This window comes from Lissotriton vulgaris, chromosome 1_1 (assembly GCF_964263255.1).
Source record: "Lissotriton vulgaris chromosome 1_1, aLisVul1.2, whole genome shotgun sequence".
In the NCBI taxonomy this organism is placed as follows: Eukaryota; Metazoa; Chordata; class Amphibia; order Caudata; family Salamandridae; genus Lissotriton; species Lissotriton vulgaris.
Genome location: NC_141685.1, coordinates 536235855 through 536380033, shown reverse-complemented (window position 1 = coordinate 536380033; position 144179 = coordinate 536235855).

The window sequence follows — 144179 nt, the reverse complement described above, 5'->3', positions numbered from 1 at the left end:
GGTTTATCCAGCTGCTTCTCCCAGGGCTCAAACTGTCACGGGCATTAGGCGTGCGCTTCCGTACCCAACACAGCAACAGAGTCTAAAACAATAGTGTGATTAGGTCCTATTAGGCCTTTCTCGGCAGGGTGAAGTGAAAGGAGAACGACGATTTGCCCAAATTTATTTCTAAGTCTAATTAATGGTAGGTCGATCAGGCGCCGATGTCCAAGGTCTTTTCCTGTGGTAAGCATGTATTTCAAAAACAAAAGTGAATACCATAGGGCCGCAAACTTTGTAAATACATGTTCAGTGAACCGCTTTCGCACTCTTAGTAAAAAATACAGTTGCCATGAGGTGAACCGCCGCCGTAGAAAGCGCGCCCGGAACGCATCGTGCATGTACCAACCTATCCGAGCTGTGTTTTGTGTCAGGCGCCTTGTGATACCCGCCCCCAGACATGTGCTCGCGCTTGTAGAGACTGGCGCGTCTAGCGCGTAAACATGGCGGCGGCGATGCCAATGCTAATTAATACAACTGCCAGCCTTTGAACGTAATAGTCTATTAATTGTTTCGCCAAATTCCTGAGGAAAAAGGTTTGCGTTCATCTTAGAGAAGCATTCTTTCGTTTACACCGGAATATATCATAATAGATACCATACCCTCTATCAAATGGCTACAGTATTTTACCAAGTCCGACCCTAGGCACAAGGGCGGACTGGGACAAAAAATAGGCACAGGCACAAAAATAAAAGAAGCCCCATTAAAGTAGACAGTTGAAAAAATAATGCTAAAGTCAGGGAAATCAACTGTAAAAGAGGCCAACCTATAAGCCAGTATGTTCCTCCCTAGGCCTTAAGCTGCACTGGCACACACCAAGGCCTACTGTATCATGACAAACAGGCAGTAGTGTTCAGGGCCGGACTGGCCATAGCGGGCACCGGGCAATACCCCGGTGCGCCGCATGGATGGGGGCTGGTTTTGGACCCCTGGGTGCCATTTTTGTTACAGGGCCGTTTTTGCAGCATAGCTACAAAATCGGCCCTGTAACAAAATCGGCCGAAAACCGGCCCTGGCAAAAAGCTTGCGGCACCTCCAACCTGGCCGAACACTTTGCCAGGGCCGGTTGTGGTTCCCAGTCCGGCCCTGGTAGTGTTGCCTCTCTCATGCAAGCCTGAAAACAGAGAGGAGTACTTTCAGCAGGCAGCGCTTTGCCAGGCTAAGATTACAACTACCTCCTATTTTATTATAGAAATTTGTGGCCTCTTGAAAAAGAAGAAAAGGCCCTTGCTAGCTGTTCTGATATTAACAATGCATTGACTCCACAGTACCTCAACATCACAAGCTGATTGTTGAGGTTTAACCAGGAAACTGGAAAGAGGCCGAGCAAGGCACTGACTGGAGATTATATGGCACTATATTGCAGTCTAAAAATCAACCTATAAAAACATTGCAAAAATATTGCAACCACTAGATTGCCTACCATTGCATCGTCAAAATAAATATATATTAACTATTCTTAATTCCACATCCACTTACCTAGATGTACCTTGCGATGTAGTGGTAAGGGCGATATAGAGGATGTATTTTTTGTAGGTCTATATTTTTTACCACGATATTGTGATAGAATGCCTCGCCTGGGCTTCTGAAGACAAACTACGCCCTGAACCAGTCATTATCAACAACCAGGTAGGAGTTCCTCTCTCAGAAAACCGAAGTGGCCAGATGTATAGGAGCTATGAACAGACTAACACTGCCCTATTTCTACGTTGGATCTCTATTTACAAGCGCATCTTACAAAGTCCTTTTTTCCTCTAACAGGCATCAAGACAGCGATAATTGCACCTAGATTTTTCTTTCATGGTCTTCTTCCGTTTGCAAATACTATCTCCATTTGTTGCTAAGGAGTGGAAGATGGAAACGTCCAGTGAGTTCCATGTCCAAATCAACATTTTCTGAGATTGCCGCGTTTTCTCTGTAAGGTCTCCCCTTAATTGTTGATAAACGTCAGGCATGAATGATCGACAATCTGGCTGTGTTTTATAAGCCCTCAATTTTTAGATAACTTTGAACGTAGGTGGTTTTTGCAGTTGGCACCGCAAAATTGCCTACCGTGCTTCTGCCTGGACTCTGTGCTTTTAATGTGATTTGGAGGTCTTTCAAATTGGCTAATATGATTATATTTCAAGTAAATTTTTTACACTGGTGCTTATTTCTCTTTTGATTGAATGTTCTTGCTGTCATTACATGCGGTCAGATGATTTCAATGGGGCAAGTGTCAGTACTTACAGCCCTCTCAGAATTGTATGTTGCGAAGGAATATTGAATCTCCGTGGTATTTCAGACAACATTTTCACCTGCTGCAAACAGGTGAAGTCTCTGGATGAAATACATGCAGGAAGCGACATGCAAAACACACAGGACTTAGCATAGTAAATCTAAAGCTTCTATGCTATTCCCAAAAATACCAGAATTTATTTCATTAATCCCCCTCACCCTAGAATTACCAGGAGTCTCAGTAATGGTAATTTCTGTGGGAGGCGGGAGTAATGTCTGACAAACAGGACCTCTGATAAGAAAGGCCCCTATCTTCAGGCTGGAAGTGCCTGAAGCAGAATTAAAACTCTTTTGACTTCATAACTATTTGTCTCCGTCACAGACATATAGGGCAATTTATCAGATGGGCGTGATACAGAGGGTCCTTTCTGGTACCTACCATTTTTTCTAATCTCATCAACATTAGGAACCACTGTGGATCATTGATGTTCTACTGAGTGTTAAGTGCTCCTAGTGTGCCTGTATGCCACTGTCTTCCATCACCCCTAGTCCACACCTCCTGCAATCACCTCAAATCTACTCCCAATACATCCTGCGCATGACACACCACTTTGTTGTCTGGAATTCCTCCAAATCAAGCAACAACACCATTTCTTCACAGACTTCCTTGTGGACACATTCAGACAAGACCCGAATAGCCACAACAAATCTACATCCAATGGGATTACATTTTTAATGATTACTAGGACACAATATTCATGTTAGAAGATATTTATGTATACAATATTCTGACAAACCACCAACACCAAAAGATCCTTCTACAAGCAAGGCAAATAATGGTACAAACCCCAATATCTTAATGATATAAAATACACCTGAAAACTCTGTAAAGAAAACACAGAAATCTAGTTAGTTCAATCAGCCCAGTCTACTCCAAGTCAACAATTACTGCAGGCTCGACCAGAAGCAGATCCCTCTTCAAAGCCCTGTGTCATTCATCGGTACTCAACTCAAACTACAACTGGAATGAAACAATTCACCAAGTGATTGACCAAGCAATCTACAACAGTTCCTTCCAGTCAAAATGTCCAAGTGGTTCACATGTGGAGGACTGACCTTCCTTTCTAGAGTAGCTTGTCTGTCACCATTTTTGGAGGAGTTACCTCCATGAAACACCACCATGGACAGAGTGGTAGACTTTCAGTAAAATATATGCATAGTGTCCTAATATGCAGGGAAATACCCGTAGCATGTTAGGGAGACCACAAAGTGGGCGACATTGTAGATTTACTTTAGGGGTACGTTTCCATTCCCCACATTTGGTGATAGAAATTCCACGTTCTGACAAGTGCAATGGCAGAAACTTTGCCAAGATTTTTCTTCAATGGAAGCTCATCTCTTGACAGGGGCAGCCCCGTGATGGAGAACCCATTGCATCATAGTTGTGAACTCTAAATGCAGCAAATATATTTCTGCCAGTGTGGGTAATACTTGTATCTGCTACAGTGGCAGAAGGAACCTCATTCAGGCATCCTCTAAATCAGGCCCTGTGTTCATTGTGACATGGAATAGAAGTTTACAAAGCTTTTGACAGTTTTGTATATTCCTTCTCCTGTGCCTAATTTGGGCCGGTTGTTGCTGGGGGGGGGGGGGGGGGAGGTGCCACTAGCATTCATTTTTGAGGACCAGCACCTATTTTTCCTCATCATGCTTAGACACAGAGCAAGAGAGAGGAAAACCACAGAAAGAGGAAGAGAAAGATGGAAAAACTGTGGCAAAGGGAGAACGCAGGAGAGAAAAAGAACCTGCAAGAGTGGAAAAACATGGAATGGACTGTCTGGTGGTGAATTAAATAGGTACCTGCGGGAATGAAGACTAGACAACGCTGCTATTCAGCAGCTCTGACATTCTGTAGACCCAGCTGTGGGCTTCTGAGCAAAATGTTTAGCGTTGCACTGAAGTAAGCAAAAAAATGATGTGCGGGTTGCTTGAATTGATCTCAGCCTCTGGTAATTACCGAGGGGCATGACGTTCGAGTAATTTCCAGTGGCTGAGATTAATTCAAGCATTCTGCCTATCACTTTTTATACTTCAGTGCAATGCCCTTAGTGCAACAGGTATGCCCAGGTTTGAGTCCCATGCTCACTCTGTCACTAAAACCAAGCCACACCTGACTGATGAGCCCCAATCACAGCAAAACTCATACTGATGATTGTGTTCCTGTTCAGGGAGGATTTGGCGGCCTTGCAATTTTGAGCTGGTCTGTTCCTCCTATTGGAGCAGGGTCAAGACTGATTTGCATATGCCTAGGTCCAAACATTGGTGCCATGGTGTGCAAAATAACTATGGACTGGGATGCGGCCCGAGCAATTACCAGCGGCTGAGATCAATTCAAGGATTCGTCCATCACTTTTCATATCAATTTTCAGCCTGGCACTTAATCTTTTAGAAATTAAGCACTATCCTGCACACTGACCCCACATCTCATCATTGTCGTGGACAAAGGAAATCTTGTGTTTGTGTGCTAGGGAGGTATTTTCACCATATTTAGCTCACCAAATGACTAATAATATAAATGGCATAAACTAAATTTAGAAATACAAAGAACATGTGGTGGAAAGTCATGCAGTGTCTCCTTCATGCTTACAAGCATCTGCAAAGTCACCCAATTTCTACGTTTGCTTAGTGTATTTAAAGCCTGTTTTTATATTTTCTAATCGACTCTTTGTTTCAAATAAATGATGCAATATTACAGACCTGTTTCAAAATCCAACTACATGGAGCCGCCTCTTTCACAGATAATACACGTTTACTTGTACCAGTCTTTAGTTTGCCAGAGGCAGCTGTTTTCAGACTAATTTAGATGGTAGGGAAATTATAGGTTGGGTGTGAGGCTTACTTGCTGATCAGTCAAAAATATTTTTCCAGGTGTACAGGTATTCTTTCAACCTTTTAAAAAAAACAAATAAACACAGTTCTAGAGGTTTAATGGGTTGCCCTTGAAAAAACACAAGTCAAACAAAGGCGTGTGCCTCTGTTCTGCCATAATAGCAGATCTAAAATAACTATCAGGCGTGGACTGTAACAAATGAGCACACACAGTTTTATTCTCTGTGCGTGTCACGTTTCTCACCAGGGAATGTGTAGTTCAGAGCACATATTACTGGAGTAACAGGACTCCAAATGACGCCACACAGCGCCGGACTGCGAACCCAAAGTAGCCCTTGCAATTTTCTTGGACCAGACCCTGGGGAAGCACTGCTGGCCCTGAGAGACTGGAAATGCCTGCTTGCTGCTTTTGTTAAGTGTGGCAGGGTATGCTCAGACGTGAGTCCCTTGCTCACTTTGCCACTGGATTCAAGCAAGCCGGGGTGAAGATGGCTGGAATGCCAGAAACCGGTCCTCGGAAGCTTGTTTCCGGTCCAGGGAAGACATGGCTTGGCAGTTCGGGCTGGACTGTTCCCATGAGGCACAGGGTTAGACTGATTTGCATATAGCCATGTCTGAACTGGGGTGACAGAGTGGGCTAAAGAACGGTGATGGATTAAACCCAGATCTTTTGACTGGGTGTGAGTGTTTGATTGATTCAGATGCTCTGTCCATCACCACCCCCTTTTGTACCGCTTTTGTTACTGGGGCCGATATTGCAGCACAACTGCAAAACCGCCCCCCACCCACAACCCCCCCTCACCGGATTGGTCATATTTCTGCTGCTTATTGCTGTATTTGGGTGTCAGACTGGTACTAATGAGGTGAAACCTTTGCCCAGTTAATGTTAACATGTAAAAATGTCAAAATAACGAGGTAATACTATGACAAAATGGGCCCCATTATGCGGCATAATATGCCTCTTCCTGCTACAAAATTGATTAAATCCTGTCACATAATTTTATCCTTCATTACCATATAATTCCAGTGGCCCTTACAATATAAAAAAGGTAAGGTTATTGGTTCGGAAGTTATCAATTAAGTCTATATTTCCCATACTTCCTTTAGTATGCATAATTCAACAATATACTAGTAGTGGTTATTTTGGTGTCGCTAAATGTGCAGATTGACATTTCTGTCGCTGATAAGTAGGCATACAGCTGTATATATTCAACACGTAATGGATCTACTGGTTCTCGATACAGTCAGGAGGCTGCTTTTTTACGTACCCTGAGAGCCATAGTCAGAGGACACTTTTGCCTCTGCTCTTCTGCTATGCATACTTTGACTGAAGTTGTGAAGATGAAGAAGCCTCTATGGAAGATGGCTGAACAGCAGGCAAGGAAACAGAACAGCAAGAAGTGTTTGTTCAGTTCTTCAGGAAGTTCCCACATAATGGCGGACCCAGACCCAGAACCATACCCACGTTCATGTGTCTGATCAGCCATGACTCTCCCACTGTAGTGTAACTTAACTCAATGGTTTAACCACACGGATGATGATTTTGTCCTATGATGCAGATCATATCTGCACATAACCTGGCAGGAGCTCTACACAGAACACTGCATGTAGCTTCAACACCCCCCCCCCCCTCCAAATGTCCTGTGACACCCACAGCCTCTCTGGCTATCATGCACCATCCTGGAAGCTCCGGATTATGAGATTATGGAACAGAGACAGTCACAGAAACACAGTCCTCATTCCTCCTGCTCCTCTACAGAGGGTGGGGGGTAGGGGGTGGGGGGCTAGGCATGTTTTTCATCATACCCTTGAGCAGTGAGCCCAACAGTGACTAATATGAAGGTATGGTGACCCACAAGGCTGCAACTTTATTAAATGCTTGCAGCAAGTCAACAAGTTCATTTCAAACAATATATATTAAGTTGTGGGTGTTGCATACATTTTAAATTTAAGTTATAACTATAGCTTTAGAATATCTAATGTTTTTTGTAGTTTAAGTTGATATGTATTGTAAGAATAAATAATGTTTTCCTAACTATAACTTTATTTTTTTATTGAATTTCAATGGCTTTTATTTTTTAATTGAAAAAGTGGTTCAAATCATAGAGTAGAATGTTGTTGAGTATGTGGTGTTAAATGGAGTGTCAGACTACAGGGAAGTGGTATGGAGTGAAATACCGTAGAATGGAGTGGCATAGAGTAGAGTAGACCTGGGTGGCTTAAAGCGGAAAAGCATAGAGTGGAGTGTCCTAGAGTAGAGTGGAGTGGTGTAAAGTGGAATAGCGTAGAGTTGTCTGGCATAGAGTGGAGTGGAGTGAAGTAGAGAGAGTGATGTAGAGTGGAAAGCATAGAGTGGAGTAGTGTAGAATTAGTGCCATAAAGTGGAGTGGCGTAGAGTGACGAAGAGTGGAGTGACATACAGTGGAGTAGCGTAGAGTGGTATAAAGTTGAGTGGCTTAGAGTAGAGTGGAATAGAATGGAGTGGCATAGAGTGGAGTGGCATAGAGTGGAGTGGCATGGAATGGAGCAGCATGGAGTGGAGAGGAGTGGTATGTTCTATCTTTGAGTGTAGTTTAAACAAACCTAGCAAGAAAATGGCTGAACAGATGAAGATGAAATGTTGTAGGAATATAGATCAATGTATGGATAGGGGCCTACTTGGTAGTAGATCTGAATTGGTTCAGTAGGGTTAAATTAGTTAGGCACAAAAACCTAGTGATATATTGTGCCACAGTATACCGGGATAATTTCACTGTATACCGCAGTACATACCAATGACAAAGCAGTATATCATTGGCTAATGACTGCCTTTACAAAAAGTAAAAGTCAGCCATGTTGTATTAACCACACTTAGGGGCCTATTAGGATGGCGGACGGACCTGCGTCCGTCCGCCACCCCAGAGGAGGAGGGACCGTCCGCAGGGGCTGCGGCGGTCCCTCCGTGGCGGTCACATCCTGTATTTTTAACATTGCGGCGGGTGCTGCTTGAAGCAGCACACACCGCAATGTTAAAAAAATGCATGTTTACCTTTGCATGCACAAAGCTGCAGGCACTGCGTGGTGCCTGCCGCTTCGTGCACGCACAGGTAGGGGGGTACCCCTCATGTGCACCCCACACCCCCCCCCCCCCCCCCCCCTTCACCCCTGGGGGCACGCAACGGGACCCCAAAAACAACACTGTATGCCTTTCCACGGCGGAAATGCCGCTGTGAAAGGCATATGACCGCAGCTTTCCTAAAATGGCTGGCGGTGTCTGATAGACACCGCCAGCCATGTTAGAGCTTTTCCGCCGGGCTCGGAAGGCGACCGCGGTGGAAAAGCGGCGGACGGAAAATAGATCCCCCAGCCATCCTAATCTGGTGGGGGGTCTTTTTCCAGTCCGCAGCGGATAATCCGCATCTTCCGTGCCGGCGGTGGCACGCGAGAAGAGAAGAGAACAAGGAGTTAGAGAAGAAGGTGGGAGGAAGAGAGGAGCAGATCAGCACAGCAGAAGAGAACAGATAGTTAAAGAAGGAGATGGGGTGGAAGAGAGCAGCAGATTAGCAGACGAGAACATGGAGTTAAACAAGGAGGCGGGTGGAAGAGAGCAGCAGATCAGCAGAGGGAATAAAGAAGAGAACAGGGAGTAAGAGAAGGAGGTGGATGGAAGAGAGCAGCAGATCAGCACAGCAGAAGAGAACAGGGAGCTACAGAAGGAGGTGGGTGGAAGAGAGCAGCAGAACAACGCAGAAGTAGAGAACAGGGAGTTAGAGAAGGAAGTGGGGTGGAAGAGAACAGCAGATCAGCACGAGAGAAGAGAACAAGGAGTTTAAGAAGGAGGCAGTGGAAATGAACAGCAGATCAGTACAGGAGAAGAGAACAGGGAGTTAAAGAAGGAGGTGGGGTGGAAGAGAGCAGCAGATCAGCACAGGAGAAGAGAACAGGGAGTTAAAGAAGGAGGCGGGTGGAAGAGAACAGCAGATCAACATAGAAGAAAAGAACAGAGTTAAAGAAGGAGGCGGGGTGGAAGAGAGCAGCAGTTCAGCACAGGTGAAGAGAACATGGAGTTAAAGAAGGAGGTGGGGTGGAAGAGAGCAGCAGATCAGCGCAGGAGAAGAGAACAGGGAGTTAAAGAAGGAAGCAGGTGGAAGAGAACAGCATATTAGCAAGGAGAAGAGAACAGGGAGTTAGAGAAGGAGGTGGGGTGAAAGAGAACAGCAGATCAGCACAGGAGAAGAGAAAAAGGAGTTAGAGAAGGAGGCGGGTGAAAGAGAACAGCAGATCAGCACAGGAGAAGAAAACAGGGAGTTCGAGAATAAGGCCGGAGGAAGAGAACAGCAGATCAGCATGTGAGAAGAGAACAGGGAGTTAGAGATGGAGGGGGTGGAAGGGAACAGCAGATCAGCAGAGGAGAAAAAAACAGAGTTAAAGAAGGAGGCGGGAACATTAAACGAGCTATCACTCGTCTACGCAACTCTGTAGGGTTCTGGACGGAGCTACCTTTATCAGTTATGGGTAGGATTGCGCTTTTTACAAAATGGTAATGCTGCCTCGTATATTGTACTATTTTGTTAACCTCCCTGTAATACTGCCGCAGTCTATCTTTGATACACTCAATACACTCTTAATTATCTTAATATGGGGGGTAGGGAGGCGACGGATAGGACTTCGGAAGCTGAAGCTAGGGACAAGGGCAGGGAGCCCCAGACTTTAAAGGATATTATTATGCCAGTTAGCTCCAATGGCTCTTCTACTGGACGGCAGGACGGAACCTTTACGAAGTAGACTACTTGCCAGAGAGACTGAGCCGGGGAGAATTGCACGCCTTGTTGCTCCCGCGGGGCCGAATTCCCACGGATTGCCACACGCTCCTCCGTACGGCGCTGGTATGCTGGCGGAAAGCCCTAACATATACGTCCGGGACAGTAGCGTACGTGGCAAATATCCCTCTGTTGGGACTTCCAACACCACAAGGTAGGCTTACCGCTAGAGTGTTGCGCCCCTGGCAGGAGGCCGGCGTGGCGACATTGGGCGCCTTTTCGGAGATGACAACGTACTTGATCATGACGTCTTCTTGCAAGCCACTGGCACCCCCCCTCCCCCATTGTACTTACTGCACGCCACAATTACACATTATATACAACACAGATGGGCACCGCAACAACTCCAACCCCCTCAACACGAGTTGGTCCACTTATTGTTCTACATGGGGAAGGGAGGACACCTAGTATGTTGGCTATATACGGGCATCAGGGCACACGCTGCAATGCCGACCATGGCCCTTATGCACACTTGGGTTCAAGACACGGCCAGAGTACTGACAGAGGAGTGGGTCACAGTCCTGGAACACCCCAGATGGGTATCACGAAACATAAAATTCCGGTTCATACAAGTGATGGTTCTGCACAGAGCATACCTGACCCCCAAACGATTACATAAAATGTTTCCGGACTCCCCCCACAAATGTCCGCGTTGCGGAGAAGACGAGGCTGGGTTCCTCCACATGATCTGGTCTTGTATGCTACTTCAAGAGTACTGGTCGGAGGTGTGCCGGACACTATGGTCGGTCACGAGCCTGCCGGTACCGGAATAAGCAATGCCCTGCCTCCTGGGGCTGCGTAGACGACCTAAGCCACTGAAAGCCCAACTGAAATTACTGGACCTAGCGCTCCTACCGGCAATTAGGGCTATCACGATGAAGTGGAAATCCTTCAGGTCACCGGGAACACATATATGGCAGGCAGAGGTGCTGAAGTGGGGGCGGGCGGAGGGAGCAGCGCTAAGGAGGGAAGAAGCACGGGGCCACCGGAAATACCCCATCTCCCAAGAATGGGAAGTTATGCTACTAGCGTTGGAAGACATAGACCCAACCCAGGCACCAGCACCGAGTCATGAGTCGCAGGGCTGAGATGGAGAGGACAGAGGTGGCTTTCTGGGGATCCGAAAATTCACGGATGCCGGTACACCACACCAAGCCACAGTACACACTAGAGTACACAAGAACCAGAGTAGACCGAGCTTAGAAGTAAAAGATACCTAGGCCACCAGGAGACGTAAGGGAGGGATTGACATTCTTATTATTGGACATTTATAAAGCGCCTGGTTACGCCACCGGCGTGTCCCCGCGCTATGATAAGTGGAGAAGCCGCCCCTCCCGCCCTAAAAGAAATCTACCTACTATATAAGTGGGTTTTGAGTTTTTTTCTAAACAAGGTCTCAGACGGTTCCAGGCGCAATTCTAAAGGCAGAGCATTCCAACACCTGGGAGCGAGGTATCTGAAGTATCTCCCTCCCATGCGAGCCTTCCTTACTCTCGGAACCTTTAGCAACCCAGTTCGGGAGGAGCGAAGATTGCGCGTGGGCTCATACCAGGTCACCAGACTCTGAAGCGGAGCAGGAGCTTTGCCGCTCAAAATACGATGACATGTGGAAAGAGCTTTAAACTCCACCCTTTTCCCCACAGGGAGCCAGTGCAGTGCCTGAAGCGCAGCTTTAGAGGGAGATCTCTTAGGGAGCCTTAGAACTAAACGCGCCGCGGCGTTTTGCAGCACTTGGAGGCGGCCCACGACCTTGCCCGTGGCCCCCAGATACAACAGATTCCCATAATCTAATCGCGATGTGGCCAGGGCGTGCACCGACGTCCTGCGAGCCACGATAGGGAGGAGATCTAATACCTTCCTTAAGGTTCTCAGAACGCCGAAGCACACCCCTGCCACCCGGCCAATCTGGGGGCCAAAGGCCAGATCCGCATCCAACCACACTCCAAGGTTCCTTGCCTCCTGACATGGGACTGGGACATTTCCCAGGCAGGGGGGCCACCATGCCGACGACCAAGCAGACGGCCCTCCCCCCACCACGAGCACCTCGGTCTTGCTACCGTTCAGCTTCAAACAGTTTGCGGACATCCAGGTTGCCAGATCTTGCATGCAATCCCTGAAGATGTCCGCTGCAAGACCGGGTGTACGCGAAAGGGAGATGACCAGCTGCGTGTCGTCGGCATAGGACACCAGGCGCAGACCGTATCTTCCTACAATTGTTGCTAAAGGTGAGACATAGAGATTGAATAGGGTCGGGCTCAGGGATGAGCCCTGAGGCACGCCCTGGCCCAGCCCAATTTCCTTCGAATAACAGTCACCCAAGCGAACCTGAAAACACCTGTCTGACAGGAAGGATCGAATCCAGCCAAGCGCTTCTCCTGATACCCCTCCTTCATTCAGACACTGTAGCAAGGTGGAATGTGCCACAGTGTCGAATGCCGCGCTTAGATCTATTAGAATCAAGGCCATAATTTGGCGAGGGGTGGAGGGAGGGAAGGGGGAGAACAAGATAGTTTAATTTTATTCTTTGGTTAATCCTGCAAGCGGGTGACGGTAAACATAGGCATGTAATTGCGTTACAATATTGAATGTACAGTGATATTGAAACTCCACTGGATGCATGTCAAGGTATAAGCCTGCAGAGATGGGAAGTTATGTATTGGGGAGAAAACAAAAACAACGGCTGTTGTACTGTAAGTTTTAAATGCAATGCCATATCTAATGTCATACAGCTGTGAATAAAGTTTAAAAAAAAAAAGAAGGAGGCGTGGTGGAAGAGAGCAGCAGATCAGCACAGGTGAAGAGAACATGGAGTTAAAGGAGGAGGTGGGTGGAAGAGAGCAGCAGATCAGCACATGAGAAGAGAACAGGGAGTTAAGGAAGGAAGCGGGTGGAAGAGAACAACATATTAGCACATGAGAAGGTAACAGGGAGTTAAAGAAGGAGGCGGGTGAAAGAGAACAACTGTTCAGCACAGGAGAAGAGAAGAGACCAGGGAGTTAAAGAAGGAGGTGGGGTGGATGAGAGCAGCAGATTAGCACAGGAGAAGAGAACATGGAGTTAAAGAAGGAGGCAGTGTGGAAGAGAGCAGCAGATCAGCACAGCAAAAGAGAACAGGGAGTTAAAGAAGGAGGCGGGTAGAAGAGAGCAGCAGATCAGCACAGGAAAAGAGAAGAGAACAGGGAGCTAGAGAAGAAGGCGGGTGGAAGAGGGCAGCAGATCAGCTCTGGCGAAAAGAAGAGAACAGGGAGTTGGAGAAGGAGGTGGGTGGAAGAGAGCAGCATATCAGCACAGCAGAAGAGAACATGGAGTTAAAGAAGGAGGCGGGTGGAAGAGAGCAGCAGATCAGCACCGGAGAAGAGAATAGGGAGTTTAAGAAGGAGGTGAGGTGGAAGAGAACAGCAGATCAGCACAGGTGAAGAGAACATGGAGTTAAAGGAGGAGGTGGGTGGAAGAGAGCAGCAGATCAGTACATGAGAAGAGAACAGGGAGTTAAGGAAGGAAGCGGGTGGAAGAGAACAACATATTAGCACATGAGAAGATAACAGGGAGTTAAAGAAGGAGGCGGTGAAAGAGAACAACTGTTCAGCACAGGAGAAGAAAAGAGACCAGGGAGTTAAAGAAGGAGGTGGGGTGGATGAGAGCAGCAGATCAGCACAAGAGAAGAGACCAGGGAGCTAAAGAAGGAGGCGGGTGGAAGAGAGCAGCAGATTAGCACAGGATAAGAGAACATGGAGTTAAAGAAGGAGGCAGTGTGGAAGAGAGCAGCAGATCAGCACAGCAAAAGAGAACAGGGAGTTAAAGAAGGAGGCGGGTAGACGAGAGCAGCAGATCAGCACAGGAAAAGAGAAGAGAACAGGGAGCTAGAGAAGAAGGCGGGTGGAAGAGGGCAGCAGATCAGCTCTGGCGAAAAGAAGAGAACAGGGAGTTGGAGAAGGAGGTGGGTGGAAGAGAGCAGCATATCAGCACAGCAGAAGAGAACATGGAGTTAAAGAAGGAGGCGGGTGGAAGAGAGCAGCAGATCAGCACCGGAGAAGAGAATAGGGAGTTAAAGAAGGAGGTGGGGTGGAAGAGAACAGCAGATCGGAACAGGAAAAGAGAACAGGGAGTTAGAGAAAGAGGCGGGTGGAAGAGAATAGCAGATTAATACAGGAGAAGAAAACAGGGAGTTAAAGAAGGAGGCGGGTGGAAGAGAGCAACAGATCAGCACAGGAAAAGAGAACAGGAAGTTAGAGAAGGAGGCAGAGTCGAAGAGAGCACCAGATCAGAATGCGAGAAGAGAAGAGAACAGGGAGTTAGAGAAGGAGGTGGGTGGAAGAGAGGAGCAGATCAGCACAGCAGAAGAGAACAGGGAGTTAAAGAAGGAGGTGGGTGGAAGAGAGCAGCAGATTAGCACAGGAGAAGAGAACAGGAAGTTAGAGAAGAAGGTGGTGGAAGGGAACAGCAGATCAGCATGGGAGAAAAAAACAGAGTTAAAGAAGGAGACGGGTGGAAGAGAGCAGCAGATCAGCACATGAGAAGAGAACAGGGAGTTAGAGAAGGAGGCGGGTGGAAGAGAACAACATATTAGCATAGGAGAAGAGAACAGGGAGTTAGAGAAGGAGGCGGGGTGGAAGAGAGCAACAGATCAGCACAGGAAAAGAGAACAGGAAGTTAGAGAAGGAGGCAGAGTCGAAGAGAGCACCAGATCAGAATGCGAGAAGAGAAGAGAACAGGGAGTTAGAGAAGGAGGTGGGTGGAAGAGAGGAGCAGATCAGCACAGCAGAAGAGAACAGGGAGTTAAAGAAGGAGGTGGGTGGAAGAGAGCAGCAGATTAGCACAGGAGAAGAGAACAGGAAGTTAGAGAAGGAGGTGGTGGAAGGGAACAGCAGATCAGCATGGGAGAAAAAAACAGAGTTAAAGAAGGAGACGGGGTGGAAGAGAGCAGCAGATCAGCACATGAGAAGAGAACAGGGAGTTAGAGAAGGAGGCGGGTGGAAGAGAACAACATATTAGCATAGGAGAAGAGAACAGGGAGTTAGAGAAGGAGGCGGGGTGAAAGAGAACAGCAGATCATCACAGGAGTAGAGAAGCGAACAGGGAGTTAAAGAAAGATTTGGGGTGGACGAGATCAGCAGATCAGCACAGGAGAAGATAACAGGGAGTTAGAGAAGGAGGTTAAGTGGAAGAGAGCAGCTGATTACCACAGCGGAAGAGAACAGGGATTTAAAGAAGGAGGTGGGGTGGAAGAGAGCAGTAGAACAGCAGAGGAGAAGAGAAGAGAACAGGAAGTAGGAGAAGGAGGCAGAGTGGAAGAGAGCAGCAGATCAGCATGGGAGAAGAGAACAGGGAGTTAAAAAAGGTGGCAGGGTGGAAGAGAGCAACCGATCAGCACAGGAGAAGAGAACAGGAAGTTAGAGAAGGAGGTGGCTGGAAGAGAGGAGCAGGTCAGCACAGCAGAAGAGAACAAGGAGTTAAAGAAGGTGGCAGGGTGGAAGAGAGCACCGATCAGCACAGGAGAAGAGAACAGGAAGTTAGAGAAGGAGGTGAGGTGGAAGAGAACTGCTGATTAGCACAGCAGAAGAGGACAGGGATTTAAAGAAAGAGGCGGGGTGGAAGAGAGCAGCAGACAGCACAACAGAAGAGAACAGGGAGTTAAAGAAGGAGGTGGGTGGAAGAGAACAGCAGATCGGCACAGGAGAAGAGAACCGGGAGTTACAGAAGGAGACAGTGAAAAAGAACAGCAGATCAGTACAGGAGAAGAGAGCAGGGAGTTAGAGAAGGGAGGTGGGGTGAAAGAGAACAGCAGATCGGCACAGGAGAAGAGAAAAGGGAGTTACAGAAGGAGGCAGTGAAAAAGAACAGCAGATCAGTACAGGAGAAGAGAACAGGGAGTTAGAGAAGGAGGTGGGGTGAAAGAGAACAGCAAATGGGCACAGGAGAAGAGAATCGGGAGTTACAAAAGGAGACATTGAAAAAGAACAGCAGATTAGTACAGGAGAAGAGAACAGGGAGTTAGAAAAGAAGGTGGGGTGAAAGAGAACAGCAGATCAGCACAGGAGAAGAGAAAAGGGAGTTAGAGAAGGAGGCGGATGGAAGAGAGCAAAAAGATCATCACAGGAGAAGGCAACAAGGAGTTAGAGAATGAGGCGAGGTGGAAGAGAAGAGCAGATCAGCACAGGAGAAGAGAAGAGAACATGGAGTTAAAGATGGAGGTGGGGTGGAAGAGAGCAGTAGATCAGCACAGGAGAAGAGAACAGGGAGTTAAAGAAGGAGGCGGGTGGAAGAGAACAGCAGATCAGCACAGGAGAAAAGAACAGAGTTAAAGAAGGAGGCGGGTGGAAGAGAGCAGCAGATCAGCACAGGTGAAGAGAACATGGGGTCAAAGAAGGAGGTGGGGTGGAAGAGAGCAACAGATCAGTACAGGAGAAGAGAACAGGGAGTTAAGGAAGGAAGCGAATGTAAGAGAACAGCAGATCAGCACAGGAGAAGGGAAAAGGGAGTTAGAGAAGGAGGCGGGTGAAAGAGAACAGCAGATCAGCACAGGAGAAGAGAAAAGGGAGTTAGAGAAGGAGGGGGGGTGAAAGAGAACAGCAGATCATCACAGGAGTAGAGAAGCGAACAGGGAGTTAAAGAAGGAGTTGGGGTGAACGAGAGCATCAGATCAGAACAGGAGAAGATAACAGGGAGTTAAAGAAGGAGGTGGGTGTAGAGAACAGCAGTTCAGCGCAGGAGAAGAGAAGAGACCAGGGAGGTAAAGAAGGCGGTGGGGTGGATGAGAGCAGCAGATCAGCACAGGAGAAGAGACCAGGGAGTTAAAGAAGGAGGCGAGTGGAAGAGAGCAGCAGAGTAGCACAGGAGAAGAGAACAAGGAGTTAGAGAAGGAAGTGGGGTGGAAGAGAGCAGCAGATCAGCACATCAGAAGAGAAGAGAACAGGGAGTTAGAGAAGGAGGTAGGGTGGAAGAGAGCAGCAGATCAGCACGAGAGAAGAGAAGAGAAGAGAAGAGGGAGTTAGAGAAGGAGGTGGGTGGAAGAGAGTAGCAGATCAGCCCAGCAGAAGAGAACAGGGAGTTAAAGAAGGAGGTGAGGTGGAAGAGAACAGCAGATTAGCACAGCAGAAGAGAAGAGAACAGGGAGTAGGAGAAGGAGGCAGAGTGGAAGAGAACAGCAGATCAGTACGGGAGAAGAGAACAGGGAGTTAGAGAAGGAGGTGGGTGGAAGAGAGGAGCAGATCAGCACAGGAGAAGAGAACAAGGAGTTAAAGAAGAGGAGGCGGGGTGGAAGAGAGCAACAGATCAGCACAGGAGAAGAGAAGAGAACAGGGAGTTAGAGAGGGAGGTGAGGTGGACGAGAGCAGCTGATTACCACAGTGGAAGAGAACAGGGATTTAAAGAAGGAGGTGAGGTGGAAGAGAACTGCAGATCAGCACAGGAGAAGAGAAGAGAACAGGGAGTTAGAGAGGGAGGTGGGTGGAAGAGAGGAGCAGATCAGCACAGCAGAAGAGAACAGGGAGTTAAAGAAGGAGGTGAGGTGAAAGAGAACAGCAGAGTAGCACAGAAGAAGAGAAGAGAACAGGGAGTAGGAGAAGGAGGCAGAGTGGAAGAGAGCAGCAGATCAGTACGGGAGAAGAGAACAGGGAGTTAGAGAAGGAGGTGGGTGGAAGAGAGGAGTAGATCAGCACAGCAGAAGAGAACAAGGAGTTAAAGAAGAGGAGGCGGGGTGGAAGAGAGCAACAGATCAGCACAGGAGAAGAGAAGAGAACAGGGAGTTAGAGAGGGAGGTGGGTGGAAGAGAGGAGCAGATCAGCACAGCAGAAGAGAACAGGGAGTTAAAGAAGGAGGTGAGGTGAAAGAGAACAGCAGAGTAGCACAGAAGAAGAGAAGAGAACAGGGAGTAGGAGAAGGAGGCAGAGTGGAAGAGAGCAGCAGATCAGTACGGGAGAAGAGTACAGGGAGTTAGAGAAGGATGCGGGTGGAAGAAAGGAGTAGATCAGCACAGGAGAAGAGAAGAGAACAGGGAGTTAGAGAGGGAGGTGAGGTGGAAGAGAGCTGCTGATTAGCACAGCAGAAGAGAACGGGGATTTAACACTTTCAATGCCACAGTATTTCCCCCTCCTGTGCTGATGATCTAGAAATCCCATTGTTCATGACGAGCTCAGCTCGTCATGAGCACACAAGCAGTGTACTGCATGACGAGCTGAGCTCGTCATGAGCATCGAAGGGGTTAAAGAAGGAGGTGGGGTGGAAGAGAGCAGCAGAACAGCAGAGGAGGAGAGAACAGGGAAGTAGAGAAGGAGGTGGGGTGGAAGAGAACAGCAGATCAGCACAAGAGAAGAGAACAGGGAGTTAAAGAAGGAGGCGGGTTGAAGAGATCAGCAGATCGGCACAGGAGAAGAGAACCGGGAGTTACAGAAGGACACAATGGAAAAGAACAGCAGAACAGTACAGGAGAAGAGAACAGGGAGTTAGAGAAGGAGGTGGGGTGAAAGAGAACAGCAGATCAGCACCTGAGAAAAGAAAAGGGAGTTAGAGATGGAGGCGGATAGAAGAGAGCAAAAAGATCATCACAGGAGAAGGCAACAAGGAGTTACAGAATGAGGCGGGTGGAAGAGAAGAGCAGATCAGCACAGGAGAAGAGAACAGGGAGTTAGAGAAGGGGGCGGGTGAAAGAGAGCAGCAGATCAGCACAGGAGAAAAAAACAGAGTTAAAGAAGGAGGCGGGTGGAAGAGAGTAGCAGATCAGCACAGGAGAAGAGAACAGGGAGTAAATTAAGGAGGCGGGTGGAAGAGAACAGCAGATCAGCACAGGAGAAAAGAACAGAGTTAAAGAAGGAGGCGGGGTGGAAGAGAGCAGCAGATAAGAACAGGTGAAGAGAACATGGAGTTAAAGAAGGAGGTGGGGTGGAAGAGAGCAGCAGATCAGCACAGGAGAAGAGAACAGGAAGTTAAGGAAGGAAGCGGGTGTAAGAGAACAGCATATTAGCACAGGAGAAGAGAACAGGGAATTAGAGAAGGAGGTGGGGGGAAAGAGAACAGCAGATCAGCACAGGAGAAGAGAAAAGGGAGTTAGAGAAGGAGACGGGTGAAAGAGAACAGCAGATCAGCACAGGAGAAGAGAACAGGGAGTTAGAGAAGGAGGTGGATGGAAGATAGCAGCAGATCAGCACAGGAGAAGAGAAGAGAAGAGGGAGCTAGAGAAGAAGGCGGGTGAAAGAGAGCAGCAGATCAGCTCGGGAGAAGAGAAGAGAACAAGGAGTTAGAGAAGGAGGTGGGTGAAAGAGAGCAGCATAACAGCACAGCAGAAGAGAACAGGGAGTTAAAGAAGGAGGTGAGTTGGAAGAGAACAGCAGATAAGCACAGGAAAAGAGAACAGCGAGTTAGAGAAGGAGGCGAGGTGGAAGAGAGCAGCAGAACAGCAGAAGAGAACAGGGAGTTAAAGAAGGAGGCGGGGTGGAAGAGAGCAGCAGATCAGCAGAGGGAGTAATGAAGAGAAAAGGGAGGTAGAGAAGGAAGTGGGGTGGAAGAGAGCAGCATAACAGCACAGCAGAAGAGAACATGGAGTTAAAGAAGGAGGCGGGTGGAAGAGAGCAGCAGATCAGCACAGGAGAAGAGAACAGGGAGTTAGAGAAAGAGGCAAGTGGAAGAGAACAGCAGATTAGTGCAGGAGAAGAAAATAGGGAGTTAAAGAAGGAGGCGGTTGGAAAAGAGCTTCAGATCAGCACAGGAGAAGAGAACAGGGAGTTAGAGAAGGAGGGCGATAGAGTGAGGGCGATAGATAGAGGGAGGGCGATAGATAGAGTGAGGGAGGACGATAGATAGAGGGAGGGCGATAGATAGATAGAGGGAGGGTGATAGATAGAGTGAGGGAGGGCGATAGATAGATAGATAGAGTGAGGGAGGGAGGGAGGGCGATAGATAGATAGAGTGAGGGAGGAAGATAGATAGATAGAGTGAGGGAGAACGATAGATAGATAGAGTGAGTGAGGGCCATAGAGTGAGTGAGGGCCATAGAGTGAGTGAGGGCGGTAGAGTGAGTGAGGGCGGTAGAGTGTGTGAGGGCGGTAGAGTGAGTGAGGGCGGTAGAGTGAGTGAGGGCGGTAGTTTGGCAGAGTGAGGGTGGTAGAGTGGTAGAGTGAGGACGGTAGAGTGAGTGCAGTAGAGTGATAGAGTGAGGGTGGTAGAGTGAGGGCAGTAGAGTGGTAGAGTGAGGGCGGTAGAGTGAGGGCAGTAGAGTGAGGGCGGTAGAGTGAGGGTGGTATAGTGAGAGTGGTAGAGTGGTAGAGTGAGGGCGGTAGAGTGGTAGAGTGAGGGCCGTAGAGTGGCAGAGTGAGGGCGGTAGAGTGAGGGTGGTAGAGTGAGGGCCGTAGAGTGGTAGAGTGACGGCGGTAGAGTGAGGGCGGTAGAGTGGTAGAGTGAGGGCGGGAGAGTGAGGGCGGTAGAGTGGTAGATTGAGGGCGGTAGAGTGAGGGCGGTAGAGTGGTAGAGTGAGGGCGGTAGAGTGAGGGCAGTAGAGTGATAGAGTGAGGGCGGTTGAGTGGTAGAGTGAGGGTGGTTGAGTGGTAGAGTGAGGGCGGCAGAGTGGTAGAGTGAGGGCGGTAGTGTGAGGGCGGTAGAGTGAGGGCGGTAGAGTGGTAGAGAGAGGGCAGTATAGTGGCAGAGTGAGGGCGGTAGAGTGAGGGCAGTATAGTGGTAGAGTGAGAGCAGTAGAGTGAGGGCGGTATAGTGGTAGAGTGAGGGCGGTAGAGTGAGGGCGGTAGAGTGGTAGAGTGAGGGAGGTAGAGTGAGGGCGGTAGAGTGGTAGAGGGGTGAGGGTGAGGGTGTGTGAGAGGGTGATGGTGTGTGAGAGGATGAGGGTGTGTGAGGGTGAGGGTGTGTGAGGGTGAGGGTGTGTGAGGGTGAGGGGGTGTAAGGGTGAGGGGGTGTAAGGGTGAGGGTGAGGGTGAGGGTGAGAGGGTGAGGGTGTGAGGGTTGAGTGATGGTGAGTGAGGGTGGATGAGGGTGTGAGGGCGAGTGAGGGTGTGTGAGGGTGTGTGAGAGTGAGAGGGTGTGAGGGTGGATGAGGGGGTGCGAGGGTGAGGGTGTGTGGGGGTGTGAGGGTGAGTGAGGGTGAGAGGGTTGTGAGGGTGAGGAGGTGAGGGTGAGTGAGGGTGAGAGGGGTGAGGGTGTGAGGGTGGGTGAGGGTGAGTGAGGGTGTGTGAGGGGGAGAGGGTGTGAGGGTGAGGGGGTGCGAGGGTGAGTGTGTGAGGGTGTGAGGGTGAGGGTGTGTGAGGGTGAGGGGTGTGAGGGTGAGAGGGTTGTGAGGGTGAGGTTTACAAATACGGGGCTTAAGTAGAGGGAGGTGGCACCCGCAGGGTGCAATTGCTGCATGGTGAGGCGAAGGGGGCTGCGGTTTGCTTTAGGGGCTTGTTAGGGGTAGTAAGCACTATGCATGCATTCCGTACAACCATGAGGGAAGTGGGTAGAAGGTGACGGTGAGAAAAAGATTGAAGTGGGGGTTAGAAAGTTGTGCAATTGGCGAGCTGACTGTGGCGGACTGGTGGGGTGGGAGAGAGACGATCAGAAGTGAAAAGTGAGGTGTCGAACTAGCAGCGTGATTAGAAAGAAGGGGGGACGAACGGAGATGATGAGACCAAATGGGACTTGGATTCGAAGATTGTGATTCTGTACAGATGGAAATAGGGTGAGGGGCAAGAGAATAGGACATGCACAGACGCGCTGATGTTGTGGGTGACACATAAGACCTAGAGCTACAAAGTGATGTGGTGTATTGAACGTGCATAGCAGGCAAATGGGAGGACGGAGGCGTGAGACGAAGGGGAGGCGAGAAGGGGGTGGGGCAGCAGGCGGCGAGGCGGGTACAGGTAGAGAGTCAATCGGGGAGAAGGCGATTTAAGAGGATGGAACAATGGGGGCAGAGAGCCAGGGAGAGGGCGGAGAAGGAGAAAAAGAGAAAATTCTTGCTTGGATATCAGTTAAAAGGAGAGGAATGAGTGGGAGAGAGTGAGCTAAGGGGGCGGAAAAAACATCTGCAGGGGAACAGAGACAGAGGAGAGATGCACAAAGACAAAGGGGATGAGAGGAAAGGGCGAACTGGGGAGGCAGAATCGGACATGGGAAGAGAAGCAACAGAGAGCGGGGGACATGGGTGGGACATTCAAGAGAGAAAGGTGAGACTAAAAGCAAAAGGCAGAGAAGTAGCAAAGGAGAGAAACCGAGGGAGTGACAGGAGAGAGCTGGTGTGTGGGATGGACAGAAGAAGGCATAAAAATGGGTAGAACATGAGAGCGAAAGCAGCAAAGAAGGTGGGTATCAGGCACATGGTGGTGCGCGAGGTACACGTGGGGGGCGGGGGAGCGGCAGCCTTTGAAGTCTGATGCAAGGCATAGACAAATGGTGGTGTGCGATTTGCACGTGGGGGCGGGGCGGGGGAGCGGTAGCCTTTGAAGTCTGATGCGAGGCACAGACGAATGGTGATGTAACGTGGCTGGCGATGGCGTGCACGCAATACTCACATTAACTGTACGGGATCCTGCACGTTTGGTAGAGTTTTTGAACTGCCTACTATACTCTCGCCTATCTATCTCTGCGGGATAGAATAGTCGAGACCTAATAATGGAAGTAGGGACTTAAAATTAAAACCCATCGCAAATAATAAAATTGATTACATTATTTAAAATAATAATAATAATAATCCACATTTGTAAAGTGCGAACAATTACCTGTAAGGGTCTCCAGGCGCTGGGGGCAGTCTGGAAGATTAAGCAATCTATTGCCCAAAGTTACATGATGCTGGGCTAATCTGCTGCGGCCGGCACCGGGGATCAAACCGTGATCCCCAGATTCCAGCGTCAGACGCCCTGGCCGCGGCGCCACACCTCTCCCTCCGCGGCGCCACACCTCTCTCTAATTAAAAATATAAATTAATTCACTTTAATGTAAACATATAAAAAATAAAACATACTTATTATTAGTCAGGATAACGGTGGTGGAGTTCTCCGTATAGTAAAGCATGAAGAACAGTAAAAAAAAGTTTATTAAACTTGGGGGGAAAAACTGTAAAAAATAGTTTTATGTTAAATATTATTGTCACTTTTAGGTATTTATTTTAAATGTAGCACAAAATAAAAGAATGCCACAGCACTATAAATGTATTTTTTATTACAAATTAAAATAATTGAAATATAATAAATTAATTCAAATTATTTTTATGAAGTTTAAATTAAAAATAAACTCCCACTTTAAGTAAAGCAAATATTTTGACTATGCATCAATAATTATTAAAAGTATTGTATAGAATTACTTAAAATAAAATGTTATATTTTATAAAAATGTAATTTTTAATTTTAAATTAAAAAAGGTTAAGGGTGTGAGGGTGGGTGAGGGTGTGTGAAGGGGAGAGGGTGTGAGGTTGCGGGGGTGCGAGGGTGAGGGTGTGAGGGTGTGAGGGTGAGGGGGTGTGAGGGTGAGGGGATGTGAGGGTGAGAGGGTTGTGAGGGTGAGGTTTACAAATACCGGGCTTATGTAGAGGGAGGTGGCACCCGCAGGGTGGGATTTCTGCATGGTGAGGCGAAGGGGGCTGCGGTTCGCTTTAGGGGCTTATTAGGGGTAGTAAGCACTATGCATGCATTCCGTACAACCATGAGGGAAGTGGGTAGAAGGAGACGGTGAGAAAAAGATTGAAGTGGGGGTTAGAAAGTTGTGCAATTGGCGAGCGGACTGTGGCGGACTGGTGGGGTGGGAGAGAGACGATCAGAAGTGAAAAGTGAGGGGTCGAACTCGCAGAGTGATTAGAAAGAAGGGGGGACGGACAGAGATGATGAGACCAAATGGGACTTGGAATCGAAGATTGTGATTCTCTACAGATGGAAATAGGGTGAGGGGCAAGAGAATAGGTCATGCACAGACGTGCTGATGGTGTGGGTGACAGATAAGACCTAGAGCTACAAAGTGATGTGGTGTATTGAACTTGCATAGCAGGCAAATGGGAGAACGGAGGCGTGAGACGGAGGGGAGGCGAGAAAGGGGTGGGGCAGCAGGCGGCGAGGCGGAGACAGGTAGAGAGTCAATCGGGGAGAAGGCGATTTAAGAGGATGGAACAATGGGGGCAGAGAGCCAGGGAGAGGGCGGAGAAAGAGAAAAAGAGAAAACTCTTGCTTGGATATCAGTTAAAAGGAGAGGAATGAGCGGGAGAGAGTGAGCTAAGGGGGCGGAAGAAACGTCTGCAGGGGAACAGAGACAGAAGAGAGATGCACAGAGACAAAGGGGATGAGAGGAAAGAGTGAACGGGGGAGGCAGAATCGGACATGGGAAGAGAAGCAACAGAGAGCGGGGGACATGGGTGGGACATTCAAGAGAGAAAGGTGAGACTAAATGCAAAAGGCAGAGAAGTAGCGAAGTAGAGAAACCGAGGGAGTGACAGGAGAGAGCTGGTGTGTGGGATGGACAGAAGAAGGCAGAAAAATGGGTAGAACATGAGAGCGAAAGCAGCAAAGAAGGTGGGTATCAGGCAAATGGTGGTGCGCGAGGTACACGTGGGGGCGGGGGAGCGGCAGCCTTTGAAGTCTGATGCGAGGCACAGACAAATGGTGGTGCGCAATTTGCACGCGGGGCGGGCGGGGGAGCGGTAGCCTTTGAAGTCTGATGCGAGGCACAGACAAATGGTGATGTAACGTGGCTGGTGATGGCGTGCACGCCATATTCACATTAACTGTACGGGATCCTGCAAGTTTCGTAGAGTTTTTGAACCGCCTACTATACTCTCACCTATCTATCTCTGCGGGATAGAATAGTCGAGACCTAATAATGAAGGTAGGGACTTGAAATGAAAGCCCATCGCAAATAATAAAATTGATTACATTATTTAAAATAATAATAATAATAATCCACACCACCATATGTCCCTTCACGAGCCCTCAGATCCTTGGGTCAAAATCTGGCTGTGGTTCCGCGTTTCAGACTAAGTAGAGCTGGTGGCCGCTCCTTTCAAGTTTTAGCGGCAAATTGGTGGAATTCTCTCCCTCTGCATATCCGAGCTATTGACAATCTTCTTCAGTTCAGACGGGCCGTCAAGACTATTTTATTTGTTTAGCCTCCTTGCTCCGTCCTATGGTCCCCTTGATACTCTGTGGTGTTGTGTTGTGTTGACCTTATCAAAGCGCCAGTACGCCCCTTTGCTGGGGCAGCTGTACGCGGTACAAATAAAAATAACATAACATAACACAACATAACATAACATTTGTAAAGTGCAAACAATTACCTGTAAGGGTCTCCAGGCGCTGGGGGCCGTCGAGAAGATTAAGCAATCTATTGCCCAGAGTTACATGGTGCTGGGCTAATCTGCTCCAGCCGGCACCAGGGATCAAACCGTGATCCCCAGATTCCAGTGTCAGTCGCCCTGGCCGTGGCGCCACACCTCTCTCTAGTTAAAAATATAAATTAATTCACTTTAATGTAAACATATAAAAAATAAAACATACTTATTATTAGTCAGGATAACGGTGGTGGAGTTCTCCGTATAGTAAAGCATGAAGAACAGTAAAAAAAGTTTATTAAACTTGGGGGAAAAAACAGTAAAAAATTGTTTTATGTTAAATATTATTGTCACTTTTAGGTATTTATTTTAAATGTAGCACAAAATAAAAGAATGCCACAGCACTATAAATGTATTTTTATGAACTTTAAATTAAAAATAAACTCCCACTTTAAGTAAAGCAAATATTTTGACTATGCATCAATAATTATTAAAAGTATTGTATAGAATTACTTAAAATAAAATGTTATATTTTATAAAAATGTAATCTTTAATTTTAAATTAAAAAAGGTTAGGATATTTTGTAATTAAATAAACAGGTTTTATTTTTATAATTTTTACATTTATATTTATTTATATTTTTAAATAATTTAATCTATTATAACATTATTTCCGGTGGAGTTTTTTTTAGGCCCCTTTCTTCATTAATTTCTATGAGATGGAGTGATAGACTGATGAAAAACACTCCCAAAGAAACTGCTTTTATTGTTGTCAAAGTGATTAACAGAGAGATTACCTTACTGGAAATCTTGTGTAATAACTGAGAATGATGGACAGTGTTAAAAGAAATTGTCTTTGTGATTAAAATTCCAAAGGTTACCATCCATAACACTGCACTACTAGTAAATTTACCAGTGAGGTGAGTCTACTAGTAATTTCACCATTGAGGTAACGCATAGGAAAGTGATGACACTTCTGGAAAAAAAAACATTACATATTGTCAAAGTATATTTATAATCTGCCAAAGCATGGGCTCTGGCCATGCCGACCTACGAGTGTGTTTTGTGTGTTTCTTGTGTGTGTTTTGTGTGTGTTTTTTCATCCATTGTCCACAAATACGAAAAATGGTGCAAAGTGATTTGTTGCCAAGTTAAACTCTAGGTGTACAAAAGGGGGTGGTGATGGACTGAGCATCTGAATCAAGCTGCAGTGGCCTCCTGACGACAGCCCTGGTACTTATGTTTTTTTTTATAAATTAAGCACTGATTAGATGGGATATTGTACAACCCCACCCTCGTACATTTCAAAGACAGGCCAGCTCACCTTGTACTTGACAGAATGGCTTCAGCTCCCTGGGGTGACTGAATATGAATGTATTTTCTTGACTCTGTTGAAATTGCTGCATCACTGATTTTGGAGTAGCTTAGTCACTGCAATCAGTGTGGGTCCCTTGAGTGGCTATCTGATTATGCCACTACTGCTCAGGGCAAAAGGACAAACTTGGCCAAGATATATATAGACGTGGAAGGCAAATGAAGCTTTAACAAAAGGTTTGCTGGGTTGTGTTCCTTTTCATGTTTCTGCACTAAGTGAAAACAATTATCCTCGAGCCTCAGTCTAACCTTTAGGTGTGAGACAGGCTAAGACCCTCTGGGTGGGCAGAAATGTTGAAAAGGGCCTAAGGATCAATTACTGCAATAGAAACTTTGCCATTGAGGATGAAGATCAAGTGGAAGCGCCCATACAACAGCCAAGCTCTCCTTCTCATCCTGAGAGTATGTCTACTTGTGCTTGAGCAGAATTCTGCAAAGTCGAATGGTGAGTCAGGGCCAGATTCTTGTTATCCGTTCTAGCATCAATAATGACTTTAAAGTCCTGTACAGAGTCAAAATAAGACATGATGTTTGCTTCCGCAATCCGCACTCTAATACAATCGTGGCACTCCGGGGACAACACCAACAATTCACCTTTGTTTTTAAAACCGTTTTTTATTTTTGGAGTATTTGGACAAGAAACAGGGTCCAATAGGCCTATGTACTACAAAGAAACAATAAGAAAAAAAGGTGAAAAGAAAAACATACCTGTGCATTCACACCCACCCCCACCCAAATCCATAAAAAACACTGAATAAACCCAAATAATAAATCGCTCATTCCACATCCACCCAACCTACCCTCAGCCCAAGAATGTCTGTCCTTCATCATGAACCAATTGATACATGGAATGAACAGGTTCCAACTCATTGTCCTGATAGTACGCCCATCCCTGACATATCTTGGAGTGTTTTTGTGGCCAGCCTCTCCCTCTATAAACTGTTACTTCCAAGCCCGTGCAGTGGTCCACTTTCTTCTTCCATGCAGCCAGGGACGAGGGGGGCATGGCCTGCCACTCCTGTGCTGTTGGCCGTTTTGCTCGAGTCAGACCCAAAAATAAGAGTGACAGTTTATACATATTACCACCTAGATGGTCAGTGACATGGAGAAGAGTGAGCTTCGGGTCCATCGGAACCGGCCACGACAGCTCCCTGCCCAGGCAAGTTGTCTCCCGCTCCAGAATTGACTCAACTCAGAACAATACAAATCACCTTTGTGATATCTGTAAAATGAGGACTGGTTGAGACAAAGTCCTGGATGGCACAATAAATGTCAATTCCCGGGAATTAGTGGAGATGTTTGTGGAACATGTTCTGACATGAACTCCTCCTCTTTCTTCAAGCGCTATAATCTCAAAGAAGGAAATGCGTCCATAAATACAAACAAGGGGGTCGAAAATAAAAAAAATTCTCGTTAAGTGTGAAGTTGCTATTTGCTAGTGCACAACTCGCTTTCACAAGAGTGTCATCATGTGTATGTGTGCTCTTATTAAATAATAAAATGGCGTCGCCGTCGACGAGCGAATTTGAGATGCCCTGAATTACTTTCTGTAATAGCTTCCTGAAAATGTCAGTAGATGAGGATAAACCCTTGGAGCGGGCCCCTGCCACTGGCTCATTATCTCCTGTAGCAGTAGGCTTCTGCTGAATGTTGAAGAGAAATATGCCACAGAAAATGACGAGCGGCAGGTATCACAGAGATATCAAAGTGCAGTTCAATCTGCCCTGTAGCATGCATTCAACAAGCGTTGGAGTTATTTTCACATCACCAGTCGGAGGATACCGCAACCTTCACTGTGAAACAGCTGAACTAATAGGCCCATCGGAAGATCGCTAAGTAAATGTAAATGTAAATGTCCCCTGCCTCAGCACTCACTTCCATGACCTAGGTATAGAATTTCCCACAATGCCTTTCGGGTGAGAGCGTGTTGAAAGTGCCCCTTGCGGGAAAGGGGTATGCCCTTCCCATAGCGTTCCACATGTACAAACTATTGCTGCCTGCAGCTTGTTTAGTTGTGCGTCAGTTTAGAGACATTGGTAATGGTCCAAGTATTGATCAGGGAAGTGATTTTCTCGCCCTCTAATTACATGAATCACCATCACCAATTCTGCCATGTCATAACGAGCTTGTACTAAGAAAACTAATACAGGCCTTTTTAGTGACTTTCCCCTTATTGTAACCCCTTAAAGGAGTTGGATGCCTTGCAGGCTAAAACCCAGGTAGAGGCACTAGCCACTAGGACAACGTTGATTAGTGTGGGCATCCCTCACGAGGCAGGAGACACACTTCATCCACCTTCACGTACGGCCGGCCCGTTCGTAATTAACACTGCACGTTGAGTAGCTTCCTCTCCTCACAAAGAGGCTGGAATCCGCCCTCTGGCCTTCAGTCGGTGTAGGGAAGCGGGAATTAAGGGGCTGCATGCAATTTTCCAACACTGAAATAAGAGGCGGTAGAATTATTCATTTACAGCAGCTGGCATGAAATTGGCCACAGCCCACCCTCGCTGAGACAGCGGTCTGAAATCACAAGTCTCAACCCCTTGGTCTACCAATTGGCCTCTTCCAGAGGATTCTCGGTTGCTCATCGTTCGCAGCTGGAACTAAGCGAGAAAGCGCCCAAAATGCAAAGAATGGTGTTTAGCATATCTGTGCTATCTCCACACTCCCACCCCTTCCGCGGAATGACAATGCTCAGCTGTTTAGGACACAGCAGATCTTTGGATTGGACCATTAATACACAGTGGGGGTCCGGCACCTTCCCAGATAAGCTTTCAGATAAGGGCCGTCCCTTGAGCCAGTCACAGCCATTGTGATATTAATGCAACATGTGTGTGTCTCTCCACACACCAGCCAGTGGATTTGTCTTGTTACGATGGTCGGACTGGTCTAAGGCAATCAGGCAGTGCCCGACGGGCTAGTCTCACAAATAATTTTGAGGGTCGTTTATTTTAGCAGTTGGCGTGTTTTATGGCCAGGTGGGCCGTTTTTTTCCCTGTTGATTTTAATGATATTGTAATTGTTGTCACACGCATTGACTGAAGGAAACACAAACGCATGCAGCCCCCCATACCCTGCAAAATACCCCTACAGTATGTCTTTACAAGTTCAAACCTTCCCTGATTTGCAAATGTGGGCCACGTTTTTATCTCACTTGCTCGCTGATGAGGGCCACTTTTATTTTGGTTTTCGGGTCACATTTTTGTCCCAGTTCGACCGGCGTGTTACTATTTACCAATCACGTATTCTCAATATTCATACACATGAATATATATATTTGGATAATTGTATTTTTCCCCTCCTGTTGATTTATATTTTTTTGATAGAACGGTTGTTTGTGTATATACTTTTGAGTTTTTTTTATGGTTTAATGTTCACCATATCAAACGAACATATGTATACTTAGCTGACGCAAGGCCCTTCGCAGTTGACTTGATTGATGGCATGTATTAATGAAGTGAGTTACCGGGAAGATGACTCACAGATGATGACCTCTTCGGCTACCTTTTGGTCATCTTATCAAATCTTAGAAAAACCATCTCACCTTTGAATGTAGCCTGGTAGTTAAATCCAGTAGCGTTAAACTAGAATAGAGGCAACAATCATGCAACATCACAAATTTATCACAGAACACATCCGAGACATCATCAATCTGTCTCTTTCCACCGCCAGAGTTCCTTCTAAGTGGAAGCAGGCTTGGGTTTCCCCCATCTTAAAAAAAAACACTTTGGACCCTTCGCTTCCGGAGAACTTCAGGCCCATCTCCTTGCTTCCCTGGCCTGCCAAAATCATCGAGGCACATGTTAACAACATTCTCTCCGATTTCCTCCTTACCAATAACATTCTGGATGACTCCCAACACGGGTTTAGAGCTGGTCACAGCACCGAGACAGCCTTGCTCAGTGTTTCAGAGGACCTCCGTACCATTCTTGACACCGGCGGAACGGCAGCTCTGGTCCTGTTGGACCTTAGTGCTGCCTTCGATACGGTGTCACACGAGGTCCTCTTGACGAGATTGGAGGAAATTGGAGTCACAGGGATAGCCTTGGGCTGGTTTAGAGACTTCCTTTCTAACAGGTCTTTTAGAGTCTCTACTCCCCCTTACATCTCTAAGGAGCATAGCATTGGACAGGGAGCGCCGCAAGGCTCTTCCCTTAGCCCCACCCTGTTCAATGTCTATGTCCGCCCTTTGGCGGAGGTGGCTAGAAGGAACGGACTTGCACTGGTATCCTATGCAGATGATACCCAGTTGGTGGTGGCTCTGAATGACAACAGTGGTCTGGAGGCCCTTCATTTCAAACAGACACTCACTGACATCACCAACTGGATGACGGCGAATTTCCTCCAATTAAACGCCGGGAAAACTGAAATACTGCTCCTGGGGAAAAACACCTCGTCCTAGGGAGACAACTGGTGGCCTGATGTCTTAGGCCCACCTCCCAAGCCAAAGGAATGTGTCAAAAATCTGGGTGTCTGGGTGGACTCTGCTCTTAAGTTCACTCACCACACTAAAAAAGTGGCTGCCACATGCTTTGGTATTTTGCGCAACATCAGGCCCATTTTGAAGTTCTTCGACTGCCGCACTCGCCAGCTAATTGTCCAGGCGACCATCCTTTCTAGACTGGACTATGCCAGCTCTCTTCTATTGGGAGCTAATCTGGCTGAAACCATCAGACTGCAGAGAGTCCAGAATGCGGCAGCCAGGGCTCTGGTTGGTCTCCCGCGCCATTCCTCGGTATCCGGAGCCTTGAAAAAACTGCACTGGCTCCCGGTGGGTAAAAGGATCCAGTTTAAGGCTCTGTGTTTAGCCTTTAAAATCCTTAAAACCGCCTCTCCCCCAATGCTGTGCCCCCTGCTGTCAGAGTACATTCCTAGGAGATCGCTCCGTTCAGAGGGGAAACATCTTGCGATCATCCCTCGCACTAGACTGGCCAGAGTAGGCGGCAGATCCTTTAGTTTCCTGGCTTCCAGGTTATGGAATAGTCTGCCCGAAGCCATCCGTGGTATACAGGACCTCCTAGCCTTCAGAAAGGCCGTCAAAACTCATCTCTTTCAATAACCTTTTCACTTCTTTGCACCTACATCTTTCTGCACTCTGTCTGCTCGCAGCGCCGGGACGCCCCTGTGCTGGGGCAGCCGTGCGCTATACAAATTTCCATAACATTAACATTAACACTGCGCTTAGAAACAACGTAAATACTTCTGTGATGAGTTTTAAAAATACAGTGCTCTGACGCAGCCTTGTAAAAGTTTCATGCCACAAACTAATTTGCCAAATACGAGTCAGTTGCATACAAAAGTTTTTCCTGCAGTGCCCAGCAGATGGCGAAAATAATCAAAGAAAAAAGCCGAAACTTTTTCCTTTCAAACGCAGATGGTAATGTTTTCTTTGGAAATCAGACGCCGATGCAAACACTGGCATTTTTGTGGCACTAATAAGTGACCGAACATAACCTTGCAGTCTTCAGAATATTGCATTAAATCACATACACCCCTATACAGCGCATGCTTATGGGATGACTAAACCAAGCGGATGCCATCGAAAATAGAAACCCGTCTCCCCTCAAGATATGCAACAAAAAAAACAAACGAGTGGTGCGCGCGCCTTTCCTGTCATATGCTTTGAATTATCGCGCACGAGTCTGGCCCGATAATTTAAAGTAATATGACAGGAAATGCGTGTAACAGACACCAGTAGGCCAGGGGCGGAGCTATGCGCCCGCCTCTGACCTATGGTATGCTTGCTTTAAAATAAAAACACACGTGAAGGCCAACAGTAGACCGGAAAGGAAAAAACACACGCACGAGCGTGTGGAATTTGTGGAATTTATAGGTCCATTTTTAAAACACCAGTAAAAGGGCTTTTCGCATTCGCTTCGCTTTGCGAGCCCTAAAAAGGAGTACATCTCATACAGTAGAGTAGAGTGCTGTGTTTTACAGTTTTGGAAACTGTTGTAGATTGGAGTAGAGTGTTGCACAATAGAGTATACGTGCACAGAGTTGAGTACATATTTGGACAGTAAAGTGTATGAAGATAAAGTGGAGTAGAGTCTAATAGAGAGGCATAGAAAGTAGTGAGTTTTGTTGAGTGGAGTTATATAGAGTGGAGGAGAGTACACTGGAGTGGCGTAGAGTGGAGAAGCGTACAATGGAGAAGCATTAAGTGGGAAAGTGTAGAGTGGAGTGATGTAGAGTGGAATAGCTTATAGTGGAGTAGCGTTCAGTGGAGGGGCATACAGTGGAGTAGCATAGCCTAGAGTGGTTTACAGCGAAATGGTGTAGAGTGTAATAGCGCATGGTGTAGTCGCGTACAGTGGAGTGGTGTATAGTGAAATGGTGTGGACTGGAGCGGTGTATTGTCGGATAGAATATATACAGAAGGTTTCAGTTCATAATATTTGCATTTAAAAATGCCAAAACAACACCGCACTATTCGTGTATTTCAGCTAAAGTTCCTATATTGGAGACCCATGCAGATGTACCATTCTCTAGCAAAAATACCCGAAACTGGTATCTAAGGGGCACATGCATCTAGCATTTTTCTTGTCGCCGTTTGCTAATGGAAAAAGGCCTTTTCCAATGCATGAACCTTTTTCCATTTGCAATTTAGGTCATCACAATTACCTAAATTGCGAATGCATTTAGGGAATCGCAATTTGTGATTGCCTAATGCAGATGCATGAAGCCTTTCCTAACTGCAAACTGTAAATTTAGGAAACGCTAATTACCATCAATTTCAAGTTGATGGCAATGCACATAAATGCATTTTTCAAAGTGGCATGTAGCGCACACATGCCCTTAAGGCATGTGTGTGCTGCACATGTGCACATTTGCATCTTTTTTTGGGGGTGCTTCAGGGGAGCCTTAGCCCCCCAGCACCCTTGGCTTTGCATTCGCAATTTGCTAATACCAATTTGGCAATCGCAATTTGCGAAAGCATTACCATTCATACCTATGGGCCTGTAGGTCCATAAGAATGAATGGAGTCACATTAGCTAATAGCAATTCGCTATTGACAGAATCTCTATTGGCTAATGTTAAGGAATCTCACCTTTTTTGCAATTCCTACATACATAGGCATTTGCGATTACCAAATAGCAATTCCTTAATAATCACTTTTTGGGAACCGCAAATTCAGATGTTGATGCATGTGCCAGTAAGACTGGTAACAATCCAGTTTTGGGGAAACCTGAAATACGCCATATCGCAACATACTCTATATTAGTGAAAGACCACCTATCTTATGGGACATTTGTCTGTAGGAGTGCCAACAGACCACATATCTTATCTGGCATGCATGATTAGCAAATGTAAATATAAACATCTTATATGGACAGCATGCTCCACTTTTACATATATCCCAATATCATTGTGGCAGGACGTCTGTCTATTTTAGTGCAAGAAGGATTAGGGGCAACCCATGATGTGTAATCACACACTGAGTAGGGTTTTTAACTATTCTGTCTAAGTGTGCTCTGCATTCAAACTTGTAGTAAGAAAGGAAATAACTAAAGCAACAGGTTTCAGAATAGGTGTGAACATTGACCAAAAAGTAAATACATACTAAAGGAAAATTCAATTGTGCCACAGCCTACCTCCTATGTGGTGTGAATAAACTGCACTAGAGGTCGCCGGTTTGTTGGGCCTGTCAGAGGCGCCTAATGCCATGGGTTGATATCCTCTAATGCAACAATGTGTGGTTGCGATATAAGGTTGCGTTGTCCCTGTATAAAATTAAATCAGGGAATACTAAAATCAGTGGCAAAGAGTAGAAACTTATGTTCTTTACTATATAGTCTCCTCTAGTATAAATTGCCACTTACCAAGTATAAGTTGCCAGATGTTCTATAGTAAGTGTCTTGTACTGTATTTTTAATGCAAATATTATTAACTGTAACCTTCCGTATATATTGTATATATCTACTTTATAGCAAACTGTGGTATTTGTATTGTTTTTAGATTTGATGAAGTCATAGGGATACTTCCCAGAGACGACGAAACACGAGTTGCCTAAAGGAAGTCTAACGGAAAATGAAAAAAAACTGAAAATAAAACTACGACACAAGTCAAGACCAGAAGCTCTCTGTACTCATTATTTTTTAAATTTTGAATGAACTTTTTGATAATGATTGCGTGTGCTTCATGAGTTTAACCATTGGTGTTCAATTTTAGGATTGGAATTAGGGGCGTAGGGTGTATCTTCTCATCGTTTGAAAGCACCGCGGGATAAAACCCTGTTCGTATACAACTGTATGAGATGGTATAATGAGCGCCTGAGACCTCACAAACATCCAAATGTTAAAATTAGTATTGTGAGATAGAGTGTAATAGCATGCAGTGGAGTGGCGTACAGTGGAGTGAGGGACAGTGGAAGAACATGCAGTAGAGTGGCAGAGATTTAAGTTGCGTACAGTGTAATAGCTTACAATGGAGTGGCCTAAAGTAATAGCATAGAGTGGAATAGTGTAGAGTAGACTAGCTTAGAGTGGACTAGCGTAGAGTGGAGTGGTGTAGACTGGGGTGGCGTAGAGTGGAGTGGGGCAGACTGGATTAGCATATAGTGGAGTGGCGTAGAGTGGAGTAGCGTATAGTGGAGTGGCATACAGTGGAATAGCATGGAGTGGAGTGGAGTGATGAACAGTGGAGTTGCGTAGAGGGCAAAGGTGTATAATGGAGTAACATACAGTGGAGTGGCTTACAGTGGAGCGGTGCAGACTGGAGTGGTGTACAGTGCAGAAGCATTCAGTGAAGTGTTGTAGACTGGAGTGGGGTAGAGCATAATAGCATACAGTGGAGTGGCATCCAAAGGGTATTGCATAGAATGGAGTGGCGTAGAGTAGAGTGGCATACATGGGAGTGGCATAGAGAGGAGTAGCATACAGTGGAATGGTGTGCAATGGAATGGCGTACAGTGGAATAGCATATACTGAAGTAGCATATAGCAGAGTGGCATACATTGGGGTGGCATACATGGAGTGGCGTAGAGTGGAATTGCATACAGTGTAATGGCATGCAGTGGAGTGGTGTACATTGGAGTGGCATCAAAAGGGATAGCGTTGAATGAAATGGCATAGAGTGGAGTGCCTTACACTGGAAAAGAGTAGAGTGGAGTAGCATAATGTGGAATGGCATAAAATGGGATAGCACAGAGTAGTGAGGAGTGCAGAACAAACAAACGAGGGAAGTTTAATTCTACATGGCCTGATCCCATCAAGGTGATGAAATTCCTTTATGAACTTGGTAGACTGGAGGAACTACATGGAACCTGAAGTGAATCTCTTCTTTTCCAGAGCAGTTGTTCTAACATATCAAGTAGCCCATTAGGCAGTGTTTTTTAATTTTGTTCTGCTTCAACCAAAAAGTTGTTTTACTGAATATATTTTAAATCTAATGGGAGTAGTGACCACTTAACGTGTGCTTTTCTAAGAAGTGATCTTCTCCATTACAATGAGGAGGTTCAAACCTGGCTGATGAACAGGGTTTTAGAGGCAGGCAGGACAAGGGTGAATTTTATTCATGGGAAATTGAATGAACATGTGTTTCCTTAGTTGTTCCTAGATTGTCCTTGATAGTGGCCTGTGTAGCTAGTGTAAATTCCCCATTCCGTGCATATTTTGTCCATGTTGTCCACCATTTTTTTTACCCTTTTTATATGTTATTTGCTCTTTAAGGAGTGAAGGCGAGTGGTCTCTTGGTTTGCGTAGGTTGGGTTAGATCTGGAATGTGAATCTCAGAGCCCCAGCATTCCCGCTCTCGGAGTGGAACTCAAGGATGGTTTTGCCAATAGGAAGTTCAGTTTGTGGATGTTCTGTTGCTGCAGTCTTTTAATTCTGTTACTCCTTTAATCTACTTGCATTGTCTATTATAAAACTTCCGGTGAAGTCACATCAGATTCAGGGTCTTAATTATAATTGCTGCACAAGTACAGAAAAAAATGTTTGCTTTGCAAGGTGGAAAAAATCAGATGCTCTTGACTGTCTTAATCTGAGGTGCCTAAAACAGGTCTGCATCCAACTTAAATAACAGATTATTTATCGAAGAGGAAGGAAGATGGAAAAAGCCCATTAAAACTGCAACAACATGGAGTTCCATCTCACTTTATTTCACGTTCCCCGGGGTTTCAACTCTGCAACAGATCTATTGATCTCTTATAGTGTAGTCAAATTAGTTCAAAAAATTGGGCTAACCTAGAACTAATTGCAATACAATTTTCACAGCAGATTTAGTTATACCTGCCCCAGATATAAAGGTCACTACTGACCCGGACTACTACCCAGTAACTCTGCGGGAAACTCAGGGAGCCCTCAAAAGTTTGGCTACAGGGAAGGCCCCTGGACTGGACCGCATACCGGGAGATCTGTTTCTGAGCGAGCAAAAGGTTTGGGTCCCTTATATGTGCCTATATTTCAATGCCATTCTACTGGGTATGGAAATTCCTCCAACTTGGCTGGGGGCTGAGATCATTCCCATCCATAAAAAGACTTCCCCCCTGGACCCGGTCAACTACCGCCCCATTAGTCTTATTGACGTCTTGCAGAAATTAATGGCCCGCATTCTTCTATCAAGTTTGCAGTGTTGGATGGACGATCATCACATCCTAATCTCCCTTCAAGCGGGTTTTCTTGCTAAAGTTTCCACCATTGACCAACTGTTTAGATTACAGTTGGTATACTGGAAGAAGGTTACTATGGGGGCCGGTAGTTTGTATTTGATCTTTGTAGACCTTCGATCTGCATTTGACCTGGTCCAGAGGGAGAAGCTATGGGCTATTTTGTTGGAGATGGGTGTTCCAGCCTATTTGTGCCATTTATTCAAACGTTTACACCAGGGCACTTTTGCAAGAGTGAGGTACGGGAGGAATGGGGAACTCTCGGCCGCCTTTCCGGTGGAAAAGGGAGTGAGGCAGGGGTGCATGTTGCCCCCCACGCTCTTCTCGCTTTTTCTTAATGGGTTGATCAAACATCTTTGGGACGCGCGAGACTTGGACTCTCCCAGCTTGGCAGCCCGAAAGATACCAACCCTGATGTTTGCTGATGATACCATCTTGCTATCAAAATCTTCAACGGGCATACAGCGAACATTGGAGGCTTTTTGCTCCTTTTGCAGACTAAGAAACCTGGAGATCAACCTGACCAAAACCAAATTTATGGTTTTTAATTCCAAACTGCCCAACTGTCCCCTTCCCCACATGGATGGTACAGCCCTTGAAAGAGTCTCTACTTTTGAATATTTAGGGGTAACACTGAATGATAAGATGGAATGGGGGACCCATTTAGCCAAGGCATATATGAAGCTGGCCCAAGCTGCTGAAGGCATTCTAAAGGTACACAACGAGTGCTCATCTAAAATCTTGGGACCTTCAGTAGAAATTTATGAAGCACAGGCGAGAGGTGGGGCGCTCTATGGTGTAGAGCTATGGGGCCACGCCAACACCTCCTCGCTCTCTATTTCTGAGAATAGTATCATCAGGCGTCTATTGAGATTCCAACAGAGCACACCCCTGATTCCGCTACGCCTTTACTTGGGTCTGGTCCCCATACATGAAGTTATCCCTAATCGTCCTCTATTGTATTGGAGGATACTCTGGTCCACACCTGAGCTTTCAAGCTATCGGGAGGAACTTAGTCACCTATTGACGCTAAGGGGTGTGGGAAAAATCCCTTGGCTAAAGCATGTCAAACATCTATGCCAGGCCTTGGGGAAGGGAGATCTGTGGCTAGCCCTGGCACCCTCTTCTGCCATGACTCCTAAAAGGATGCTGGGCAAAGCACTTAACCATTTCCGATTGGAACAGATGGCATTAAGACCATCTTTGGGTAGGTTGACCAGCAGCTTTCTTGAGGTCAAGGATAGGTATCAATTTGAGACACTTTTGGACGACATACAGCCCCCACTGGCGAAGAAATTGTATGTCCAATTTAGACATGGATCTCTCCCAGTGAGGGCAGTAACAAACAAGTGGTCAATGGCTCATCATGCATCCAGCCTATGTCCGGGGTGTGAATATGCCAAAGAGACGGATCTGCACGTTCTGCTCTTCTGCCCTTCGTACTCCAAGGCCATAGCCAAATGGATCCTACAGTTATGCAAGTCCAGGGGCTTCGGGGATTACAGGGACATGTTTAGACTGTTGAAATATGACTCTTCACCGTTGACTGTGTTTGCTACCTCTAGATATTTGTTCTCTATGTGGTGTACTAGAGGAGCCAAAATCAAGGAGAAAGCTGCTTTAACTGTCTAGTACTTCTCCGTATTTTACTAGAGAATTTTAATATTACTCTGAGTGGCCTGTTTTTATCTGTTTTAAACGCTATTTATTGTTTTAGGCGTATTGTTTAACTATGTACACTTTGTAATGCTGCTCACTGTTGATCAATTGGTTGTCCTATGCAATTATGTATCCTTCTCTTTTATGGTTTTCAACCGATAATAAAGCTTTTTGACTGACTGACTGGCAATACAATTTCTGTGAGTGGATTCTTATTGAAAATTTTCCGTAGAAAACAATGGTGAAAAGTCTACCACTCTATCATGATGCGTTAATCCAATATGGCGGATTTTTCAAAATGGCTGCCCATTATTTGAGATATAGGGTATAACTGTTTATATGCCAATGTGTGATATCATTATATATGTTTTTAGGGACGGGAAAGTCAAAAATAACATAAAAAATAGTTTCTGATGACCATAATATCAAATAATCGTGGAATATGTCAGATAGACAAAGTTTGTATCATTTTTTCGTTGACTTATATGACAAAGTGTGAAGGAACGTAAATATTACAATTAACTTTTAAAATAAAAAGTTTGCTATTGTTTGTGTTTTGTTTTGTAACTTTGTTGTTATTGTTTGTTTTTTTGTTAATCAAAAATGTTTCATTTATGTGTTACAGGTTCTTGCGAATTGCTGTGAGATACAGTGAAATGGACGTAGAAAGGTGTTTCATTTGTGATGTGGTGTTTCAAGAAGATGACGATGTATCTGTACTTACTGAAAGAGGAGTGACTGGAATTCAAAAAACATATAAGGAGAGAAAAATATTTAAGTTTCACGTTTGTGTTGGGCAGAAAGTTCACAAGAAATGTAGAGCGCGTTTTGTTAACAGAGTCCTCTGGTCGATCTGAAGATATTGGAGAGTTATCAGTGAACTGCCCATGAATTAATATTCCAGTATAAAAATTGATGGAACACTGTTTGTGGTAGCATGCATCTACAGCATGTAAATCAGACACATTTTGGATACGTTTCCATTCATCATTGCGTTCGTTGCATTTTTGTAAAACTGATGATTTGAATTCAACTGTTCGTGCACTAAACCACGCATTCTTTTCCTCTCCCTGAAGTATAAACTTAACTCAGTACCAGAGAAAAACCTTTTTTTTCCAAAATCAAACGGGATTTCACACGACCGTAGAACACGAGAAGTTGTGGGATCTGATTCTTTCTCCTGGAACGGAGTTTTCAAGTTAACACAAGCATTAGGAATGCATTAGGGCTCGGGTTTGTTTGAGTTTGAGATAATGGCATTGTATATGGTAATGTGCACTGACAGCTGCTGATGATTGTGCCAATTGAAAGAGTGGCTGGTGTACTGTCAACTGTTGGTGTGTGTGTGTGTTTAGTGAAAGTTGCACAGTGTTTGTGCATGGTGAAAGCATTCATTGACCGCTGGGGGTGTGTTGTTGTGTGTGTTGTTTTCTGTGTAGTGGTGAGTGTGTGGTGGTGAGTCTGTGGGGGTGAGCCCGGGGAGGAAGTGTGGTGGTGAGTGTGTTGTGGTGAGTGGTGACAAGTGTGTGGTGTTGAGAGAGTGAGGTGTGGTTTCTGTGTGTGCTATGTGTGTGTGGTGTATGTGTGTGTGGTGTGTGTATGGTATGTGTGTGTGGTGTATGTGTGTGTGGTGTTTTCTGCACACTCACACACTGCCCCTACACATTCACACACTGCTCACCCACACACTCCCAATGTCACCCTGCATAGTCACACACTGTTTATACTGCACACTTGTTCTGCACACTCACACAATGTGCACCCTGCACCCTTACACACTGTCTCTGCAGTCACTCTGCAGTCACTGTCACTCTACACTCACTCTGCACTCACTGTCACTCTACACTCACTCTGCAGTCACTCTTACTTTCGCACTCACTCTGCACTCACTTTCGTTCTCGCACTCACTCTGCAATCACTGTCACTCTGCCCTCACTGTCACTCTGCCCTCACTGTCACTCTGCCCTCACTGTCACTCTGCCTTCACTGTCACTCTGCCTTCACTGTCACTCTGCCCTCACTGTCACTCTGCCCTCACTGTGCACTCTGCACTCACTGTCACTCTGCACTCACTGTCACTCTGCACTCACTGTCACTCTGCACTCACTGTCACTCTGCACTCACTGTCATTCTGCACTCAGTCTGCACTCACTGTCATTCTGCACTCACTGTCACTCTGCACTCAGTCTGCACTCACTGTCACTCTGCACTCACTGTCACTCTGCACTCACTGTCACTCTGCACTTAGTCTGCACTCACTGTCACTCTGCACTCATGGTCACTCACTGTCACTCTGCACTCATTAGCACTTTGAACTCACTAGCACTCTGCACTCACTAGCACTCTGCACTCACTAGCACTCTGCACTCACTGTCACTCTGCACTCACTAGCACTCTGCACTCACTGTCACTCAACACTCACTGTCATTCTGCACTCACTGTCATTCTGCACTCACTGTCAGTCTGCACTCATTGTCACTCTGCACTCAATCTGCACTCATTGTCACTCTGCACTCAATCTGCACTCACTGTTACTCTGCACTCACTGTCACTCTAAACTCACTGGCACTCTACACTCACTGTCACTCTGCACTCACTGTCACTCTGCACTAACTGTCACTCTGCACTCACTGTCACTCTGCCCTCACTGTCACTCTGCACTCACTCTGCACTCACTTTCATTCTCGCACTCACTCTGCAATCACTGTCACTTGCTGTCACTGTGCACTCACTGTCACTCTGCCCTCACTGTCACTCTGCCATCTCTGTCACTCTGCCCTCACTGTCACTCACTGTCACTCTGCACTCACTGTCACTCTGCCCTCACTGTCACTCACTGTCACTCTGCACTCACTGTTGCTCTGCTCTCACTGTCACTCTGCACTCACTGTCACTCTGCACTCACTGTCACACTGCACTCAATGTCACTATGCACTCACTGTCACTCTGCACTCACTGTCACTCTGCACTCAGTCTGCACTCACTGTCATTCTGCACTCATTGTCACTCTGCACTTAGTCTGCACTCACTGTCACTCTGCACTCACTCTGCACTCACTGTCACTCTGCACTCACTCTGCACTCACTGTCACTCTGCACTCACTGTCACTCTGCACTCACTGTCACTCTGCACTCACTCTGCACTCACTCTGCACTGACTGTCACTCTGCACTCACTGTCACTCTGCACTCACTGTCACTTTCGCACTTACTCTGCACTCACTGTTATTCTCACACTCACTCTGCACTCACTGTCACTCTCGCACTCACTCTGCACTCACTGTCACTCTGCACTCACTCTGCAGTCACTGTCACTCTGCTCTGACTCTGCACTCACTGCCAATCTGCTCTCACTGTCACTTGCTGTGACTCTGCACTCACTGTCACTTGCTGTCACTCTGCACTCACTGTCACTTGCTGTCACTTTGAACTCATTGTCACTTGCTGTCACTCTGCACTCACTCTGCACTCACTGTCACTCGCTGTAACTCTGCACTCACTGTCACTCTGCACTCACTGTCACTCTGCACTTACTGTCACTCTGCACTCACTAGCACTCTGCACTCACTAGCACTCAACACTCACTGTCACTCTGCACTCAGTCTGCACTCACTGTCATTCTGCACTCACTGTCACTCTGCACTCAGTCTGCACTCATTGTCACTCTGCACTCAATCTGCACTCACTGTCACTCTGCACTCACTGTCACTCTGCGCTCACTATGCACTCACTGTCACTCTAAACTCACTGGCACTCTGCACTCACTGTCACTCTGCACTCACTGTCACTCTGCACTCACTGTCACTCTGCACTCACTGTCACTTTCGCACTTACTCTGCACTCACTGTCACTCTGAACTCCCTGTCACTCTGCACTCAATGTCACTTTCGCACTTACTCTGCACTCACTGTCACTCTGCACTCACTGTCACTCTGCACTCACTGTCACTTTCACACTCACTATGCACCCACTGTTATTCTCATACTCACTCTGCACTCACTGTTATTCTCACACTCACTCTGCACTCACTGTTATTCTCACACTCACTCTGCAATCACTGTCACTTGCTGTCACTGTGCACTCACTGTCACTCTGCCCTCACTGTCACTGTGCACTCACTGTCACTCTGCCCTCAGTGTCACTCTACACTCACTGTCACTCTGCACTCACTGTCACTCACTGTCACTCTGCACTCACTGTCACGCACTGCCCTCTGCACTCACTGTCACTCTGCACTCACTGTCACTCTGCACTCACTGTCACTGTGCACTCACTGTCACTCTGCCCTCACTGTCACTCTGCACTCACTGTCACTCACTGTCACTCAGCACTCGGTCTGAACTCACTGTCACTCTGCACTCACTGTCACTCTGCACTCACTGTCACTCTGCACTCAGTCTGCACTCACTGTCACTGTGCACTCACTGTCACTCTGCCCTCACTGTCACTCTGCACTCACTGTCACTCTGCACTCACTGTCACTCACTGTCACTCAGCACTCGGTCTGAACTCACTGTCACTCTGCACTCACTGTCACTCTGCACTCACTGTCACTCTGCACTCAGTCTGCATTGACTGTCACTGTGCACTCACTGTCACTCTGCCCTCACTGTCACTCTGCACTCACTGTCACTCACTGTCACTCTGCACTCACTGTCACTCTGCACTCACTGTCACTCTGCACTCACTGTCACTCTGCACTCAGTCTGCACTCACTGTCATTCTGCACTCACTGCCACTCTGTACTCAGTCTGCACTCACTGTCACTCTGCACGCACTCTGCACTCAGTCTGCACGCACTGTCACTCTGCACTCACTGTCACTCTACACTCAGTCTGCACTCACTGTCACTCTGCACTCACTGTCACTCTGCACTCACTGTCACTCTGCACTCACTGTCACTTTCGCACTCACTCTGCATTCACTGTCACTCTCACACTCACTCTGCACTCACTGTCACTCTGCACTCACTGTCACTCTGCCCTCACTGTCACTCTGCACTCAGTCTGCACTCTCTGTCACTCTGCACTCAGTTTGCAGTCACTGTCACTCTGCACTCACTGTCACTCTGCACTCACTGTCACTCTGCACTCAGTCTGCACTCACTGTCCTTCTGCACTCACTGTCACTCTTCACTCACTGTCACTCTGCACTCAGTCTGCACTCACTGTCATTCTGCACTCACTGTCACTCTGCACTCACTCTGCACTCACTGTCACTCTGCGCTCATTCTGCACTCAGTCTGCACTCACTGTCACTCTGCACTCACTGTCACTCTGCACTCAGTCTGCACTCACTGTCACTCTGCACTCACTGTCAATCTGCACTCACTGTCACTTTCGGACTCACTCTGCATTCACTGTCACTCTCGCACTCACTCTGCACTCACCGTCACTCTGCACTCACTGTCACTCTGCCCTCACTGTCACTCTGCACTCAGTCTGCACTCACTGTCACTCTGCACTCAGTTTGCAGTCACTGTCACTCTGCTCTCACTGTCACTTGCTGTCACTCTGCACTCACTGTCACTTGCTGTCACTCTGCATTCACTGTCACTTGCTGTCACTTTGCACTCATTGTCACTTGCTGTCACTCTGCACTCACTGTCAAAAGCCCTCCTACCCCAAATAAAGATCAAAAACTGATTTTAACAGTGGCTCAAATATGTGCAGCAGTGGCGTCCAGCATTTGTCTATAAGCCGGATTCATGGAAGTTTGTTAGTTTAACTGCTAACCAGGTAAAAGAGTTCGATTCTGATCAATTGCATATAAAATCATTTTACCTTTGTTGCCTTCAAATCTGGCACGGTTTTGCCTCTTGGGCCTACTTTGGACACCCATGTTTAGAACGTGCTGCACAACTCGCACTCGTCGTGCACGGCTCGAAATTAAAATTAGGAACATAGAATAATAAGCCCAGAAGCCATGCCCACTACTCTAGCTAAATCAACTTCTCCGTTTGGCACAAATGGCCATCTTTGCCTCCTTGCAAGGCATAAACTTAAGAATTTAAATGCTGCGTTTATGTAAATGTGTTTTTTTCTTCAACATTACTAATCCTTTCCCAGCCTTCACAAATAAATACGTCTAAAATGCTGTGGAAATGTGTTGGTTTTAAGTACATTGCATGCGACCAGGAGTTGTTCGTGTAGGTATTATAAATACAGAGCTGGGTGCCTGCCAGAACGTGTTTAAAAAGAACAGCTGAATTTAACCCTCAAGCTGCCTGGATTGCGCCCAGAATAAGACAGTTCTGTATTTCAAAGGCAGCTGAAAGTTATTAATGCTCCTCTCTTCCAATAACACCCTGGTGTGGATGGGTTCAAACTTGGGTAGGGGGGGTGAGGGGGGGCACTTGGTATTTTCTCTTTGATAGTACCCAGAAACTGGTGGTTCTGTCTTTCCAGAGTGACCTGAGGCAGGAGAGTTTGTCTTTCCATAGGGTTCAGTCCAAGATATTTCTATAGCGCCTAGCAACTTGTAGCTTTATTTTGCAAAAGCTCCAATGAGCAGATTATAACCATCTTTAAACCACCCAGACACTGGTGATTTTATCTTAGAGGCTAGCAGTGCCCAGACCTGGCGGTCCGGTATTACTGTACCACCCATAAACACGTGACACCATCTTTGAATAGCTCACAGAAGCCGGTCTACCTTACGAAGGCGCCCCAGACCCGGAGGTTCGATTTCTTACATCACCCATCAGCAAGTGGTTTCTTTCGATAGTTGGAAGAGGCCATTAGCTTTCTTCTTTGCTAGCGCCCAGAAGCATGCCGTTTTAGTTCCATTGGCACCGAGAGAAATAACGTCTGTATTTCGATAGCGCCCAGAAGCAGGAGGGTTGTCGTTCGATACTGGTGCTTCTCGTTTGCATGGCAGGTGGTAGGCAGGGTGGGCCGAGCTTCGCCGATACCGATGAGGGAGGGGGGCGTGGGCCCCCGTGTCTTGCTGTCTCAGCGCCGGATGAGTGAGGCTAATGAAGCCCTTTCCCGGCCTGGCATGCAGCAGCTGCGCGCGGGGCGCTGCTCAATGGTGAACGCGCCCCGGCCATCTGGATTCACTTAACGAGGCACCCTGACAGCTCCTAATTGATATTTATGGACTGCCGTGCGCGAAACCGCACAGAAAATGCCCAAAATGGCAAACGAAAATTATATATGCCCTATCGCGTCAAGACTACTAAAAAGACAGCACCGCGAGGACCAATCACCATGCAGATGGTAAAATAAAGCACTGCTAAAGCTCGCGCACAAAGGAATTTTTTCAGCAGGAATCGGAACCCCGTAAGAATAGGAGCTCGTAGCTCCGCTCCACTTCTGAAGAAGTGGTGACGTCGCCGAGCCCTAAAAAAGCACTCTACATTTCTCGTGAACTTTCTGCCCAACACAAACGTGAAACTTAGATGTTTTTCTCTCCTTGCATGTTTTTTGAATTCCAGTCACTCCTCTTTCAGTGAGTACAGATACATCATCATCTTCTTGAAACACCACATCACAAATGAAACACTTTTCTACGTCCATTTTCATTGTATCTCATAGCAACTCGCAAGCACCTGTAACACATAAAAGAAACATTTTTGATTGACAAAAAAAACAAACAATAACAACAAAGTTACAAAACAAAACACAAACAATAGCAAACTTTTTATTTCAAAAGTTAATTGTAATATTTACGTTCCTTCACACTTTGTCATATAATTCAATGAAAAAATTATACAAACTTTGTCTATCTGACATATTCGCAATTATTTGATAATATGGTCATCAGAAACAATTTTTTATGTTATGTTTTACTTTTCCGTCCCAAAAAACATATAAAATGATACCACACATGGGCATATAAACAGTTATACCCTATATCTCTAATAATGGACAGCCATTTAGAAAAATCGGCCATATTGGATTAACGCATTATGATAGAGTGGTAGACTTTTCACCATTGTTTTCTACGGAAAAATTTTAATAACAATCCACTCACAGAAATTGTATTGCAATTAGTTATATGTTCCGCAACAAATTGACTAGTTTATTACTCTTCATGCCCTCTTTTGGGTTACTTATGAACAATCTGAAGAGCAAGGAACAATCTCCAATCATCTAAAATCCCTTTCAACCCACAGTGACCACATAGCTACAAGCTTTGATCTAAAATTAGCTGGAGTCTCCATGAAATACTAAGGAAAACTTAGGCCTGTAGAATGGCATCCAGGTTGTACCCATGACCATAGCTGTGGCGAGAAGATACTAAAGGTGGAACCACAACCATAATTCATGGTTCTAAATAGGCCAACTTCCATATAGGTTAAACCCAACTCTTTGATCTACATACAACAAAAACACTATGGGGTGAGGAGAACGGCTGCAGTCCCCTACTCGGTTTCCACTTCACTACCAAAGAATCTACTGAACACACCCCACGTAAAGAGAGATTGCTGGGCTGGCCACATGTTGAAAAAGAGTCTATATTGGATTTGCCTTTTTTTTAGCAGAGGAAATATACTTGACCTCGCACATACAGCATCCTTGAGCACCAGTGAACGGAGACATTGAGAATTGTGACGATGAGTGAAATTAGCATCCTAAGTCATAAACAAAGCAGAACTGGGTGCTGATCACACGTTCAGGTCAAAGGTCAGTAGTACCTCTGACAGCAATTTACACATTTAAAAAGAAAAGGTATTGATGGAGAGAAATATATCAGCTCTGGTGCAGTAAATCTAAGTGTCAATGAAGTCGAAACAATGATTCTTCAGGCTTAATTTCAATGGCAGAGACGTACGATGCATTAATTATTCAGCGCAGCATCATGGAGTCTGCTTCTAAATAGGGCATCAGACTAACCTTTTATGCCAAAACAATAGTGACATATATTTTGATTTAATTTAAAACAATAGTAACATATATTTTAATGTACCATAATTGGAGGGAAAACAAGCCAAACTAAACATTAGTAACTGGGACCTCTCGGACTGTCCCTAGACAGTGAAAATCGCCTGTTTTGGGGAAAACATGCAAAGGGAAGCAAAAGGGTCTCAGGGGTGCATATGGTGGCAGCTGCATCAAACTAAAGTTGAAGGCTAGACTCTAGAATGAAGCGCGAGGATTAAACTAGATAGTAACGGCAACCACCAGATTTAAGTGAAGAAACCAGCAGAAGATATGGCATATCTAGAAGGTTACCAAGACAATGGGTGCATCACTTAGAAGGATGGAGAGCCTGTGGCAGAAGGCACGTGTGATGTTGGCCAGAATTGAAGATTCTCAGCAAGTGGTACTGACCAGGAGCTCAGGAGGCATTGTGTTACTTGCACGGTGATAGATCACTTAGTAAGCGCTGTAGGGGCTTTGCGATGGCTTTTGAAGTTAAACAGTTAAAAGTGACCCTTCACTATCCAGCTTGAAAACAAAATGAGGTACATGCGTTGTGAAATCCTTGAATAAACTGTCATGCATGGTGTATGTGGGGATCTACATCTGGCGTCCTTTGGTTTCAAGAATAATCATGGGAGTTTGTGCCTCAGCACACAAACTTGAGGGGCTCATGCATGACCAGGGAAAGAAATAATTTAGGACTCGGCGACACCAATAGAAAAATTCAATGTGGTTTTGCCTTCAATAGAAACAAAGAGCAGAGTTGGAATGGATGTTGTATGGAGACAGAGGAGCTCTGCACCCAACAAGAACAACTAACAAGCATTGGCATAGCCAATAGGTCTCGCTTTTGGGACCTTATAAATGTTTAGCCAGAGCTATTGGCTTTGCCAAAATCTTTAAGCTATGGTGTAGGGCAGTGTGGCTGCTGTGCAGCATGTTGAAAAGTTATGGGTAGATATTCATTTACACCATTACATCATATATAATTGTTTGAGGAATTTACTGTTGAACCTATTGTGTTACCCAGCCGTTAGCTGTTCCTTCTTCTGGACAAGTTTAAATCTTGCCCCCGAGTGCAAATCTTTAAGTAACCATGCAAGCACAGGTCCTGGCCTATGTGGATGTTATCCATTCTATATTTATGGGTATTGTTGTGTGACATTAGAGTCCAATAAGCAAATGTCTTTGTACATTACCCAAAGTTGCAGAAGGAGGACGATAGACCATGCCAAATGGTGTCAGAAAAAGGGGGTGATTGCTGGAGGTTAGAGGTAGATGAGTGCCCAAACAGAAAAAAGTAAGTGCACATCAGGCAACGCTCCTAAAGGGAGAACCGTTTGTAAGCACTGGGTGTTTGAAAGAATATGACTAGCAGTAGATTAACCCGGCAGAGGTTCGTGACAGGTTTGTCAAGGACTGCGTCACAAAAGTATTTCTTTAAGAAATGTAAGGTGGCATACCTTGGTTTGCGAGGAAATGGCTGATGTTGAGGGAAGGGTTTAAATGTAAACTGTGTATCATTGTTTCTAATAATGCATCTCTGTTGATTCAACCATGTCCAATGCATGAGTGGTCATTGTATGACCATGATGTGCCTGGTAGCAGAATGCTAGCAGAATGAGAGACATGTCAATAGCAAATTAATTCACATTACTAATAATACCTTGGTTTATTAGGAGAATCGCAATTTCCATGTCTCCCCCCTCGTGTGTTTCCTGCAGACCCCAGATCTCTGGTTCTTGTACCACAGAGGGGGGCTCGATGCCCCCCAACCCCAAGGCTCATCTACTTGCGGGAGCCTCACAAGTGAGGGGTTCACTCCTGGGGTGGGCTGGGCAGCACCTAAACCAAAGCACTTCAATAGGGCGACTGCCAATGAGCCGACATAGGAGCTTTATAATTGAAGGAGTTTAAACCATCCAGGCACGTCTTTAAAACTTTGGCTACACCTCCTCTTGGGAGATTTGCATGTGCCTCGAGGCACACAGAGCTTGAGGAGTAGAGCTGGAGGTGAGTCTCAGGGGGGCACTGGAGTAATTGTAGGGGATAACTTAGCCCTTTCTTTGATCATACCAAAGAAGTCCTGAACACAAGGTAGGGTGCCTTGAGCTCCGAGGAGCAGGAGAAGAGCTAGACTGGAGCATCAGCAGGGTCCAGGGCTGTGCTCGGAAGGACTTTAATTAGGAGAAGGTGCTGAGAGACCGAGGGCCTGCCCGGACCTATCCGCCCTACCCTTAATAGTGCCTCCCTCCCAGTGCCCGCCTCTAAGCACTTGTACAGTGCTTGGTCCCTTGAGATGCGTAGATTGGCCTGGAAGGTGGGCCTGGGAGGAGCTGTCAGCCTAGAGCCCCCCAGAAGCGGCAGAGTCTCTTTAAACCTGAACCCAAATGTCAATACAATACAAAAAAATAAGCACAGCCGCAAAAGGCAAGATAACTATCAGGGAGGAATGCATCTGGCAATGTGCCGTAGCTCGCTCCCGAGACCCCTAGGCCAGGGGAGTGAAAGTTTTGAGGGAAGGCGGGGTATCCACCCGTCTCTGGCCATTTGCGTGCTTTCAATTATAACAATTATATTCACCAATTATACCCAAAGGCCATTGGGATGTGTAGGAGGAGGGAGACCCACACGGAGAAGTCTCTTGGAAGTCTGAAGTGATTCCAAGAGCCCTCTCCTAGAGCAGCGCATGCGCTACGCTAGGCTAGACCTAAAAACCATAGTGCCTACTGAGTGACTAATGAAGGAGACCGGGTCACCCCACAAGGAAATGATCCAGTCCGGATGGGTCACAGAATGAGACAGGGTGGTAACAAAAAAGCCTCACTTGCAATCGGAGGCCAGCATTTAACATAAACTATGACGCTAGCCAATAAGAAAGATGGGCGGGGCTTCAAGTTCACTTCTTAAATCTCCTCTACTACAATATGTCTTGCAGAGGGAGGAGCGCATGTGCACTCCAGCGCTAGGTCTGCGAGACCTAAAAAGGGTAAAGCAGGTACAGGATGGACACCCAAGTTGCAGATAGTTTGTTGTGCCCAGCAGTGCTCACGTCACAGCCCAGGAGGGAAGGTAACTCTGATTCTAAATAATTGTAGGTAGGGTCTTTTAGGGGAGAAGCGAGAGAGAAAGACATGAGTGAGTGTGAAGTGATAGAGGGCACAACATGGAAAGGTAACTAAAAAGATGAGTTCGTTAGATGCATTATTTAGTTAGGAGATCACCCCCGGAATGCCAAGCTACCATAAAGTTTAGAATGACCTTCGAACAATGCCAAGCTGGGCCCAGCTGGACCAGTGGCTGCAGGCTACAAATGGAGGCGGAATGCTCGGGTGCTCACCTCCACATGACACTGTTTAGGGCAGAATCAAACAACTGTTAAGAATACACGTCATTACTCTGGTAAGGCAAAACCTATTTATTTCAAATTTAAGTGGTGCGTTGTAAAGTCGGCATACTCAATTTGCACCTGGAGATTCATTCAAATATTACAATGAATTACATTTTCCTTCATGTATGCCATTTCTTCTATGCTAGTAGAAAGTGTTAATTAAAGGCACTGATTCTGTTTCGGTGAATACTTTTCATAAGTTCTTAGTGAGAACGCTTCCGTTTTGCCTTAGCAGGTCACACACATACAAACTCTAGGACTTCAAAGTCAAGAAAAGTAAACAAGACTGCAAAATACGGAAGTGAGCTGTTGCTTCAGTATATTTATTTTTACGTTAGTTTTTTCTTGTTGGAAAGGAGCGTTCATTATTCACATGAGGCCATCAAATGCGCTTCCTGTCCAGGATGCCTGCAGACACTTACAGGCAGGTCAGTTGAGTGGTAGTGTGTTTCCTGCAATTAACCATAAAAGAGATTCATTGAAAGTTTGTATATTAGCTATTTAACAATCGATCGCAAGTATTTCCTTCTGTGTGAGAAATTCATGTGGTTGGACCCTCATACTTGTTTCGAGGGGCCTTCCTAGACAGTCACTTTTGTTCTCGGCCCCAAAGCTCTTACATTTTAAGGCCCTGATAAAATAATATTCACACAGTTGTTTGAAAAATGTCAGCGACAACCCTTCGCCTAAAAATATTGGGGATACAAGTATTACAGTGGTATACTTTTTTTAAAAAGTAAAACATATCAACAATAAAAATATATATATAGACGACCATAATATTGTCAGGAAATGGGTAAGTATACTGAATTTTAACTATTATGAAAAAGTTAACTTTCAAACATACCAACATTAAAAATAATATTTTTAAATAGCTTGATAAGGTGCCTAAAATCTAACAAAAGTATAAGTTTCGAACATAAAATAAAAATATATACCTTAAAATAATTGTGAGAAACATTAAACATACATTAAGATGAAATGGTCTTTGTGGTCTAACTGGCAGGATGACCTTGAAGCACAACAAGGACACTGAGATGGGCAGGTGAGCACAGCAGACCCCAGAATCAAGTTTTGTCAAGCAGTTCACCACCGTCATGAGATGTGGCAGCAGCAAGGCTTTTTTGATTTTGAATGTCGGATGGTCAATCACCAAAGAGCACATTTCCTGCCCTCCTTGCCTTAATGATAGACTTGTCTAAGCAGACAAACTTCCTGAGAACCTCCAAGCCACACTGATAAACTCTCAGGTGTACTGCAGATCCAGATACGTGAAAGATATTCTTCCTAGCAGTTCAACACAATCATGCAATGCACAAGAACATCATTCTGCTGATTTTGAATGCTTGTGGACCAGAGAGAAAGATCACACTTCTTGTCCCTCGCCACCTTGAGTAGTCCAAGTGAACCAAGTTGCACGGAGGTCCCGGAAGACCACTGGCACACACAGGCACAATGAGAGGAAAGCGCAGCTGGCCGGAGCACAGGCAAGATGATTAGTTTTACTCAATCAGTTGAGCATAATCCTGTAATGGTGCTGAAACAACACTGTGGCGATTTTGAATGTGGATGGCCTCTCACAAATGGCCACATTTCTTGCAAGATGAAGTTGTTAATACATATTAAACATGCTTGGGCAAAGCTAGTGCCCTTCACCAGTGCTTCTTTTGCTCAGATGGACTGCTAAGTGTGCTCATTTGCACATTGGCTAACTCATAATGTTTTTTAACCAGGCATAGGAAAATCCTGTACAAGATGGCCACCACCCACATTCATGCTCGGTGGCTATTTTGGAATGGTTTTGTTTTAATCTAGATAGTCAAAAGATGCTATTGAGTTTGCCAGTGGTTGTGACGTAAATTAATGAGCATTGACTAAGCATAAAGCACGAGCAACAATGAGCAGTGGGACACAAAAAAAGGTAGCAGTGGGGCTAAGTCCTGTGGGGAAGGGCCCAGAGACAGCAAGATGGGGCAGGGAGAACAGGAGAGAGGTCCCCCCGCAGGTCTATCATACAAGCCAGTGCAAAAATATAATAGCAAACCATTGTGACCTGCTACGAAATGATGAAACAACATGGCGTTAAGGCCAGCCAACCCAACTAATAACGGCTGATAGTTGTTGTAACTTGAGACAATAGGTCTTTGACAGACAGCTACAGCTGTTTTGAGGCGAGGCCTAAAAACATATATGGCAAACAGTCATTGGCAGACAGGCCTGTACGGAAAAGGAGAGGCCTAGTGTCAATACGGTGCCCCTTAAAGTCTGGAAACTGTTGGGGTTTCTATTGGTAAGCCCATCTCTGTCACATAAACTAATTATTATTAAATGAAATTTGTAGAGCGCGCTGACACCATGGGTTTCCTGGCGCTATAGGACAGAGGTGATACACAGGCTGGGGGTTTTGCGGGGTTAGCAGGGTGGGGGGAAGAGGAAGGTTTTGAGCAGCTTCCTAAAATGGAGGAGGGAGCTGCTTGATTTGATGATCAGGGGGAGAGAGTTCCAAAACTTCGGGGCCAAGAAGGCAAACCTTCGTCCACCGAAATTGTTGGTTCTAGTTTTGGGTACAACAAGCGACTGAAGATGAGCAGAGCGTAGATTGCGATTTGGGCGGTAGGAAGTGATGAGTGAGGTCAGGAAGGCGGTGCTGGTGCAGTGGAGAGCTTTGAACGTGAGACAGCCCAGCTTGAAGGCCACCCTACGTTCTATAGGCAGCCAGTGCAACTTGTGCGTCAGGGGTTTGGCTGATTGCCATTTTGGAGATTTGAAAATGATGCGGGCTGCCTGGTTCTGGACTACCTGAAGGCGGTAGAGAAGTGTTTTAGGAAGTCCGTGATAGATAGAGTTGCAAAAGTCCAAGCGGGAGAGCACAAGAGAGATGATTACTTGGATCAGAGCAGATGGGGGAAGCAAGTGGCTGACTTTACGAATCTTTCTGAGTTGGAAGGAGCAGGAAGATATCACGGAGCCGACATGGGGTCGGAGGGAGAGTTCGGCGTCGATGGTCACGCCGAGGCTCTTTACAGAATTCAAGGGGGTCGGTGGAAGGCCCAGTTCAGTGGGCCAGAACTGGGTTCCCCAAGAAGAGGGGCTGGAGCCCGGGAGGAGAAGCTCGGTTTTCCCGGGGTTCAGCTTCAGTTGGTTGGAGTTCATCCAATCTTGGATGTGAAGTATAACAGAATGGAAGTTGTCTACCGCATTGGGGGAGTTGAGTGGAAAGATGATCTGCAGATCATCAGCATAGTTATAGACTGTGATGTCCCAGTTATGGAGTGAGTTGAGTAGGGGCCGGAGGTAAAGGTTGAACAGTAAGGGTGACAGGGAGGAGCCCTGGGAAACTCCACATGACGCGGGGGTCTTGAGTGCTGTGTAGGGGCCCATCCGGACGGCTTGAGTTCTACCAGACAAGAAAGACCGAATCCAGCTGAGGGCGGGGTCCTGGATGCCAGCCTGTTCGACACGGTGAAGCAAGATGTTATGGTCAACCGCGTCGAACGCGGCCGATAGGTCCAGGAGAACGAGGGCCTGGGGGGGTCCCTGAGTCGGCGTTTCTCCTCAGCGTGTCGAGAACAGCTAGGATGACAACTTCAGTGGAAAAGGAAGGCCTGAAGCCGGCCTGATTAGGCTCCAGGTAGCAAGAGGTCTCAATAAAGTTGGAGAGGCATCTAGTGGCATGCGCTTCGAGTAGTTTGGAGAAATAGGGCAGAAGCGATATGGGGCGGTAGTTGGACAATTCAGCTGGGTCTGCACCAGGTTTCTTCAGTAGCGTGACTAGGATGGCCTCTTTGAAGGAGCTGGGGACAGTACCTGTGCTGAGCGAGCCGTTCAGTAGAGGTAATATGCATTCGGGTAAGGAGTGACAGACGCTTCGTAGGACTGATGGTGGGCAGCCATCGTTCGGGGAACCTGATTTTATCCAGGCCGCAAGCTGTGCTAGGGAGGCAGGGTTAATGGGGGGAATTCGGTGAAGACGGATGAATTGTTAAGGAGAGTATCAGGAGTGGTGGTCTGAGGGACGGTGGGGATCGATGCTTCGATTTTATTAATTTTTTCAATGAAAAAGAGATTAAGAGCGTCACAAGTTTCTTGGGTGGAGGTTTGGCCTGGGAGGGCTCTGTCATCAGATGTAAGTTCGTTCATAATTTTAAAATTTTATTTTCCTTCCGTTTTTAACAAGTAAACCAAACCTTTTTTGTACAAAGATGGCCATGTGACCTTTTTGTGTGCCAAACTATCATACGCAACACCTAAAGACATAAAAAGTATCTCATTCAAACTATTTGACAATTTGCCAGTTGGTGGAGTTTTTTGAGGCTGCTGAGTTAGTATGAGTGCATTGACAGCACAATACAATGGCAATATAAAATAGAGAATTTAAAAGGATGTATCATCACTATGGGAATTACTGCAAATAACATATATATATATATATATAATTATTAATTCACTCAATATTTATGCTGTTGAATGTAGAAGCATAAATAGCTTTATGGGCTCACCTCGCTCTGCTCTAGGTGAGTCACAAGGGGCATTGATTGAATCACTGACGTGGAGGTAAGATTGTGAAAGGTTTAACAGAACAGGAACTAAAACGCTTACAGCTGGGTAGCGCAGACCCATTTTAAGGGATGGGTAACACAGGATTTGTGCAGGCCCCCCAATGTCTAAGAGGCCCCTGGTAAAGTGATCAGGATAGTCAGAATACTTGCTGTCTCCCATTCGTTTCTTTATGTTATCCTCTCCCCCACTCGCTCCCTATCTCCAACTGTGTCATGTTCAACCTATTCCGACCTCACCACTAACTTTCTGTCTTCCCCTGTTTCTAAATTTTACCATCTGTCACTCTATCTTCTCTCTAGCCCTACCTCCCTCACCTCTCTTTACCTCCCACTCTCTACGCTCTGTCTTTCTCTTTAAAAAAATGTTTATTGAGCAGAAATATAGATAAAACGAGGAATTAATGCAATCAATTTGACAAATGTACATCACTGTATTAAATATTGACTTAAACACAATAAATAGTTTTTCAAGGAACTACTTTTCCTTAAAGTGCTACATGCATATCAACTTGACAAATGTACATCACTGTATTAAATATTAACTTGAACACAATACATTTTTTTTTCAAGAACTTCTTTTCCTTAAAGTGCAACATGCTGAATCATCATCTATTTTTGGTGTTAAACCTGCCTCTTCACGTAAGGCTTAATACAATAAAAATGCCATCATCCACCAGCTAGGATAAAGTGCAGTGCTTTCAAATCCAATTAAACCCATAAAGTGGATTGTCAACTGCCCCATTTATTTCCATACAGTTTATCTTCTATGGCAGCAACTTTCTTAACATAGACTTCTTAGAATATGCCTTTCCTTAAAGTGCAACGTGCCAATTCATCATCTGTATACGGTATTGAGCCTTAATCTTCAATTTGAGCTTACAAAGTGCAACCAATTACAAATTAATAAAGTGCAGTGTTTTCAAACCCTGATAAAAGTCTGACACAAACCCATAAAGTGCATTTTTATTCTGATAGAAACTTAGCATTACCTTACAACCCTGCTATACTAGCCGATTTCCAACTGCTCCATATTTTTACATACAATAGTAAATCTTTTAATGGCACTGACTCTCTTAGCGTAGGCTTCTTCAAATTTCCTTGTTCGTATCATTTTATTAAACCACTCCGCATAGGTGGGCATTTTGGGGGACCTCCAGTTCTGAAGTATCAGAGAGCCCGCAACAAGGGAAGCAATTGCTATAAATGTCTCCTCCCCTCTTGACGTTGCTAGATTTTTTCTCTTACTAACGATACCAAAGAGTGCTATAGCTGCCTCAGGATCCTGTCTTTTCTATAATCCACGGCTTAGAGCGGCAAAGATTCTCACCCAAAATTGTCCTAGTTTTGGACAGGTAAAAAAAGTGTGGAGGCAGCCTCCCTCGCCTGCTAACTGGCAGCAAAAGTATCTATTCTCTATTTCTGGAAGCATCTTATGGAGTGCTCTGGGGATATAATATGCCATCCAGCGTGACAAAAAAGCAATTTTTTTAATTGGCCGCTCTTAAAGCCTTGCTACCAAGTTGCGAAATGGCTTGCCACTCCTGATTTGAGAATATACATTGCGTCTCCTGAGTCACCTTTTCTAGGAATTATTGACTCCCCTTGGGACCGTAAAAGGTGATACTAATTTCCCACCCCCCTTAACTTTGCTCTGAATAGAGCAGCCATAAGCGGAATTGGGCCAGAACTAGATGGAAGACAGTACTTATTTAATAGATGTGAAATCTGAAGATATCCAAAGGAAAAAAGTTTGCTCCGGTCACCACACCTGCCTTGGACCTCTTGCCAGGTGATACATCTACCACCAACTATAAAATGACCCAGTACTTTAAAACCATTGGCGTTCCAGAACCTTAGATGACTGCTCTGGATTTGGAGGCCCAAACCTTTACATTAAGCTTTAAGTGGTCATACCCTACGGAACAAGCCTGCTTAGAATAAAAAGTCTAGAGTCTAGTACTATACTCCTGCAAAGTCTTGTACCTTGTTTTTTTGGGGAGTTTAACTGTTTTTAAGATGACCAGAATCTGAGATCCGGCTTCCTGCACCATTTTATCAAAAAAAGAAATTATCAACAAATCCCTTACAGTCGATTAAACGAACGATTATATCTGGAAAGGTTGCATCATATTTTTGTACGAACGTGGGGAAGTGCAAGTCAACCCTGATTAACTTCAAGTTGGAGCACTGGCAGTTTTACCCTCGGAGCCTTCTTACTCCAGACAAACTGTCGGAAAATCGTTTCCAGCTCTTTAAAATACATCAAATTGATTTTAATGTGGACATTTGTGAAAAGAAAAACAAGTATAAGTAAGATGGACATTTTTATAAAGGCAACACAACCAATCAGTAAGTGGTAATAGCGACCATACCTCTGGCAGATTTTTTTAAAAATGTCCGCATGAATTCATAATTCAATTTGTAAATTTCTGCATACTGGTTGGTGACATATATCCCCAAATATCGAATTGGGTTACAAGTAAGGGCTTGGTGTTTAAGATTATTGGGGAGAAAATCACTTGAGCTGTTAATTGTTAAAGTTTCGGTCTTATTATGGTTAATTTTATACCCTCGAATTAATTCAAATTGTGCAAATTCTGCTACAGTTGTTTCAATATCCAATCTTTCCGGACTGAGATAAAGGATAATATCATCCGCAAATAACTTACATTTTTGACATTCCTAATATTGGTGTTTTTATTGCCACATAGCTTCGAATCCTGGTAGCCAGGGGTTGGATAAAAAAGGTAAAGAGCAAGGGGACAGAAGGCAACCTGGCTGGGTCCCCCGATAACATTTAAAGTCTCAACTATGTTGGAGTTAATAAAAACCTGTGTCTGTGCCCTTGATAGATATTACATAACATATTACTACCCTGGAGGGGGGGGGGGGATACCAAACTTGGCAGGACCATAAATAAGAGATTCCTAATTCACCAAATCAAACACTTTTTCTGCGTCAACCATCATATTAAGTGCTGGAGCTTGATTGGTATTATAAAAGTTGAGTGCTTGGACTAAAAACACTGCTGTATTTGTGGACATTAACCTCCCTGCAACAAACCCTGTCTGGTCCTTGTGGATCACTTTTTATGCAACTGGAGTAAAACGATTTGCCCATACTTTCATTAGAATTTTATAATCAGAATTCAATAAACTGATCAGTCTATACGAAGTGATTTCTCTGGGGTTTTTACCCTTCTTTACAAAACTGACAATAATAGATTCTTTAAAAGCTGATGGAACCAAACCACCCACTTTAACATAATTAAAAAGCTCAACCAGAAAAGGTGTTAATTCCTCTGCAAACACCTTATAAAATTCTGTTGGCAGCCCATCGTTTCCACGGTCTTTTTCTCCCGGCATTGTGGCAAGTGCTAGCTGAATTTCGGATGCTGAAATATCTACTTGAATCTCCTCTGCCTGGATATTTGATAAATGCGGCAGGGTCATGTCACCAAAATATTGTTGAATTGCCTCTTGCACCCCCATATATTTAGTAGCATATAGCTCTTCATAATGCTCCAGAAAAATGTGGGCAATCCTATCCTTGTTAATCAGCAAGGCCCTTGTACCAGATTCTAGCAATTCAGTAATTAATGCTCCTTAATGTTTTACTTTAGTTGATCAGGGTAAAATTTGGCCTCCATTTGACTCTGTTCATGAACTCGCTGCTGAAATGTCCGCAAGCTAATTATTTCTTCTATAGTAAAAAAAACTCCCAACTCCTGCTTTGCTTTGTTGAGCTGTCTCTCAGCTATATCTCTTCCCCTTAAGGAGGCATTCTTCTGCAGCAAAGCAGTATCGACTGCCAGCTGTGGTTTGGCTATGCGAGTCCTTCAAATTTTTGACTGCGCAGCCATGAAGGCCACCATCTGCCCACGGACTGAGGCCTTAAAGGCCCCCCAAACTGAAAAAAGTTCTGCTGTGCCCCTATTATCCTGGAAAAAATCCTTTATCCATTTTCCTGTGCTCGTTACCCATTGCTGGTTTGAGAGGGGAATTCATCTGCCACCTGGACCTTATCCTCCTTCGTTCATCTATTTCTATTTCTAGTTTAACCAGGGAGTGGGCTGAAAATGAATTGACCCCTATATCCGAACTAGAATATTTCAAAGAGCGAGAAATTTAAAAAAATCAATACGAGACGCCGACTGGAATTGTTGGGAGTAGCAGGTATATTGTAAATCTACCCAGATGGGCTCTTCGCCATTGATCAGTTAAATGATAATCTTGCTTTATACCATCTATTACTTTTTTAGTCTTTGGCTTCAGTTGTTTTTTGTTTTTATTCGAAGTGCCCTTTGCCAGATCTTGAATGTAATTAAAACCCCCCTCAAAAAAATAATAGGCCTCGTAGCCTCTCTAAGTATATCATTAATCCTCATAAAAGATGTAGGGTGATCTGTAGTTGTTGCATAATAGTTGACAACATTTAAGGTGTTGCCGTTTATAGTAACGGTTACCATTAACCATCGACCATGAAGATCTCTCTGAACTTGGATAAACTTCCAATCTAGCCCCTGGCTAAAATATATAGCATCCCCCCTTATTGCCATCTCTGCAGAGGCAAAATCCACCTTAGAAAAAGATTTGGGGATAAAACATTTTGGAGTGTTAGTTTAAGGTGGGTTTCTTGAAGGAAGAGGAATTGTGGTGAAAACGAAGCTAGCCATCTTATTAACCACTATACTTTTGCTTATTCAATACTGCATTTACGTTCACCGAAATTATGCAGAGTCTCTGTCTTTCTCCCTCTAACTTACACATTGCTTCTTCTATTTTGATTCTTTACCGCTTTCTTCTTTTTCACCATCACCTTACTCTACTTCATTTATCTATCGGTATATCTTGTTGTATCTCATCCCATTCTACATCACTCTCTAAATCCTCACCCTTCTCATCACCTCAGTTCTGCATCTACTCCTCTCTCTGATTATTCCTATGTCACCCCTCCCACCATTTACCATTTCTTCTCTTACTCAGCTTTCTTTCTGTCTCTTGTTTTTTCCTTACTTCACCATAGGTCTTTAACTTCACCCCTCTTTCTTTACCGCAAGCTCTTTACCTAAATCTACCACTGCCTGCTTCAACTTCCTATCTCTCTGTTGCTCCTTTCTCTAAGTTTCATCTGTCAACCTCACCTCCTCTCTTCTAATAAAACTCTGTCACCCCACCTCTCTTTACCTGTCTCCCACACCCTTACCTCTCTTAACCACTATCTCTCTCTATCTTTATATCTTTGCCTCTCTACTCCCTCTCTCTAGCTCGACTCTATCTTACCTCTTTCTCTTCCCCTTTTTGTTCTGTGGCTCTCTTCTATATAAGGTGAATAACACAAATATTAATTAAAAAATATTGTGTGACGAATATCATATCAAAAATATTGTCACTACAAAAATATCAAGTGATAAAATATAGAAGGTAAGAATATTGTTTATGTATATGATAACTTGTATTATTGTTATGAATATTGTTTATGTTGATATAGTTGTATTAAATAGCATTTAGCCATTTGAATAAATATTACTTTTATTAATTTTAAGTGTGAATATAATAAGTGTAGCTTGTGATATCTAATGCTTAATTATTTATTTACATTTAGTCATTTATAAAATTGTGAAGTGTGGTGGCATTGTAGAAGAATAGGTTGTAAAGTTAGTTATATTATAAAATACACCTTTTTATGTTTAATTATTTTTTTGTTAATGAACTATTTAATTGGTGATTACAATGATGTTAATTGATTATTATTTTAATTAAGTGCATTTTGTGCTTTTTAATATAGATTGTATTATTGCATAGTTGAATTAGTAATTTATATTTTAGTTGTGGGATTTTGGGTTTCGTGCAATTAGAGTGGGAAGGTATGTAAATTCTAATTTGTTAAATTTATTTTCTATTTTGATTAAATATATAAGTTGATTTTAACTGACTTGTTCATTGTTTTCGAATGAATTGTTAATTGACGAATTATTGTATTTAATAATAAAATGTGTAAAATGTATTATATATTTGTTCTTGATGTTCATTTAATGTTATATAATGAATATTTTAATGTTATGTATAATGTATTATCATTTTTGGAAGGTTTTTGGTTCTTTTGGGTAGCACTGATGGATGAGTTTTTTTAAATGTATTCTTTCTTTATTTGTTATATTATTGTTCTGTTAATAATTGTTTTTTTTACATTTCCTTCATTTATTTATATAGAATATATTTTTAATATATTTTAATAATTTTATGTTGTTAGCTTAAATGTTTGCATAAAAATGATTAGTGTTTGGAATGCTTACCTTCCTAACGTAACCTTCCTAACGTAACCCTTCCTAAGTATACCACGTTCCCTGGTTTTGATTACACTGGAGTGGTAATAGTAAATTTAAACCTTCCAAAGTCCAACACTTTCCCTACTATTGCTTTGACTGGGGTGAGCATAGTAAATCAAACCCCTCAAAAGTCCACTACTTTCCCTACTGTTGTTTGGATTGGAGGGGGAATAGTAAATCTAACAAGTGCCTAATATTTAAAATAATAAGTGTCAGGGCCCACAACGGACACCTCGAATATCTGGGGTGCCAATCACTAAGGCTGTGTAGTCCTAATCCCACCTCATATATATTTAATTTGCCACAAGACACTTCCTTCCTCTTTATCACACTCTTGTAGGTTATTTTTTTATCCATGCTTTCTCCCTTTGTCATTGATTCTACTCCTTTCTCTTCCTTCTTCTTTCCCCTTTTGTGTTTTTTCTCTCTTTGTGAAATTCTGATGAGGAAAAATTGGTGCTGTTGGGCCTCAGCTGCAAGAACCGGCTCAAATTAAACACTGAATTTAACCCACTAAATGTCAACTGTTGGATGTAGCAGAAGTCTTTATACTTTTGAGGACTTGACTGCAAGGAATGGGAGATTCCTTTCTACAGCCATAGTACCGATTGGTGATGTATTAGACAGCAGTTGGCAAGTGCCCTTAGAATGAAACCACAGCTGAGGAGGGAAAAGGCTGAGGGAAAAACCTCCAATGTGGAGCAACACCAAGGAATCCAAATGGCAAGAGAAAAATGAAGGAACGGCACCAGGAAAAATTGCTACACAAAAGGCCATAGTGATGGCGTTGCAACGCACTGCTCATTTCACTGACCCCACTTATAAAGCTACAATTACATTGGAAGTAAAGGAGGAAACACAGGACTCAATTTAAAAAACTCTCTGTACTGTTTTGTAGATTGGAGTAGGAATAGTAAATGTAATCCCTCCAAGTCCAACACTTTCTGTGCTTTTTTTTTACGTTGGAGTGGAAATAGTAAATCTAACCCCTCCAAATACCAGTAGTTTTCCTACATTTGCTGAAATTGGAATTCAGTGAACTCTGACTGCTTTGAAGTTCAATATTTTGCTAGTGTTGTTTATTTTTTATTTTGTACATTTTTCTCCATGTTTATGTTGTTGTTACAAAATTTAATTTGTAATATAATGTTTAGTTTCTTATAGTAATTGTATTTTTTATTAAATGTGATATGTGTTATTATGAATACGTTTACTAATTGTAATTTTTAGCTTATTGTAATATCAATGTATTTTTTAATTGTTTACACAATCTTTTACTTTTTTAACATATACATATGTATATATATATATATAAAAGTTTGCATTGGTAGGGCCTCAAGGAGGGGCCCGCCCGAACTTTGTGGATGGACATTTTGCGCAGCTAGGGTTTGCTGAGGATTTCCCTCAACACGACAGACTTGAGGCAACTGTTTTGGGGAAACATGGAAAGCTGCTGAAAACTCGAGTGGTAGTGAAATTGAAACTATGCAATGTGACCGAGATATGGAACGCTATCCTCTTAAAAGCTTGTTATGCACTCGGGACATTTGTATTGATTGAAATTTTCCCAAAATCGGCAGTGGAAACCAGTATGAATTTAAAGGGCAGCAAAGGAGCATTCTGGGTAATGTAGTCCCTGACGAACTAACATTGTCTTGAATAAGTAACAGCAGAGGAAACTGTTATATTGGCACCACTGGGGGGTTACTTTTAAACCTGGTGCACTTTGAAGTACTCTCCTCTGCTGCTCCGTTTAAAAAGAACGTGATTGAAATACCTTAAACACTGTCCCTTTAACTGGAAGTAATGGACTGAAGTCCTTTTTCACTGTCCCTAGAGTTACATTATTTTAAAACCTAACGAACCCACGGAGAAGCAGCTAATGGCATTTGATGAAGGGTTATGAAACTCGAAACGCGTTATGCCTGTGTTCTTCTTGAATAAAAAGAACTCTTTCAAGCACTGTTGGTGTGGCTCGTGCAGCGTGATGGATTGCGCACGTCTTTGTTGGATATAAATATATATATATATACATATAAATGTATATATATATATATATATATATATATATATATATATATATATATATATATATATATATATGCACGTAAAGAACAGACCCTTTTTTAAGTGCTCAATCAAGGTGCTTTATTTTCTCCAGCAAGCCAGCCGCCATCAAATATATATATATATCCTCCAAAAGTGCCATGTGAAATATGGAGACAGAACAGCTATTCTGAGGCCCACTGGAGGGCTTGAAAGTGGTCCTTGTAATTGTTTGATCACACACAACCCACTGGAGGGTTAAAAATGGCGCAGATAAACTACAAGTTCCAGTGTGCACTAGAAAAACATTCACTGAGAAATGCACACCAGAGGCCTATAAATTGAAGTATTGCGCAGGGAACTGTGGGAACCTTAATTAAATGTGTGTTTTCAAAGTGCCTCTGATGAAGGAGAAAGAATCCCTGAAACGCGTAAGGCAGAAGGATTTGAAAGATCGGAATGGAAGTTCTGTTTCCTTTTAATAAAAGGTTTGGAAAAATCACCAGCTGTTGGAGTGCTTCCTGAATGCAGAGCACTTTTGGAGGATATATATATATATATATATATATATATCAACAGGCACAACTCATCAGACAACGGTTTACTTATGGATTTATCCACTGAATCGGTAATATCTGGAAATATCTATGTATTTGTTAGATTTATTTGTATTTATACAGTGAATTTTCGTGTTTTGCTTTTATGTTGAAAATGCACTGACATTTTAACATATAATCAGCAAACATGCATTTTGTAGGGCGAATTATCTTAGCACTACAAACTACGATTATAGTCTGTTTTCAGTGCCAATGATCATGTGACTACACCGAATGCCAAAATGGGAGTGCACATTTATAGCATGTATAAAAGAAAAAATGGCGCAGTTAAACCCTGTATGTGATCAAGGGCTTGACAGCCCGAAACGCGCCGTCGCAGGTTGTGATCAATAAAGAAATTCTCATATATATAAAGAATGTATTCTTGCACATGCATCCTTTACATATATATATGTAAATGATCAGACGTCCTCAAAAATAAGAAATTCATGCAAGCTTATCTGCGAAACCTCACCTTGATTAAGGGATAAACAACAGTTGGGACTACAAACATTTTAAAGTGCTATGTGTTCAAATTTGAAAAAGGACTATGGTTGCACGGACTCCTAATTTGTTTACCAATACCACATCAACTTGGTAGTAAAAACACAACCGAATCAAACATATTTTGATCACATTGATCTTATCACATTCTGTGCTATTTATTATTGTAATGCTACTGTACAAAATAATAAAACTAATTATTTGAATTCTGCCCTAAATTAATTTGTTAGAACTGCTTATCAAAAAAGATCTGATCACATCAGTTTATCCAATCTATATATTTGTGTACCACCCCAGTGGGTATTGCCAATCCAATTCATGTCATTTTCCAAATTTTAATTCTTCCCACTGGTGAGTAAAATAGAATACAATCCGCCTTTGTATGTAGGACAAAACTCATTTCATGTTTGACATAGATTAAGGCATATATGTATGTGCTTGGGTTTTAAGTACCTCAATTTTCCATTATGCTTTTCAGTCTTCCTTTCACCAACACACAGCCACCCACTTTAAAGTCACTAACCATTTCTCCTAGTTTTAAAATCATGTCATTGCTTATATTGCACATGACACACTTCGTCCTTGTTTACATTTTCACTCCAATCACACCCTCTTGCTATTAATGATGGGGACAACATTTAACACAAAATCTTTCCATGTGATGTCACAACACCCAGCAGATTTGGGGTATTGTTCTACAATTCCATAGCATGTCTTTCACTTCCCCCTTGCAGTTCAAATACATTCTAGCTGCTACTTGACTATAATACCAAAACATGATTAAACCATTCTTCCAACCCATTTGCTCTGGGATGATATCTCACCAAACATAGATGGCTTGTACGATAATGCTTTGGAAACTAACACTTTTCTGCAGACACAAATTGTGGACCACTTCCTGTCACTAACACTTCTAAACACCCCGCTTTCATAAACTCCTCTTTAGGATTTTAGAACATCCACTCTTCTAATTTGCTTAACAAATTTCACTTCCAGCCATTTTGAAAAGTAATTCATCATTACTATTGGAAGTGTGGCCTTTCCAGTCAGACATCTCTATAACTCAGAAATATCCAAACTAACCTTCTGAATCATTATCTAAGGAAATTCAGGCAGCATTAATGATGGCTCTTTGACTACCTTGTCACTGTTTCCTCACATGAAATTCAATTCCTCCTGTCTTTTAATCACATGGTTCAAACCAAGCTGTTAGAAATCTTACATTCCCCTTATCCATCATGCTGTAGCTCATCTAACCTAATTTGCATATTACTTGGTACTACCTCTCTCATCATCTTGTCTGGTCATCTTCTTTAAGAAACCCAAACTATGCCCTGCTATAGTTCTCCAAAACATTCTCTTTTTACTATTTCCTGAGGCCACAACTTGACAATACAATCTCTCACTTCATGAGCTCCTCATCCTACTATTGACAATCCACCAGTGGCGGCTGGTCCATGGGGGCGTTTGGGCGCCGACCCCCCCTGTTTTCTCGCCGTGCGAGAAGGCAAACAAAGGTAGTTATTATTACCAATGATAATAACTACCATTTGTTTCTGCCTTGCCTTCTCGCACGGCGAGAAAGCAATAGTTCCTGTGTGGGCGGTGTTACTCGAGGGCAGGGGGGAGCGGCTTGCCCACTGTTGGTAATACTGTCTGTTTGGGCAGCCTGAGAGGCTACCCAAACAGACAGTATTAACACAGTAGGCGAGCCGCTCCCCCTGCCCTCGAGTAACCCCTCCCACTCTCCCTGTCACTCTGTATGCTGCTGTGCTGCAGCATACAGAGAGAAATGACATCAGTAGGGCAGCCGGCCGAACCAATCACAGCGCTGGCTGCTGTGGAGGGGAGGGAGGCTGCCTGCCGCCTTCCTGATGACGAGCTCAGCCCAGAGGAATTTGAATGCAGCGACGGCGGGAGTCGCAAGTCTCGAGTCTCAGTCTAGACTTAAGAGAAAAGCAGGAATCCAAGGTAAGTTATTTATCCCACCTCCCCCCCATTCACTCCACTGCAACAACCCCATTTCCACCCCCCCCCGTAATGCAGGTCGCGACTGTTTACCGCGTTTTATTAGCGTTGCGCTTACCGGGAAGCCTTACTCTCTTTCTCTGAAACAGAAGGTGGACTTTAAAAAAAATGTAAATATCGGCCTGCGTGCAACCACCCAGATGCATGGCGGCGCTGTTTATTATGTGTTTAACTAAAAAACGTTTTCTGTGCGCCGGGGTTTGTAACAGAGATATGTTGCCCGGTGCTTTTAAGGCAGTAAGGCGCGCGCGGGTGCTGGCGGCGGCTAATGGTGTCAGCCCTGTCTCCAGTCCATTTCGCAGTCGCACTTTGTAAATGACTCTTAGCACGTGCGCATTGTGGAAGGGCCACCTGAGGGGTACCCGGCACTGCAGAGCGACACACCACAAGTGTACATGGTCAGGGCATGTGCGTACATGGTGCATTTATAGGGCTTTGGGAATGGGAGAGTGAAAGGATCTATGCAGATGGAAGACCAAAAGATAGTCTGTGGGGATACGGCAAAAGCAGTGATAGTAACTGTGGTGACACAGTGAGTGCGTCAAAGATGGAGCAATAGAGACTTTAAGGATGGAGATACAGAAAGGGTATGTGAGGAAGAAAAGTGGAAGGGACTGTGAGGCTGGAAATGGTTGCAACACAAGGGTGGGAGAGAGCAGGGAGAGCTGTGGTGTTTTGAGAGTAGGTGAGTAAAAGGGGGTGAACTTGAGGAATAGATTTAGACAACCAGAAGTCACTTAAAGCTTGGCTTAGCATAGTAAATGAGCACCCCAAAATATTAAACAAAAACACTGCAGCAGTAGAGCATGTGTGCTGTCACTGGTGTAACTGGTGCAGTGGTACCAGGGTCCAAGAGTATGAGAGATTTCATTTTACGCCCTACTACTTTCAAAGTTCACCAGCCGCCACTGCAATCCACCTTTTCTAATAATACTCTGCTCAAAATCAAATAGAATACTTTAGGGTAACCCAACCTTCCCTCAGAAGATGGGTAACTAATGTGAACAACAAGAAACGCTATAAGGTGTCCAACTGCAGAAAGAGATGGTGAGAAACATAGGGACCTAGACAGATCTGTAAGGGGTGCCTCCACCCTAGAAACCCCAGTGAAAGAGCTCATGAGTCAGCCCCCACAGAGGGAGAGTATCCCTTCTTCTCAAGACCATCTAGACCTGGGGATGGGCGAATTGAGCCAGAAGAGATAACATTCTTTCACCTATCCAGTACGGGTTCCGAAGGGGTCTAGGAACTATGGAGCAGTGCGTGAACCTGGAACTTATTATCGGCAAGTACACGAAAGCCAAGGAAGGGAATTTGTTTATGTGCTTTGCCGATCTAAGTTCCGCATTTGACTTGGTGGAACACGCACTGCTCTGGCCAACACTACTTGCCATGGGCGCACCGCCCGAAATCATCCACCTCCTGGCTAGAATGTACAGTAGTCTCTCAAGCAAGGTTAGATTCGGAACAGACGGTGAACAGACGGTGAATGTACCCCCTTCTTTAAAATTGGCAGAGGGATCCGACAAGGGTGTGTGCTAGCCTCTCTTTTATTCTCCCTTTTTATCAATCAGGTTGACCAATTTTTACAAGAATCTTATGCTGATGCCCCTATCATTAATGGAAAGCAAATACCCGTCCTTTTATACGCGGACGACGCGGTCCTGATTTCCAGGACCGCGAATGGGCTGCAAAAGTTAATCGAGAAGTTCCATATTTTTATTCAGGGCAGAAAGCTCAAAATCAACAAGGGCAAGACAATGACTATGACCTGTGGAAAGAAAATGAAGAAAAACAAGACATTCTTTTTAGATGGGGATAAACTCGAGGCTGTCCAATATTTCTGTTATCTAGGTATTACCTTTTCAGGAGATGGGAGATGGGTAAACGAACAATCTTGTGTTGACCTGAAAATGACCAGAAATGTAAATTGCATCTTCAGATTTGCCTCAAAACTGGGGGGCCGTAGAATCCGAGAGATGATCTCCATCTATAATTCAAGGTGTATGTCCTCTGCCCTGTATGGAGCAGGGATATGGGGATATAATCCTCAGATTGCCCTGTCCATCCAGCAGGAGGAAAACAAGTACCTAAAACGACTATTATGCCTCCCCGTTTCTGCTTCAAACGAGATTACTCACAGAGAGTTAGGCATAAATTATGTTACAGATTTGATTGCATTGCGTCCCCTGTCCCTATGGCGGTCCATATGGGCTAAAGAAGAAACCAGGTTTACCCAGGAAGTAATTATGGATTGTATTAAACTTGACCGTCACTCGAAAATCCCCTGGCTAAAACACATTCAATTTTGGTATAAGACCCTCTTTGGTCAGGACATTTTTAAAGATATATTAACAGAATCAGTTTTAACAAAGCGTGACCTCAAATCCACCTACCTGGACCATGTAAAAGGGACCAGAATGAAGGAGTATGCAATGCAAAGTACGTTCAAATTATACATGGAATACAACCTTAGCACAGGCCTCTCCTCCTATCTCACATTTGTCAGTATTAATTCGCATCGATTTGTTCTAGCTCGCCTAAGGCTGGGAATAGTTCACCATTTAGTGGCTTTCCCTACAGTAAAAAAACCTGGGTTATGTCTGTGTCCATGCGATGGGAAATCTAAACAAAGCATCTGCCACTTTTTACTTTTTTGTAATTTTTATACTGGTTTTAGAAAGTTTTATCTGAAGCAATTATTCTTAGATCATAACATGTGCAATACAAGAGCCGCAATGCAATTGATGATTGACTTGGCTTGTGTGTTATCGTGTGGCCACTTATATCCTAAAATGTATGTGGCAAAGGAAATCAATTATAATATGACTTCTTTCCCCCCCGAATACCCCCCTGGCTGTTACATTTTATGTCATGAATGTGTCCTATCCTGCCTATGATTTATTGTACGAGTTACATTGTTTGCACGTGCATCTATTTGCAATGCACTTTATACTTTATAATGCATATTTGCACCTGCCGAAAGTACCCTATGGTAATGATTGTCTCCTGGGTTTTGCATTTTGCACTAGCGTTTTGCACAAACCTTTATCGTAAACAAATTGCTGCTAAAATGTTTAAAGAGATCAAATAGACTTTGCACTTTATTTTTAACTCTGCATATTTGCACATGTCAATAGCACTTTATGCATATAATAGGTCTTCTGATTTTGCACTTTACATTTGCGATTTTTGCACTAACTCTTTCTATAATAACTGCTGCTAAAACGTATATAGTGACCTAATTTAACCTGGTACTCAAATGAGACACACCTTGTATTACAATCGAACTAAAACAAGACTGGTATGGATATTGATGTAATTTTAATTGTTTCATTATCTAACTCACATAAATATGAATTTGAAACTATATTTATGTATGTTGCTACATGGATGTACTTGTACAAACCGAATAAAGCATTTTGAAACTGAAACTGAGCCAGAAGAGAACCAAAAATGCTGATTCTATCGAAGCACATGGACAGCACTGTCAGGAAGAAACTACAGCCCAAGACTCTCTCTCTGCCCCAACAAGTGTGGTTCCGTGGTCCCGAATTGGGTTCGATAGTTCTGAAACCCGATTTATAAAGATCGTCGGAAATGGACGATTTTGGTCTCGACAGACCGCAAATGGCGAGTGTAACGTGTCTGAGTGTTTTCGTATGAATCGATATAGGAGAATACTCTGCATTTGAGGATTTGGTCTAAATTCTCGGGTTCCATTTTGTATGTGGCAGCCATCTTGTGTGGTTGCCCTAACATAGGCCCGATGACTGTGGCCGAACGAGTCCTTGACACGTACGCCTTAACTGACTTCTGGTTGACCTGGCCGAACTGACTCCTCGCCTGGGGCGAATCCCGCTGAGCCAGTTCCTTGTTCAGTAGCTGGCCTGATAAAGATCAAAGGGCAGGACGTGCCCCGAGTTTATGATACACCGTTCCCACTCCTCTATCTCCTTTCCATCTGTTTCTGCCTTTGCTTTACGACATGTTCATCGATCTGGGTTGAAGGTTTTATGATGGGTTTGTCCGGCCTGATCGAACAGGAAACCAAGCATGTGTGCGATCGTTTTTGGTGGGCTGGACAACGGAAAGTGGGATTATCTTTGATTGTCGTCATTCGTTACTTTTGAAATGCTACTTGATCATTGGTCAGTTTGTATGCACCAAATGTAAATTGTAATGCTGCCAGAGGAGTAATTTTCGGCATAAAAGACCGAGTTTTGTTCATTGAGGTGGTGCAGTCTCTGTCGAACTACCCGTGTGTACTTCGTAGACCTCTGTCCCTGGTTGCAACCAATAAACTTTGGTCTTTGACGTCATCAAGAAGTATCCTGTGTCTCTGTTTGCCAATACAGGGGAATCCGGGGTCTTTGGGTGTTGCCCTGACACCGCTGGGTTACCGGATTAGTACCGGTTCTGAAAAACCCAGTACCTCAATTGGCGCCCAACGTGGGGCGACTTCAGCGGTACCGGTCCAAGCCAGAGGTTCGTGAGGAGCTTCGTGTGAAAATTCCAGAGGACGGCCAGCCACTTCAGCGACCCCTGTATGTCGACGTGGTTCCGAAGGTCTTTGCTGCGAGGTTTCCCGCGTCCCGACGGCTACGAAGGACTGCTGCCCTGACTGTCGCCCTGTTTTGGAGCCTTAGACGTTTGTAGAGCGAGACGATGGACGGGTCTTCTGGTGACGCCATCGACAACTCAGTTAAGTATAAAGGAGCGTCTCCTAGTCCTTAGTTTGTTTTGTATCCTTGAGTGGATAGCTTTGATTTGGTACCTGCAGGCCCCAAAGCCAAGGGATTCGTGTATTCACGAGCTTATCGATTTAGATTCCCCTTGTTGTTTGAAGCTAGACTAGTGAGCAAGATGCCTGGTTTTAGCAGTCTTAGGAAATTGTTTAGTTGTGGTACTTTGAGGGATTCCCGGTTAGAGGATTCGTGTCCGGTTCCTCCGATTGGAACTCCTACCTACGACCTTTACGTGAAACATGGTGTGGGTCCTATTAGTTATAATGAGGTTTGGGTTAGATATACGAAGAATGACGGTGTCCTACAGTGGCCCCGTTATGGTAGTTTCGAGACAGAAGTCTTAGATAACCTTGAAGTGAAATTGTTCAAGAAGAAAGCCCGGCCGGCGATGTTTGACTCTTTCCGCATATGGCGCAAAGAAGCCAAACAGAAAGAAATTAAGTTAGCGAAGAAAAATAGAAAGGGTATGTCAATGGTGCAAGCTGCCGTTGCATACAGGGATGATGAAGAAGAAAAGGAAAGTGAGCAGATGCTTAGAGTGAGGAAGTTAGCGGTAGACAGATGCTACCCAGTCTTGCCGGCTAAAGAGCAGAAAGATGAAAAGGATTTTACAAAAGATCCTTTAATGTCGCATTTGCTAAATTCACCGCCACCTTATGTGCAGAATGCTACGGCACCACCACCACCGGTTGTTGCCGCGCAAGCACCTATTGCTTTGCCTCCTGTTATTCCTCCACAGCCAGCTCCTTCGTTGGCTGTTGTTTCTTATGCACAGTCTCCTCAGGGGTTGCCACCTTTGCCTATTCCTGCTACTACTGTTCCTATACCTGTTCCGACTATGGATCCTACTACTACTACTGCTTCGTCTTCTCTTGTCCTTCCGACTACTCCTTCTCCTAGACAGCGGATGACTGCTGCCTTTTCTAACTTTCTAACTCCTTTGGTGGGACAAATGGGTATGTCTCCTGCTAATGAGCGTAGACAGTTGCGTAGTCAATTGCCTGATACAGATGAGCGAGTGGTTTTGGATTATATGGCACGTAGATGGGTGACGTATAAGTCCCAGTATGATCTCGAAGGTATTATGGATGTCTTCCGACAATGGGAAGCACCAAAGCAACGTTACGTTTTTGAGCTTATGTGTGCGTTCCTCCATGAACAATGGATGGACGAATTGGGTAGAGTTCCTGCAGAATTGTTCCGATTACGTTCCGAGGTTGATAAAGGAACGATTGTGAGTCTACAGGACGTTGAGAAAGCGGTGTCGATGTTACTGTCGCTCCGAAGCAATGTCCCTACTGAACGGCTGTTTGAGCCTGATTCGTCAGTTAGGAGACATGCGCGTCAGTATCCGATGCGAGAGGTTCCTCCAGTATGGAGACCTGCTGATGCTGCTGCTATTCCACCTGTTCAAGCACACTTTCAGCGTGTATGGGTTCATGTTCCATGGAAACGTGCAGTAGTTCTAGCGCTTAAGCAGAGTTTACCAGATCCGCGGAAGAATCCGGCAGGATATTATAAGGAACTTACGCAAACTGTGAGTTCATGCGTTATGAATTTGGCGGATATAGACATGCTGTTTGGGAATGTTGTTCCACAGCCCATCTGGAATGTCATTCGACATACAGATCATGATAATGAATTGGGTGACTCGTGGGTGAATCTGGTTGCGGCGAATGATAGACAAGTTGGAGGTGCTAAGCCTGAAGATGTTATTGCTGAACTTCCTGGTAGAATTATCACTTTCATGAAAACTTTGATGCCTAAGGTTCGTGTTAATTGGGACAAATTGTCTGCTTGTAAGCAGAAGAAAGATGAGTCTGTTTCGGACTTTTTCTCGCGTTTTGAGGAAACATTTGTCGATCATAGTTGTCAGGCTATGGCTACCGAGGGTGGCCAGAGATTGTTTGTTGATAAATTCGTGCACAATCTTATTCCTGAGTTGTGTACTAAGTTGAAGGACTCCGAGAGTGCTTGGCCTGTTTCTACTTCAGCGCAGATTCTTGCTATGGCTCAGTACTACGAGAATAGGCGTAAGAATGAGTTAGAGAAAGCGGATAAGAAGACTAAGGAATTGAAGACTAAAGTTCTTCTACAACAAGCTTATCCACCCCGTGTTAATAATCAGCGTGATTATCAACAGCCTCAACAGTATTCGAGGAACTCGCAAAGAGACGAGACTCCTCAACAGCGTATTCAGTATGGGCCTAATCAATGTGCGTACTGTAGAGAAGAAGGCCATTACAAGAATAGTTGTCCCATTTTGTTGCAACGTGCAAATAGTGCTCCTGGTGTGAGAGGTAGAGGTGCTCAACAAGCGCCTAGAGGTAGAGGTCGCGGACAGAACGCGCGCCCTTTGCCTCCGCAGAATTCAATAAATAGTTTTGACCAACAGCAGAATTCGTCTGGTAGGACAGCACAGTACTTTGTAGATGATTATTATGTTGAAGGCGATGAAACGCAAGGCAATGATTGTTAGGACAGCCATGGACAAAGAGAGGGAGTTGTTTCAGTTCCAGTAGATCAGAGTGGACCTTACGTGGAAGTAATTGCATCAGGTGTGTCAGAGCCTTTTCTGCTAGACACTGGTGCTACGAAGAGTTCTATTATGCATTCAAAACTCCCTGGTGCACCTTTGTCTGGCTTTAATAATGTTTCATAGGTTTTTCTGGCGCCCCCGTTACGAATCCGATTTCCGTTCCATTGCCTCTTTCTGTTGGTCCTCGTAGGTTTGAAGCACCCCTTCTTTTGACTACAGGTTGTAATGAGAACTTGCTAGGCCTTGATTTGTTGAAGAGATTGTATGCAACTTTGTACTGTTCTCCGTTAGGAGTACATCTTACTCTAGGTGAGAATGTGATTTCTCCAATATATGTGTCAAAGGATTGTCTCCCACCTGAATTGTCTTCGTTACCGGATTCATTCTGGGCTATGGGTCCGAATGATGTGGGCCTGTTAGATATTCCCCCATATGTTGTGACGTTGAAGGCGAATGCCAAGTTACCGCGCATTCCACAATATCGGATTTCAAGTGATGGTGAACGAGCGCTTTTGGCGATCATTTATGATCTGATTGAAAAGGGTGTTGTTGAAGAGACTCGAGGTAATGTGTGTAATAGTCCGGTCTTGCCTGTCTTGAAGAGAACTGATTCTTCACAGCCTCCTGTATATAGGTTTGTTATCGACCTTCGTGAAGTGAACAAAATTGTTGTTCTGCAACTTCCTGTCGTACCCAACATTACTGCATTATTGACATTGATTCCAGCTTCTGCCACTTGGTTTTCGGTGATCGATTTGAAGAATGCTTTCTTTAGCATTCCGATTGCCATAGAGAGTAGAGATGTCTTTGGATTCTCTTTAGGAGGACGAAGTTTCCGCTTCAAGCGCACTCCTCAAGGCTATTGCGAGAGTCCATCGATTTACAGTCAAGCTCTGAAGACGCAACTTGACTTGTTAGCTTTACCTGAAGGTGCAGCCCTTATCCAGTATGTTGACGATTTATTAGTTGCTGCTGATACGGAAGACATCTGTAAGGATGCCACTGTGTCCTTGTTGTCTCATTTGTCTGAATGCCATCATAAAGTTTCTCTCTCAAAATTACAATTTTGTCGCCAAGAAGTTACCTATTTAGGTCACCTCTTATCGTAGGAGGGAAGGAAATTGACCCCAGAAAGAATTCAGACCATTGCGAGAATGAGTGTCCCTACGACACAGAGAGAAGTACGTGCGTTTTTGGGTATTACGTTGTACTGTAGACAGTGGATTCCTAATTTTTCTCTTCTAGCGAAGCCTTTGATAGCTCTTACGGTTAAGGATACTCCAAATCCGATTCCTTGGACTGATGAATGCCAAAAGAGTTTCTCTGAATTACGAAATGCGTTGAGTTCGGCTCCTGTGTTGGGTACTCCCGACTACAGCAAGCCTTTCACATTGTATGTCCATGAGAGAGAGGGATGTGCATTATCGGTTTTGACTCAACAATTTGGTGGAAAGCAACGCCCATGTGCGTACTTTTCGTCAACTTTAGATCCTGTAGCTAGAGCGTTGCCGAGTTGCTTGAGAGCCACAGCAGCAGCAGCTGTTTCGATTCGACAGTCCGCTGGTTTGGTTATGGACAATACGTTAGTGGTTATGGTTCCACATGCAGTGGATACCTTGTTGAATCGTACAAAGACACAGCACTTAACTAGTGCTCGGTTGTCAGGGTATGAACTTACGTTGTTAGCGAGCCATGTGCACATCAAGAGGTGCAATACTCTAAACCCGGCTACATTGTTGCCGATTTCGCTTGAGACAAATGATGATAGCGAAGAGCAACACGATTGTTTTCTGAGAACTGAAGAAGAGACGAAAGGGAGAATAGATTTAAGGGATACTCCTCTTCCTGACTGTGATGATGTTTTGTGGGTTGACGGTTCGTGTTTTAAATTACCGAATGGCGATACCACTGCAGCATATGCTGTGACGACTTTATATACAGTTGTCGAAGCTGCACGTATCCCACACAATTCCGCAAAAGCAGCGGAATTGATTGCACTTACGAGAGCATGTGTGTTGGCGAAAGGGAAACGAGTGAATGTGTATACAAATAGTCAGTATGCGTTCGGTGTGGCTCATAGTTTTGGACGATTGTGGCGTGAACGTGGATTTTTGACGTCCCATGGAGCGAAAATCCAGCATGGACAACTGGTGAATGAACTTCTTGAATCTCTTACGTTACCTTTGCAAATAGCGATTGTGAAATGCAGTGCCCATAAAAAGGTTACGGATGATGTTGGTCGTGGTAATGCGTTTGCGGATGAAGTTGCGAAAGAAACTGCTACGAATGTGACAAGTCGAATGTATGTTGCGGGTCCAGCGAGATGGGTTCCAGAGAAGAGTATGTGCGAAGACACTATTGAAAGCGTGAAAGTTATTCAGAGTGAGGCCACTGAGAAAGAGTTGGATGAATGGAGAGAAAGTAAGGGTAGGTTAGACTCGAATGGCTGTTGGACTGATTTGTCTGAACATCAGAGATGGTTGTTGCCTAACGCGTATGTGCTTCCAGTTGTTACAATGGCACATGGAGTGGCACACATTAGTATGAAAGGGATTTGCAAGTTGTTGGCTCCTGTTTGGCAAAATATAGGAATTCCCAGATGTGCAGAGAATTTAGTTAAGAATTGTATGGTGTGTTTGATGCATAATCCTGGTAAGGGAACTCCAACACCAGCTGGCCATTTTGCTCCTCCTACGTATCCGTTCGAGGCTTTGCAGCTAGATTTTATCCATATGGAAAGATGCAACAACTTAAAGTATGTGTTAGTGGTTGTTTGCTCTTTTTCTAGATGGGTAGAAGCTTACCCCCTTAAGGACAATACTGCTTTGTCCACAGCAAAAGTTTTGATAAAGGAGTTTTTCCCGAGATTTGGTGTGCCGAGAATCATTTGGAGTGATAATGGAAGTGAGTTCGTGGGTCAAGTGATGAAGAGAGTGTGTGATGGTCTCGGGATTAGGCAGAAATTCCACGCTGCAAATGATCCCCAATCAGCTGGTCTAGTCGAGTGCTATAATGGCACTCTTAAGTTAAAATTGGCCAAAATTCAGGAAAGCACTGGTTTACAATGGCCAGATGCTTTGCCATTAGCACTTTTGTCCACCCGAATGACTGTGCACTCGAGAATGGGTTTGAGTCCATACGAAGTTGTGTTTGGTCGCCCGGCGAATATTTGGGGCGTACCAAGACCGACGAGGTTTAGCGACCTCGAATACCCTGTTTTGCTTGACTATTTGCGTGAGTTGACAACTAAAATGAGTGTTTTACGCCAACAGGTATACGATACTCTTCCACAAGCTACAGAAGATCCAGGCCACGCGGTAGAACCTGGTGCCTGAGTCTTCATCAGAAATTTCCAGCGTACGAAGAACGAGCAGCCCCGTTGGACGGGACCCTTCCAGGTCCTGTTATCCACGAGATCTGCGGTGCGGGTGCGTGGGCAGCGCCATTGGATACACGGCTCCCACACGAAGAAAGCACCCTTGCCTTTGCCTTATGACAAGTGGGTTCAGGATGGTCTCACAGATTCTTAGACTGAGACCATTCCGAAGTTTCTACCGTTCAGTGATGCTCGCTTGATTGGGACTAACTCAGAACAAGAGAGTGATCGACTTTTGCAAGCAACAATACCTCCTGCAGAGCGATTGGACACTACCGAGCCTCATCTTTTGTTCACCGATCAAGAACTACCTGGAAGAAATCGATACAATTTGAGATCGAGAATTAAGGACAAATAAAGAATTAATAAAGTTGATTTTTTTACTGTTTGCAGGTTAACTCTCCGCCAAGGATCTACTTATTTTTGTTTTTCTGAACTGCCATCCGGTTCTTGCTGCTAGGGTCGCGGTTGCTACCAGTCTTGGGAGTGTAAGCCTGAGACACTAGGTCGAGGGTTCTGTTGGCCCTAGGCAGCCTTCCTGGGTGCAGCAGAGGCACTCTCAAGCAGAATCAACCAACCACCGCGGGCAGCACCCTTAGTTTAGGATGGATTTCTTTGAGCTGGAGAGACCTGAGCAGACTTTGACTTTTAGAAAACGTATATGCAAAATAATGTCGAAGAAATGTTTTTTGATACCATGCATACTTCTGCTATTAAGCATCATGATATTCATAGTTGGTTATGTAGTATTTGTTTTTAAAATGACGTCTAATTCCACTGTACAACCTACACCTTCACCTACTATTTCTTCTCATTCTTTCCACCCTTTGCCTGAATATGAGGTAGTCAGACGTAAGGAATTCTCTAATAATTCTTTCATACAGCTTTTGCACCAGCATCAGTTACTGATAAATACAACGAACTGCTGGATTTGTGGTTTGATGCCTCACGCGTGAAAGTTATTCAGAGTGAGGCCACTGAGAAAGAGTTGAATGAATGGAGAGAAAGTAAGGGTAGGTTAGACTCGCATGGCTGTTGGACTGATTTGTCTGAACATCAGAGATGGTTGTTGCCTAACGCGTATGTGCTTCCAGTTGTTACAATGGCACATGGAGTGGCACACATTAGTGTGAAAGGGATTTGCAAGTTGTTGGCTCCTGTTTGGCAAAATATAGGAATTCCCGGATGTGCAGAGAATTTAGTTAAGAATTGTATTGTGTGTTTGATGCATAATCCTGGTAAGGGAACTCCAACACCAGCTGGCCATTTTGCTCCTCCTACGTATCCGTTCGAGGCTTTGCAGCTAGATTTTATCCATATGGAAAGATGCAACAACTTAAAGTATGTGTTAGTGGTTGTTTGCTCTTTTTCTAGATGGGTAGAAGCTTACCCCCTTAAGGACAATACTGCTTTGTCCACAGCAAAAGTTTTGATAAAGGAGTTTTTCCCGAGATTTGGTTTGCCGAGAATCATTTGGAGTGATAATGGAAGTGAGTTTGTGGGTCAAGTGATGAAGAGAGTGTGTGATGGTCTTGGGATTAGGCAGAAATTCCACGCTGCAAATCATCCCCAATCAGCTGGTCTAGTCGAGTGCTATAATGGCACTCTTAAGTTAAAATTGGCCAAAATTCAGGAAAGCACTGGTTTACAATGGCCAGATGCTTTGCCATTAGCACTTTTGTCCACCCGAATGACTGTGCACTCGAGAATGGGTTTGAGTCCATACGAAGTTGTGTTTGGTCGCCCGGCGAATATTTGGGGCGTACCAAGACCGACGAGGTTTAGCGACCTCGAATACCCTGTTTTGCTTGACTATTTGCGTGAGTTGACAACTAAAATGAGTGTTTTACGCCAACAGGTATACGATACTCTTCCACAAGCTACAGAAGATCCAGGCCACGCGGTAGAACCTGGTGCCTGAGTCTTCATCAGAAATTTCCAGCGTACGAAGAACGAGCAGCCCCGTTGGACGGGACCCATCCAGGTCCTGTTATCCACGAGATCTGCGGTGCGGGTGCGTGGGCAGCGCCATTGGATACACAGCTCCCACACGAAGAAAGCACCCTTGCCTTTGCCTTATGACAAGTGGGTTCAGGATGGTCTCACAGATTCTTAGACTGAGACAATTCCGAAGTTTCTACCGTTCAGTGATGCTCGCTTGATTGGGACTAACTCAGAACAAGAGAGTGATCGACTTTTGCAAGCAACAATACCTCCTGCAGAGCGATTGGACACTACCGAGCCTCATCTTTTGTTCACCGATCAAGAACTACCTGGAAGAAATCGATACAATTTGAGATCGAGAATTAAGGACAAATAAAGAATTAATAAAGTTGATTTTTTTACTGTTTGCAGGTTAACTCTCCGCCAAGGATCTACTTATTTTTGTTTTTCTGAACTGCCATCCGGTTCTTGCTGCTAGGGTCGCGGTTGCTACCAGTCTTGGGAGTGTAAGCCTGAGACACTAGGTCGAGGGTTCTGTTGGCCCTAGGCAGCCTTCCTGGGTGCAGCAGAGGCCAGTGGCGTCACTAGGGTTGGTGTCACCCGGTGCGGTAACTCATGGTGTCACCCCCTCATAACTTACCGAACGGACCAACTCACCCTCTGCCTGCACCATGTCCCCTCTGCCTGCACCATCTCTCCCTCTGTCTGCACCATCTCCCCTGCGCCTGCACCATTTCACCTACTGCCTGCACCATCTCTCCCTACGCCTGCACCATCTCCCCCTCTGCCTGCACCATCTCCCCCTCTGCCTGCACCATCTCCCCCTCTGCCTGCACCATCTCCCCCTCTGCCTGCACCATCTCCCCCTCTGCCTGCACCATCTCCCCCTCTGCCTGCACCATCTCCCCTCTAGTTGCACCATCTCTCCCTGTGTCCACACCATCTCCCCTCCGCCTGCACCATCTTCCCTCCGCCTGCACCAGCTCCCCCTCTGCCTGCACCATCTCCCCCTCTGCCTGCACCATCTTCCCCTCTGCCTGCACCATCTCACCCTCTGCCTGCACCATCTCACCCTCTGCCTGCACCATCTCACCCTCTGCCTGCACCATCTCCCCTCTGGTTGCACCATCTCACCCTGTGTCTGCACCATCTCTCCCTGTGTCCACACCATCTACCCTCCACCTGCACCATCTTCCCTCTGCCTGCACCATCTTCCCTCCGCCTGCACCAGCTCCCCCTCTGCCTGCACCATCCCCCCCTCTGCCTGCACCATCCCCCCCTCTGCCTGCACCATCTCCCCCTCTGCCTGCATCATCTCACCCTCTGCCTGCACCATAAGTGTAAATAGTTAGACACAGAGCAGAGGCGAGGCTGCAGAGCTCCGGCCAGTCATTCTGGACCTTGGTAGCTCCATAGCCAACTCCATCCCGTAGAAACATTGCACGATCTTATATTACATGTTTTAAGGAAGGCAATGTGCACATAAAACAGAACACGCAGGTTATTTTTTTGCACAAAACCGGTATCTTGACACAGAACTGCCTTTCACATTTTACAATGTGGGGGGCAGGAACTGGGGTGCTGTAGCCATTTTAGTGACTTCATAGAAACCACTGCACCCTTTTTATGGCTACCATACGGCCTTTAGTAATGACTTGAGATAAGATATCATTGTCGCCTACTTCAGATAGACCTCTAATAATGATGGGCTTCTGGGAGATTGGCATTATGCAAGCCAGGAAAATGGGCCGTGTGCCTCGGTTAGGTTGCAAAAAAAGCTAAAGCTGGGGTGCAGTGGGCCCCTCGCACCCAGAAGCACCAGTGCCATGTACCTGCTACACTGCAGATAATAACGTTGTTTCACACAGAACACGTCTTGCAAGTGATTGTGTCGCCGCTTCAGCCAAAAGCACTTTCTGCAATACTCCTCCAAAGGGTGCCAGAAAGGCAGCACTGGTGGGTTTTTAATATATCCTAACTTGCATATTGTTTGTTCTTCAGAGAAAATAAAGGATGACAATATTTTACCCCTTTCCAAAAAGCATATCTGAAAATGTATGCTAGATCTGAAAGCTACAAATGCCATGTTTTGTGATAGTAATGCACATGTGATATATGGTCGCCGGGGATCATCAGTGCAGCGCTGGCAACAGGGAAGTAAAAGCCTGACAAGCAGAGGGGAGGAAGAGGTAGCAGCAGCCGAACAGATTGGAAACCAGTTAAGGTTTATCTACAGAAACAATGCATAAAATAAATCACATAATGCATATACAACAAACCAACTCGAGATATTAGCGGCATTGCGACTGATGAGTCACAAAATATCTTTGAAAATACTATATTGCTTCTTATTGTGTACAGTGCAGATTTGTGAATAAGCCCAGACAATGGCTACAGCCACAACCTGGCTGATTGGTACGCAGATACGTTTTCTGTATAAGTCACATTAAAGCAGGGGGAGAATTTACGCTGAGAAAATGTTCGGTAGGGGTTAGATCTACTATCGTGAGCGCCGTGATGAAAGAGTCTGCACAGAATAAACAAAACAGGATCACTTCTTGCTAGAAACCAAGCCAACAAAATAAAAAGCTGAGTGAACTTGGAGCACTTACAAAGCGTGGAAGACCCGTGCAGCTAAGAACAGAGAAGTGATTTCTTCATTTCAAACGATTGCAGTGGTGGTAGGGAGGCCGATGTGCACTCTGATGTTTACAGGAATTACCAAATATATTCAAAAGAACCACAACTCCCCAAGATTAGACTATATGAATCTGACCAGAGAGCAAGACTACAGGCGGCGAGTATTGCAATGCAAGAAGAAAGAAAATAAAACTAGATGCATGAGCTAAATTAAAAACGAAATGGTTAGATTGCTCTGCAGTGGGTGATTGCCATGTGCTTAATGCATGTTTTCCTTTGACACCATTATCTGTAGTGGGGCGTTACTGTCGCATCAATGTAATGCTATGTAAAGCCCTCTGATACCCGATTCGGGTCTAGTTCGCGCTATATAAAACTTTGTAAAATACAAAATAAATGTGCCGTATTACATGGCAGTAGCTACAACTCTTCTGCCCACAAAATAACCACACACTTGTCACCCGGACCCTGTAGGTTAGATCCACTTATGCCACCTGTTCGCCAGAGCATGCAATGTCCTTTTTACACAGTATAAAACCAATAATTGAGGGTTGACGGGACAGATTACCCTTCCAATATTGGTGCTTAAACAGGCGTGCAAACCCCCTAGCAATGCCCATACACTCAATCAAATCCTGCTCTGTGAAGACAAAGTGCGACTAAAAAAACACACTAGAAGGCAATATTACTCCAACAACTAAACCACTCCACCCTATTCTGTTTTTGAAGATTTCCCGGTGCCGCTGATCTTAGACTGCACCACAGCCCTCCATCTCCGTCCAGCTGGTTCCCGCTTTGAGGCAGGCGAAAGCTGGGGCCCCATGACTGACTGGAAGGAAGGGGGAGGAAGAGCAGAGAGGGTGTGCTGGAGGAGCTTGTGGGGGGGAACAGAACACTGAAAGCAAAACCAGGGCGACGAGAAAGAGCTCATTGATACCTGCAGTTCGCTGCAGAGTTTAAAGCTAGTCTCCGACCAGGGCAGCTGCGAGGAGTAGCCACAGACAGAGGGCCCTCTGCTCGGAGGCAGGCTGAAGGGCAGCTCTCCCTCTCGCCTTCCTGGCTTCGCTGCTTAAAGCGCTCCGATACTTTTGGGTTTTAGTTCGCGCTATTTAAAAAAAATAAATGGTGCGCAGTCTGTGTGGGGCATGGAATGGAAGGAAGGACCGAGGGTTAGTCAGAAACAGTCCCGTGCCCTCTGCCCTGTGGAGTTTGGGAGTTACACTTGGAAACTCAAAGATTACACAAATTTCAGCAGCAAGTGTTCAACCTACTAAGCCATTTTGTGACCCACAAATACCAAGGTGCGTGCACAGGGCAAGTTCTGAGGAAATGAAAGGCACACAGCCTCTATAGTTAAAGCATGCTGTTGCCACAGAAAAGAAAGCAAGGCTCGTGACGGCTATAGAAAATGTGTGCCATGCCGGTGATATTCTTTTCAGTTTTACATCCCTAGAAGCCCTAAAATGTGTTTACCTTTTCTGTCTGTAACAGTCAGCAGAGCCGCCCGCTACCTTCCCTCGGCTCGAGACATTACTGCCATGAACCCTCACGTCTGCCGTGGACGCGCGCGTACGTACCGTCGTTGCTGCGTGACTAAGCTGTGTTACATGCACACAGCGTAAACGGATGGATGGTGTCACCCCCCTGTGAGGGTGTCACCCGGTGCGGTCCGCACCCCCCGCACCCCCCTAGTGACGCCACTGGCAGAGGCACTCTCAAGCAGAATCAACCAACCACCGTGGGCAGCACCCTTAGTTTAGGATGGATTTCTTTGAGCTGGAGAGACCTGAGCAGACTTTGACTTTTAGAAAACGTATATGCAAAATAATGTCGAAGAAATGTTTTTTGATACCATGCATACTTCTGCTATTAAGCATCATGATATTCATAGTTGGTTATGTAGTATTTGTTTTTAAAATGACGTCTAATTCCACTGTACAACCTACACCTTCACCTACTATTTCTTCTCATTCTTTCCACCCTTTGCCTGAATATGAGGTAGTCAGACGTAAGGAATTCTCTAATAATTCTTTCATACAGCTTTTGCACCAGCATCAGTTACTGATAAATACAACGAACTGCTGGATTTGTGGTTTGATGCCTCACGCGTGAAAGTTATTCAGAGTGAGGCCACTGAGAAAGAGTTGGATGAATGGAGAGAAAGTAAGGGTAGGTTAGACTCGCATGGCTGTTGGACTGATTTGTCTGAACATCAGAGATGGTTGTTGCCTAACGCGTATGTGCTTCCAGTTGTTACAATGGCACATGGAGTGGCACACATTAGTGTGAAAGGGATTTGCAAGTTGTTGGCTCCTGTTTGGCAAAATATAGGAATTCCCAGATGTGCAGAGAATTTAGTTAAGAATTGTATGGTGTGTTTGATGCATAATCCTGGTAAGGGAACTCCAACACCAGCTGGCCATTTTGCTCCTCCTACGTATCCGTTCGAGGCTTTGCAGCTAGATTTTATCCATATGGAAAGATGCAACAACTTAAAGTATGTGTTAGTGGTTGTTTGCTCTTTTTTTAGATGGGTAGAAGCTTACCCCCTTAAGGACAATACTGCTTTGTCCACAGCAAAAGTTTTGATAAAGGAGTTTTTCTCGAGATTTGGTTTGCCGAGAATCATTTGGAGTGATAATGGAAGTGAGTTCGTGGGTCAAGTGATGAAGAGAGTGTGTGATGGTCTCGGGATTAGGCAGAAATTCCACGCTGCAAATCATCCCCAATCAGCTGGTCTAGTCGAGTGCTATAATGGCACTCTTAAGTTAAAATTGGCCAAAATTCAGGAAAGCACTGGTTTACAATGGCCAGATGCTTTGCCATTAGCACTTTTGTCCACCCAAATGACTGTGCACTCGAGAATGGGTTTGAGTCCATACGAAGTTGTGTTTGGTCGCCCGGCGAATATTTGGGGCGTACCAAGACCGACGAGGTTTAGCGACCTCGAATACCCTGTTTTGCTTGACTATTTGCGTGAGTTGACAACTAAAATGAGTGTTTTACGCCAACAGGTATACGATACTCTTCCACAAGCTACAGAAGATCCAGGCCACGCGATTGAACCTGGTGCCTGAGTCTTTATCAGAAATTTCCAGCGTACGAAGAACGAGCAGCCCCGTTGGACGGGACCCTTCCAGGTCCTGTTATCCACGAGATCTGCGGTGCAGGTGCGTGGGCAGCGCCATTGGATACACGGCTCCCACACGAAGAAAGCACCCTTGCCTTTGCCTTATGACAAGTGGGTTCAGGATGGTCTCGCAGATTCTGAGACTGAGACAATTCCAAAGTTTCTACCGTTCAGTGATGCTCGCTTGATTGGGACTAACTCAGAACAAGAGAGTGATCGACTTTTGCAAGCAACAATACCTCCTGCAGAGTGATTGGACACTACCGAGCCTCATCTTTTGTTCACCGATCAAGAACTACCTGGAAGAAATCGATACAATTTGAGATCGAGAATTAAGGACAAATAAAGAATTAATAAAGTTGATTTTTTTACTGTTTGCAGGTTAACTCTCCGCCAAGGATCTACTTATTTTTGTTTTTCTGAACTGCCATCCGGTTCTTGCTGCTAGGGTCGCGGTTGCTACCAGTCTTGGGAGTGTAAGCCTGAGACACTAGGTCGAGGGTTCTGTTGGCCCGAGGCAGCCTTCCTGGGTGCAGCAGAGGCACTCTCAAGCAGAATCAACCAACCACCGCGGGCAGCACCCTTAGTTTAGGATGGATTTCTTTGAGCTGGAGAGACTTGAGCAGACTTTGACTTTTAGAAAACGTATATGCAAAATAATGTCGAAGAAATGTTTTTTGATACCATGCATACTTCTGCTATTAAGCATCATGATATTCATAGTTGGTTATGTAGTATTTGTTTTTAAAATGACGTCTAATTCCACTGTACAACCTACACCTTCACCTACTATTTCTTCTCATTCTTTCCACCCTTTGCCTGAATATGAGGTAGTCAGACGTAAGGAATTCTCTAATAATTCTTTCATACAGCTTTTGCACCAGCATCAGTTACTGATAAATACAACGAACTGCTGGATTTGTGGTTTGATGCCTCACACAACCGATAAAGGTATTCCATATTTGGTTTTGCCCTTCAGTCTGAATGGTTCGATTCGAGCTTACAGAACCATGTTCATATACGCCCATAGTGTTGACCCCTTACGTTCACCGAGAGATAATCCGAAGAATAGTCCTATAGCTAGAGGCATAGTCGACATGATTAAAGGGACTAATGCAGTAGAGACTATTCCGAAAGATGAGAGGCTACCATATAGTGGTTGGAACGTTACTGGATATGGAGTTAGTCTGAGTATTAACCAGCGAGCGAAAAGTCCTCTACCGATCTGGATAGTGCGCCATAAAGGCTACTATTGTTTGCAGGGCAACGGCAAGAATCCGAAGGCTCAGCTAGGGAAGAGTGTTTGCGCTGAGACTTATGTGTTTCCGTCTCAGTCTTCCCCAGCGTTCTTAGCTGCTAAGGGTACCTACTTTGTTTGCTACGACAAAGCGTATACATGGTTGCCCTCCGACTTCTCGGGCACATGTTTTGTTTCCTTTCTGTTACCCCCCACTTTTACAGCTGCGGCAGATTACCACAAGACGAGAATTGCGAGAGGTGTCTTTAGTCAGGAAGACACTGCAGGTCAGGAATTGGGTGATTTCTTCAAGGGTTTTCTGCCGTTCTGGTGACCTATGGCTAACAGTAGGAATATTCGTCAGCTTACGAGAGTGGTCGAGTCCACCATAGTGGAAACTGACGGTGCCCTTGGTAACTTGACTGCTGAGCTCCAGTCGGATAGACTTATGACACTTCAGAATAGAGTTGCCCTAGACGTTATCTTGTTGGATCAAACCCTAATCTTTGGACTGGGTAAGAGTGGTCTGCTTAATTCAGACACTCTGTTCATCACCACCCCCTTTTCTGAATCATTTTTGTCCACCATAAGCGTGGAAGGGTATACTCAGATGTGAGTCCCTAGCTCATTGCACCATCAGGATTCAAGCAAGCCGGGCCGAAGACGGCTGAAAGGCCAGAAACCGGTCCCCGGTAGCTTGTTTCCTTCCCAGTATAAGAATTGGCTTGGTAGTTTGGTCTGCCCTGTTCCCATGATGCACTGGGCCAGGGTCAGACTAATTTGCATATAGCCAAGTTCTGAGCTGGGATGGTGCAGTGAGCTAAAAAACGGTGATGGATCAAGCCCTGATCTTTGGACTGGGTAAGAGTGGTCTGCTTAATTCAGACACTCTGTTCATCACCACCCCCTTTTCTGAATCATTTTTGTCCACCATAAGCGTGGAAGGGTATACTCAGATGTGAGTCCCTAGCTCATTGCACCATCAGGATTCAAGCAAGCCGGGCCGAAGACGGCTGAAATGCCAGAAACCGGTCCCCGGTAGCTTGTTTCCTTCCCAGTATAAGAATTGGCTTGGTAGTTTGGTCTGCCCTGTTCCCATGATGCACTGGGCCAGGGTCAGACTAATTTGCATATAGCCAAGTTCTGAGCTTGGATGGTGCAGTGAGCTAAAAAACGGTGATGGATCAAGCCCTGATCTTTGGACTGGGTAAGAGTGGTCTGCTTAATTCAGACACTCTGTTCATCACCACCCCCTTTTCTGAATCACTAGACGTTATCTTGGCAGATCGAGGTGGAGTTTGTAGATTGATTCAATCAAGCTGCTGCGTTTTTATTCCAGACAACGCTCCGTCAGTCCTCCAGGCCATTTCCAAATTGCATAAAATCTCCGATTCTGTCCATCTGGACAAAGGAGATTGGTCTTTGATGGGATGGTTATGGGGATTGATATCCACTTGGGGTTGGAAGATTCTGAGGGTCATTGGGATGGTCTTAGTAATTCTGTTCATGTTCTGTCTCTGTGTACAGTGTGCTCCGGCTGTTTGTGGCCTTTGTGCTACTCTGTGCGTACGGAAACCTGTCCGGAGAGAGATGTATAGTAAGAAGATGATGCTACAGCAGCATATCGATGACCTGATGAACATAGATCCGGATTCAGATTAAAATGGGTCTGGGTTTATTGCCTATGATAGGGCAAAAGGAGGGTCTGTGGTTCCGTGGTCCCGAATTGGGTTCGATAGTTCTGAAACCCGATTTATAAAGATCGTCGGAAATGGACGATTTTGGTCTCGACAGACCGCAAATGGCGAGTGTAACGTGTCTGAGTGTTTTCGTATGAATCGATATAGGAGAACACTCTGCATTTGAGGATTTGGTCTGAATTCTCGGGTTCCATTTTGTATGTGGCAGCCATCTTGTGTGGTTGCCCTAACATAGGCCTGATGACTGTGGCCGAACGAGTCCTTGACACGTACGCCTTAGCTGACTTCTGGTTGACCTGGCCGAACTGACTCCTCGCCTGGGGCAAATCCCGCTGAGCCAGTTCCTTGTTCAGCAGCTGGCCTGATAAAGATCAAAGGGCAGGACGTGCCCCGAGTTTATGATACACCGTTCCCACTCCTCTATCTCCTTTCCATCTGTTTCTGCCTTTCCTTTACGACATGTTCATCGATCTGGGTTGAAGGTTTTATGATGGGTTTGTCCGGCCTGATCGAACAGGAAACCAAGCATGTGTGCGATCGTTTTTGGTGGGCTGGACAACGGAAAGTGGGATTATCTTTGATTGTCGTCATTTGTTACTTTTGAAATGCTACTTGATCATTGGTCAGTTTGTATGCATCAAATGTAAATTGTAATGCTGCCAGAGGCGTAATTTTTGGCATAAAAGACCGAGTTTTGTTCATTGAGGTGGTGCAGTCTCTGTCGAACTACCCGTGTGTACTTCGTAGACCTCTGTCCCTGGTTGCAACCAATAAACTTTGGTCTTTGACGTCATCAAGAAGTATCCCGTGTCTCTGTTTGCCAAGACAGGGGAATTCGGGTTCTTTGGGTGTTGCCCTGACACCGCTGGGTTACCGGATTAGTACCGGTTCTGAAAAACCCAGTACCTCACAAGCCAGAGTTTAAACCCAAATACAGCCAACATACACAAAATGCAGGCATCTTTGGGAAGGTCAATAGGGGCGGAGCAAGTAACTGACCCAGAAAGACAGCTATCCACTGGGCACGTCAAAATCCCTGACAGATCTTCTGTAAAACATCCTCAGTGAGATAAGAGAGCTGAAGTGAGCACAGAAGGAGGAAGTTGCAGAATTCAGCCAGTGTCTCATGAAAACTGAAGAGGCTCTGCCACAGCTTCCTAGGACACTACGAGAAGCGGAAAAAAGAATCGCAACCCTGTAAGATGAAATGCGAGTGCAGGAAGTTGATTTAATGACAGCCCAGAAAGAAATCCGACAACTGATAAACAAGTTTGAAAATCTTGAAAATGACAGCAGGCATTCCAATGTACACTTCCTGGGGGTCCCAGAAGGCGAGGAGATGCAGGATGGTTACTCTGATCCAATACACCTGGTGAAAAAGTTCAAAAGAACAAACTTTTTACCTTAAAAAGATACATTGAACAACACTTTATTCAAGATTTCTCAAATGCCGTCCACAGATCACCTTGCTCAAACTGTGTGAGTATTGCTTCAAACACACTGTATAGACTACATCATAAAAAGTGGGTCTTGGAAGTGTATAATGCTACAAAAGGTCATGCACTTCTAAATGTTTTCGTAAGAGATTAATGTGCTATAGTTGGTAAACAAGCATCTGACAAACACTAGGTGTACTTACACATGTACATTTACATACACACATTTTGTGCTTGCATCCAATTCATGGCTACCTACTTATATTACATTACAGGATTCATGGTAAATTGTTTTTGTAATAAGCCAATTACATTTGATGAACAGGGGCTTCCATCCGAACAATAATTATAAGTCCAAGGCGACGTACTTTAGATCTGTTTAGTATGAAAAATATATTTAAGCAAATACCCCCCAGACCTAAGATACTCCAAGTTTCAGTCAGCTGAATTTCGTTTTTCTCGCAAAACCTTTCCAGCTCATCCTTGAAGGCAAACCATCTTTACCCTGTGTACCTTAGGGGAGGTATTATTGTTTAAGATTAACACATTAAATACTCTTGTGTATCACAAAAAAAACCTGGAAACTGCTTCCTCCATCCCTGTCAGGAGTCACTTGGTTTGTGACATGCAGTTCTGCTACTACAAAGAATCTCAACATAGTAATCCATAGTTATAAGACCTTTCAGGGTTCACATCTTGCTATGTTCACACTTCTCAGAAGGAGCTTAGTCGATTAATCAATAAAGCAAACCAGAACCTATTAACAAGTATACCCCAACCCCTTGAATGATTTCTTCATGTCATGAAGGTTTGCATGGATCCACCATTTGTATGGTCACCATTGTTCAGCATGTGAGAATTCAATACTTCCCCACTTATGTCACAACGTTCACCACTAACACTCCAGCCTCATCATTCTACTCCATCTCTCTATCATTCATCCTCTTCATGCTCTTTCTATCCTCATTGCTCACACTCTCACACACCTTGATATAATGCCTGACATTGCAGCTATGTGAAAGAATAAATAGGGACCCAGTCGCTTTTTGGTTCTGCCACTTATTTTATTTTGAGCAGATTTTTTGCACCCTACCGTGTATAATCAGTGGGTGTTGTAATTGTTTTCTGCAAGTGCAAGTTGCTTCACTTGAATAACCTTCTTTGGTATTCTGAGGATTTGTTTTGTCATACACAAACAGGTATTTGTTATATACAAATTTTACATTTGACACCAAAATAAACAATTGTGATACAAATAGGCAACAACATTTATACTATACAGTTTTTACAATGTATTTTACACGAAAAGAGGTGTAGACTGTACCCTACTAACAGGTTTCAACACCAGACCTTCATCATGTAGCCTTTATATGTTTGAGGTCTGGTCATGACCAGACCTCAAACAAGTGGCAGAACCAAAAATCGACTGGGTCCCTATTTATTCTTTCACATATTATAGTGTCCTGCCCAGCGCCAAACAGGACACAACCCCCTTCTTTTCTTACTGACATTGCAGCTATAGCAGCAAGATGTGCTTTCTGGACAATTCTTCAGGCCCCCCTTTTTACCACCACAATATGGGCAACACTTCCAAATTGGTAACATTGAACATTGCTAATTTAGATTGCCCTCCCTTCGACAAGTTTTTCTGCACTCAGATTATTTGAACATACACAATGTATCTTCGCCCTTTTTTCTCTCATACAGGGATTCAGTCAGGTCTTTCAAACATTTTGGAGTATGTTCTTTACGCTTTGAAATACTTTCAAATTACATGTTCTATATTAAATGCAAGTTTTGAAATTTGCAGATAGCAGCCAGTACGTGTAACGCTGATACATAATATTCAGTGGACTCACTAGTCATCTGTGCACTTGAAAAAACATGCTTTTCTGTCTCCTAACATTCTCATCGTGTAGTCAGCTTCAGCATATAGGCATCTTCTACCTGTTCAATATCCATCTAATCCTTCTCAAATTCATTCACATAAGACTTGGAAAATGTTTTAAAAAATTGCTTCTGCCCCCACATCATACACAAACAAGGCTAATTTGCATTTAGCTACAAACATCTCAGCTTCAAATATGCATATAAGCCCAGATTTTATAAGGCTTTTCTCCATCACAAAGTGATGCAAATTTGCACAATGCAACACATTGGGATCTACTTTCAAGGGTACATGGTATTTTGCTCTGGAAAGGTGCACTCTTCTTTGCGCAAAAAGTGCTTTGTGCTACTTTACATCTCTTTGCATCAAAGGTGCAGTATTGGGGCATTACTTGGGCACATCAGAGCAAACACCAATAGGTTTTGACGCACAGGTTGGTCTACTAAGATAGCCAGGCCGAGCTTTGTGTCAAAAGCCTCTTTAAGTAGATGTTAACAAGGGGAAATGTGTTCATCTCTCAAAACCCCCTCACGTTGCATTATTGCTGAAGTTCAGAGCAAACATCCCATGCCTGGAATCCTTCTAACATATGCCTAAGCATAGGAATTGGTACTGAAAGGGTAGGACTCCAGTACGAATCCCATCCTGCCCCGCACGCTCACCTCAGCACCATAGTGCGTGGCTGTGCGTCACATGAGCAAGCCCAATAAGAGCGTCACTGCAGGTATGCCATCAGCAGCAGGGCAGTCTTAGAACATAAGTCTCTGACCCGTTTCTGTTCGCGTAACGCACCACAGTGGATTTCGTTTCTACTCTGCATTGCTTGGAAAAAGCGTAAATCTCACCATTGTATTTTAGTGGCTGTTAAGATGTTCCAAAAATAGAATTATGAAAGTTGGTGTGTTCTCTAAAGCACCACATCCGTTGAAGCCTTCCAAAGGGAGCAGTTAGCATAAATTGCCGTTGACCTCAGAGCTGCCCCAGGGGCCGACATCCACGGCTCACTGAAACAGTCCTAGGCCAATAGGGGTGTCTTTCAGGGAAATGACGAAATCTTTCTGCTGATGAACGGCGGAGATACGTTCCGTTGAGTGTGGGGAGCAGTTTTCACACTACTTCATCCACGAAAGTTAGCCAACCTACGCAGTGGTATATTTTTACTTAGTGGGGTGATATTGATGGAGGAGGGGAGCTGCCGTGCACTCAGCTTGTAGCATGGCCCATTCACTAATGTAACGTATAGCCAGGGCCACTGGAATTATGCGGCAGAGGAGGGCCAAATTATGCGGCAGGGTGGAGTACATTTTGCTTCAAGGAAAAGGCAAATTGTGCCTCATAATGCAGCACATTTTGTGATAGTATTACTTCATATATTTGGGGGTTTCACACTTGTTAACGTTGTTTGGGCTTGGTTGCACCTCATTAGTACCAGTTTAACATCCAACTATAGCAATAAGCAACAACAATGTAACTAGTTAAACTTTGCAAGGGGCTCCCACGGTGCTGCAACGGGTGTTGCTGCATTTGAAGTAACCTTTGAACCGCATAAGCTGTGGAATCAGCACCCATCAACAAAGTATTTCTTTGTAATTGCAAACAATGTCCTTTAGAGCAATGGTAAAAATCCATATCAAATGAACAGGTCCGAGCTTGGCGATCGTATATTTTCAATTCTTTATTTTGTTTTCACAGTAGAAAAAATGATCCAATTCACAATGGATTTTCTTTTTTTCTAGCCAACGCGTTTCGTCTCATCAGCTGAGACTTCTTCAGGGCTCAAACACCTGTCTTTATGGTATGTAGTATGAGCTGGCGAGTTCTTAGTATGCATGAAAACTTGTAAAAGATCTGTCATATCCGATGAATATTCAGAAATGACTTGGAAACATCATGGTGACCTGCTAAAGCGAACGGCATGGATTCAAAAGTAGCTTGAGCTAGAAACCATTTTTTGTTGTTAAAATTTGCAGATTATGAGGTAAATGAGGTAAATCTATAATGATGTGAAAATTGCTGCACAGTCGCATAATTCCAGTGGCCCTGAGTATAGCATAGAATTTGGCAATACTTTAAAGCAGTGCAAACTACAGTTAAAAACTTTGCACTAATATTGGAGCTCCGGGGTAATGGGCTGAAGCACAGTTTCACAGAAACAGATCAACAATGTGGGGGTGCACTCAGGAGGAACATGACCACAGTTAGATCATTCTTTCTGGACTGCACCACGAAAGTGGTTTATGAGTGGAGGATCTTCGATAAATCCCCTACTTGATATTTCTGAGTGCAATTCGGCCTTGCCTATCCGGGTAATTAGTGTTTAGGAAACATCGGACCAAAGTTTTCTGAAGGCAATCGTGTAATAAAAAAATATCGTATAACAGAAGACAATTTCATAATTTATTGATGATTTAATTAATTTTAGGAATGTTTAATTTTGGCATAATGTTTTATATGGATATTCGATTGTTGAAAAATATCAAAATATATATCAAGTTAAAACTGGACGTTTGTGTTTATAATTGGAATATTCGTTTAAGGCACTAATCTGGTGTCTAGGAGACAGGAGCATGAAAAAGTGCAACGAAGAATATTAAGTTGTGGCCTCACACAGTTAAAACAAAATGCTATTCTCATGAATGGTTTTGGGGTGCTGCGAGACCCTTTGTAGCCTTCTCTAATAGGCATCTTCTGTAAAAATCCTTTACCCACAGTCTCTTCTGAGGCCTTTTATTCCACCAGGGGTTTCTCCAGTGTGCTGGAGCTCTTTAAGGCTGGTTTTAGAAAGTTCAGGCAGGTCCTGGTGTCTCTTACAATTTTCCCAGTTCCCTGAGCTAAAGGGAAGGCTTCAAAAGAGAGAGAAGGAGAGGGAGGTAAGTGGGAGGTAGAGAGGAAGGGATCAGGGAGGGAGAACAGAGAGAGAAAGAGGGAGAATGTTTGGATGGAAAGAGAGACTGCAAGAGAAGACGAAAGGTGCAGGGCTGGTTTGAGCTTTTTTTGCCTTAGCGCCTGGTTCTTCCCTCTTCTGTTCACTACACATCATGCCTGTCTTCTCTGTTCTGCCACTTTCATCTGCGTTCAAACGTTACAAATAGCCAGGGTGAGGAGGAGCTTCGCGGGCAAGCAAGATGGCCGCGTAAGCTCGGAGCTCCGCAGACCCTCCGGCCCTCCGCAATAATCCTGCTTGAAATCCTGTTCCACGTAGGTGGATTCCGAATGCTGACGGGTCACTGATGCGGGCACTGCCTCCCGTGTTCGAATCGGAGATTCCTACGTTGAGCTACGTCGTGTGATGCCCCTTGCCAAGGAAGCGCCATTGTCTCCTCGGTCTCCGCCACTCCGCAAGCTTGGGATGCGTAGTGCTGGGTGGTGATCCCCACTTGCGGAATTTCCTATACTACTGTACCATCTACCGCTGGATTTTGCTACACCTCTGCTCTACAACCTCGGCTCGGCGCACCTTGGGCTCGGAGCTGGGTGTGGTGGCACCACGGTCTCATCGGACCCAACATGGCGGGCAAGGGCGACCCGGACAAGACAGCGAACAAAGGAGTTCGAGGCAAGTCCCAAGTGCAGCAGAACAGGATTGATAGATATGCTCAACTCCGCATATCGCCTGCACCGGGAGCCTCTACTAAGGAACACTCCGCATCGGGCTCGCCGGATGGGTCCAAGCCCACCCTCAGTGATGTTATGGGGGCCATCTCGGGCATCCGAGCAGAAATGCAGAAACAGCATGAGGTCCTGACCCACAAGGTGGACACATTGGCGGTGGATCTCACCCTCATCAGAGCTGACCTGGGTAAAACCAACGATCGGGTGAAATCGCTGGACTTGAAAGCCTCGAGCCTTACCACCGACGTCTCGGACCTGCAAACCGAGGTCCGGACCCTACGACTCGCCTCTGACCAAGTCTTCAGGAGACTGGACGACTATGAAGGTCGTGCCAGGCGACAGAATGTCCGCATCATTGGCATTCCGGAAGGGTCGGAGGATGCATCGGCAGACCTGTTCGTTGAGGACCTGATTCAGAACCATCTTACTCCACCCGGGTTGAGCAAATTCTTCTCGGTGGAGCGAGCGCATCGGGTGCCAGGTGGCCCGCCAAAGACGGGCGCGGTACCTCGACCCATCATTGCTAGGTTCCTCAACTTCAGGGACCGGGACGCAATTCTACAGGCGTCCAGGAGGCATGGACCGCTACAGTACCAGAACTCTGAGGTGTATTTCTACCCTGACTTTACCAGAGCGGTACAGAGACAGCGCCAGAGCTACGGGGGAGTGAAACGGCGACTGAGGGACATGGGACTCAAGTACTCGATGATGTTCCCGGCCAAACTGCGGGTCGAGCACGACGGCCGTGCAATGTTTTTTGACTTTCCGGACAACGTAAGCGAATGGCTCGACACCCTACCACAGCGGAGCGATGACCGGGAGAACGGCGAAGGGGGCGCGGCTGGTGGTGCAGATTTGTGAGAACTGGCTCTACTAAGTAGACACTGGCGGTTGGTGGTCCTGCTATATGTGACACTCGTCCTCTTTTTCAGTGTAACAGCAATTTGAGCTCCTGTCGATTCATGGGGGGCGGCGGGGGGGTGTCCGCGGGGAATCCTTACTCCTCTAGGGGCTTTCAGTAGACTAGTTAATGGGGCGACAGGCACACTGCTGATTGGGGGGGCTTTTTAGTCTGCTGCAGGGGTGCAGGGTGGGGGGTGTTTTGGGACAAGTTCGAATGTCTCTTAGAGTGCTTTTGTTTTCTTTCTTTCGGCAATGGGTGATGTATATTGTTGTACTTTTGATTCTGCAAGGGTCTCCCGGGACGGGTAGGGGAGGGTGCCACGATGATGGGGGGTAAGAAATTAAAAGTTGTCAGTTGGAATGTCAACGGGTTAGGTGACCGAATCAAACGAGGAATTGTGCTTCAAATGCTCAAGCGTCACATGCCTGATGTGGTTTTTCTGCAGGAAACCCATTTGATTGGGAATTCATGTAAGGCGCTCAATCGCAAGGGGTACAAGATGGTGGCACACTCGGAGTTCACTTCAGGCTCTCGGGGGGCGGGCGTTCTTGTTCGGGCTTCCCTGCCGCTGGAGATTGACGTCACTACGATAGATGATAGAGGACGCTACGCAGCGGTGGCTGGGCGGTGGGAGGGGAGGTCCCTCATCCTACTTTCAGTTTACGTCCCGCCTGGTCTACAGACCAGCACGTTCCAAGACCTTGGTGGCGCCATTTTAGCTCTGCCTGACGGCTTACTTATTGTTGGGGGGGACTTCAACTCCGTCTGCTCTGGCACTTTAGACCGGCAACCGTCCAGAGATCTTCGACACTCACAATTGTGGCTGCCCTCATTTATAGAATCAATGGGCCTGGTGGATAGTTGGAGACTCTTACACCCTACGCTTCGTCAGTACTCCTTCCTGTCTGGCGCACATGGTAGCTTGTCCCGTATTGACTATATCCTTACCTTGGCAGCTCACGCTACGGCCGTGTCTGAGGCTCGTTTTCTGGCGCGTGGAGTGTCTGATCACTCGCCGCTCCTGGTCTCCTTTGACTTTGATATTGCTTTGTCGGTGCGACCGGCAACGGTCAACCCCTGGTACTTTCGTAACCCAAAGACCCGTGCCCTACTAGCCAAGGCTATAGATCTATACTTCTCCGAGAACGAGGGTTCGGTCGGGTCAGCCGCGACCCTGTGGGAGGCGTTCAAGACCGTCCTGAGAGGCGAGGCATTTGCTTTAATAGCGGAAGCCCGTCGGAACAGAGATGCCGATCTCCTCGGTATTGAGGAGGAGATCTTGGACCTCGATGCCCAACTGGACCCCGACCCTAACCCAGACCTCCTCCATGCGCTTTCCCTAAAGCAACTGGAGTACCGTGATCTCGCTACTAATGCCGCCCAGACCCTGGCTAGGGAACAGCAGGGTCGTATCTACGACGTGGGAGACAAGGCTGGCAAACTGTTGGCCTGGTTGGACAGGAGGGAGTTGGCCAGTCGGGTTGTACCCGAGATCCTGGGGGCAGATGGAACCCCCGTCACTGACCCTTCCGCCATTTCCGAGTCTTTTGCCGACTATTTCAAGGGTGTTTACACCTCCCGACTCGGCAGAACTTCTTTCGACCGTGGATCTTCCCTGTCTCTCTGAGGCGGATCGCGACGACCTGGACAGGGACATATCTTCTGACGAGATTGCCCTAGCGATCCGCTCCTTGAGATCTGGCAAGGCACCGGGTCCCAATGGTATCCCGACTGAGCTCTACAAGATACGGACTGATGTGGTCTCTCCACATCTCCGTACTATGTTCCTGGAGGCGCGAGACGCCGGCGTTCTCCCCCTGGACCAGAGGGTGGCCACTATTGTGGTCATCCACAAAGACGGTAAACCAAGGGATGTGTGTCGTTCATATCGGCCTATCTCCCTCCTGAACACCGAACCCAAGGTCCTCGCCAAATTGCTTGCCAATCGACTGGTTGGGGTCATTGGCGACTTGGTGCACCCGGACCAGTCGGGCTTTATTCCGCATCGGAACACTGCCCTCAATTTGAGACGGCTTCACGGCGCCCTGGCTAGGGCGCACACTCTTACGAAGCCAGCTGTGCTGGCATCTCTCGACGCCACCATGGCGTTTGACTCCATTGAGTGGAATTACCTCTGGGCAGTGTTAGCTAAGCTCGGTTTTGGCCCGGTCTTCCTTAGCTGGGTGAAACTTCTTTATGCCAGCCCAATGGCTAACGTATCCGTGAATGGTCGTCTGTCGACGACTTTTGTCCTTCACAGGGGTACCAGGCAGGGCTGCCCCCTGTCGCCTCTCCTTTTTGCCCTGGCTCTCGAGCCCTTGGCGGCCACACTGCGCGTCCACCCTGACCTCCATGGTATCACCTGGGCACCTGATTTTGAGGACCGTATCTCCCTGTACGCAGACGACATCCTCTTATATCTGACGTCCCCGTATAAGTCTCTCATTGTTGCCTGTGACGTGCTCAGACACTTTGGGAGATACTCTGGCCTGATTATCAATTGGGCCAAGTCCTCCCTATACGTATTGAAAGGGGACACACCGCGCCTCCCCAGAGGCTGCAACATCCAGGTGGCCACACAGGGCTTCAAGTACCTAGGGATCTACATCTCTGGGAATCCGAAGGTTCGATACGACCAGAACTTGCTCCCCCCACTGCAACGCCTTCGACGCGACGTGGAGGGTTGGCGTAAGCTCCCGCTCTCCCTGCTTGGCCGAGCGGCCTTGTTTAAAATGATGTCCTTGCCCAGATTCCTGTATGCCCTACAAAACACCCAAGACCCTGTACCGGCCCGATATTTCCGGGAAGTTGAGAGTCTTCAGCGGGCCCTACTTTGGGATGGCCGCCCTCGGGTGGCGATCACGAAGCTCACGCTCCCGTGGTACGACGGGGGCATAGCACTACCGGATGTTCGTAGGTACTATTGGGCCTCCCAGCTTGCAGCCCTCAATCACGGGTTTTATGGGCCGGTGAATAGCCCTGGCTACGCTATGGACAGGTGGCTTATGAGTGGTGGTAATTATTATCGAGCCCTTTACTCCAGATCTCTGGACCGGCGTATGTCCGGCCCCACGAAGACGGCTGTCTCTATTTGGCGTACGATCACCAAGGTACAGGGATGGCGGGGCAAACTGACCAGCTTCACTCCTCTGTATGAATCCGACATGTTGGGCAGATTATGGCACACAAGGGCTTTGACAAATGGGACTTCCAAAGGGACTATCAAGACCTTCCCCCAGCTACAGACTGAGTACCAGCTGGGTGCCTCGGAATTTTTCCGATATGCCCAGCTGAGGCATGCCTTGCTTTCTGCTATGACCCCTGGGGAGGATATCCCGGAAAGCTCACCGCTGGAGGACAGAGTGCTGGACGGCCATATGCCCGACAGCGCAATCTCACTGTCCTACAAAAAACTAATTAATGTCCGCACTGACCTTCTCCTCGGGTTGCGAGATCAGTGGGTGGCGGATGGCCTGGAAATCGACGAGGAGGACTGGCAGAGTGCAGTATCCTCCCCTAAGGAGGTTGCCATCTCATCTCGGCTTCGTCTGGTCCAACTTAAAATCCTTCATAGGGTATACGTTACTGGCCCCCGCCTTATACACATGGGTTACTCGCCCGACGGCCTCTGTCGTCGAGGCTGTGGTGCCCTCGCTACCTTCTTACACATATTGTGGGAATGTCCGGCCATAGCGTCCTACTGGAGGAGGATTCACAGGGTCATGAGCGAAGTGTCGGGAGTGGGGATTGCGGCAGAAGCTCGTAGGTGCCTCCTCAACATTTGGGAGCCAACAGATCACAACACAGCCCAAACTCAGTGGGTGACCCTAGGCAATATGGTGGCCAAGAGAGACATCGCTCAGAGGTGGGGGGCCAATACGGCACCCCTTGTGGTACAATGGAAAGCCAACATGGATTGGTGTATGTTCCGGGAGAAGACTGTCTATGTTGCCAGGGGTAAACCTAACAAATGGAGCAGGGTGTGGGGCGCTTGGAACTCTTACCGGGGTGATGTGTGTCTGCCACCAGAGCCTGTTTCAGTGGATGAGCACCTGTCACTGTGACCTATGACACCGACTGTGTACGATAACTGATTTATCCTGCTTTTCCCCCCCCCCTCCTATCATCCTCCACTCTTCTGTATTTCTGAGCTGCTGGTCTCTTTCTCCTCCCGTCCTTCTATTCCTTGCTGCATTCTTCTCCCATTGCCACCCTTCGGCGCCATTTGGCGTCTTTCTTCTTCTTGTTATAAAATTATAAAATAAACCTATAATTTCCTGCCATACCTGACTTGCACTATTATGCTCTGCCTACTATGCTGCCTTGCCTCCGGGATGTTAGGCTGAATAGCTGTGTGCTCTTGTGAAATAAAGGTTTTCAAAAATAAAAAAAATAAAAAAACAAATAGCCAGGGCTTTAAGTAGGATAAAAAAAAGTGTGTGTGTGGGGAGGGGGGGCTCTAAAAAATGTATTACCAAAGAGGCGTGACCAGGAGTTTGATACAAGAGGCATTGCCTATGTAAGGACGTGGCCCAAAATAAGTGAATCTAGAATCCTTCATCTCACAAATTCTAAAAGTGAGCATGCTGTCTGCAGTGCTTAATTTGAGCCAGTGGTTTCCGGTGCTCGGCACTGGCACCTGACTGGCAACACCAGCACTTATAACAGTCTGCAAATAGTGGTGCCGGTTGTCACATGTAGAGATGAGCACAACAACAGTTGAATATGAATCCCATATACATTAAAACAATGAATACCTGCCGACTAAGCCACTGGGCCCTGGGATGGTCCGAATTGTCGGACTTGTAGGAACGTGATGGCAAGTGGTTGTGCTGGTACTGTTATTACCAACGTTGAGGCAAAGGGTGGTTAAAGTTGCAATACCTCCTAAAGAAGGCCCGGCACTTATGTTTTTACAAATTAAGTCCTGACTGCCTGGAGGTGCAAGGGCACCGCAGAGCAGTCTAGAAACTGAAGACACTGAAAATAAGGCTGAAAGAAATACCGCCAGGGATCAGAGGGGGGCAGTGCCTTGTCCCATTTGGTTAGGATTCAGATGCACATTTTGCTCTTTCCTTTTGAGACTCGGCCACAGTCTTGCTGTAGATTGTGGCAGAAGAAGGTATGAAAACAAAATAATGGCATCTGCTTCAGTTATCACGTCTCTGTAGTGGACCCCGTATCGGTAGTGGAGCCCGTGTGTCATGGGCACCAGGGCAAGGAAGGAAATGGGCCTCCTGGCAGCGGTTTGACTTATACAATCCAGCAATACTCAGGGCTCAGTGGTCCCCTAAGGCCTCTGAGCCCTGGTGCCACTGCACCTGCTGCACCAACAGAGGCTACGCCCCTGCCCAGCGTTGTTGATCTGACAGAGCTCTTCCACAAATACATTATTTCCATGCCCACCCGATACAGGGCCGAGAATGTCACAGGGCCCCCTGCCTCCTGCAGCCATACATGCTGCTGGCTGCCAGCAGTCTCCACTGCCCATCACTTACATTTATAGTGTGACTGAGGAATAAGATGTGCACTCAGAGCGGTGCTGAGGCAGCAGCAAGAGGAGACAGGGCCCTCAGGTCCTGTGTGGGATAGAGAGGCCCACAAGGGGAGTCTCTTAGGCGAGCGCAGTCCTGGATGGAGAAGATCCCCGTCTTCAACAAAAAGAGGAAAGAAAGAATCCAGCGCCTTCTCGCTGCCACCAGCTGCTCTGTGAAGGTTTATCGGTCAGACCTATTGCAGTCTGTGTTCTACCGCTGAGAACATTGTGGCGCTAAACATCGCGCCCAAAACAGCCCCATTTTAGTTGCAGGTGTTCAGACACTGCAGGACCCGGCCCACTTAAAGCGAAACACTTTTTTTCAGTTTAAAGTTTATTGAGTGAGAAAATCACTACAAATATAGAAAGAAATAACATATAAGAGAAATTACAATGAAAAAATGGGAAGTATATTACATAGTAAATTATAATCCGTATCTAGTAGGGGTTAAGAGGGGGGAGAGAGAAGGAGAGAGAAAAAGGAAAAAAAATGAGGGAGGGGGTATCATATATAACATTATAATTAAAAGCATTACCTGAATCTTTGTTCTAAATCACCAATAAAAAACGTAGTTAAGAATATTATAATATATACACATTGAAATAGAATAATGGAAAGGGAAAAAAGGAGTATTATCATAAAAGTAAAACAACTGGAGTATAAGAAGAAGAGACAACAGCAAATTTATGGAGGTTTCCTAACTTCATCCGGAGTATTCATTGTGGTAGCAGAGGTCGAGGCTAAATCTGTTAAGTAGGAAGACAGAGGAAGCCATAAAAGATCTCTTTTGATGCTAGAGATAAAGGGGTGACATTGTGTGTGTCTAATCTATGATGGAAACAAAGAGCATTCCACCATGCTCCGAAAGTAACAGCCTGTTTCCAATTAGAAGTTATTAAATGTAGGGCTATCGCTAATAAAAAGTCAATTAGTGAAGGAATGGGGGTAGGATGTGGCCAGGAGGGTGATAAGAAGCCTAGAAAGATATCGGAAATGGAAAAGGGAATCTGGGTGTTGAAAATGTTATTAATTAAGGACCAAACTAAAAGCCAAAAACGAGAGAGGGAAGGAAAAGCGAAACACTTTTAAGTATGGAAAGTGCCCCCACAAACGCTATTCATATACTATTTCTCAGGGAACTAAGGAGCCGCTTCTGAGACGAGTATAAGAACCATGAGCTAAAATCTCCCAGCAGGGCCTATGTTTGCATTCAGTAGAAAGGTGCCAGCATCACATTTGGTAACGCAGTTACTTACCACAAACCTTTGCACGTTTTTACCATGAAGCAGTTTTTCTGTGATGATCCCTTACGGTATCACTGGTATGGCAATGCCACATCACACTTGGTGGTTTTACCACAATATCTTTTACGGCTACAAAAGATGATAAGGGTTAGAAATATGTGCATTCCTCAGATCAGCCCCCTGGAGGAAATTACCAGACAAACCTAGCATTAATGGTTTTACCCTTTATCCATGCAAAGGCTGGTCGAAATGGCCTGGTCTGACCACACTCTTAATTTCAGTAATTTTAATGGTTTTCAAAAAAAGCCAAAAATCTATTGCAGAGTGGAACAGCAATCACTAAGCAAGAAGAAGCATCAGAGCAGGGTTGTGGGTGTGGCCAGTGGAAAGTGTGGAGGATATGAACCGAAGCATTGAGTGCATGTGGGCAGGTAGGTGATAGAAGATGCAAATAGCCTACTTAGTGTGTGATGGAGAGGAATGGAGATGACTAAAGATAAAGCAGTACAAAAAATAGAAAACTGATAACTAGATCATTTACGTTGTTTTTCTCTGGCAGCAGCAAAGACGGGAGAACATTTTTTTTAATTCACTATTTGAAAATGGGTGTCAGCCATCTTGGAATGGTAAATGAAACTGCAATGTGTTTTGACGTATGTGTCATGATGCACTGGCGGTCATCTTCGAATGTTATTTCTTTTTTTTTTATTTTATATATATTCTTATTGAGTTTTTTTCCCACAACAGACAGACAGGAGAGAGATACGCAAATAAATGCATTATATTTACATAGACCATAACGAAAATTTGAGTGACACAGAGCAGCTGGATCAAGTACTTCATAACATTACTAAAAAAAAAAAAAGAGAGAGAGAGAAACCAACGGGGGCAACAATAGAGACAGATACATACCTTGAAAAGCATACCTCCATAAACCTAAAAGCCCCATCCAGTTCGCAATTGGTAGCCATAATTTATACCCATACATTTTCTGCCTTATGCCCTTAAGTTTGTACAATGAGGATTCAAGGTGGTATATTGATAATAATTTAGCTTGCCATTTTATAAAGTTTGGTAGTTCCGGGTCAATCCACTGCGATGTAATGCAAAATCCATATACAGACATACATATAAAGATGAAGGCTTCCTCTGCAGGTGACCATTTATACAGCATATTTTCTTCCACACCAAATATAACCAGTTGTGTAGTTAGTTTAACACAGATGCCCAATCTTTGCGTGATATAATGCTCAATATCCCCAATGAACTGAGAAAGCTTTGGGCATAAAAAAAATACATGAGCAGTATCAGCGGCATGTAGATTACATCGACTGCAATAATTCCCCCGTCCCGACTTCCATTTTGCTAATTTACCTGGCGTATAGTATAAATCAAACACCGACATATAATGTTGGCTTTTAAGAGAGCCATTTAATAATACAGTGGTAGCTATCTCCAAGCTTCTTTCCAACTTGACTCTTTCTACACCTAGCTTCTCTTGCCATTTCTCTTCCTTTGCCCGGAGATCATCTTCTACCGTTGCAAGAAGCAATTGATACAAAGGGCCCATTTTAAGCCTACCCTTAATTGCTTCGATAATCTCTATCTTTCCTAGAAAGACCATATTTCCTAACAGCTTCTGCTCACAAAAACTCCGAAGCTGGAGATATTTTAAAAAATCAACACGTTGCAGCTTATACTTTCTCATAAGGTAATCAAAGGAAGCAAAACTATTCCCTTGAAACAGATCTCCCAAATCACGCGCTCCCCGATCTTTCCATCTTAACATCACCTGATCTTTGAAAATTTCAGGAAGGAGAGAGCACTTCTGAAGAGGTGTATATAATGTTAAAGTACGGCTAATTCCAAGTTTTTTCTTAATTATCCTCCATACCAAATAGGCTGTATGGATTATTTTAAATTTAGTCTTCTTATAGTAACTTAGTTCCACAATTCTATTTAAACATTGTTTAGCCTCTTCGCCCAAAAGCATCTCATAGATAGATGGGGTAGAAAAGGGTTCAGTAGGATCATCTGATAAGACCAGCACCCCCATATGCTGCAATATCGCTATCCAGTGGTGAAACTGAAAATTGGGAATGCCCCAGCCTCCTCTATCTGTTGGTAAAGTGCATTTTTTAAAAGATCTCCGAGCTTGATGATACCCCCATAAGAATCTAGAACACATTCTATCTATTCGGGCGAAATAATGGGAAGATATTGAAAAAGGAATAGCCCGAAATATATACAAAAATTTGGGGAAGATAAGCATTTTCAGTGCGTTACTACGCCCAGCAAGTGAGAGTTTTAGATTATCTAATCTCTCTAATGTTTTATTGGAGGCAGCTATTATTGGATCCAAATTGGCAGGGATAATATTTTCGACATTAGCCATAAGTTTTATACCCAGCTATGTGGCCTCATGTTCGAATTTAATATTTCCAGGTCAGCCGGCTTCCGAATGTATAAATTGTGTCTTTGCTACGTTTAGTTTATAGCCGGAAAGCCGGCCGAATGCTTCTGCAGCCTCTATAACATTAGGTAATGCACTAGCAATGTCAGATGATACCACAGCGATATCATCTGCATATGCACAGACTTTGAACTCGCTATTTTGGATCTGAACAGGTTTAATATCCCGATTTTTCTCTAATGTCTGTCACATTCCGCTCTGTTGTGTGTGTGTTATGCCTGTAGGACTACATGTCCCAGAATGCCTAGGGCTTGAATTCCACTCTGTCTTCGCTTTCTATGCTATATAGGCTCTGCCTTCCTGTTAGCGGGTGCTTGTCACTATTGTTTTGTGGACGCTATGGAGAAACGTGTATGGCTATGAAGAGCCTATGTCTTTGGAGGATTCTGGGATTCATGTCGTCATAGCGCAAGCCGCGCTGGGTTCGGATGCCGCGTAAAGAAGCGGATTGACGTGGCAGCGGTTCAGCTGATTCTAGAGAAGTTGCGTGGGATCGGGCAACGCTGGATTTCTTTGGTTTGAGTGACTTTCGTTTGCACTGCACGCCGAGATCGAAAGTTAGTTAGTAAAGCGCATGCCACGCTGGATTAGTTAGGATCTGAAATCGCGGAGACCGAACGTGTGTCCTTGGAGAATATTAGAATTTAGTAGGAGAAGAAGTAAAGCCGCCATCACTCGCATCGTGCTTGTAAAACAGTGAACAGATATCATAGAGCGCAGAGTGCTCAGAACCGGAAGGCTATCGGGTTGCAGATAAGTACTGTAGCGAGTGATAGAGTGGTATTCAAGACTCCATATTGTAATCATGAACTGCTTCTAGAAGTAGAATTACTTTAGGTTTTTCTTTTCTTTTCTTTAGCTATATTTTCCTATTTTAGTTACACATATAAGCAACTGCAGTAGAGTTTCAAAGTAAGTTCTTAATCACACATAGTTCATTTACTCATAGAGTTATAGGGTGAATGTGTGTATGACCTGTGTTCTTGTCCTTGCAGGGTCCTGGGTTAGGAAGAAGCATTATATACACGACTGCCATTCACCCCGACCTGCTGATTTATACTACTGCTATTTTATGGTTTATTTCTCTACTTTTCCCCTTTCCCTGATTGTGATACCCTTGGTCGAGTTATTTGTATTACTCGCTAGAGGTACTTCACACAGGGGCGGAAGGAAATAGCATCAGACATCGCTCCTGCTGTATCCGGTATTTCGAGGTTAGTCAAATCCTATTCAGTATATGACAGAGTGACAAGCCCACAGTATATTACAGCCCGAGCGATGGATACTAACAATGTTTTGCAATCAGTGTTGGAATCCTTGACGTCCCTAAGAATGGAAGTGGACGCATTTAGAGGGGAAAATACTGTAATGCATGATGAGATGGTTACTATGAGGAGAGAGGTGGCCGGTCTTTCCAGGGGTGGTACTTCTGGCACACGGGGGTTCCTATATAAAAAATTGGACACTCCCTCCTCCTGCTGCAAGGGAACCAGTACAAGTTGCAGGTGGAGGAGCGGGCCCATCCACTATTCAGGTACTACAGCCACTACAGTTACCCCTCTCTCCTCCCGAAGGATATTACGGGGATCCGAAGAAGTTTGACATATTTTTGGGGCAGTGCAAATTGCACTTTATGTGTAAGCCCGCTGTTTTTCCTAATGACCAGTCAAAGACTGCGTTTGTTATGTCATATCTAGGGGGCAACGCTGCCACTTGGTCCTTTCCTTTGATTGAGAGGAACGACCCTGTCCTGTTGCATTTTGATAACTTCTGTGAGGAGATGAGGAAACTTTTTGATAGGAAGGCTCATTCACTGTCATTAGATAGGGAACTCATCACATTGAGACAAGGCTCACAAGATCTTTTGACATATATCACTCATTTCAATCGCCTAGTCATAGAAACAGAGTGGCCAGTGAAGAAGCCTACCTCATTGTTCTATCAAGGACTGCGCAGTGAATTAAAAGATGTGCTGGCACAAGTTGTTCATATGCCTGATACATGTGATGAACTGATCGATTTAACAGTCCATTTGGATCATCGATTGTTGGAAAGAAAAGGAGATAAACAGCGTGGTGATTCTAGATTCATGTTTCCTAGACCGCGAATGATGGTGGATAGTCACAATACTTCCTCTGATGGTACTGAACCAATGCAAGTAGGTGGTATTCGAGGTCCCATCAGCATTGAAGAAAGACAAAGAAGGAGACAGCTGAAGCTGTGTATGTATTGTGCGAAGGCCGGTCATTTCATTAAGAACTGTACTGCGAAAACCAAACAACCCTATAGGGACAAGCAGGAAAGTAAGAAAGTGCCTGTAGTGGAATGGATGGAAGAGCAGGCGGGAAACTATCATCCTCAAACATGATGGAGACTCCTTGTTTGAGGATGGAGAACAAGGAAGTCTCTCCCACATTGATAAATACTATACAGAATTTGGTGGCTCATCTGAATGTGTGCGTAACATTGGAAGTATCTGCAGGAAAAGTCATATTGGTTCATGCCCTTTTGGATTGTGGAGCTGCGGGTAATTTCATAGACCAGAAGTATGCTCAGGAATTGGGTATATCTTGTATACGAAAGTTGAGGCCAGAACCCGTAAAGGCAGTAGACGGCACAGAGTTGACTTCAGGACCGGAGTGTTATCATACTCACCCTATTCCGATGCAGATGGGATTGACACATTTCGAACTTATTCCATTTGATCTTATCGATGCCCCTAATTTCAAAGTAATATTAGGGATGCCGTGGCTCACTATGCATGATCCCTATGTGCAGTGGGCTGCAAGGACTATTGACATGAACTCCTCCTTCTGTGCGGAGAATTGTACGAAGGAAAGGAATGCATCATTATGTTCTAAACAAGATAATCCTGCTGTGTTATTGGCATCTGGATGTATGGCGCAAAGTGTATGCCTGGTTTCATCGTTACCTGATATATACTCTGAATTTAAGAACGTATTCTGCGAACAAGAAGCGAGTAAATTACCTCCTCATAGAGAATACGATTGCGTTATCGAATTGGAACCTGGTGCAAGCATTCCATGTAGTGACGTAAATAATTAATTTACTCTCTTAATTTCTATGCAGGTAAGTACTTAATCAATGATAACTCAATCAGAAGGAAAGAAAACAGAGTCCGTGGTGTTAGAGTTTCTAAGGGTTTTATTCCTCATAAAGGAATCAGGATATCATGTTCTGACCACCACAGGGGTGTCAGAAGGGATAGATGAGCGCGCTCTCGTTTATTGACAATACATAGCTTATATACTTGATTTACATCATAATGTTCAATGTAAGAGGCGTAACAGCTGAGAGAAGACAAGATAACAGTATACACGTGGTACCAATACATCATCAAGAGGCGTAAACTAGGCGTGAACTAGAGGTGTGTGCTAGAAACGTCACTGATAGGTGACGCAAGTGGGTGGCACCAAGGGGTGGTGCTAACAGAATGTTGCAATGTCAGCAGAAATCGGAAGCTTGGATGCGCGCGCAGCTGCATGACGTGTGATTGACGGGGTGCAGGGATCTTGACATTTACACTGACGGAAAGAGACAGAAGTCTGGCATGTCAGATCAACTTGTACTTCTATCATATCTGATATCTGATGTTTTAGGAACTATACTATCTGGGCGGAAAGGTCTCTAGGGTAAAAGCTATTCTATGCTAACTGTGGATGCGTGTATGAGCGCCTGAGTGTCTACATGTAGAGCGTGGGGGCACGGGGCCTTCCTTGGAAGCATGGCAACGGAGGCTATGAATTACTTGCATTAAGACAGGTCGGCCCTTTGGCTCTGCAGCTGGAGAGGATGTTTACAGGATCTAGTAGGCAGGAATGTATTCTCGGAGAGCGGAACAGATAACTCGAAGGTTATAGTCAGTCTTGGCAGAAAGCAGGCTTGAGCTGAGCGCGAGGGGCCGCGCTGAATGTCGGACAGAGTTCACGAGTACAGAGGTAGCCTGGGCAGAGTCAGGAGCCACAAAAGAGGTTCAGATGGCAGGAATTCAGGGCCTACTCTGGCTAGAGCAGGAATACATGAAAAGTGTACTATAAAAAGACGTTGGCATAGCATACTTAGGAACGGACTATATAATCCATTCATGGTGGATCTGAAAGAGGACATGTTGACGGTGGACGCAAATGTATTTGCGTCTTCATAGCTGGCACAGGAGGGAAGTTACATGCACTTTAAGCTGGTACATGGAGTCGGTGGGGTACGCGCTAGGGAACACATCATGACCAAAATTTAATTTTCCTCATTCCCTCCTTGTTCCCTACGGACCCTTCATGAAATATCGATCCTCATGAATCGATCAGCCTGTTCTTGTAACATCATTTGTTCTTCTTTCTTTCGGTTACGTTTTGAGTGAAAACTGGAATGTTCAATACAAGAGGTGGCACACAGTCCACAGATCGCTGGCCCACACTGTAGGCACAGGCAGCAACTGAATACTAGGACTAGGCCAATGCCTAGGAAGGATAGGATCTTCCATCCCCAAGCTGTTAACGTTGTCCAGAACCAACCGGACCAAGTCCAGGTGCCTGGAGTCTGATGTATCTGATTTGCAATATTATGGAGACGGGTGATAGCTTGATATACAGATGGTGCATTTTGTGGAATGAAAACACAGCAGCTTGACCCGATGACCTTACAGGCTCCACCTCTATCTGCCAAGATGACGTCAATTACAAGACGATTCTGAAGGACAACAACCCGCATAGCGGACTGCTCTTCTGTTAAGTTACCTAAGGCGGAGGTAGTTTCATTTACTACGGCTTCAAGTGTTCTAGTTAATCTGCGTATTAATTTACTATTCTGGACAGGACCTAAAAAGAAAAAGAATCCTTTATTAAAGTCAGTGTACTGTTCCCATGCCGTTTCTGTGTAGTCGACAAGTGGGATGTCTCTTCTGGGTCTGTTCTTTACTAAATCGCTATTTCTGTGATAATCAGGAGGAGCTAGAAAAACAGGTGGCAAAAGGAATGCAATGTAACAGGTACCATCCCAATCTGGAGGTAGACGGATGTATGCGGTATGACCACACACAAAGTAAGAATGACTGATAGCTTTGAAAGATGATTTTCCATCATCACTGAATTCGACCACGGCAGTGCATTTACTATGACCTAAGTGTACTGAACCTTTCTTCTTGATACATAATTCACCAGTGACTGGCAGTACTGACATAATAGGTAGAACTGGTGTGGCTTCGGATTCGACAGTAAGAATCATAAGGCTAATTGTGTAATTACCTAATCCATATACTTCATTTTCTAGATCAGTTCCTATTCTAATGGGCAGTCCCTCCTTATCTGGGTAACAGACGTCTAGTAGGACCAAGTTCAGGTTTCCCCAAACCCAACCCCCATCGAAAACAGCAATGTCGGGATCTAGAGAATTAATTATCATAAACCATGCTCCACAGGAGCCATTGTGAGTGAACGGATACGGAAAGAGAGGCAGCGCTCCCTTGTAATTCTGGTAGGGAGGGAGTCGGCCACATATCCAGCAATTTGTAGCATTGTTAGTTTGATGAGAATGATGTAACATACTAATGAATGTATTGTTGCGCAGCGCAAGTCTGTAGGAAAGCTCATGAGGAGGTAACTCACTAAAAGTGTGTTCAGCAGAGACATTGTAAGCAGATTGTTCACGCTTGAAAATAGGATAGTATATAGGTAACAAGATACTAGCAACAATAATTAATATACTGAAAATAAACATGATTATTAGTGTCACTATGCAGTGACTACGAAGTGATTTGCAATATGTTCTTTTCTTTTCCTCTCTCTCTCTAACTCGATCTAGGGGATACATGTCAGAAACTATTTAACCGATTCACCTAGGGGAGGACTTAAACAATTAAACTGTCTGACTTGCTAGATCGTAACTTCATACGGTATTGTTCTTGAGGAGTCTTTTCTCCTTTGGATTCGGAAAAGTCTTTGGGATCACAGTCTTTGGTGGGGGTGGGTGTGTCTTGTTCCGGTTTCAGTCCTGGGAATGTTTTGATATGGCTTAGGTGAACCCACCCCTTTCTGCCTTCCAACTTGACTGCAGTCCTTGTCGTTAGTAGAACGGTCTTCGGAGACTTCCAGCGGGGCTCCAACGGACTTTTTCTGTCGAAGTTTCGGACTAGAACAACATCTCCGGGGCGGACGTCATGCTCCTTCACATCGGTGTTGTCAGGGAAGGCTGCGGCAACCTGTGAACGACATGATTGGAGTGCAGACATCAAGGAGGCAAGGTAATCTGTCAACATATTAGAATCAACATCGGTGATCTTTTTAGGAATGGGCGTCCCCCACATATTCGGTGGTCTGCCAAAGACCACTTCGTACGGAGATAGCCCTGATCTTGAATGGGCGACCATTCTCATATAGAATAGTGCCACCGGCAGGGCGACTATCCAGTCGACCCCTTTTTCCTGACATATTTTGGCAAGGCGAATCTTTAATGTCTGATTATGCCTTTCAACAAGGCCTGCTGCTTCTGGATGTCGGACACAATGGAACTTCCACTGGTATCCCAATAACAAGGAAACTTCTTTCATTAGGGCAGACGAGAATGGCTGACCGTTATCTGAGTACACGACACGAGGCAAGCCGTACCGTGGGAAAAATTCACGAACCAACTGTTTGGCAGTGGTCGGAGCAGTGTAATCTGGGACTGGGTATGCTTCGGTCCAGCGGGACAGAGCACAGACAACTACGAGAACATATTTAAATCCTCGACAACGGTCCATCTGGATATAATCCATCTGGAGGACTTCAAAAGGGTGATCGGGAGGATGAAATCCACCTTGCTCTACAGGGACGCTTTTACCTGGATTGAACTGACAACAGATCATGCAAGTACGCACTTTCTGTTTTGCGGCTGCTCGTAAGTGTTTATTGCACCAGAGATTTTGCAAACTATCTAACATGGCTTTCTCTCCTAGGTGGGCAGGACTATGTGCTGTATTTATCATGACTTGAACCATAGAGTCAGGGAGAAACCATGTAGATTTTCCCTTCGTCATCCAACCTTGATCTGTCTGGATCCCTCCTAGTTCGATCCATTTCTTTATTTCGTCTGCAGTAGCATGTGTCTGAATGTCAATAACATCTAGTGTGGGATCCCTGACTGTCATACAGTTTGTCGGATCTGTTGTCTTTATCGTGTCAGTTGTCTGAGTGTGAGTCAGTGCTGTATGTTTTGCTGTCTGATCTGCCAGGTCGTTACCCTGGGAAACAGAATCTGTGACTTTAGTATGTGCTTTACACTTCATAACTGATATGGCTGAAGGCAGATGTATTGCTTCTAGCAGTGCTTGAATGAGTGGACCATGCTGTATCTTTGTACCATGAGAGGTCAGGAAACCTCGTTCCTGCCAGAGCATGCCGAAGTCGTGTACGACTCCGAACGCATAACGGGAATCTGTGTATATGTTAACATTTCTGTTCTTTGCTAGAATACAGGCTTGGGTCAGAGCGATGAGCTCTGCTGCTTGAGCAGACAGGGTATCAATACGATGTGTTTCTTTAACTTCAGTTTCAGTGGTCACGGCATACGCGGCCACTAACTCTCCTGTACTTGTTCTCATGCATGAACCATCCACATAAAGTGTCAGGTCTGGATTTGTCAATGGAACATCTGTTAAATCCCGTCTGAGCTTTGTTACTGCATTAATAATTTCTATACAATCATGTGGAGCTGGATCTGTCATAACTGTAGGTAACAATGTTGCTGGATTCAAGATACTGCAGCGTCTGATTTCTATGTGTGGCTGGAATAGTGTCAATTCGTAACCTGTCAGTCGTGCTATAGTCAAGTGTTGAGTCTGGGTTCTGTTTAACAGAACCTCTACAGAATGTGGAACTTGTACTGTTAACTGATGACCTAAAACAATTGAATCGCTTTGTCTGATTGCTAACGCTGTTGCTGCTACTGACTTTAAGCATGCAGGGAGTGCCTGTGCTACTGAATCCAATGTGCTTGAAAAATAAGCGCAAGGCTTATGTGAACCTGCTTGATCTTGAGTGAGGACAGACAACGCTGTACCATCACGTTCTGTAACAAAAAGTGTAAACGGTTTGCTGTAACATGGCGTCGCTAAAACTGGTGCTTGGCATAAAGCTTTCTTTAATTCCTCAAAGGCTTGTGTGTGTTCCTGAGTCCAAGGGAGGACAGTCGAAGTTGCTGCCTCCTGTGTCGTTAACTGGATGAGTGGTTTAGCTAGAAATGCATATTGAGGAATCCATTGTCTGCAGTACGAGGTGAGGCCTATGAAGGCCCGTACTTCCTTTTGCGTCTGGGGTCGTGGCATGTTTACAATTAACTGAATGCGATCGGGAGTGAGCTGTCTCCCCACTTTGGACAGCAAGTGACCCAAGTACACAACTTGCTGAACACAGAATTGTAGCTTCGAAGGAGACACTTTGTGTCCCTTGTCGGCCAGGAAATGCAAAACTATCAGTGATGCTTGTTCACATTCGGGCTCACTTCGTGCGGTGATCAGCAGATCATCGACGTACTGTAGTAAAGCGGTATTAACTGGCATTTGAATACAATCTAGTTGCCTTTTCAGTGCTTGACTATAGATGCTGGGGCTTTCTGTAAATCCTTGAGGTGCGCGGGAAAATTTGAAACTTCGTCCATTTAAACTGAATCCGAAGAGATATTGGCTCTCCGGGTCAATAGGTACACTGAAGAAAGCGTTCTTGAGATCGATTACAGTAAAGAACGTTGCTTCTGAATCAATGGCAGTTAACAGGGAGGAGATATCGGGGACCACAGGATACTGTGGTACAATGCATTTGTTCAGTTCTCGAAGATCAATCACCAGCCGGTATACTGGCGGTGCATTACGGTCTGTACGTTTAAGAATTGGAATGATGGGTGAATTACAGATATTGGAGTCGGTCTCTACGACCACTCCCTGGGCAATAAGCTCTTCAACAATTTTCAGTAAAGCCACTACAGCATCGGGTGGTAACTTGTATTGTCTGATTCTGGGTAGAACAACTCCTGTCTTGAGTGTTACACGGTATGGAGTGATATGCATACAACCTACATCTGCTGGGCCTTTTGCCCATAAGTGATCTGGTACATTTTTCAATCTGACATCAAAGTCACGTAGAACATAATGACCCTTGAAATCCCGTAGAAAGAGTCTGACTCCCTCCGGGGAACAGCAAATTATAGCTCCTAGAGCCTTCAGTGTTTTAATTCCTAACAGATTTTCGGGACATGATTTCGTAAGTAACAAATCTGTAACTCGAGATAATGGACCCACAGCTAGTGGTACTGGTTCTGATATTTCATTTACAATAGGTTGTCCTGAAAAACCAAGGGAAACATTCTGTGAGCCTGAGAGGGGTGCCCCTGGAACTTCATTATGACTTATAGTAGTGCGACTTGCCCCTGTGTCAATTAAAAACTTTCTGTCTTTTCCTAATACGTGACTATGTACATAAGGACCTTCTTGATCTACAGGAATTTCAATAAGAGGCAAATCACTTTCCCTCCCTAGGCTGTTTCATGTATAACGCTGATAATCTGGATATGCCGACTGGGCATACTGGTACATCTGCTGCGAGACTTGTCTAGTTGCGGCAGCGGGCTGTATCTGAGCATGCTGTGGCTGCGGTACTGCTACTGTCTGTACTGTATGGGACTGATCATGCATAGGCTGTGTATTCTGCATTGGCTGTTCGTTCTGTGAGGTCTGTTGTTGACCCTGTTCATGTCTAGGCGGACGCGGTCTTTCTTTAGTTTTACCTGTCTCGATGTTATGTTTCAGGACTGGACATTCATGCACGTAGTGACCTGGCTGCTTGCAATAATTACATGTCCCTTTAACGGGAGCGGCAGAATGATTTGTCTGGGCCCCACCTTTTCTATGACCCTCGGCTGGAATGGTCTGGGCTACTAACATTTTCATTTTCGTGTCTTTCATACGTTTCTGTTCCTGATCTTGTTCTTCCCTTATTCTGTTCTGGTGATATTGTAACATTTGTAACATCTGTGATGGCGTATTTGCCTGCCAAGTACTTTCAACCTTGTACACTCTATTTTTAACCAATGGTAGGGCGTTCTCTACTAATTTTGTTACAAAAAGGTGTGGATATGACTCGCTGCTAACTTTTAGGCCACTATTTATAATGAAACATTTCTCGAATCTTGAATAAAAGTCGCTAGTATCTTCATCTTGTTTCTGTTTGCAGGACGAGATTGCGTCCCAATCTTCCTTTCGAGTTGTCAATAATCTTGGCAGAACCTGTACTATTAACCCTGGTAATGCTTTAGTCAGATCCCCAAGGCCTACCCCTGGGACTCGTTTCTTTTCTTCGTCTTCTATCTCCGCCCATGCTATCTTTGACTCTCCCACTTCCCAATCCTTTTCCTTTAATTTCTCGTAAATGCCCGTGGGCAACAGTACCTTTAACATTTTCATAATATCATCATACGTGTAATCTCCCATCAGTAACATGTCTTTAAGCTCTCTGTGAAAACCCGCAGGGTCTTTATCATGGCACGGAACTAATTTCTTCATTTCTAATAGTTCTAACTTAGTCAGTGGTGTGTGAACATACACACGTTTCAGGTTATTATCGGTACCCATAACTGGATGTACTTCTCGTAAGGGATTCTGACTTTCAATGCCGCCACCGCATTGCATGTGGTACATTTTTCTTTCTGGAGGCGGGGCGGGAACATATTCGGAGCTCAGGAAGTTGTTATACTTACGTCGTTGCTCTAGAATTATTTGTATTAATTTGGTACTAAAACCTCTCCATCTATCCATGATTAGTGCTTCTAATGTTTCGTGTAAGGGACCTGGATCAGAATGATGATTTCTGAACTTGATAAGGAGGTGCTGAATCATGTATACACCTGCTATTTTCTGCTCCTCCGGGGAAAGGTTCAAGAATGTCTGCACTAACGTGTCATCATTATATATATCTGCGTTTTCAGCCCACAATACGGCTGACCGGGCTAGTTCCTGTTCGTCCATAGAATTGAGTATATGGTACCCTACTCGATCTCGAAGCCTTTTATCAGTTTCCTGGAACTGATGTTCAGAAGAATTCGGATTTGTTAAAGCGGAGAAAAGAACTCTCTTGCTCTCCGGACGGACACCTTTCCTAAGGTAGTTTCCCCTACCTACATATGCTATTATATCTGTAGACTTTCCTGATGTTTCATCTTCATCTTCCTCCTCGGAGGAAGTTTTATCAGTTTCTTCCTGGTGTGCAGTTAATACTGCCTTTCTAATTTTCTGGGACATAGTGGCTATGCAAGTCCCCTTGTCATGTCTTCCGTCTGCTATATTTTGACCCCACTTGTTTAATGCGTCTAACTCACTTTGATCTGTCCCGGGCCTGTCTCGTTCTCTTATCACACAATTAATGAAGAATCGTAATATCTGTTTTTGAATGTCAACTTTCTGTTTATACATGGCAGCTTTGACACTGTCGGGGTCTTTCCCTGTCTGTATGAATTTGTATAGTCTGTCGAGAGCTTCCTGCATTCCTACACAGCATAGCAAGTTATCGGTGGCAGATCTCAGTCGGAGTGATGCTAATACCATTAAATCGTCTTTTCCGGGTACTGGATCATATCTGCAAAATGACATCCTATCTTTGAATGCGTCAAGCCGGGCTGAATAGGGAGACTGGAAAGTATTCTGCGTGTCCCTTAAATGCAATCTGTGTGTCGGTGGAGGGGTCTGTAGACCCGCTGTCGCACCTCCTGAGGCGGATGCTTGGGCATTATCTCTCCGTGGAGTCTGTATCTGGACTTGAATCTGTCTTTTAGTAAGATCAGGTAGTACTGGTTTCGGTGGATCCGTCTTGAGGGGGGGAAGTGGCGGAGGTGGCGGAACAGGGGAGGTCTGTCGCGGTACCGGCGGAGCTGTATCTGGGGGCGCAGTGCCACCCCCATCCCTGTCAGTAGGCAGGGCACGAACAGGCAGATTGGTGTAAGCTGGTGCTACATCCTCTAGATATGAATTCAGGAATATGTCTTTAGTAGTCTTGTGCATTACTTTAGTTGGAACTAATGGTGTCGGTAAGTTTTTCGGTATCTCTGATTCAGTTTCAGATGTGCCATCTGCTGCAAGATACATACCGTTTACAAGATTATTTCGGGCACGGTCTATTTGTTCTGTTTTTACTCGGATCCCTTCAGTAACTAATTCGTTTTCTCGCTCTTTATCTGATTCTTTAAGTCTGTCTTCTCTACGGAGTGCTTTGTCAGCACGCTTACGTGATTCCTTACGCCAAAATTCTATGGCGTCCTTCTGAGATTGTCTAGCTTTCTTTTTCCATAATGCTTCTTCTACCCTCATGATGCACTCGGCATCCCACGTTCCGGTAACAGGCCATCTGTGTCTTTCGTCTAGGTGCTTGGTGTAATCGGCCCATAAATCTAGATATAATATGGCATCTATGCCATGCTTTTGATACATAAAATTGCCTGGAGTGTCCCTAGGGGGGATAGGAATTTCTTCCTCTAGTAACCCTTTCTTAGTTCCGATCTGTTTTAACTTGCTGAGGAACGGCATCCTGCTTTCTTATTACTTGAACGCTAGATCTTTATTCCTTGATACGAGTTGCTAGTTGATACAAGAAATACAATAATACACAATAAAACAGTCACATTCATACCACAACATTAATCACATAAAAACATTAAAAGACATAGCTAACTGCCCCTTACACTGAATGTACCGCTCAACGGTACGGATACACTGGTGTAACAGTGCAAAAATTCGGAATACTTTATATACTGCTAAACAGTACAGATACACTGCCTAAGAACAGTGCAGACCGGACTTGCGTACCCAAACCCGTCTAGATACGACCCAGCAATGGTACTCACCGGGAAGCACGGAAAACAGAAGGCCTCGGAAAACTCGACTGGACTCGACTCGGAAACTTCGGGAAACTTCGGAAAACTTCGGAAAACTTCGGAAAACTGGTGGGCCTCTTCACACCTCGGACCTTGCTTCTTTCGGCTGGGCTCTGGTCGGGATCCTCCGCACTCCTCACCGCCTCGTCTGGGCACTGATCGCAGTCTTCGTCACCTCCGTGGGTCAGAGGGGGATGCAGGAAATCCTGCCAGTACACGTGTAGTCCGTCTAACTGATGGCAGGGGACACGGATTGCAACGCACCTTCCGGCGCGTGAGGTGGGGGAGGGGTCCCTGTTCGGGCGCCAAAATGACGTAAATAATTAATTTACTCTCTTAATTTCTATGCAGGTAAGTACTTAATCAATGATAACTCAATCAGAAGGAAAGAAAACAGAGTCCGTGGTGTTAGAGTTTCTAAGGGTTTTATTCCTCATAAAGGAATCAGGATATCATGTTCTGACCACCACAGGGGTGTCAGAAGGGATAGATGAGCGCGCTCTCGTTTATTGACAATACATAGCTTATATACTTGATTTACATCATAATGTTCAATGTAAGAGGCGTAACAGCTGAGAGAAGACAAGATAACAGTATACACGTGGTACCAATACATCATCAAGAGGCGTAAACTAGGCGTGAACTAGAGGTGTGTGCTAGAAACGTCACTGATAGGTGACGCAAGTGGGTGGCACCAAGGGGTGGTGCTAACAGAATGTTGCAATGTCAGCAGAAATCGGAAGCTTGGATGCGCGCGCAGCTGCATGACGTGTGATTGACGGGGTGCAGGGATCTTGACATTTACACTGACGGAAAGAGACAGAAGTCTGGCATGTCAGATCAACTTGTACTTCTATCATATCTGATATCTGATGTTTTAGGAACTATACTATCTGGGCGGAAAGGTCTCTAGGGTAAAAGCTATTCTATGCTAACTGTGGATGCGTGTATGAGCGCCTGAGTGTCTACATGTAGAGCGTGGGGGCACGGGGCCTTCCTTGGAAGCATGGCAACGGAGGCTATGAATTACTTGCATTAAGACAGGTCGGCCCTTTGGCTCTGCAGCTGGAGAGGATGTTTACAGGATCTAGTAGGCAGGAATGTATTCTCGGAGAGCGGAACAGATAACTCGAAGGTTATAGTCAGTCTTGGCAGAAAGCAGGCTTGAGCTGAGCGCGAGGGGCCGCGCTGAATGTCGGACAGAGTTCACGAGTACAGAGGTAGCCTGGGCAGAGTCAGGAGCCACAAAAGAGGTTCAGATGGCAGGAATTCAGGGCCTACTCTGGCTAGAGCAGGAATACATGAAAAGTGTACTATAAAAAGACGTTGGCATAGCATACTTAGGAACGGACTATATAATCCATTCATGGTGGATCTGAAAGAGGACATGTTGACGGTGGACGCAAATGTATTTGCGTCTTCATAGCTGGCACAGGAGGGAAGTTACATGCACTTTAAGCTGGTACATGGAGTCGGTGGGGTACGCGCTAGGGAACACATCATGACCAAAATTTAATTTTCCTCAGTAGTCGAATATACGCTGTTACGGAAGCCGAGAATGCGTATTTGCAATCGTATTTACAGAAAATGTTGGCCTCTGGATTTATACGCTCTTCCACTTCTCCCGCTTCATCTCCGCTTTTTTTAATACCGAAGCGAGTAGGCGGCTTGAGGGCTTGCATTGACTATAGAGCCATCAATAAGGTCACAAAAGAGAACAGGTATCCTCTCCCCTTGATACCAGTGTTGTTGGATCAGCTAAAAGGATCCAAGGTGTTCACCAAATTGGATCTAAGAGGGGCATATCACTTGGAACGGATAAAGAAAGGGGACGAGTGGAAAACAGCTTTCCGTACAAAATATGGGTTGTACGAATACCAAGTGATGCCTTTCGGCCTGTTCAATGCCCCTGCCACCTTCCAATTTTTTATGGATGAGGTGTTGAGGGGCTTGTTGGATGTTTCATGTATCGTCTATATTGATGATATTTTAATATGCTCCAAGACTGAAGATCTGCATGTACAGCATGTGAAGGCCGTGTTGCATTGTTTGCAGCAACATACATTGTTTGCCAAGCTTGAGAAGTGTTTGTTCCATGTCAAGGAGGTGGAATTCCTGGGTTACGTAATTGGCCCAGGGGGGATATGCATGGATAAAAAGAAGATCGAAGCCATCATCAATTGGCAGTCTCCCACCAGTGTGAAGAGTCTACAAAGCTTTCTTGGATTTTCCAATTTCTACAGGAGATTTATCAAAGGATTCTCATTCATAATACAACCTATGACACTGCTTTTACGTAAGGGAGCCCCTTTCCATTGGAGTGAATTAGCCGAAGCAGCCTTTCAGGCCTTGAAAAGATGTTTTATCAGTGCACCTATTCTGAGGCATCCTGATCCTGACCAGACATTCGTGTTGGAAACTGATGCGTCCTACTATGCGTTGAGTGGAGTACTTTCACAAAGGCATCCTGATACGGGGCAGCTACACCCTGTTGCATATTTTTCAAAGAAGCTGTCATCTTCAGAAGTCAATTGCAGCATTATGGATAAAGAACTGCTAGCAATAAAACGAGCATGTGAGGAATGGAGACACTATTTAATGGGGGCCAAACAGACAGTCGAGATATTTACAGATCATCGTAATCTCCTCTTTTTGAAAAGCGCTAAGGCTTTAACCCCCAGGCAACTTCAATGGTCCCTGTTTTTTGATGATTTTGATTTCGTTATTAAGTACCGTCCAGGACCCCAGAATGGGAAGGCGGATGCCCTGTCTAGACCAATGTCTACTACTGATTCGTTGGGGATGAATGAAGAACCTCCTTCTATTTTGCACAAGGCCATGTTCCAAACAGATATCGTAGCTGTGACAACCACCGACAGTTTCTTGGATGAGGTGAAAGAACAGTGCGACGTCACGGATGTACCTGCATGGTTGGCTGTGGATCCTTTACATCGCTGTAAAAGAGACGATCTGCTGTTTTATGATAAGCAGCTATACATTCCACCTGGTCCTTTACGCCAACTGGTATTACAGTGGACTCATGATTCTCCATTAGGGGGCCATGTGGGTCAACAAAAGACATTACAGAACTTGTCTAGATATTTTTGGTGGGTGTTGATGAAAAAAGACACAATGGAATATGTCACTGAATGTTCCATTTGTGCTAAAGCCAAAACTAGCCATCAATCCCCGGTAGGGTTGTTAAGACCTATTCCTGTGCCCCCTGCACCGTGGCACACGGTCTCCATGGACTTTATTGTTGAAATGCCCACCTCTAGAAGTTATAACACCATTCTTGTCGTCATTGACCATTTAACGAAGATGGGGCATTTCGTGGCATTAAGTAAATTACCAACTTCAGGAGAACTAGCTGTGATATTCCTACAACATGTGGTGAAATTACATGGTCTGCCTTCAATCCTGATTACTGACAGGGGTACGCAGTTCACGTCCCGGTTTTGGAAAGCTCTTTGTGCCAGCATGCAGATTGATGCCCGTCTGTCAACGAGTTATCATACCCAGACCGATGGCAAGACGAAGAGGTTGAACCAAACCTTGGAACAATATCTTCGATGTTTTTCCATTGAGCATAGTGAAGAATGGAGCACTCTTTTATGGACTGCCGAATCTGCATATAATAATGCCACACACTCTTCATTGAGTTGTTCCCCCTTCTTTTGCCTACATGGTTTTCATCCAAACATGCTGCCTCTTGATCAACCTATTGTTTCTTCACATCCTACCATACAGGGTCATCATGAACACCTTAGATCTGTCTTAAAGGAAGCTAAATGACATTTGAGTGAATCCCGAGATAGGGATAAAAGGTGTGCTGACAGAAAGAGAAATACAGAGCCTTCCTATCAAATTGGAGACAAGGTGTGGCTTAGTACAAAACATCTGAAGTTCAAGGGTAACACCAGATTGCAGCCTAAATTCGTTGGGCCTTATGCTATCCACAGCGTTATTAACCCTGTGGCAATGAAGCTCGCTCTTCCCTCATCCTGGCATATCCATCCGGTGTTTCACGTTTCCTTATTGAAACCTTGTAATCCCCGTGCTCGGTTGTCAGGGAAGCCATGCCCCTTTGAAGTGGAAGGAGAGTTGGAGTATGAAGTGAGGGCTATTCTTGATTCCAAGAAAGTACGTGGGAGGGTATTATACTTGGTGGACTGGAAAGGGTATGGACCTGAGGATCGTTCCTGGGAACCTCGGTCCAATCTGCACTGTCCGGCATTGCTGCGGCGTTTCCACACGAGGTTTCCTGAGAAGCCTGGTGGACCGCCGGGACGTCGGTCATAGTGAGGGGTTCTGTCACATTCCGCTCTGTTGTGTGTGTGTTATGCCTGTAGGACTACATGTCCCAGAATGCCTAGGGCTTGAATTCCACTCTGTCTTCGCTTTCTATGCTATATAGGCTCTGCCTTCCTGTTAGCTGGTGTTTGTCACTATTATTTTGTGGACGCTATGGAGAAACGCGTATGGCTATGAAGAGCCTATATCTTTGGAGGATTCTGGGATTCATGTCGTCGTAGTGCAAGCCGCGTAAAGAAGTGGATTGACGTGGCAGCGGTTCAGCTGATTCTAGAGAAGTTGCGCGGGATCGGGCAACGCTGGATTTCTTTGGTTTGAGTGAATTTCGTTTGCGCTGCACGCCGAGATCGAAAGTTAGTTAGTAAAGCGCATGCCGCGCTGGATTAGTTAGGCTCTGAAATCGCGGAGACCGAACGTGTGTCCTTGGAGAATATTTGAATTTAGTAGGAGAAGAAGTAAAGCCGCCATCACTCGCATCGTGCTTGTAAAACGGTGAACAGATATCATAGAGCGCAGAGTGCTCAGAACCTGAAGGCTATCGGGTTGCAGATAAGTACTGTAGCGAGTGATAGAGTGGTATTCAAGACTCCATATTATAATCATGAACTGCTTCTAGAAGTAGTTAGTTAGTTAGTTTGGGCATTTGTAGAGCGCCTGGTTACGCCACTGGCGTGTCCCCGCGCTGTAGTAAGTGAGGTGGCTGTCCCCCCACCCCTCCCACCGAAGAATACTTGCTGAAAAGGTGGGTTTTAAGCTTTTTCCTGAACAGGACTTCAGATGGTTCAAGTCGCAGTTCTGACGGTGGGGCATTCCAGCATCTGGGAGCGAGGTGTCTGAAAGATCTTCCTCCCATACGCGCCTTCCTGACTCTGGGGATCTTTAGCAGTCCCGTTTGTGAGGACCGTAGACTACGTGTGGGCTCATAGTGGGTCACCAAACTCTGGAGCGGAGCGGGGGCTTTACCGCTCAGAATACGGTGGCATGTGGAGAGGGCTTTGAACTCTATCCTCTTCTCCACGGGGAGCCAGTGGAGGGCTAGTAAAGCTGGTTTGGAGGGTGACCTCCTAGGGAGCCTGAGTACAAGCCGTGCCGCGGCATTCTGGAGCACTTGCAGGCGGCCCAGGACCTTTTTCGCGGCCCCCAGATATAACAGATTCCCGTAATCGAGCCGCGATGTGACCAGGGCGTGCACCAGCGTCCTTCGAGCAGAAATAGGAAGAAGATCTAAAACTTTCCTTAAGGCTCTCAGGACACCGAAACACACCCCCGTCACCCGGCTGATCTGGGGGCCAAAGGCAAGGTCCTTATCCAGCCACACGCCGAGGTTCCTGGCCTCATGGCAGGGAACGGGGACCTCACCCAGGCAGGGTGGCCACCACGCCGACGACCACGCAGACGGACCTCCCCCCACCACGAGCACCTCAGTCTTGCTACCGTTCAACTTTAAACAGTTTGCGGACATCCAGATTGCTAGGTCTTGCATGCACTTCCTGAAGATGTCCGCTGCAAGGCCGGGAGTACGCGATAGGGAGATGACCAGCTGCGTGTCATCAGCGTAGGATACCAGGCGAAGACCGTGGCCCTCCACGATGGCTGCTAGGGGGGAGACGTAGATATTGAATAGGGTTGGGCTCAGGGACGAGCCCTGAGGCACGCCCTGGCCCAACTCAATCTCCTTCGAGTAGCTTTCACCCAAGCGAACCTGAAAACGCCTGTCGGATAGGAAGGACCCGATCCAGCCGAGCGCTTCTCCAGTGACCCCGCCTTCATTCAGACACTGCAGCAAGGTGGAATGTGCTACAGTGTTGAATGCTGCGCTTAGATCGAGCAAGATCAAAGCCATAGTTTGGCCCTCATCTGCGCCCTGGCGTAGTGCTTCGACCGCCACCAGAAGCGCTGATTCTAGTAGAATTACTTTAGGTTTTTCTTTTCTTTTCTTTAGCTATATTTTCCTATTTTTGTTACACATATAAGCAACTGCAGTAGAGTTTCAAAGTAAGTTCTTAATCACACATAGTTCATTTACTCATAGAGTTATAGGGTGAATGTGTGTATGACCTGTGTTCTTGTCCTTGCAGGGTCCTGGGTTAGGAAGACGCATTATATACACGACTGCCATTCACCCCGACCTGCTGATTTATACTACTGCTACTTTATGGTTTATTTCTCCGCTTTTCCCCTTCCCCTGATTGTGATACCCTTGGTAGAGTTATTTGTATTACTCGCAGGAGGTACTTCACACAGGGGCGGAAGGAAATAAGCATCAGACATCGCTCCTGCTGTATCTGGTATTTCGAGGTTAGTCAAATTCTGTTCAGTATATGACAATGTCAAAATAAAAGGATCAATATATAAAGCAAAAAGAAGGGGGGAGCAGGGGCAACCCTGCCTCGTCCCTCTTTCTATCAACACCTTCCCTGATAATTTCCCTGCAATCCGGATAGATGCAGCTGGTTCTTTATATAGCACTTTAATTGCTCTAATTAAGCCCTCAGGAAGCCCCTTCCTCGCCAGGACCAGCCACAAAAAGCTCCACAAGACCCTGTTGAACGCTTTTTCAGCGTCCAACAGGGCCACGCCTACCGGAGAATTCTTCCCCTGTGCCTAGTCCAGCATTGAGATAATCCGCCTTATATGATCAGTGGTTTCCCTATGTTGTATAAAGCTGTGTTGTCTCAACGAAACCAGGCCCGGCACCATAGCATTCAACCTATTGGCTATCAACTTCGAATACATTTTACTATCCGAGTTTAGTAAGGATATTGGTCTTTAAGACCCCATTTCAGTATCTTTTTTACCCTTCTTTTTAAACACCACTATCGTGGCACTAGCCCAGGACTGGGGGGCATTCCCCAGAAAGGCTTCTTGACAGACTTCAACCAATTCCGCTCTCAAGCTATCCCTGAAAAGCCGACAAAATTCCAAGGGGATATTATCTGGGCCCATTGCTTTCCCCTGGGCAAGTCCTAATATTGCCCTCTCTATTTCCCCCCATTCTGGTGGCTCTTGTAGAATAGTTTTTTGCATTTCGGACAGTGTTGCTGGGATTACTTCATTTAAATACTCATCAGAAGAAACCTCCCCGATATCATCAGTATATAAATCCTGGTAAAATCCTTGAAAGGCGGTCAGCACGCCTTCCTTAGTCTATTGAAGCACCCCCTGCAGATCTCTTACTTTAGGAATGTCATTAAAAGCTGCTTTTTCCCTAACCCTTTTGGCCAATACTCTGCCCGTTTTCTCACCAAATTCATACACTTCTTCTTTGTATTGAACAAATTGTGCTGCTATGTTGTCAGCTATATTCGCATAAGCCCTAGACCTTAAGATAGTGAGTTCCTTCTGAATTAGGTTAAGTACATCTGCTTCCACACCAACCCTTAACGCCTCTGCCAACTTCTTCTCGGCCAATAGCGTCTGGTCAAAATCATGCCGGTGCTTTAACAGACTCCTTTTGCGTTTAAATTTAGGAAAACTTAAGGTTTCGCCCCGGACCACTGATTAAAATGTATCCCAAACCGTCACTATAGGGGCAGTACCTTTATTAAACACAAAGTATTCCTGTATCTTATTAACCATAAACTGACAATATTCTCCATCCACCAGCAGTTTTCTATCAAACGACCACTGTTGAGGCTCTACCCTCTCTTCCTGATCAACATCAAGCTCCAGTATCACCGGATTATGATCAGAGACCAACTTGGGGTGAGTCTCAATTTTTACACCTGCCATAAGTGAAGTTGTAATAAAAAAGTAATCTAAAGGCACACATTTTGCATGAGGAGCAGAGAAAAATGTAAATCCATCATCCTCTGAATGCTTTAGATTCCAGACATCGTATAAACCATGATCCAAGATCAAAGCCCGAAGTGCCTTAAAAACCAGCCTCTTTCTTCCATTATAGGCATAATTAGATCTAACATCCACAGTTGCTTCCAGATTTATATTCATATCGCCACACAGTACCATAGGCAAGGTCCATTGAGCTAATTCTAGATTTAAAAGGTTAAATAGCTCAGCGTCATCTAAATTTGGTCCATAAACATTGCACAATGTAAACCTCATTTGTCCCAATTTAATCACTGAGATAGCCCAACGACCCCATTTGTCAGCCGCAGCATTAAGACTGATTCCAACCCCTCTTCTTTTCAGAATCGCAACTCCTTTTTTCATTCCTGTTTGTTTGGAGCAAACTACCAGTTCCATGCCCATTGTTTTTAAATACCCTCTGTTATGCCATGGCACATGTGTTTCTTGCAAACACAGTATGTCTATCTGTAGTATCTGCACTAGTTTTCCCAGGACCTGTCGCTTCTTAGGATCATTAAGGCGACAGACGTTTAGAGAGCAGATCTTAATGTTCCTAAGCGATGACAGACCTTATGGCTATTTCCACTATGAGCTGCCTCCACTTATAATAATTATCAAAAACATAAAGGAAACTGCTAACTATTTGTACTTCTTTTCTAAGTATATCTAATATTATTTCCTGCTGCTTAGTATCTTTCTGCGTTAACTCCCTCCAGTCTGCTGATGTTTTTCTACCCCCCACCACCAAAACCCCGTGACCCTCCCTACCCCCTCAAGCTACAGCCCCCTTCCCACCCCCACCAACCCTTCCTATGAGGCCCAGGGACCATAAGCCCCTGTTTTGAATGCATTGCCGTGCTCCTCCCCCCCAGCCCCAAAAGACCAAGAACATACAAACATACTTATTACACAGCCACTAGAGAGGCAGAAAATAAAAGAGAATGCTAGGACCCCAGAAAAAAAAATCTCAAAAATGTTTCACAATAGAGCATTAAACACGGGGCCCAACCCATAGAAGAGCAAAAACAAAAGGTCAAACCAAGGAATTTATCCCAAATCCCAAATTGGGGTGACTACATCTCAGCCCTATACCATTCCAATGTATCCAAGAACTCTTTGGCCTTTATTTCAGACAAAAAGAATTTTGTCTGGCCCTTAAACATAACCTTCAGTTTTGCCGGGTTCTGTAAATACACCACTGCCCCCTTTTTCTTAAAATCTGGAATCAATTGACGAAGATGCCATCGTTTTGAGACAGCGGCCTGACAAAAATCAGGTCTAACAAAAAAACTGCAGTCCTTGGCTAGGGCTTTCTTGTCTGGTCGCGCAAGTGCAAAGATATCTTCACGTGCGCGAAAGTTATTGAAACAGACTAGTATAGCCCTGGGGAGAATCTGTTCTTCTTGATGGGGTTTTTTAGCTATAAATGGGAACCGATGGGCCCTTTGGATCTCCTTAGACCAGTCCCAAACAGACAGTTCAGGGAATGCTTCTTCCAACAGTTCCGCAAGAACTTGCGCACATCAGGCCCTTCTTTTTTTTCCGGGACCCCCAAAAATCGTAAATTGTTCCTGCGGGCCTGGTTTTCCATCTCTGACAGCTTGTGACTCAGATCATCTCGATGAGCCTTAATGGCCTCCAGCTCACTTTTTTGTACGGCAGCTTGGTCTTCGAGGGCTGATATTCGAGCCTCTGATTCTGTGACTCTGTCAGCTGTTTCAGTGCCGATTTTAATTGCTAGTCTCACTGCATTTTTTACCTTGCTGCATGTGGCCTGCATTTGAGCATTCTCCGCTTTACTCTCGCTTCTATGGCTCATTATAGTCTCATATATAGTAGCTAAGGTAATTTCCTGCGGGGGTCCAGATGCAGGCAAAGGCGCTATTACTTGTGTGTGAGTACCATTAACCTCTTTTTCGCCCCCCGTTGTAGCTGAAACTTCTACTCCCTTCGCATTCTCCACGGGGGAAATAGCATTTCCTTGCCGAGACCTTTTTTTCTTCCGCCGCTTAACAGTAGTGATAGTAAGATTTGGAGAGTTCATGCTATGTCTTGAGTCACCTTCGAATGTTATTTCTTTATGAGAAAAAAGCACCCCTCAAGGGTGCGCATGTTTTGTAATGTAACCCATTGCTGCCATTCTCTATTTTTTATTTTGTATAAAGCCAATGGAAACAACCATTGCCAAAGCAAGTAGCTTGGAAATCGCTTTTTAAGATCATGGCCAGTTAGTGGCGTAACAAAAGCCCCTTCAGCCCCCCCGCAGGTGCATCACAGCGCAAGTGTGCGCATGTTTTGTAATGTAACCCACTGGGGCCATTCTCTATTTTTCATTTTGTATTAAGCCAATGAAAACATCCATTGCTTAAGCCAGTAGCTTGGAAATCGCTTTTTAAGACGAAAATATTAGTTTTGCCAATTCTTGCTTTCTTCTTGGACAGTCAGTGTGGTAACAAAAGCCTCTGCAGCCCCCACAGTACGGGGGGCCCTGAGCTTCAGGGGGCCCTCTCAGCATAAGTGGTAGGTGGTGAGCCCGGGAGGAGGACCGCCTCCATGTACTTTGAAGGGGGGCCCTCAAGTTAACCTTCGCCACTGCGGACAGTACTACGCTTCTTCCTTGCTTCTTTGATTCCTACATCTTCTGGTGGTCGGTAGAATAGGGGTTTTATTATTTCAGATAATTTTTATTGAGATTTTAATAACACAATACAAAACAAAAACAGACAGAAAGAGGAAATTGTCTGGTGTTGCTGGGTTGGTGGTCAGGACAAGCTGTGCATGAGTTGTTGTGGTATAAACATTGCATAACATCCCATGTGAGACAGCTGTGTACTAAGTTAGCATGAGACAGTAGGCACATTCTACATGGACTTTACAGTGTGTGGCACACAGTAGAATTTCAGGAGTTTATGTAGAGGAGAGGAGAAGACTAAATCGAGAATGGCAGAGAAGAAGGGAAGCCGGAAGTAACAGGGATAGAGAAGTGACATAGGGTGAGGGATTAGGGGAATGGGAGGCAGGATGGGAGCGAGAGGGTGGGCACCAGGGGTGGTAGAATAGGTCTGTCAGGGGAGCCCATGTATGTTTTAAGGGGCAAGAGCAGTGGCGTAGTCAGTGCGTCATGGGCAGGAAATCGGCCAAATGACCGCAGTTTGAACTCTTAGATACAGCAATAATCGGGATTCAGTGCGCCCCTCAGGCCTCTGGGCCCCGGTGCCACTGCACCTGCTGCATGAATGGAAGCTACGCCACTGGGACACACATGAGTCACTATCTGCTATCTTAATCTTTTTAATATCTTATGTGGCAGTGGAAGAAATGGTTCACGGCTGTTGCCGATGTTTCTATGGATTTAAAAACCGTCCCATGTTGAGGGGCTGCAGCGGGGCACAGCTTGGACGGTTTAACTGAAACACGAACCCGATCCCCTTTGAGCCTCGCCTCCGTCGCACATCTGCTTTGAGCTCATTTTTGGGACATTTACGGAACCGGAAGTTTTGGAGGAAGCGGCTGGAGAGCTGCTCGAGAGATGAAAACACCGGCTTTGAAGGAGTTCTAATTATAGTGAGGGTGTGTGTTCCTGCTGCCCGCTGATGACGCACCCGCCTGGTGCTGCCTGAGTGAAGTGTGAGGCTCTGTTCTGAGACTCTAAAGGGCCTCGCCGAAAGACTTGTGATGTTTCAATGTGTGGGTAGGGGGTGTCACTGGAGGTGTCTTGACACTGATTGCAAAGTGCTACATGACTTCACTGAACCACATCAACGGATTGTGGAGTTAATGCTTTGACATCGAAATCTAGTCACAGAACATTAATAGACTACACAACAGTATCAGTACCCTAGATGCAAGGGACTCCTTCCTCTTTGTGAACGTTGACAAAAATATTTTTAAGAGTAGGCAGGGACCACTGGTGAATCTTTAAAAAAATGTTTGCTTATCGTTAATGAAAACGCACTGCACATTTTAAATGACTGTGCCTTTATTTAAAAGCAATCGCAGCTATGGTGGTTTGTTATCCGCAGCAGGCCAGCATACATGTAATGGCTCGGAATAGCAGTGGGTCACAATTTGCAACCTATCCCATCAATATTTATGAGGTAGTTTGAATTGCGACCAACTACAATTCAGTATTTTGCAATCTGACCTTTTACTACCTAAGTCGGTTAGCAAAATACCACACTGGTCTCATAAATACTGGTCGCAAATTGTAAGCAGTATTTTTGCAACCAGTGTTTTAGTGCATGTGGCCCATAGTCTTCCACATAGGCTGTTACTAAGGAAATGCTCAGCAAATGTACAAATCAGGCCGTTGAATTTGATAGTTTTAAGGGTGTATTTAAATTAATGTTTTGGCTCATGGCAGTAGAAATATGGAAAATCTATCTGACTTTGGATGTTATTCTTGTTTTAATGTTCATATTTCAACTCTGCAGCTTAGAAATCACATGCCATAGTCAGCAAACATGGGAAAAACCAGTGAAATCATGTTCAGCACATTAAAAGCATACATTGGCTAAGCCAATAGGTCTTTTCTTTCACCTTGACAATGAAGACCTATTGGCTTTGCCAGTGCTATTTAGCGTCAGTGAAAATAAAATAAAAACCTTTCGCAGATGCTGTTCCACGTATGCATCAGTATATATCATGATACTATGGTAGCACCAACATCACCAAGTCTGTGCGCACATGAGTCACCAGACATTTAGCATGATGCAGTAGCCATTTTGTTTTAATTTACTGTTCCAAGATGGAGCTGTAAAATAAAAATAAAAATTATAAAGTGCCCCAAAACACATTTTCATTTTATAAAGGAGTTGTGCAGTTTCAAATTGAGGCTAGTGGACCTCCAAAAAGAAATTAACAAAGAAAATTAACTAGATGAGGAGGGAGGTAAAAAGCTGTAACAGGTGGGGTGCTACGTAAGAGGAGACAATCAACAGTTGCATTAGGAGTGAGGGGGCAATGGAAGCGCAAGGTGGTGGGATAAGAAATACTAAAAAGAGAGAAAAAACCCAGGAGGGCGGGGCACGGGAAGCAATGAACAAACGGCAGGGAACAGCACAGAGAGTCCAGGGGTTTGAGTGGGGAAGCACAACACAAGGAAGACAGCCTGAAAACACGTACACTTCCATGAAAATAAATGAAAAAAAAGTAGTTCGCTGAATGTAAGCAGGGGAAGGATAACACATCCATTCAAATGGATGGTAAAGAAACTATGCTCCACAGGGAGGGACAAAAGCAAGAAGAGGAAGGGAAGACATCAAATAGGAAAGAAGCAAATAAGATCGACACGAAAGCCAACTACTGTAAATATTACCCTCCATAGGTGTTAATCAACAGGCAGATAATGCAGTTTGTAGGCGAAACCTTTAAACAACAGGTTGTCAGGGCACAGGTTTATGGGATCAGACACCACTGACAGCAGCTAGCCCACTTTATTTGGACATAATGGCATACCCTGTATAACTTGCATTTAGTTGTATTAATCTTTACTATTAGAGTGTAACACCAAAGGGGGTGTGATGTACTGTGCATGACCTCTCTTCATGTGCGTTGTTTTGGTGTATTTCATTTCTTCATGTTCTCCATTAAAAAAAATTAATGGTTGTATGAACATTGTATGAAACATGCCAACCCTGGGTTCTATGAAGTGCAGATGTGTAGTGATGTGACAGTGTCATCTGTACTCTCTGGGTTGTAAGCTGCTTTGATGATCAGAGCAGATCTTTTTGAATATAAACGTCAAATGGGACAAAGAAAGTATATGTGCAGGCAGAATGCTGAGTTTGTATGTAGATATTATTAATGCACCTCCATCAATGCTAGTTATGTGGCTACATCTAAATGTATGAATGTAGTCATAATTTTATATGCACAGTGTTAAAAATAACCGATTTCTGTGTGTTTTTAATGTAATTACCAGGGGCAGTGTGTTAATAGGAGCACCAGGGCTTTGCCCCCCTGCGTGCTAGCCGTCGCGTGTATAATATTTATTTGCAGAATTAAGGTGAATTTCATTATGACCCAGCACAGCAGTGACATCTATCACCACAGTGACATCTGATGATGTACCATGGGCTTTTCCAAGCATAATGATTGGCAGCCACCAGATAAAATGAAGTGCGCATGTCAGTTTGGCTGTTTCATTTTCCATGGCCAACCTGACAAGCCTACTTGAGCTTTCCTCAACCTATGCTCTACAAGTGAGCCGAGGGAACTCCAAAAGAGCCTCCTAGTCGCTATGTGAGTGCCATGTCTGTCTATCCTATCCAATCCAGGTGCGGCTGTCATGCTGTTTGTTAGACGGGGACCCGGAGGGTCGGCCGAGGACAGGGGGAGAGGCCTCCGGTGAGGGCCGTCTCCAGCGATCGCACAGACGAGTAACTTCCCCCCCACAGATGGACACCACACAAGGATGAGTTCAACACTCTTTATATAAGATACTTGAAGCAAGGTTATCAGGGATACAGTGAGGTCGGGACACGAAGGTCCTCTCAATTCTAGTCTCTGAAGGGGAAAGGGTAGCGGGACAGTCTTGGTACCGGTCTGGTACGGAGGTGGCAAGATGGGTAGCTCACAATCCTCGAGCTCGGAGTTCTGGAAGGTCGGGCCGCGGCAGCGCGGGCAGGCTAGGATGATAAGTCTCGTTTGAGAAGGGCCGCGGCAGCGCCAGCAGGCAAGGCGATGGTTCACTCAAGGATGGGCCGCGGCAGCGCCAGCAGGTCCCGACGAAGGTGTAGGTTGCAGAGGGCCGCGGCAGCGCCAGCAAGCAGGAGCGATGGTTCACAAAGATGGGCCGCGGCAGCGCCAGCAGGTCCCGACGAGGGTGTAGGTTGCAGAGGGCCGCGGCAGCGCCAGCAGGCAGGAACGATGGTTCACGAGGATGGGCCGCGGCAGCGCCAGCAGGTCCCGACGACGATGTAGGTTGCAGAGGGTCGCGGCAGCGCCAGCAGGCAGGAACGATGATTCACAAGGCAGGGCTGTGGCAGCGCCAGCAGTCCGTCAAGGATGAGTTCTTCAAGGTGTCTCTCGACTCCAGGATACAACTGCCTTCCTGCTCTGGAGCTGCCCCAGTTATAGGTCTGGCCTCCTTTGATGTCCGGACCCTCGCTCCTGGAGGTCGGGAGGTCCGGGATGAGGGAGTCCAGACACCCAGCATGGGGGTGGAGCCAGCGCCCGGGGAGGCTGGGGGCGATCGGCACCTGGCGGGGGAGAGCCATCGACACTCCTTTCTCCCATTGACCTGCCAAGTGGTCTCTTCACCTCCTGGGTGGATGGTGGTGCCTCGATGTCGGGGCCTGGCCAGGCCCAGGGTTGATGTCGAGCTGAGGCCACGCGGCCTCGTGGTGCAGTGTCCAAGATGGCGGCTGGGCCGGGGCAATGCTGCTGACGGTGGCCCGGGCCGGCCGATGTCGGGGTGTTCGGGAGCAGGCGTCCCGTTGGGGACGGGTTGCGGGTTGCTTCTGTGGGTTGCCGGGGTGGTTCTTCTGGTGACACCGGGGGAGCCGGTGTTCGGTCCTTATTATGCAGGGAGGGAGCGGCCCCTTCACGAGGCCTGTCCAACATGCGTCCCCCCCAGCTGAAGGCAGGGAGAGTCACCCATCTTCTTGGGTACTCTCTTCGCCGAGGCGGAAAAAGAGTGACAGGCCGTCCGCGTTGACGTGGTCTTGGCCAGGGCGATGCTCCACAGTGAAGTCCATCCCCTGCAAGGAGATGGACCATCGCAACAGTTTTGGGTTCTCCCCCCGCATCTGCATCAGCCATTGCAGGGGTCTATGGTCTGTTTGTACCCTGAAATGGGTACCGAAGAGGTAGGGCCGGAGTTTCTTGAGGGCCCATACCACTGCGAAGGCCTCCCGCTCGAGGGTGCTCCAGCGCTGTTCTCGGGCCAGCAGGCGTCGGCTGATGAAGGCCACTGGTTGATCGACTCCCTCGGCGTTGAGTTGAGAGAGTACTGCCCCAACGCCATGATCTGAGGCATCCGTCTGGACGATGAATTCCCGGCTGTAGTCGGGGGCCTGGAGCACGGGGGCGGTGCACATGGCGGCCTTCAACTTCTCGAAGGCCGCTTGACAGTCCGGAGTCCAGTTGACGTTTTTGGGGTTTTTCTTGGATGTGAGTTCTGTGAGGGGCCCCACAATGCTGCTATAGTCCTTTACAAACCGCCGGTAGTATCCGGTGAGCCCTAGGAAGGCTCGGACCTCGGTTTGGGTGACAGGAGGTTGCCAGGACTGGATGGCAGCGATCTTGAGCTGAAGGGGGGCCACCAGACCGCTCCCCACTTGGTGTCCGAGATAGGTCACGGACCCCTGGCCAACCTGACATTTGCTGGCTTTGATGGTGAGGCCGGCCTGCTGGAGGGCGTGCAGGACTTCTCGGAGGTGGTGAAGGTGGTCTGCCCAGTGACGACTGTACACAGCGATATCGTCCAGGTAGGCGGCGCTGAATTCTTCGAGGCCCGCCAGTACCTGGTTCACGAGGAGTTGGAAGGTCGCTGGGGCGTTTTTCATGCCGAATGGCATCACTTTGAAGTGGTAGTGGCCATCCGGGGTAGAGAAGGCGGATCGTTCTTGGGACCTAGGGGTGAGGCCGATCTGCCAGTAGCCTGCTGTTAGATCGAAGATGCTCAGATAGCGGGCAGCCCCCATGCGGTCAACCAGCTCATCCGCCCGGGGGATGGGGTGAGCGTCGGTTCGGGTAACAGCGTTCAGGCCCCGATAGTCTACACAGAACCGGAGCTCGGGGGCGACGCCCGGGGCGGCAGCCTTGGGGACCAGTACGACTGCGCTGGCCCAGGGGCTGTCGGATGGCTCGATCACTCCTAGGGCCAGCATTTTAGAGACTTCGTCTTGGATGCAGGTACACACCCGATCTGGCACTCGGTACGCCCTGTGTCGAATAGGTGGACTATCCCCAGTGTCCACGTCGTGAAGGCACCAGGGGGTGACCCCTGGGGTGAGGGAGAACAGGTTCGCAAATTGTAGCAGGAGAGCCCGACAGTCTTGGCGTTGTTCCGGGGACAAGGCCTCGGAGAGTCTGACCCCTTCCACTGAGCCATCTTTTTCACGGGTCCTCAGTAGGTCAGGGAGGGGCTCGGGGTCTTCTTCCGTCCCACTATCTGTTGCCATTAGTAGGCTGAGCTCCGAGCGTACGAAGTGGGGTTTGAGTCTGTTGGCGTGGAGGACTCGGAGTGGGTTCCGGGGGGACTCCATGTCTATTAGGTAGGTGACAGGGCCCTTGCGCTCTATCACCTTGAAGGGTCCTGTCCATTTGTCCTGCAGGGCACAAGGTTCGACTGGAGACATCACCCATACTTGCTGGCCTGGTTCGAACTCGATGGAGGAGGCATGTTGATCGTACCATTTCTTCATGTCCTCCTGACTGGCCTCAAGGTTGGCTTTGGCGAGTTCCCTGAATCGCCGGGTCTGGTTGCGGAGGGTCAGGAGATACTTATAGACGTCCGGAGGGGTCTTCTGGGGGGCCATCTCCCATCCTTCCTTGACCAGGCTGAGGGGGCCCCGGACGGGGTGTCCGTACAGGAGCTTGAAGGGGCTGAAGCCGAGGGATTTCTGGGGAACTTCTCGATAGGCGAAGAGGAGGCACGGGAGCAGCACGTCCCATTGGCGGCGTAGGGGTTCTTCCAGGCCCATGATCATCCCCTTGAGAGTGCGGTTAAACCGCTCGACCAGTCAGTTTCCTTGCGGGTGATAAGGGGTCGTGAACCGGTAGGTGACCCCGCACTGCTGCCAGAGGGACCTCATGTACTTTGAGATAAAGTTTGTGCCCCTGTCGCTGACGACCTCCCGGGGGAAGCCCACTCGAGAGAAGATCCCCATTAGGGCTCGGCCTACCACGGGTGCTGTCACGGTCCGAAGAGGAATGGCCTCGGGATACCGGGTGGCGTGGTCCACCAGGACTAGGATGAACCGGTGCCCCTGGGCCGTTCGGGGGTCTAGGGGCCCCACAATGTCTATTCCCACCCGTTCGAACGGGGTGGTGTCGACGGGAAAGGGTTGCAAGGGTGCTTTGATCTTTCGGCCGCTCTTCACGCTGGCCTGGCAGGTGGGGCAGGCCCGGCAGTGGTTGGAGACATCATTTCGCATTTTGGGCCAGTAAAAGTGTGTTACCAGGCGGTTGTATGTTTTGTCTTGTCCCAAGTGTCCAGCAAGGGGGACATCGTGCGCTAAGTTCAAAAGGAAGTCTCTGAAGCGGAGGGGCACCACCAGCACCCGACTGGCCCCCAGCTCAGCAATTCTTTGTTCGCTGTAGAGCAGGTCATTGTCCCAATAAATCCAGTAGGCCCCTGCGGTGTCTCCTGCGCTCTGGACGAGGGCTTGCTGCCGGAGTCCCTCGAGGGAGGGACAGGTCCTCTGTTCTTGTCGGAATTGTTCCTGGGTGGGACCACCCTCTTGACGCCACTGGGCCAGTTCGGGAAGGTCCTGGAGTTGGACGGGCCCTTCGTTGTTTTGTTCTGGGGGATTGGTGCTTAGGGCGTCTCCCTCCGGGACGATCGGGGGAGGAGGTTCTGGCCACTCGGGTTCTTCGGGACTGGAGATGGCGCGGGCGGCCATGGACCGGGTCGTTACGCAGGCCCATTCAGGAAGGCCCAACATCCCCAGGTGCTCTCTTCTTTCAACGGCTGCCCAGGGGGAACTTTCGAGGTCGTTTCCCAGGAGGCAGTCCACTGGGGCATCATCGCGGACAGTCACCTTCAGCATACCGGACACTCCTCCCCACTCGAAGGGGACGCAGGCCATCCGACACAGGCTCTCTGAGTTGTCGGCTGATCGGACGGGGCAAAGGACGTTTGGCAAGATCTGCTCCGGGGTTACCCGATGACAGCGGACTGCCGTCACACTGGCCCCGGTGTCGCGTAGGGCTTCAGCCTTGCGCCCATTTATGTTTACCCACTGGCTGTATTTTCTCGTGTTGGCGGGTGGGGGAGCCCGCGGAATCATGTCTCTTTCCCCTAGGCAAACTAGGGACATGGCGGCTGGTTCCCACTCGGGCTGTTCCTGTTCGTATTCTTCATAATCCTCTGGGGCTTGCTCTTCTCCCAGGGCGGCGGCAGCGACCTGGCGGGGTATAGGATTCTGGTTCTTCGGGCAATTAGGGTCGTTGGCATAGTGGCCGGTCCGCTGGCACCGGTGGCAAGTAACGTTGGCTCGGAACCCTGGACGCATCGGGGGGTTTCCCCTACCGGCCGGGGGCGGGGTGTTGCTGGCGGGAGCCGCCGGGACGGCGTCTCTGCCCCGACCCTGGCCTCCTCCTCCTCGGGGGCGATGGGGACCTTGGTTGGTTCTGTTTGGCTCGCTGGGCCCGTTTCGGGCAACTCGAGTGCTTTCCCATCGGTCAGCTTCGGCGGCGAGTTGCCGAGGTTCAGTCAGTTTACTGTCGAGGAGGTGCTGCCTGAGCTCGACGAAGCAATTGTTGGAGAGGTGCTCCCACACAATGAGGTTAAAGAGTTGTTCGTAGGTGGTTACCTGGCTGCCCTTGATCCACCCCTCGAACGCTCTGCTGAAAAAGTTCACGTACTCCACCCAAGTTGTACCCGGGATCCGTTTGCAGTCGCGGAACCGCTGGCGGTACATCTCGGGCGTGAGTCCGTATCGAGTGAGGAGGGCGGCCTTCATGTGGTCGTAGGAGGTCATCTGATGGTCCGGGAGTTTCAGCAGGGCGTCGCGCCCTTCGTTGACGAACCTCCCCCATAACCCGGCTCCCCAGTCACTTCGAGAAATCCGGTGGGAGGTCATGGCTATCTCGTAGGCTTTGAACCATTGCTGGATATCGTCGTTCCGATAATATTCTCTGACGACATCCTTGGGGATGTGGACCTTAGGGTCTGTAGTGCCAGGAGGGTTCGGGCGTTCGGGCACCCCGAGATCTTTATTCTGTTTCCGAAGCTCTATTTCTGCTAGATTGCGCTCATGTTCGTAGGCCAGTTTTTTCTCTTCTAACTCCCTCTGTCTTTGTTTCTCTTCCCGCTCCTCTCGGAGCCACAAGTGTTCCAATGTTATCTTTTGTTCCGCCAATTTCAGTTCTCCGTCCAACCGAAGCCGTGCCAGCTCTAATTCATGGAGTCTGCTTTTCTCTCGTTCTCGGATCTCCTCCGGGGAGAGACCCGATCTCCTTCCTTCTGTCGGAGTGGTGTTCGTTTCCGGCGCCTCGAGGTTTTGGTTTTGAGGTACGGTCGTACCCGTCTCCGCCCAAGATTCTAGGGCCTTTTTGAAGTCTTCTTTCGTGCTCAGTCCTGTGGTAGCAATGCCTAGTTCTATGCAAAATTGTTTTAGCTCTCTGTGGTTGTACTCTTCTAGTTTCTCCATCTGGTATTTTTCTGTGGATCCGCCCTCTTTTGTTGTCATTGTGGGTGAGTCGTGGGGTGAGTTACTCTCTGTACGATTACGCGTTGGTTCGGATCGCGCCGCTGGCCACCAATGTTAGACGGGGACCCGGAGGGTCGGCCGAGGACAGGGGGAGAGGCCTCCGGTGAGGGCCGTCTCCAGCGATCGCACAGACGAGTAACTTCCCCCCCACAGATGGACACCACACAAGGATGAGTTCAACACTCTTTATATAAGATTCTTGAAGCACGGTTATCAGCGATACAGTGAGGTCGGGACACGAAGGTCCTCTCAATTCTAGTCTTTGAAGGGGAAAGGGTAGCGGGACAGTCTTGGTACCGGTCTGGTACGGAGGTGGCAAGATGGGTAGCTCACAATCCTCGAGCTCGGAGTTCTGGAAGGTCGGGCCGCGGCAGCGCGGGCAGGCTAGGATGATAAGTCTCGTTTGAGAAGGGCCGCGGCAGCGCCAGCAGGCAAGGCGATGGTTCACTCAAGGATGGGCCACGGCAGCGCCAGCAGGTCCCGACGAAGGTGTAGGTTGCAGAGGGCCGCGGCAGCGCCAGCAGGCAGGAGCGATGGTTCACAAAGATGGGCCGCGGCAGCAGCAGCAGGTCCCGACGAGGGTGTAGGTTGCAGAGGGCCGCGGCAGCGCCAGCAGGCAGGAACGATGGTTCACGAGGATGGGCCGCGGCAGCGCCAGCAGGTCCCGACGACGATGTAGGTTGCAGAGGGTCGCGGCAGCGCCAGCAGGCAGGAACGATGATTCACAAGGCAGGGCTGTGGCAGCGCCAGCAGTCCGTCAAGGATGAGTTCTTCAAGGTGTCTCTCGACTCCAGGATACAACTGCCTTCCTGCTCTGGAGCTGCCCCAGTTATAGGTCTGGCCTCCTTTGATGTCCGGACCCTCGCTCTTGGAGGTCGGGAGGTCCGGGATGAGGGAGTCCAGACACCCAGCAGGGGGGTGGAGCCAGCGCCCGGGGAGGCTGGGGGCGATCGGCACCTGGCGGGGGAGAGCCATCGACACTCCTTTCTCCCATTGACCTGCCAAGTGGTCTCTTCACCTCCTGGGTGGATGGTGGTGCCTCGATGTCGGGGCCTGGCCAGGCCCAGGGTTGGGGTCGAGCTGAGGCCACGCGGCCTCGTGGTGCAGTGTCCAAGATGGCGGCTGGGCCGGGGCAATGCTGCTGATGGTGGCCCGGGCCGGCCGGTGTCGGGGTGTTCGGGAGCAGGCGTCCCGTTGGGGACGGGTTGCGGGTTGCTTCTGTGGGTTGCCGGGGTGGTTCTTCTGGTGACACCGGGGGAGCCGGTGTTCGGTCCTTATTATGCAGGGAGGGAGCGGCCCCTTCACGAGGCCTGTCCAACACTGTTCACTAATACAAATAACATGAAAGCAGCATCAGGATTTGTTCAGTAGGAAGGTGACGTTATTGCGCTTATCCCGGACTCCCCCACCTCTCTGCACCGGATAGTGTTCTCCCTTTGCCGCCTTTCACCTGCACACAGCTACATCCACAGAGGCATAGCTCTTTCTTCAACCCGTCCATTAAGCACTCTCCTCGGACCACCCCCTCAAAAAAATAGAAAGCGATCATCAGAGTAAAGTGCAAGAGAATCTGATGGAGGTGCTTTTAGCAAATCACAGCTGTGTGAACGGTGAGTGGGTGTGCATTTTTGGTATGTGGAGGCCCGGGAGGAGGACTGCGGTTTAAACCCAGTAAGATTCACTAAAGGAGTAAGTAAAAATGTCATTTTACACCCACCATTTTTTAGCTTTACCAGCTGCCACTGGTAATTACATTTATAGTTTTCCAAGAAAGAAAGTACTTTTAATCACACAGGAGTACTAAATCCTACGCAGTCCAACAGTGAAGATGGGTACGATCTTCTCTTGTGGCTCTACACCAACCAAGTTTGATGGCTTACCCCACCGGGGCAACTTATTTCTGATTGTCCCCCAACTCGTGACTGGGTACAAGCAAGAGTTAGACCTAACTGCACTCTTTATTTTTCTCACAAGTCACATGTGCACTCAATTTGCCATTTTCTGCGTTCTTACCCCGTTATTGTTCAGCGAAGAAGTGATAGTCTTTTCTCACTCTTGGGCTGCCCTTCTACACTTCCATAAGCAGGGGCTGTGGTGAGTGACAACTGTCCAAGGCCGGCGGGTAAGTCACATATATGCTGCATATCGATCAGTGCCACCTACCTTGCATAGTGTTGAGTAACAGGGACCCTGGTGCAGGCGCAGTCCCGGCTGCTGCATCTTCCTCAGACAGCAGGTATGAAACAGGCTCTGCCCAGACCGACATACTCAGGTGCAGCCCAGATCGGTTCAATGAAGAGATCATGGCAGATGCAGCTCCAACTGGGCCAAATTATTGATTACAGAAAATTCATCCCAGTCTGGGGCAAAGGCAAAGCAATTTGAAGCAGCTCCCATCAGGAACCTCTGGTGAGTGACTGGAGTCCCCTCTGAATTGCAGGTCACTCCTAGCTCACGCATGGATAGTCAGTTCTCTCGGTTCACTGACAAAATATCGAAACCCTAACTATCGTGATACAGGAATATCATGTAAAAAATATTGATCACAAAAACATAGTTTCCCTATGCTCATAATGTAAATGACAAACATATTTTTAAATATATCTTTTACACTAATATCGAAATAAATATACACTTTTTTTTAAATATATATATGTAGTTAAAAATAGTCAATATTAAATATATTAACATGTAACAGTAATATAATGTAAATTAAATATATTTAAATAACATATAAAATAAATATCAATATATACTAATTTAAACAAAAACACACGCATAAAATATTATACATGTATGTTTAAGTACACATATATGATGTAAACTATTTTTAAAATAATGATATATATTATTATAATTCTCAATTTGATTTAAAGTTAATAATATAACAAGTATATATAGATATATATATATATATACATAGGCACAATACATTAAATAAATATAACAAATTAACTGTAATTGTTTTTTCAAAATCCCAATTTAATTACATGTGCTCCATGAAAGTATTGGTTGTGCCAATTTGTATCTAAAATTATATTGATGGTAATAAATTGTTTCATGTTTCTATCGCTTGCTTGAGTCTCATAGCAGCACCTGCACTTTACTGCCCCGGGCAAGAAAGCCAATATATATATATATATATATCCTCTGCTGCTTTAAAGTGCCTTAAAAAGCACTAGTTGCACTCATTTTCAGCTAAACGTTTATTGATGGTAACTAATTGTTTTATGATTGTATTGTTTGTATTGAACTATATCCCAACCAGCACTGTTGGCAATTGACTCATTCGATGCCAATTGCCTGATTAAATATGTATTCGTTTTGCTCTGAATGTAGGATTATTTGTTCTTTTATGGCTCTCAGTCAAAATAAAGATTATGATGATGATGTAACAGACATTAGCACTTTGTGTCATTTTGCTCTACTCATTCTCCAAAGGGCGTACCATGGGTGATAGAATGACTCCCAGCTGTTTTGATGCAAATCTGTTCTACTAACATTGATACACAGGGTTTTGTGCAAAAAATATATACCTTCTCGAGGCAGACATTTAGGGAGTCATTAGGATGACGGGCGGACTTAGTCCGCCCGCCATCCTATCGGGACTCGGGACCGCCCGCCATAAGGGCGGGGGTCCTGTGGGTGGTTTTAGGATGTGGCCGCCACAGTGGCGGTCGCATCCTGCATTTATAACATTGTGGTGGGCGGTGCTCTCTGCACCGCCCGCCACAATGCCATAAATGCATGTATGCATTTGCATACACAATGCGGCAGGCACCGCGCGGTGCCTACCGCATTGTATATGCAAATGCAGGGGGTTACCACAGGTACCCCCCGTGTGCACCACCCACCCCTCCTTCACTTTGGGGGCTCGCAGGGGGCCCCCAAAGTGAAGACCGCATGCCTTTCCGTGGCGGCATTGAAAAATGCCCATCATAATATGGCTGGCGGTGTCTGATAGACACCGCCACCATATTATTCCTTTTCCGCCACGGCCGCAAGGCGACCGGGGCGCAAAAGCGGCGGTCAGTCTTTCCGTCCGCCGAGGTCCCCCCCGCCATACTAATATGGCGGGGGGAAATGAGTGTGGATGTCGGGCGGATTGCCCCCGCCAGACTGGCGGTGGCTACCGCCAGCCTGGCGGGGGCAATCCGCCCGACATCATAATGGGTCCCAAAGTGTGAGAAAAGATGTATTTTTTTTAAACATTTCCAGCTTTGTCTGTGTGTTGCACTCTACACTACACATACCAAGTGGGAAAAGTGTTAAACTATGTCAAAGCATAGTATTTTGTACTGGAATGGTACCCTTCCAGTACAAACCCTATGCTTGACTTCACCACACACCCTTGCACTATGGTGCAAGAGTGTGTGCATTAGCATAAGAAAGTCAAAAGTGCACTAGTGAAGGAGGTCGCCATATCTTAGAACCTATGGTGCTGTTCTGCTCTCTTTCTTTTACACTGTACAGTGCAACAACTTTGGTTGTAGTGTAGTGTGAAACTTGCTAAATTTGGCTCCAAACGCAGATGAAACAAAGGATAAAATAACTATTATTTATCACTGGGTCTCATGCGATGCTAAGTTGCACTTCACGATGTAAAGCAACACAAATCAACTTTCTAGAGCAAAACATATTTTGTGCTGAAATATGCCTATGTGCCTATGAGAGCTTTGCTAAATGGCTTTGCGTCACTGCAGGAACAGCACAAACATCCACAGGTTTTAAAGCAAAGCCAGAGCTACTAAAACTGCATGACTTGGCTTGTGTGAATTCCTAATGCCAAATAAAATAAAATGCAAACGGCAAGCAAAATATCTTGTGATATATTGTAAAATTACATATCTTACGTGGCTTGCAATTGGATGGTTGTCATCATGTTCAAACTAGAGGCCTTGCTTCAAGGAGAAATCTCCATAAGGCAGCCCTTGTTCTTCTTTGTGCCATATCACAATGCTTAGCGCTGTGCTTTAAAAACATTTTTTTAGAATAAGTATTGCCAATGACATCATCAGCTCGTGAACCCTAGTAAACACAGTTGATTCACTTTTGTAAATATATGACTGAGGGCCTGATTTACATCTTGGCAGGCGGGTTAGCCCATCACAATGGCGATGTAAATCGTGCATGCCAAAATTATATATCTCATAGAATATTATGAGATTTATATTTCGGCGGACGGGATATCCCTCACCGTTGTGACGTAGTAACCCGTCCGTCACGATCTA